The 144179-nt window shown below is 35.0% G+C and overlaps 10 protein-coding genes across 11 annotated transcripts; 3 read left to right on the forward strand and 7 right to left on the reverse strand.

The window, feature by feature from the left end:
- The first annotated feature begins 18008 nt into the window (after window positions 1–18008).
- Window positions 18009–21990, forward strand: LOC141671260 (uncharacterized). The gene is made up of 4 exons (XM_074477433.1): window positions 18009–18213; window positions 18650–19576; window positions 21179–21262; window positions 21369–21990. The coding sequence occupies exons 1-4, from the start codon at window positions 18097–18099 to the stop codon at window positions 21651–21653; spliced, it is 1413 nt and encodes a 470-aa protein (XP_074333534.1). The 5' UTR covers window positions 18009–18096; the 3' UTR covers window positions 21654–21990.
- Window positions 21991–27426: 5436 nt separating this feature from the next.
- Window positions 27427–39771, forward strand: LOC141672305 (putative serine/threonine-protein kinase SIS8). Its single transcript, XM_074478873.1, has 13 exons — window positions 27427–28503; window positions 30283–30720; window positions 31957–32060; window positions 32599–33863; window positions 34688–34728; window positions 35239–35307; window positions 36277–36377; window positions 36791–36869; window positions 36976–37074; window positions 37149–37217; window positions 38832–38881; window positions 38995–39171; window positions 39333–39771. Exons 1-13 carry the CDS (start codon window positions 28015–28017, stop codon window positions 39448–39450), a joined length of 3099 nt encoding a protein of 1032 aa, XP_074334974.1. The 5' UTR covers window positions 27427–28014; the 3' UTR covers window positions 39451–39771.
- Window positions 39772–40882: 1111 nt separating this feature from the next.
- On the reverse strand, window positions 40883–41203 carry LOC141674974 (calcium-binding allergen Ole e 8-like). The gene has a single exon (XM_074481677.1). The coding sequence runs from the start codon at window positions 41201–41203 to the stop codon at window positions 40883–40885; it is 321 nt and encodes a 106-aa protein (XP_074337778.1).
- A 2462-nt stretch (window positions 41204–43665) lies between these two features.
- Window positions 43666–45896, reverse strand: LOC141670418 (thaumatin-like protein). Its single transcript, XM_074476249.1, has 3 exons — window positions 45692–45896; window positions 44500–44927; window positions 43666–44176 (listed from the first exon to the last, which is right to left on the reverse strand). The coding sequence occupies exons 1-3, from the start codon at window positions 45753–45755 to the stop codon at window positions 43937–43939; spliced, it is 732 nt and encodes a 243-aa protein (XP_074332350.1). The 5' UTR covers window positions 45756–45896; the 3' UTR covers window positions 43666–43936.
- A 10632-nt stretch (window positions 45897–56528) lies between these two features.
- Window positions 56529–59994, reverse strand: LOC141672316 (WUSCHEL-related homeobox 1-like). Its single transcript, XM_074478887.1, has 4 exons — window positions 59539–59994; window positions 58987–59304; window positions 58669–58751; window positions 56529–57185 (listed from the first exon to the last, which is right to left on the reverse strand). The coding sequence occupies exons 1-4, from the start codon at window positions 59732–59734 to the stop codon at window positions 56676–56678; spliced, it is 1107 nt and encodes a 368-aa protein (XP_074334988.1). The 5' UTR covers window positions 59735–59994; the 3' UTR covers window positions 56529–56675.
- A 4379-nt stretch (window positions 59995–64373) lies between these two features.
- LOC141675118 (protein ROS1A-like) lies at window positions 64374–67118 on the reverse strand. Its single transcript, XM_074481836.1, has 8 exons — window positions 66809–67118; window positions 66498–66534; window positions 66349–66406; window positions 65877–65995; window positions 65723–65788; window positions 65530–65644; window positions 65399–65437; window positions 64374–64901 (listed from the first exon to the last, which is right to left on the reverse strand). The coding sequence occupies exons 1-8, from the start codon at window positions 67021–67023 to the stop codon at window positions 64789–64791; spliced, it is 762 nt and encodes a 253-aa protein (XP_074337937.1). The 5' UTR covers window positions 67024–67118; the 3' UTR covers window positions 64374–64788.
- Window positions 67119–69296: 2178 nt separating this feature from the next.
- On the forward strand, window positions 69297–71351 carry LOC141670448 (uncharacterized). The gene is made up of 2 exons (XM_074476290.1): window positions 69297–69650; window positions 70239–71351. Exons 1-2 carry the CDS (start codon window positions 69317–69319, stop codon window positions 71141–71143), a joined length of 1239 nt encoding a protein of 412 aa, XP_074332391.1. The 5' UTR covers window positions 69297–69316; the 3' UTR covers window positions 71144–71351.
- A 248-nt stretch (window positions 71352–71599) lies between these two features.
- Window positions 71600–81104, reverse strand: LOC141670447 (uncharacterized). 2 transcript variants are annotated; one of them, XM_074476289.1, is made up of 8 exons: window positions 80958–81104; window positions 79005–80119; window positions 76786–78115; window positions 75728–76007; window positions 74390–74497; window positions 74022–74300; window positions 72297–72440; window positions 71600–72132 (listed from the first exon to the last, which is right to left on the reverse strand). In XM_074476289.1, exons 2-8 carry the CDS (start codon window positions 80074–80076, stop codon window positions 71944–71946), a joined length of 3402 nt encoding a protein of 1133 aa, XP_074332390.1. In that variant the 5' UTR covers window positions 80077–80119; window positions 80958–81104; the 3' UTR covers window positions 71600–71943. The 2 variants fall into 2 exon arrangements, with proteins under 2 accessions (XP_074332390.1, XP_074332389.1); XM_074476288.1 differs by having other exon boundaries at window positions 78960–80119.
- Window positions 81105–84844: 3740 nt separating this feature from the next.
- LOC141670529 (DNA polymerase epsilon subunit B) lies at window positions 84845–91810 on the reverse strand. The gene is made up of 13 exons (XM_074476424.1): window positions 91371–91810; window positions 90345–90525; window positions 88521–88674; window positions 88289–88421; window positions 87377–87453; window positions 86854–86958; window positions 86660–86740; window positions 86424–86554; window positions 86241–86335; window positions 86066–86165; window positions 85826–85940; window positions 85553–85663; window positions 84845–85248 (listed from the first exon to the last, which is right to left on the reverse strand). Exons 1-13 carry the CDS (start codon window positions 91531–91533, stop codon window positions 85108–85110), a joined length of 1587 nt encoding a protein of 528 aa, XP_074332525.1. The 5' UTR covers window positions 91534–91810; the 3' UTR covers window positions 84845–85107.
- Window positions 91811–94806: 2996 nt separating this feature from the next.
- Window positions 94807–101846, reverse strand: LOC141671485 (uncharacterized). The gene is made up of 5 exons (XM_074477763.1): window positions 101625–101846; window positions 97981–100326; window positions 97069–97189; window positions 96032–96091; window positions 94807–95934 (listed from the first exon to the last, which is right to left on the reverse strand). Exons 2-5 carry the CDS (start codon window positions 100188–100190, stop codon window positions 94954–94956), a joined length of 3372 nt encoding a protein of 1123 aa, XP_074333864.1. The 5' UTR covers window positions 100191–100326; window positions 101625–101846; the 3' UTR covers window positions 94807–94953.
- Window positions 101847–144179: the final 42333 nt, after the last annotated feature.

Here is a 144179-nt window from a genome sequence, read left to right on the forward strand (position 1 = left end):
TGGTTCAAATTCAGCAACAAAAGCACAGAATGCACATAGATTATAAAGTCTGCTTCGAGTAGAAATCCCTTGATCTAAATCAGTAAGAAGATTATCTGGTGGATGATTCTTCACAGTCCTAGAAGACTTAGGAAGTTGAATATTACTCATTTCTTCCTCATTAGAATTGTCTGCCTGGAAATGAATAGGAGTTGTCTCATTCAAAAGAGACTGCCTCATTTCCGCTTGTGAAGATTTATCCAGAGGAGTAACAGAATTCAAATTTGAAACACTATCGGGAGTCTTTGGAGAGCCAGAAGATTCAACTGAAGCTTGAGTAGATCCTGCAGAATTATCAGAAGACTGAGATGGACCTGGAGAGTCTTGACTGTTTGATTTGTCAGAATGAGACTGACTCTTTTCAGAATGAGACTGTCTCATTTGGGAATGAGACGCTAGATCCGCAGTGTCTTCATCAATTTGAGATATATTCCTTGAGGATTCATTGAATGTAATATTGATGGATTCTTCTACTTTGTTCTTGACAGAATTATAAACACGATAAGCTTTGCTTGTTGTAGAATATCCCAAGAAGATTCCTTCCGTAGATTTCGCATCGAACTTGCCTCGATTATTTTGAGTATCTAAAATAAAACACTTGGAACCAAATACTCGAAAATAACTAATGTTAGGAGTCCTTTTCTTAAGCAATTCATACGGGGTTTTAAGCAAAATAGGACGAATAAGTACTCTATTTAAAATATAACAGGAAGTGTGTACCGCTTCAGCCCAAAATTTTCTTGGAAGCTTACTCTCATGCAGTAGAGTTCTGGCAGTTTCCTGTAGAGTCCTGTTCTTGCGTTCTACTACTCCGTTTTGCTGCGGAGTTCGAGGAGCTGAGAATTCATGAGTGATTCCTCTTGATTTACAGAAGGTTATAAAATCCTTTTCGAATTCACCTCCATGATCACTACGAATAGTCTTGAGCTTAAATGAATACTTAGTCTCAAGGTTAGTAATAAGATCCTTAAATTCACTAAAAGCTTCATCTTTAGTACGCAAGAATAACACCCAAGTAAAACGAGAATAATCATCTACTATAACAAAAGCATAATTCTTACCTCCCAAACTTACATACCTTTCTGGTCCGAAGAGATCTAAATGAAGGAGCTGCAAAGGAACAGAAGTTGATACTTTATTCTTGGCAGTAAAGGAAGTTTTCACCTGTTTTCCAAGTTGGCAAGCTGAACAAGGTTCTATTTTCTTGTACTTCAGCTTTGGTAGACCTCTAACCAGATCATGAGAAGATATCTTCCGAAGAAGATCCATGTGAACATGGCCAAGACGTCTATGCCACAGATCTTGTTGTTCTTGAACGGTAGCTAGACAAATTTCTTCTTGCTGTTCATCAAAATCTAATACAAAAATATTTCCTTTTCTTTTGGCAACTAAAGCAAACTCGTTAGTATGAGTACCAATATAGCATACATCTTTATCGAACTTAACCTTATGACCAGCATCAGTAAGTTGACTTACACTAATGAGATTATATTTCAAACCATCAACTAAACGAACATTAGAAATGGCAAACCTATCATTACCAATGGTGCCTTTTCCAATAATTCTGACGGTGTTTGAATCTCCAAGAGTAACTAAGCCACCTTCCTTGGCAACTAGAGATAGAAACTTGGATTTATCACCTGTCATGTGACGTGAACAACCACTGTCGATGATCCATTTATTTCGCGGAACATGGACCTTCAAACAAACCTGCAAAAATTGCTTTATGTCTTAGGTACCCACTTAACCTTGGGTCTTGGTTGGTTAGTATCACAAATCTTATATAAATGTCTATCTGATTTCTTAATCCACATCTGAACGATATTAACAGAAGTATTAGCAGATTTATATCCAGCAGACGATTTATAAGATGAGTTAGAGAAGTGGTCCTTGATACCACATAATCTAGATTCAGCTGTAGGGTGGCCAGCTTTGCCACAATCTCGACATTTTTCGTAAGGCATCTTATATTTCATAGGAGCTCGCTTATAACCGCCTTGAAATGCACATTTCTTGATTGACTCACATCCTAAACCTCCTTTATCAAGAGAAGATTTTTGTTCACCAAGAAGAGCATTCAAAGTTCCTTCTCCATGAAAACATTTAGCTAAATCCTTTTCAAGCTGTTCGACTTTCTGCTTTAATTCAGGAACAAGGGGATCAGGAGCACTGTCTTCTTTAACGGTTTCTGAATCAACAGATATTGACTCTTTCTTCAAGGCTTCAAGGCATACATCCTTCATCTCAATCTCATTTTTGAGATATTGATTTTCTTCAGTAAGTTTTGAAACCCTTTCAAGCAATGATTTGTTCTCAACAACTAGGGCTTCTTCCTTCATGGGGTCATCCATTTCACTAAGAACTTCACTTAAAGCTTGCTTTAAATAAGCATTCTTTTCTTTCAACTTCTTGACCTGGACCTGCAAATTTAAAGTAGACGAAGATATATTTGAATTATACTTAATATTCTGTACCTCATCATTATCACTGGAGTCGTCCTCTAGTCCAGCAAAGCAAAGTTGAGCAACTTCATCGTCTGAATCGATCTCCACGTCAGATTCATCATCACTCCAAGTAATTAATGCCTTCTTTTTGTTCTTCAGCTTGTAGCAGTCCTTTTTGAAGTGCCCTTTCTTTCCACACTCAAAACATGTATCCTTGCTTTGATTTGTTTTACTCTCCTTGCTCGGATTAGATTTGAAGTCCTTCTTTGGAAACTGTGACTTCATAGGTCGTTTGGAAGCATTCCGTTTGGCAAGAAATTTATGAAACTTCTTTGTTAGAAGAGCAATCTCTTCATCAGAATCATCAGGAGACTCATCTGCATCTGCATTAAGTGCAAGAGTTTTCTTACGAGGAGCTTCATCTTCTTCATCATATCTACGAAGCTGATTTTCGAATTCTTCCAATTCACTGAACAGTGTTAGAGTATCCATAGTCGAAAGTAGTGTTGAATCCTGCAGAATGGTAACCTTTGGAGCAAACTTCTTTGGCATTGCTCTGAGGATTTTCCTATTAATCTCAGATTGAGGAATGATCCTTTCCAGAAGTGAGATGGAGTTCATCAATGTCAGAAACCTCCCTTGAGCATCTCGCACGCTTTCATCTCTTTCCAACCTGAAACCTTCATAGTCACTCATTAGCATACTTAATTTTACTTCACGTACCTTAGACGTGCCTTCGTGGCTGACTTTGATCGTATCCCAAATCTGTTTGGCAGTAGTACAGGCTGAAACTTTTTTTAATTCTGTAGCTACCATGCCATTGAGAAGTGAGTTCATAGCTTTAGCATTGGAATTCATTGCGTTCACTTCTTCGGGAGAGAGATCCTTGAGAGATTTTGGCTTCCCTTCTTTCATAGGAATTGTGAAACCATTTTCTACAGCATCCCATTCAAATGCAGCACGCTGGAGAAAGATTTTCATCCGAAACTTCCAGTCATTGTAGTTTTCAGCACCATGAAGCAGTGGTGGATAATTGTTTGAATACCTATCTGGTTGAGCCATGGATCGCTAGCAAAATAAACACTAAAAAGAGAATTAAATGCACCTGCTCTGATACCAAATGAAATTCGATGGCTCGATAGATAAAATAATATTCTAACTGTCAAGGCAAATGGGACAGTCTCTTATGCAAATGGGACAGTCCCTTTACAAATGAGACAGGGTATGGGACAGTCTCAATTACACTGCAGAAAATAAATAACAGAAATAAAATGCAGAATGCTGAAAACTGAAAAGTAAAAACACCAGAAGTTTTCACTTGGTTCGGCCCCTACACCTAGTCTATGGCCTACATCCAAGTCCCCATGCCAACTAGCATAGAGAATGTATTATATCAACTTTAATAAAAGAACTTACAATCTTTTCCTTGATTACAAATATAGCACCTGAAAGAAACCCTTTCCCAAGCTACCTTGCTACCTAGCCCACTGCTATTCCTTAGCCTTCTAGCTACCTTGCTATACTTTAAAATCAAGCTTGCCACAACCCGGCACAAAGTTGATATGAATACACTATTCAGTTACAAGAATAAACAAATTGATTACAACTCAAACTAGGTTTCTTGTTTTTCTGGATATGAATATCTCGGGTATGAAACAAGAAAATGATTTCAGATGATGAAGGATTCTCGTGAAAGTGTTAGTTACAAATCTGAAATGAAGAGTTGTATTTATAAGCAAAGTTCTAACAGATTTATTTTCAAACACAAGATAAGGTTGGAAGATAAGTTTGTTTGAAAATATTTTGAATGAATCTTTGAAACTAATCTGTTAGTACGTTTGAAAATGATAAATCAAGTAAAGAGATAAGGCTTGAGAGATTTTAAACTTGATTTATAAGATAAGGTGGTGAGTTTGTTTGAGATAAGGTTTATCCAGATAAACAAGATTTACACAAAACCCTAACAAACCTAATCCTGAGAAATAGCCTCTGCTGGAACTTCTGAACAAACTGCAAACTCTGGACTCTAAACTGCTGTCTGATATGTTGCAATCTGAATATCATCATAAACTCGTAGATTAACAAAATACACACAATACAATATCTAACAACCACCAACTACTAATTATTGACCAGCCATATGTTAAAATATTATTTAACGAATATTATCAAATTATAAATTAATTAAGCATGTTATATTGTCATCAACAATCATAGATGATCTAGATCCAAATAATTTTATTTCGGTAAACAACATTCAAATTAAATTGATACTTAATATTACGTCTAAGAAATTTAAATTAAACTAAATTTTGATCAAAGATATATATTGTTTTTGAAAAAAATGTTATTATATTTATAGTTAAAAAATAGTGTATATACTTATTGGAGAATCTTATCGAAACTTCTATTTTTTTCTTAATATTTGTTCGCCTAAACTATTCTCAAATTTAAATATTAAGTGAATTTATCGTTTTTATATTTTATAATTTTTTATCAAAATATAAATGTTCATATACAAACTTATTTTTAACCAAGTTAAAATTGAGAGCTTGTAAATTGGTTTGAATTAATGTAATGGAACCAAGGGTCATAATTTTTTATTTGTTATCAATAAATATAATTATAAAATATTCAATGTTATTTATCTGAACAATATTCACTTAATTATTCATTTAAAATTTTCACAACTATAATGACATAATAATGTAGCATTTGTTTATTGTTTTAAATTATTTTGTTGTACATCCCAATTGGATATCCTTTTATGTATCTTTTCGTTAACAAAATTCGTATACTATTCATTTTGAAAAAAGCCCAAAATAGAATACTTTCCAGTTCAAACTGTCCAAAATGTTGATTGGCGGTACTTTCCGCCCAAAATGCCCACTGAATACGCATTCTACACATGTGTATTCAGCTTTTATAAAAAAAATAAAGAACATGCATTCTGAAAATTTGCATTTCTTTATTTTTTTTAAAAGAATACGCATTCTGAGAATGCGTATTCACTACCTGCCAAATTTGAATGCGCATTCCGAGAATGCGTATCCTTTGTTAATGTTAAAAATTTTGTACAGGCATCTTCCAAATGCGTATTCAATGGGTATTTTGGGCGAAATATCCCGCCAATTAGCATTTTGGGTATTTCTCTTTAAATTGTGGATATTTTGTTTTTTTACCCTTTCATTTTTAAGTCTTTTTGTCATGTATGATCGTAATTAGGTATATTTTGATGTATTCTTTCGCAACGAACTTTATTTTTTCTCATATACTATCATATGTTAAAAGTTTTAAATGTATCTTTTCTTTAATAAAATATCTTTATTATCATTTCTTAAAGTTTATATATTTTTGACATATAATATTGTTGATGTACAATAAAATTTAAGGTAGATAATTATAATTTTTTTAAATTTTTACCGAATTTTATAAATCTATAGTCTAATATTTTTTTATAAATTATTCTCTTCATCTGCAATCATGCAAAAAAAAAAAAATCTTTGTCATTTTATTATTTTCTTGTTTTATATATACACAAGAAATTTTCTACTACAACTTATTTTTTTTAATGAAACAAAGTATGGATTCACCAATAAAATATTTTGGATCTCAAATCTTTTTATAAGTCCTAACATAAAATTGAATTTAGTAATATGTGTTTTGAAAATTAAAGTATATATCAAAGGTAAGTTAGGTAAAAAAATATATAAATAGAGGTTAGTAGATAATATTGGAACTGACACATTTGAAAACGAACTAAATCATTGATAAGATTAAAGAAAAGAGAACTACACGAAAATAAATTAATTACTTACAGACATGATTACAGATATGTTAATATAATTGTATTAACTATTAATTAACTGTTGAATGAGGATTGGCTTTCTCTTATGGAGTAAATTTATAATGAAGGATTAATTATAAGAGACTGTGGCAATTAAGTCTAGCTAACTATAAACCAATTATGTTTCTACCACTACATACCCTCCTTAATTATGAGTTTGTAGTTATTTATGTCTTATGAATTGACTTAACTTTTAAGAATATTGCAAGGTTGAAAAGATTAGCCGATTAGATAACAAATTACTAATAATGTGACAAATACGTTATGAGTCCATGACAAATAACAAAAAATTCAAAATAATTACATATAATCATTTTTCTTCTAATTGTTAATGCTAATATAATACGAAAGTTGAAGAATTCCTTAATTAAAATCAAAGAGTTAACTTTACATTTTTTAGTTAAAATTTTAGGATTTCATGCATATATAGCGGAAAAACGCGAAAACTATAATAAAATATGAATAAAAATGAAACCCTCGAAAACAAAAGATTTAATTAGGAGATTTAGAATAAATACCTTAAAAGGCTTTAACAATTCACTTATGAAAAAATAATGGAGACCCAAAAACTTGTTAAATCACGACGCATACGATTTTCGCGATCTACACTCGATCGGTATCCACACGAATGCTTGTGATCAGATGTGTTTTGTACACCTACTTTTCTTCTTCATCCTACTTTTCTCCTTCCTCTTACACACCTCTCTTAGTGGCTAGGGTTTTTACTAAAGGTCTCACCGTTAAAAATCATCCACAAGCGATATTATATTGATAGTAGAAAAATGAATTAGAACTCTTAACTAATTATGAGTTATTATTAATTCAAAATTTCTAGTTGTATTATAATTAATTTTCACTTGATTATTTAATAATTGAATTTTAGAATTAATATTAGTAAGTATGAATATCGTTATTTATCTAAATATTTTAGAATTAATTACAAGATTTTCGTTTGAGTTGAAGTTTATAATTAGGAGGCTACTTTGGGTTTTAATTTAATGTAATAGTATTGATGTTGTAAATATCGACCGAAACTTGAATTTAATGCAATAGTATTGATGTTGTAGATATTCATGTGTCACATACGTGTAAGTGACCAACCCCCCATACATTATTACAAAATTATGGTCATTGAATATAGAATATAACAAGACTAAGTCACATTGACAACCCTGAGATTAAGTTGTATGATAGTCTAAATCTGTATTATGTATTGTATTTTTGAGTATATAAAAAGGTTAGAAGATTAGACTGGAGTATTTTTCTGTAAACAGTTTCAAGCCTAAGAAATAAACTCTGGAAGAAGATCAAGCAAAGATCATGCCTCGGAGAAAAGATGTAGAAGCTTGGAGTTGAATAAATTTGTTTTATGAAAAATGTTACAAGTCAAGATATCGACATGTCACGGATCAAGTTATATCGAGAAGTCATTCTAGAACTCCAGAATGACTTATCGAGAAGTCCAAAATGGCTTATTGAGAAGTCTCAGAGATATCGACAAGTCAAATGAAGATGTGAAGATTGGAGATATCGACAAGTCAAATGAAGATGCAAAGATTGGAGATATCGACAAGTCAATTTCTCATTAAAGATCTCAGAGATATCCACAAGTCAAAATGGTTTATAGAGATTTCAGAGATATCGACAAGTCATTTCTACATGTAGAGATTTAGAGGGCTCGACAAGTCAAGTACACTTATAGAGAACTCAGAGACCTCAACAAGTTAAATACACTTATAGAGAACTCAGAGATCTCGATAAGTCAATATACTTATCGAGATGTCACTTCTCTATAGAACAAACTGGAGATCTCGGCATGAACCTCAAATACAGTACTATAGACAAGTTGAAGATTCAATATTATCAATCAACAAATGATCTATTCAATAAGATTGAAAAGTCTACAAAAGCAGCTTGAAGAATACAAGATCAAGGGCCAAGATTAATTGACAAAGGATGGTCACGGGCCTACAAGATTTACAAAGATTTATTAAGCCAAAAATAGAAAGAATCGGAGATAGCTTAGAAAATGGTTTAGTACATCTAATTTCATGTTGTGTAAACTCGTGTTTATTAATCTATTAAGTAAACACTGGTCCTTTGTTTTAGAAGTAAAAAAAATAGATCGAAGTTTTCTTGTACTCTCTCAAGAAAGAAGCTGAGTTCTTATATTCTTAAGAATACAGAATTTGTAGTAAGACAAACTTAATTAATACAAATTAAGTGAGTTTTGAAATATTGTGCTTGTTGTTTTAATTCTACTAATACAATATCTCTGCAATTAAACTGCTTTGTTCACACACCATATACAAACAAGTTTTAAAAAGGCTAAAAATCAAAGAAACACATTCACCCCCCCCCCCTCTGTGTTGTACTCAATATCTAACAAGTGGTATCAGAGCAAAATCTGAAAGTAAACCGATCAAGACCTTGGAAGTATGAGTGCACAAAAGATAATCAGTATCAAGATACCAGCTTTGATAAAATCAACTATACATTTTGGAAAAAGAAAATGATGTTGTTCATATGGATGGCCAACCCACTGTACATCCAGATTCTCAAGAATGGCCCTTTTACTCCCATGAAAAGGGTTGATGAATCTACTGATGGAGATATGGTCATTTCAGCTCATTTTGCCCCTAAAGACCCCTCAAAATACACTGAATCTGAAAAGAAGAAAGTCTCTCTAGATAGTGGCCTGCAACTAATTCTGATAGAGTCACTTGACAATGTCATGTACAACAATATTGTCAATTGTGGCACAGCTCTGGGAGAAGATTGAGATTTTGTGTGAAGGTACATAAGAGGTTAGATCAAATAAAAAGAGAATATTGGTGTCTCTGTATGAGGGTTTCATGGCAAAGCCTAAAGAAGGAATTACTAAAGTTTTTGAAAGGTTTAACAAATTGATAAATGACTTGCAACTTCATGATAAATATTATGAGGCTGGGGAGGTTAACCTAAAGTTCCTATTAGCTCTTCCTGAGGAGGGAATGCTCATTCCTGTTTGACTCAATTGTGAGGGCTTTCACCTGCAGGAAGACATGGTATGACAACATCTCAAGTGTGGTCCGGAAGCTGGTGTTCTCTATGACTCTCAACAAACACCTTAATGTGGGGCTCTTGATTCTGGAGGAACTCAGCACAAGGCTTACAATTCCTTTGGCCACAAGAGGTAAGGAAATTTTATTTTCTAGGTTTATAATGTCTACTTTAAATCATAAAGTTCAAGACATTCATTTACTTAATGGTATTGATAGAACAAAGATAGGCAATTGTAAACAGGTGTCCAAAATACTATTTAGCTCACTTATTACAAATAATATGGTACCTGTAAGTCTTAGAATCACTCCATTCATGTTGGAGAGATTCAGGACTTACCCTTACCCTATGCATGACATGAGGTCTACAATCACATCTAATACAGTTATTGCTCCTGTACCTGTGGAAGAACAAACACACGAACACCAACAATGGGCCTTCACAAACTGAGACCCTTCCTTCTCTACCATTAGAAGTTAGGAAATCAACCACTTCATCCTCTCAACAGGGTGGAGTGAGTAAAAAGAAGAGAAAGAATGCACCCTTAACAGTAATTACTGAGAGTGGTGAGGAACAGACAAAACCTGAGTCTCACCTGGTCAGAAAGCCAAAGAAGACCAAAAAACTGAGTTGACCACTCAATTGGCCACCTCTGTATCTTCCCAAAAGGATGCAGTTGTAAATGAGAGATTAAAACAGACTCTAGAGGCATCCTCTCAACATGATGTCTCTATTGAACAAAGCACTCTCCCTAGTGCATCTTGTAAAGAGTCTGCACCACAACTTGAGCACACTCGAGTTATGAAAGAAGAAATAAGGATGGCACACACACTGAGAGAACATCTTTTGAAGCTCCTTCATCTATTCAGGGGGAGCTGTCAACACTCAATTCTCAAATCACAAAACTTATCTCTCAAATTTCTTCTACTTATAATAAAACATTTGAATCCACTTCTCAAGTGTTGTCAAAATCAAGTGACACAGTTCAAGAGACTGTGCTCACCACGCAAGAACCACATTCAGTTGGGGAGAGGCTATACTCTGGGGTAGACCTTGATGACACCAACAAAAATACAGGGGTTTCATTAGTTTTTACTGAAGACCTTGTGGTAGCACCAAATGCACCTTCACGTGCAAATCAATATTCACAGATTGAAAGATTTGAGGGTAGTACTCCTGAGGGGGAGCTATCTAAATCCTCTCCAATTCAATTGGAGGTTCCTAATGTGGGGACAACTCCCCTCAAACCCTGGCTGGAATTGTTTTGTCATTTGAAGCTAGGAGTCCAATTGTCAATGATCCAACTATTGGGGAGACAAGTCAAGCACATTCAAGTGTCAGTTCTTTTCAAGAAGAACAAGGGTTTGAGGCCATAGTATATGACAGTAACCTGGTCAAATCCCCTTCAATTAAAATGGAGGTTCCCACTCTTGGTGAACAACACACTGTCACAACCACAGTTTCTATTGTGATTCCAATCACAAGGTTACCTTCCACCTCTCAACCCTCCACCTCAAACCAAACAGACATCCCATCTACCTCCAATGCCACTCAACAACCTTCACACCTCATCTCACAATGACTGCAAGATGCTCAAACTCAGCCAATAACAATGAATGATCTCTTTGTGGACCAACTATCTGGCCTTGCAAACATCACCCAACAGCTACTCACAAATGACATGACCAATCAGGATTATCAGGCTATCTTGTTGTCATATAAAACAGATGTTGAAGAATAGCAGCAAAAGATTGTCAATGAAGCTGGGCAAGATAAGAATGTGGATGATTGGTTAGATAAGGATTTTAGCTTGGAAATGGATGATGTTTTGGCTAGATTTCGAGAAGAGTATGTCACTATCCTAGGAAGTAATGCCAAGACTCTCAGTCCACAGAAAGTTTATGATGCTATTACAGAAGTCTACAAGGCACAACTCGAGGCTTTTCACCTTATCGGTAAAGCAATACAACAGACACTCAATAGTCATCAAGACAGAATCAGGAAATTGGTGAAAGATAAACTGGATGACCTTGTGCCAACTCAGGTAGAGATCAAGAATAAATTCAATAAATTTGTTGATCAAATGGCCAGGTTTGATGTGACCAGTATGGATCAAAGCATCAAAAATCTAAAGCAATTATTTCTGGCTCTTCATTATGTTTTCCAAAATCAAATCACAAATAACAATGACACAAGGGTCAAATTAGATCAACTCCATCAAACCAGATATGAACCTTAAGCTCTATTAATGGAGGGAATCAAGGAATCTATTCAAGCAACTTTTGGTGCTCCTCTTTCATCAAGCTCACAACAACCAATCTCCAACTCAACAAATCTCCAAATTCAGTCTCTTCAACAACAAGTCTCAAATCTTCAAGCCTCAAATGATTCACTCACAGCTCAGGTCACAGCTCTCACTACTCTAGTGCAAAGTCAACAAAATGACATAAGGATCCTGGTAGACTCCCACAAACATCTCTAAATACAGAATTCTGTCTCTTTGGGAATGGAGCTATTATGGGTACTTTGAATGTTCCACTACCTGAAGCTGTTAGACCAGAAATTCCAACTCCTCTATTCTTGCCTTCTACCAAGAGTAAGGGGGAGATAAAAGTTAGAATTCAACAATCCAAAGAAACTGGTCTGCAATCAAAGACAGATGGAAAATCTACATCTCACTCTGGTCAAAGCTCTTCACAAGTAAAAATTTCTCAAGATGTTGGAATAGACAGACTCCAAAAAGCTGCAGAAGGACCCTGTCAAGACAAGGAGTTCAATGAGCTATTAATGATGCTAATAGTCTCTCTTCACAACAACTACATCACCTATAAGAGAGCTTTGTCCAACAACATCAATTTTCTAAGAGTGGTGATAGTACATGTTAGGAACTTTTTGGAAAAGAGGATAGTGACGAATGTCAATGACTGTGGTTTGGGCAGGTGTCTACAGGTGTCTCTTTCAAATCTCCAATCCATGAGAGCATTTGAGCTGGATGTCATAACTGACAGAGTTAATCCAGTTATTCCAGAGGATACCCAATTGCTCAATGAACTTAAGAAAGCTCAGATAACTGATTTTCCTGAAGCCTATCTCCATCCAAGCAAGGGGATGGCCTATATCTGTCCTCAAACCAGGAAGTGTAAATACTTCACAGTCCCCAAAAACTGTTTGAGGGGTAATCTAAGATTGATTATGACATTGGAGACTGATCTCAAGACTAAGAAGATGAAGACAGTTGAAGATGAGGAAATGATAAGGATGTTGGAAGATACTTGCAGAATGCAGAAACCATGTTGTCAACCACTCAGTTCAACACAAAAGATGACAATGATGGTGATGAGTAGAAGAATGATGAGCAAAAACCTTCTGGCTCAAATGCAAGTCAACCTACTAAGGCAACTGGCAGTAAGGTAGATGAGAAGAAGAAGGATGAAAGGAAGAGAGGAGATGATAACAGAAGGAGGAGAAGGGGAGAAGAAGAAGGAACCAAGAAACACTATCTCAACCAAACCTGGTGTTGGGGTCATCTGGAACTGTTTCAATCAAACTAACTTTCTGCCTCTAAACATGTGCATCACAGTTGATGACTTTTTCCAATAACTATCTGAAGAAATTGTCAAAGTTTGTGTTGTATCTTTAGCAGAAGTCGGAATCTACTACATGGATGGCTCCTTCATTTTGCTTAGCAGGATAGTAATGGAAAATTTTTTAACCACGGAATTGAAGAGGGTAATCAGCTTGATTAAGGATAATGACACAAGCACTAAGATGTGGAAGGCTGTAATGTCTGAAAGGTTGAGGGAAAGGGATGAAAGACATGCAAGATTGAAGGCTGAAAAGGAGGAAAGGGATAAAAGATATGCCAAGGAAATAAAGATGTTTGAGCAAAGGTCAAATGAGCTTAAGGCAAGGGGGTTGAGTATAATATCAAAGGATGGACATTTTCTGAACATACTAGTTGGCAGATTCTCAAGATTCGGAGTTGGTTACCTAAATGGTTATTCATTGAAAGATTGACTCAAGATTATAGACGCTCTAAGATGGAATAAAATAATAGAAGAACTCCAAGTTCTAGTTGATAGGGTAAAGGAAACCTAGATAGAGCCTAACCCAGATCTAGGGTGAGACAGACTCATTTTGAGGACCAAGACCCCCCTCTTCCAAAATAGTCAGGTAGAGGGACCCAGGCTCAGGGCCAACCCAGGACCAGGATCACCTCCCGGCTAGAATCCAACCCAGCTAGAGCAGACCCAAAGGGGGTCCCCCAAACACATGCATACCCCACAACCTTCCAAGGAAGGGCACGTGGGCACGTGACAGTGACAGCTATCAACAACCAACATCTGAGATAAGCATGACACGTAGCAACATACCTTTGGTGCACCCTGAAGGTGGTCCTCCCCTAGACACGTGTACGCAATCCACTCGAGCTAGGCGCCCTCCGCCTCCAACAACGAACGACCCTGATCTAAAGGTAACAACCCCTAAACCCTGCCTTTGGGCTATAAATGCCCAAAAGGAAAGGGTTTAGGGGTTGGACACATTTTACACACTCTCTTTTACACACAAGTATACACACACAACCACCTTCCTTTCTTATTTATCTTCATCTTCCCCAAACGAATTCTTACTCTCACACTGGAGGCGCCGCGGGGCTCAAACCCCCCTGCGGTGTTGTTTTGCAGATGAAGATGTGAATATTGGATATATAGACAAGTCAATTTCTCGGTAGAGATCTCAGAGATATCTACAAGTCATTTCTACATGTAGAGATCTAGAGAGCTCGACAAGTAAAGTACACTTATAGAGAACTCAGAGACCTCGACAAGTTAAATACACTTATAGAGAACTCACAGATCTCGATAAGTCAATATACTTATCGAGATGTCACTTCTCTATAGAACAAACTGGAGATCTCGGCATGAACCTCAAATACAGTAATACAGACAAGTTGAAGATTCAGTATTATCAATCAACAAATGATCTATTCAATAAGATTGAAAAGTCTACAAAAGAAGCTTGAAGAGTACAAGATCAAGGGCCAAGATTAACTGACAAAGGATGGTCACGGACCTACATGATTTGCAAAGATTTATTAAGCCAAAAATAGAAAGAATCAGAGATAGCTTAGAAAAGGGTTTAGTACATCTTATTGCATGTTGTGTAAACCTGTGTTTACTAATCTATTAAGTAAACAGTGGTCCTTTGTTTTAGAAGTAACAAAAAAAACAGATCTAAATTTTCTTGTACTCTCTCAAGAAAGAAGCTGAGTTCTTATATTCTTAAGAACACAGAATTTGTAGCAAGACAGACTTAATTAATACAGATTAAGTGAGTTTTGAAATATTATGCTTGTTATTTTAATTCTGCTAATACAATATCTCTGCAATTAAACTGTTTTTTCACACACCATATCCAAACAAGTTTTGAAAAAGTTAAAAATCAAAGAAACACATTCACCTCCCCTCTGTTTTGTACTCAATATCTAACAGTTTTTACTAAAGGTCTCGCCATTAAAAATCATCTACAAGAGACATTATATTGATAGTAGAAAAAAGAATTAGAACTCTTAACTAATTATGAGTTATTATTAAATCAAAATTTCTAGTTGTATTATAATTAATTTTCACTTGATTATTTAATAATTGAATTTTAGAATTAATATTTGTAAATATGAATATCGTTATTTATCTAAGTATTTTAGAATTAATTACAATATTTTTGTTTGAGTTGAAGTTTATAATTAAGAGGCTAATGTGGGTTTAAGTTTAATGTAATATTATTGATGTTGTAAATATCGATCGAAACTCGAATTTAATGCAATAGTATTGATGTTGTAGATATTCATGTGTTACATACATGTAAGTGACCAACACCCCCATACATTATTACAAAATTATGGTTATTAAATACAGAAAAAAGTACTAGAATTTAAATTTTGTAACTAAGATGAATATAAATTTATAAATACTGATAAGCTGATAAAAAGTAAAAAACAATTCTACTCACAACGTTCTCGCATTTAAAAAATTATTATATATTCGTTTATATATGCTAAAAATATACACGCATTATACTTATAAACCTACAAAAGCATTCCCATGCTAAACATATACATGTTTTACATGCATGTAACTGACCCCCACTCCATCCAAAATATATACATACAACACATCTTTATATCTACAGATATATGCTAATTTTAAATATCGTAATATGCATGTAACTGACCAATATTTACATATTTCATTATGAAACAATGATCACAAAATACAACAAAAGAATACAATATTAAGATAGCTACACATTTATAGATAAAGAAAAATGAGTCGATAAAAAATATAAAATAGCTTAACTCGCAAACGTCACACATTCAAAAAATTTATATATATCAAGTTATTTATGCTAAAAATAAACATACGTTACTATTAGAAAACTGAAACAAACAAATTTCTTCATGTGCTAAAAATACAAATATATTAAAATCGTAATTCTAATTGACAATTTAAAAATTCGAGTTGAAACAAGTGCTATAAATATACATATGGTACACATATAACTAATTAAAACCCCAATACTCTAAAATAATTATCGTAAAAAATAGCAAAAGGGTACCGAATATGAAATTAAGATAAATATATTTATATAGATGTTATAAAATAGCTCCATGAATCTAACAAGTTAGTCAACAAATATTTCAATATATATCGATTTATATATGCTCAAACACAAACAAACGTTTTAATCATAAAACTGAACATTTAACATTTTCAATATGCTAAAAGGATACATACGTTACAATTATAAAATTACCTCATTCATAATTTTATCGTCACAAAAAATAGATAAACGATAAATATCTACATTTTTTATTATAAGTATATAAAATTAGATCAGATTAAATATTAAATTCAACTTTTATTATAAAAAGTAAACTAAATACCCAACCCATTTCTGAGTTGAATATTTAAAAATTCGAATATACCAAATAAAAATTGAAATATTCGACCGTTTAAACTTTTATACCCCCTAAAAATTAAAACTAAAAAATATATTTCTTTTACATTATCTATTTATCTATCTATCAATCAATATATACTTCTATACTATGTTATAAGAGACGAAATATTAAAAATTTGGTTGGTCGGTTGGTAAATCGGTCGATTCTAATTTTAATTGATATTGGATTCAATTTCCTCTACCAATCTAAATTCTGATTTATATCGAACTCTATATTAACTAATTAATGTCAAAATTAACTTCTTTTACCAATTTAAATTTTAATTCATATTAAGGTTTATATTACTCTAATTGATATTGAAGTCAACTTAAATTAATTTTAATTAAATTATAAAATAATTTTTATTATAATAACCAATTTACTTATAAAAAATATATATATATAACGATATAAAATTCGTACATCGTACGAGTTTTAAATTAGTATTTTTATAAGCATATTACCATTCATTGTTATGTTATCTATTAAAAAGTCAAATATATATGACAAAATAAATTTATATATGGCCAAAAATAAACATAAGTTACATGCATGTAACTAACACTCACCCCACCTAAATTACATCAATTACATCTATATACATTTTTGTATTAATTTTTTTAATAAATATCTGATAAATTACAAATCAGTAGCTCAATCTAATTAATTATGATTTTCAAAATATGTCAAAAAAGTCAAATATATATGACAAAATACATTTATATATAGCCAAAAATAAACATAAGTTACATGCATGTAACCAACACCTACCTCACCTAGATTACACCCACATATATACATCTTTGTATTTATAAATACAATTCATTTTTTTAGTAATTATCCGATAAATTACAAATCGAAAGTTTAAGCTAACTAATTAAGATTTCCGAAATTTGTCAATAAAAGTCAAATATATATGACAAAATAATTTTTTATATAGCCATAAACATAAGTTACATGCATGTAACTAACACCCCCACCTAAACTACACCCACATAACTCTTTGTATATCTATAAATATAATTAAAATTTTCAATATTTATCCGATAAATTACATATCGGTAACTCAAGCTAATTAATTAAGATTTTCAAAATCTGTCAAAAAAGTCAAATATATATGACAAAATAAATTTATATATAACGAAAGATAAACATAAGTTACATGCATGTAACTAACACGCACCTCACCTAAATTACATCCACATACATTTTTATATCTATAAATACAATTAATTTTTTTAATAATTGTCTGATAAATTACAAATCGGTAGCTCCAACTAATTAACCGGAATTTTTGAAATTTAATATATATGACAAAATAAATTTATATATAGCCAAAAATAAACATAAGTTACATGCATGTAACTTACACGCACCTTCCCTAAATTACATCCACATACATCTTTGTATCTATAATTACAATTAATATTTTAAAAATTATCCGATAAATTACAAATCGATAACTCAATAAATTAATTAAAATTTTCAAAATATGTCAAAAAAGTCAAAAATATATGACAAAATAAAGTTAGATATAGCCAAAACTAAACATAAGTTACATGCATCTAACTAATACCCACCTCCCCTAAATCACACCTACATACATTTTTTATCTATAAATACCATTATACTTTTCCTTTATTTGCATCGCTTCATATTCACATCTATATTTTATATCTCTCTTTTTATTTTGTTTTTAAATTACTTTCTTTTTTGTCACTGCTATGGAAGCTCAGTCAGATCTGCCACCGGTGGTGACCCAGCCGGACGTTCAATTCTCCGATGTGGCTGTTGAAAACAGGGGTGCTCAGGTTAACAACAACAACCCAGCTTATGATGAGGTAAAAAAAAGATTTTATTTTTGGTTTTTGTTGATAAAGATTGGATTTTTATGGTGTTTTTGGGTTTGTGTTGGTGATTTTCGCTGTGGTTTTGTAATTTTGAGGGAAAAGGGTGGTTGGTTGTGGGTGGATTTTTGTTTTTGGGGGTAAAGTTTGTATCTTGATAGGTGATGGAAGAGAGAGAGAGGGGAGAGAGAGAGAGAGAGAGAGTGGGAGCGGAGAGAGAGAGAGAGGAGAGGGAGGGGGGAGTGGGAGCGCAGAGAGAGAGAGGAGAGGGAGGGGGAGGGAGGGAGAGAGAGGGCGGGAGGGAGGGAGGGAGCGAGAGGGAGAGAGAGGGAGAGAGAGAGAGGATTACAGCTGCAATTGTATAATTGACTTAATTTTGATAAAAAGTTTTTGTATTTTAATTTTGTTTTTTTGTTGTGTGTGTATACAGATGATTACAGCTGCAATTTTAGCTTTGAAGGAGAAGGATGGCTCAAGCAGACAAGCTATTGATAAGTTTATCGAGAACATGTTCAGGAATTTGTCACCGAGTCATGCTACTCTGTTGACTTATCACCTCAAAAAGATGAGGAATGAAGGGAGGCTTGTTATGAATAAGCATTCCTACATGCTTCCTGGAGTTCAATTTGCTGTTGAGAGTGTTGGTCAAGTTTCGGTTGGGTCGAAAAGGGGGCGCGGTAGGCCAAGGAAGGTTCAGGCAAATGGCGGTGGGGGGGTTGGTGATTTGGAGGCTCCACCGGTTTCTGTTGGGGTGATTGGGGGGAATGCTGTTCCTTTTGATCCGATTGGGGCGGTGCCGAATGTGGTGCCCATTGGTGAGGTGGTTGATGGAGGGACGGTGGTTAAGAAGAGGCCGGGAAGGCCACGTAAGTTGCAGGCTGCAATGGTTGGTGTTGAGCCAATTGTGGCAGCTGAACCGATGGTAGTGACTGAGACGATTGTGGGGGCCGAACCAATTTCGGTTGGTAGGAGGCCCGGGAGGCCTCCTAAGGTTAATAATGGAATGGTTGGAGTTGGAAATGAGGGGTCGATATTGGGGAAGAGAGGAAGGGGGCGTCCGCCGAAGAAGCTTGGTGCAGGATCTGGTTTGGTGGGAATTGTTGGTAGCCTTAAGAAGGGACGTGGAAGGCCAGCGAAGTCCACAGCAGAGGGGATGGTTACAGGACAGAGACCAAGAGGGCGACCAAGGAAGGGTACTGTTTCTAGGCCTAGGGGTAGGCCACGAAAGGATGTGCCGGTTAATGGTGGTGGCGCGGGCGCGGCATTCACCCCTGTTGATGAGATGGGAAGTACTGGCAGACCTGCCAAAATGGCTGTGAGGCGGAACACTAGAAAGCCTTTGGGCAGGCCAAAGAAGGTAACTCTCTATTAAAATTTATGGTTAATTATCTTAGATACCTGGTTTATGTTATCTTTTTATCAGTATCATGTAGTTCTATTTCTTTCCCAATTGTTGTTTAGTTAGCAAATTAATCATATGTATCAATTTTAAAAAAAAAAAATACAATGGACCGCGCAATGCGCTATGTTTCTTTTCTTGTTTTACCTGATACTATAAAATTCTTTTATCATCTCTGAGATGTCAATTTTCAGTAAATGTCCCGTGTCTTGCAAGATATTAAGATTTAAGTAACTTAAAAAAAAATATCTTTTGCATTCTGCAGTAAATTGTTATGTGACAGATTTTGATCTATTGCAAAATTTGTAAAAGATTTTTTTTAAAAAAATTACTTAAATTTTGATCTATTGCAAGACACGTGACATTTACTGAAAATTGACATCTTAAAGATGATAATAGAATTTTGTAGTATTGGGTAAAATGGGAAACGAAACATAGCGCATTGCATGGTCCATTGTATTTTTTTTTTAAAATTGATACATATGATTAATTAGCTAATTAAACAACAATCGGAAAAGAAATAGAACTACATGATACTGATAAAACAGATAACATGAACCATGTATCTAACAGAATTAACCATAATTCAAAACTAATTAGAGCCTGATTCAATTGTGATGTTTAGTCAATATTCAATTTAGATGAATCAAATAGTATTTACACCATCCCATTTATTTTGTCACCAACCAAATTGCCTCTTCTTTGAACAAACTAATGTCACTAAAAAATTAAATTAACTTTTAAATAAATTACATTATTAACTCTTAAATTATCAGAATGTGGATAACAGTTTTGGCGTTTGGATGGACAGGATAACAAATGTGGTAAAAATGAATGGGATGCAGGAAGTATTATATATTGCGGTATTTAAATTTTCAGGCAGATATTTTATTATTATAATGAAGTGTATTACAGACCATGAGTTAACTGAAAATATATTGATATTAGTTGAGAATTATTTCGATCTAAAACATGTTGCGAATGTTTACTTCGAGTAAACTTTGCTCATAACACCTGATTACATGATATAAAAATTTGTTAGATCTTGAATTCGATTTTCTTTCGATCATATGACTATTTTATAATTCGGGCATCCAATAATTTTAGTATTTGTTTATTTATGTTTTGTTATATATTATAATACTTTACTTAACTTAAAAATAAATAATATAAATATTTAATTACAATGTATTGTATACGGAAATACGAACCTTGAACATATAATTGTAGTGAATACTTTTTTTGATATTACTTATGACAGTTGTCATCTCTATGACTTAAAATCTAAAGATTGTTATCTATGTTATACCAAACCGAGAATCAACCAAATATAACATATTTTGCTTACAGATTGAGGAAAATATCTAGTCCAAACCATTTTAGCATATGCTCTTTCATATGAAAACATATAAAAAAACTCAAAGCAACTCTTCAACCTTTTATCGTGCACATATTATTTTTATTAGAAGTGCTAAATGTTGGGTTTGAATATTTTCATTGTTTATTGTATTAAATATGTAGTTTTCGTTCTTTAATCGTGCTTGGTGATTTGAACTATAGGATGCTTCAGTCCTAGCAGTTCAAGCATTCAATCAGCAGGGTTTGTTATCCTATCAAGACCTCAAAGGAAGAGTTGAGCATTTTGTAAGTCCAAATAGAGTCGTAATTACATTATCGTTTAAGTTTTTCTTGATGCTGATGCAGTGCAAATTGACATCTGTCTTATGTGCTTGTCATATATTTCGTGCAGCAATCTAGGGTTAATCAAGCAGTGGACGTTATACTGTCATATATAAACCCTGAAGTTGCACCTGTTGCTGTAGGAATGCTACAAGAGCTACAAGAGATCTCTTTGATTGATATGATTGGACCACCATATTCGAGGGGACTAGGTGCAACTGGTATAGATGCAACTGGTACTGATGCAGCAGTAACAGCCCCGAGTGTTGCACCGTTAGATGACCAAGGTGGACTGGGAAGTGACCCCCCATTCGCCCCTTTATCTGTTCAACAGTCGGCTCAGTATCTACTTTAAGTACATCTCTCTTAGGAAAACATCTTGTTGACTATTGTGATTTAGTTATAAATTCAAAATGATTTAGTGTTTGTAGAGATGATTGGCGATGTAGATGAGGCTGCAGGATGAGAGTTCTTTCGCAAAATTTGACAACTGTAAGATGGATAGAATAGCTGTTGTAGTTGTTACTTATCGTAACTTGTCCATCTGTAGTCGTTCATAAGCAGATTTCAGGCAATTCAATGTCTGTAAATTGATAAATCTTTGTTCAGTTCCTTTTACGTAGCAGGCTATGCTACTTTAACTTCATAATGATACTTCTGAATAAGTAGTAAATTATGGTCTGTCTTCTTCATGAATCATGTTTCGAAGACGAATGTTGATGGATTATAGCCGTAACAGATTTTCCGTTCATCTGAAAGTTGTCGAGTTTTGCTACAGATCTTTAGAACGGTCACCTTGCTTACCACAGTTTTCTCTACAAACATAAACCTGATCATTGTTGTTTTTGACCTTCCCTTGGTGTAAATGGCAGGGAAAGTTATGAATTGAGCAACAAATAGTACTGATCCGGAACTAAAGATCACAGAACCTACTACTATCAAAGTAAGTACATTACATATGGCATATGTGCATTGGTCATCTTCATAAAGAACACATTTTAGTGTGAGAACAGTGAGAACAAGATTGTTCTCGGTTGAACAATACAACATTGAAAATGTAGAAAATGTGTTGAACAATTGCTCTTTAAAGAGAGTGCAGAACAGCAGTTCTTTCCAACATATAGCGGGTTTAGCACCATAGGCTTAATATCGCTTTGATTCTCTTTGGCTTTTGTAATGACCTAAGGCCATGATGAAATTAAGTCCTGTATCGCGCTGTAAATAGAAAAAGTTTGCCACATTGCTAGTTGCAGAAGAAACTGAATGCGAGAATCCTTTGGACACTATATATGGTTCCCAATTCTAGTTTCATAACATTTTCTCGTCATCCTCTGTAAGAGAAAACTGAGTGAGAAAATTGTTTGCAGTGCATAGTGCTAGACATTTACGGTACATTAAGGATTATGATGCTGAAAGCCACAGACCGAAGGGGCTGATGAATTTTACCGGACGAATCAGACCAACCAAAGATACTATGTAAGCAACTGGTTATAAACCTTATTCTTCTTTGTTTAATAATTTAGATGAGATAGATTAGCTAATATAATTATCTTTAGATTATTTGTAGGTGAAAAGAATGAGAACGGGGTATGAGAAGTTCAACAAGAAATGAGCATAGGTAAATGCTGTGAACTTCTCGACAACATTGTTGACAGTAGTGTTCCTGATATTGAAGAACCTCCATAAATAGAACATGTGTTGCAGGCAGCTGAAGCTATTCGGAAGGATCAACCCAATAAAGATTGGCCGCGTCTTACTGCATCTTACTGCCCTTCTTCATGGTATACTGGAGCTTACTCTTATGACTTATGAATCCGGAAAGATCGTCCCAGTGAAGATTGGCTGCACCTCACTGCCCTTGTTCCTGGTATACTGAATCTTACTCTTATGAGTTATGATCACGATCACGATACTAGTTGTGCTCCATAAACAAAGTATACAATTTTTTCTATTGTGTTTGGAACCTTTTGTTATGCTAAAAGTTTTCAAATGTACCCATTGGGAAAATCTTAATCAATCCTTTTTGTAATGTTTTTCACATTAATTTTTCTTTATCATAAAACTCGAAAAAAGCCTTCTGCATCCAAGCTTTGGAGAACTACCTCAATGGGCTGTTATAAAATTTTACTCCTGACATATATTTAAATGTTTGGCCTAGTTAGCTTGTACCAACTGCTAATAAACTCCCAAAGCCAAATTTTCTTTCCGGCAGGGGAGGATTTAGAAATATTTACTTAGGGGGCACCGAGTAAATTTTGGTAAACATCCTCTTGCTTTTAAAATCATTTATGGGGGACACGTGTCCCCGGTGCCCCTTACTAGATCCTCCCCTGCGTGAAGGGGTGTCCCCCGGTGCCCCTTACTAGATCCTCCCCTGCGTGAAGGGGTGTCCCCCGGTGCCCCTTACTAGATCCTCCCCTGCGTGAGAGGCTTACTCAGGATGTCAGCAGGGCGTTTTTGGAGGCTATGCGACAATGAAAGAAACACTGAGCTGGTTGCAGAGAAGGCGATAGTCTGCAGAAATTGTGGAGACAGATTCCCTTCTGGTGATTCAAGCATTGTGCATTTCATGATTTCGACTTTCGTAAATATCGCTTAAAGATTGTAAAAAAAATGTTAAAGCAGCTATCAAATGTTGAATTTGTTCTCCTTAAGCATACTGCAAAGGGAGCTGCTGCTTACTGCCTTGCTAGGACCTCTATTTTCAGTCCTGGAATATACAGTGTTACAAATTTCGGAAATCGGAACTATTCGGTTGAAATACTGATTTACGATTTACCGGACGGTTTTAAAAAAAAAACGGATAATTTATCAGAAATCGGTCAAATCGGACAAATATTTTTGACCGATTTTAAACGATTTATCGGTAATTTTTGAAAAATTGACCGATTTCTATAACAAAGATAACATGTAATAGCCAGGAAGATTTACCTGATGTATGAGTAACTGTTGTTGCAGCTAACAAGCAACAAGCTTTGGTTTTAAAAAATAAGAATGCTAAGAATCCAAATGTTTGAGAATGATATGTCCCCCGTTCAGCTGCCTTTCTCCGACAACTTAAAATTTTAACGGAGCGGTGACACGTTCTCTTAGAACCTGGCATTGGAGTATGATAGTAATTTGTTATGGACACTGAGACAAGTTATTGATGAATTTTTAGACCAGAATTTAAGGAGGTGAGAATATTTTTGTAAAATAACTATATTTGTTGTTAAAAAAGTTTACATAATTATTATTGGAATTATCCTCCAGCTACTAAAATTGCTTATGGCTAGAAATGGTAGATCACCCCTTTAAGTTAGGTAATTGAGGTTCTAAAAAAGGCCTAATAAGACAAATGAAAAATGAAGTGGATCATCTATCATTTTTTGTGTCATTATCCATGTGAAACACTTTTTCTTTTGAGCCTTCTTTATTTTGATTAAAAAGAAGAATTTGGAACTGATTAAAAAGAAGAATTGGAACTAATTAGAGCTTGATTCGATTGTGATGTTTTGTCAAAAAACAATTTAGATGAATGAAAAACTAGTTTTATTTTATTATAATTATCATTTTATTTGATTTGATTAAATAAGATATGAACTTTAATTAATGAATAAGAAAAATGGAACGAACTTTCAATGAAATGACTACTTTATGATTTGTACATGTAATTTTAGTATTTGTTATCTTATTATTTATTTTTGATATATCTCTTAAGACTGTATTTATATCTTAAAATGTATATAAATATTTAATTAGGATATATTGTTTATGAAATATTAACCTTGAACATATAATAGAAAAGAATATATTTTTTAATATTATATATAACGGTTCTCATTTATATAGTTTAAAATTTGATGGTTATTATTTGTGGTCTACCAAACTGCTAATTAACTAAATCAACCTAATATCACATATTTCTCTTATAATAATTTAGTATAAATATCACATATACACTGATAATCAACTAAATCATGACTATTTTATAATTCGTGTATGTAATTATAGTATTTGTTATTTTATTATTTATATTTTTTGACATATATCTAATATCTTTATACTTTAATTATTAAAATTAATAATAAAAATATTTAATTAATATATATTATTTACGGCATTCGAACTTTAAACATATAAAAGTATTTTTTTTTAATATTACATATAACGATTTTCATATATACATGTTGTTATGTGTAGTGATCTGTGATGTGATTAATGAATCAGGTTAAGGAGAATCATAACCTCCCTCAATCTCATGTAATAGTATTTGGATAAAAAATATGATGACCGATAATGAAAACCTCATTTCCATTAAATGGATAAATTATTACTCCGTCCGTCCCATTTTGTTCTTCCTCTTTTGACTTTCAGTACTGTTCACGGTAAGCGATTGATTACTAATTTACGTCTAATCTATAATATCAAACATAGTCATGAGTGATCTTGTTGGATTCGTATTTATCAATAATTTAATACAGTGAAATTTTTATATTTAATACTAATACGAATTTAAAGATATTAACAATCAAAAGTGTGTATTGACAAACGTGTCCAACACAAATAGGAAACGTTTTTACGGACGAAGGGAGTACCTGTTTAAGTCTTGATATTCCATATCATTCTCATTCTTAGAATTTTAATACACAATTCAATCCTTCTCCCACCCAGCTCTTTCTCGTACTAATGCCAAGTCATTATCGTTAAAGTACACTTGTATATTGATTTACAGCCGCTAGAATGTTTATATTTTCGCCGATTTTACCAATATTTTTCGCTTTTTAATTCATCATCAAATTTGACGTATATCGAATGAGAGGTGTAACGCACACTCAAACGAGGAGCTTTAATTGTAACTACATTTCTTGATATCGTGCGTAATCTTTTTTGTCCGTCGAAATATTAAAAATATAATTATCAATTATAAAATAATAAAAATATCATAGTTTAGCTCTAACTTAAATAAATAGAATGGATAAATTAAAAATTTTTTTTTTTATCGCTCAATTATTTATTTCCTCACAACTTACGTTTTAATTTTTTTAATCACTAACTTCAATTTTGTATTAAATTATAACGTATTCTGTTGAGTTCAACTTTTTTCCTTATAAACACGGCCAGAAAACGAAGAACATGTTGCTTGAATAGAGATTTTTAAAGATAACGTATTTTGTTGGATAGCAGATTTTTAAAGGGACAAATAGTTGATTTATAAAAAAACGATTTTTGCAAATAAATTTAACATTTTTATGTCAGTATTACTGTAAAACATATTTTAAAATTAAACACAGTTAATCGCGAACTTCAATTTTGAAAAATATTCTCTTGTTTGATATTTATTTATCAAATACATATTATTAAGATATGATATATTTAACCAAAAAATTTCAAAAATATTTTATCATCAAAACATAATTAAAACATTTCAAGGGTCGTTTAGTTCAAAATATGGTATCGGGTTGGAATTAGGAATCAGGTTAAAGTGGTATGAGAATCAGGAATAATATCTGATATCATGTGTTAGCTTAAGTGCTGGAATGAATATTTTTAATTTAAAATATGTTAAGTTAATAAATTTTATTTTAATATATTTTTGATTCACTGATTTGTTTTAATTTTAAACATTTATATTTAATTGCTCAAATAGAAATTAAAATAATAGAATTAAATATTTTTTCATACCCAAACATCATATTTGGAGTTGTAATCGGCCTAACACCGAAACCCATATCTAATTTCAGAATTTGACGAAGCAAATTAACCCGAGTGGAATCGAATGGTGCATGCTGATGTTACTCACTCGTTCCTAGGAACTCCCTCCTAATTCCTAAATCAATACAGCTCACAGTGATTTTCATGTCAACTTATTACCCACCACATTTGGAGTTTGCAAATTCCATTTATTACCAATTAATTTGAGAAACAAGATATGTGTATATTACTAGACAGAGAGATTAATATTCAAAGAGAGATAGAGAGAGATTAATATCCTGAGAGAGACAGAGAGAGAGATTTATATCCAGAGAGAGAGAGAGACCAAGTTGGGTTTGTTTGCCACCAAATTGTTAACTTTTACTGTGACTTTTGAAAATCCATATGCCTCAAAAACTCCAAGTGGGTCATATTCATTTTATCTCTCTGTAGATTAAGGTCCTACATTTACAATCCCACTTGCTTCACTTGCCTAGTAGTCTTTGCACCCCCCTTTCTTTATTTCTCTACACTCTTTCCCCCAAATGACCACTCTTTTTTCTTTATTATTCAATTTCAATTACAATTTCTTTATGTTTATTCTCCCCCATCCTCTACACCAACATCAATTTATATCTCTTTAGCCCATCCCAATTATCTTTTCTTGATTATTTCTGCTTATCTGTCATTGTAATTACAATTAACTTGTTGTTGTATATTGTTGTTTTTATATGTTCTTGGCATTTTTAGCATAAAGATTCAATCTTTCTTGTAAAAAAGTGGTAAAGTTGTAATCTTTGCATCTGGGTATTTTCTTTTTGTGTAGATTTTGATGGGTTTTGATTGAAATTGTTTGTTATGAGTTCTTGATTTTGATGTGTGTATTTATGGTTTCTTGGTGTTGACCTAAGTTGTGTTTTAAGGTTAGTTTGAGGTTTGGTGTTGTTGTGTTTGTGATTAGTCCTATGAAAGTTCATGCATGGTTTAAGACAGTGGAAGAGAGTTTTATGGTCTTAAGACTGATGTAGTTTAGGTAATATATTATGAAGAATCTTCTAAAGAAACTTCACATCATGTCGAATCAATCTGAAAATTTAGAAGGTTCTACTTCATCGAAAACCAATAAGTTTAGGGATGTTTCGATACCTGATAGTGGTTTGCAGGCTCAGTCTAATTTGAATTCTGAGCATAAAGATAAGCCCTTTTCGAGTATTTCTGGGTGGTTGAATTCGGTGACCAATAAACGTAGTTCTAGTCCTACTCCACCCTCATCTTCGAATGTGACTAGAAGGGAGAGAATTGAGCAGTCTGATTCTGCGAATGGTAGTGCTCAGGATGTTGTGAGGCGTGAAACGGAGTCTAGTAACTTAAGGAATCCTGATACTGATGAGGAGTATCAGATACAAATGGCTTTAGAGTTGAGTGCAAGGGAGGATCCAGAAGCAGTCCAGATTGAAGCAGTTAAGCAGATTAGTTTGGGCTCTTTTCCACCGGATAATACCCCTGCGGAAGTTACTGCATATAGATATTGGGTATGTATTTATCATTTTCCAGTTGATCATCATTATTATTTTTTGTCTGCAGAAATTCAGAATGTGATTATATATCTTCATATGCAAACATCTTGGGTAACAAAAATTTAGTTTTTGCATTTATTCGGCACCATTTGAGCAGTGAAAAACAAGAATTTATATTTCACATATTCTGCCTAGTACTTGACCAACATTATATTTGATCAAGTTCATATGCACATTCATTCGCCTGCCCGGGTAACATAATGAAGGGTAGCCAGTAGCCACGAATGAAGATATTTAGACTCTAGTAGAAATATCTTCATAAAAATTAATTGAGTTACAATTGGCCTACATTATAATTTTGGAGTTAATATGCAAATTTAAAGGGCTGCCTAGGTAGCATAATGAAAGGTAACCACCAATAGAGAGATTTAGGCTTTGGTCAAAATATTCATTGCAAAATCATTAGGTTTTCGAAATATTATCTTCTGCATGAAATTTCACTACAGCTTTTACCCAAAATAAATGCTGATCTACTCTACAATACACCCAGTAAATAAGAATACTGAATAGGGATCCCAAGATAACAATATACATAAATAGATTAAGATACGCCACTTTGATACTGTTGGCAATATGTTTGATGGCTATTGATTTTTATGTTGATACAATGTGAATTAAACTGACTGTACGTTTAATCAAATTATTTTATGGTGTGCACCTTGTTAGATAAGTCGGTGATCATTTTATAAGCTTTCTATTTGTATAGCATACAGTATACATTGGTTTTCCAGTGAACTATGTGGTGTATTCTTTGCACCCCAGTCCGTGCCCTTGCTTCAGAAGTTTTAAGAATCTACTTTTTCATTCATCATCCTTTGTTGCTAAAAGGCGTTGAATAAAGATTTGGCCTTCTTAGAGATTCTGCTTTAAGGAATACTCCATTGCTGCAATTTTTTATATTTTTGAAATTTGTATGCCTATAAATAATAATCACCTTGCTACTAAATAACCAGAAAAAGTAAGTATGTCTGCTCCATCCAGGATAATTGCCCATATTATTCGTTTCATGCTAGTTTTTAGGTGTACATTGTATTGCACATAATTTGGAGAAGCATCATGATTCTTACAGCATCTAATAACATCGTTTCTAGTCTACTGGAGCCTTGTTTCCATAGTGCCAAGCTGCAAAACAAATGCGTAAAAAGACCCTATACATGACAAGTTGACAGTTCTTTTCTAAGGGGTTACATCACATTTGGTGACTTTAAAATACCAATTGAGCTCCTGCTGAAGCCATTACTCCTTTAATTATTCTCACTACTTGTAAAGCTAGAAAATTCAATCTGATTTTGAGGTCAGTGTAACATATATTTTCCTATTGGTAATTAATATGATTTCATGGAAATTGTAAATACAGGTTTTACAGTATTTACTAATTACTACTAAATTGTTGATACTAGAACCATAATGAGAAGAAAAATAGAAACATTGCGGGTTTCTCATTTTTTTGCTCAGCTAGCACCTTATAACTTTTTCTCATTGTGGTTTTCTTTTGTGTGTGTTTTAAATTTCTACATTTTCGTTTTACTTGCAATGATTTATTGTTATTTTTTTCATAGTTCGTGGTACTACTTTCCATGATTGTAATTTAGTAGAATATGCTTTACCAAGTAACTTTTTAACTGTTGCTTTCTTTTATTTTTTTATGCTTGCATTATTTATCTCTCGTCTATTTTCTTCAATCAAGTAATTTACCTTTTATTTAGCATACTTGAATTATCTCATGCTTTACAGAATTACAATTCTCTAAGCTATGATGACAAGATTCTGGATGGTTTCTATGATGTATATGGTATCTTGGTCGAGTCCACTTCTTCGAAGATGCCTTCTCTTGTTGATCTTCAACGAACGCCGGTGTCAGATAACATCACCTGGGAAGCCGTTTTAATTAATAAGGCTTCCGATTCTAAGCTGTTGCGACTTGAACAGAAGGCCTTGGAAATAGCTGTCAAGTCGAGGTCAGAATGTCTTGATTCTGATGGTGCTGATTTAGTGCAGAAGCTTGCTGTTTTAGTTTCGGATCACATGGGGGGGCCAGTTGGTGATCCTGAAAAAATGTTGATGGCATGGAAAAGTCTTAGTTACAAGTTAAAGGAAACTCTCGGGAGCATGGTTTTGCCTCTCGGTTCTTTGACGATAGGCTTGGCACGTCATCGAGCACTGTTGTTTAAGGTAATGCTCATGTTAAAATATATCTTTGGCGGGGCATGATGCTTGCTTTGGTTATTTTTTTTTCTGTAGGTTGCTTTTAAATGTATCTAGTGGTCTTTTTAATGATGTTGGTTATTTAGCATTCAATTCTTTTGAAATTTTGATGATTATCTTTTAATTGGTTTGACGATGTATGCATGATAGGGTTAAGTTTCATTCTATATGCATGTGAATCTATCTCCCCCCACCTATTTTATAGAACACCAAGCACAGTATTTGCAAATTTCAAATCTCAGACAAATTACTCATGAAAACCCTTTTACTGCATCTACTTTTCTTGCATGTCTAAAATACTTTATGTATTGATTATATGCTGACCATTGGGTTGCAAATTTGATCCCTTCAAAGTTTTGACTGTGGCTGGTCACTGCCAATTTGTTACGGACCGACAGTCTGTAAAAGGTTTATGACAAATATCACGGAAACAGGGAATGTTACGAATTTCGTACTCCGATAGACTCATTACACTTCTTACCATGTAATTATAATCCTTCCCGTGTTTGGAAGCTGTTAATTCTTTCTCTTGTCTGTCGGATTTTAAGGTGTCAGATTGAATTTTGAGTTACAGATTTAGATTTTCCGAAATACAAAGTCTCTATCTTGTAAAGTTCTAGTATGCAACACTTGTTTAAAGTTATATTAATGAGCCATTGAATAACTTCTTTTCCACCTGATGGTTATAACGCACCAAGTTGAGCCATGACGCTCGAGAACCTTCAAGAAAACTAGTCGACAAGTCGTTCAGTTTAAACATATTTTTACTAGATTTAATGTATTACATGACTAAATACATCTTTTAAATATTAAATCAAAAGTAATAGATTAATAATTCAAATTATGCGTAGTTATTGGCTTATTGCACAATAACATGCAAAGACCATATATCAAACATATCCAAGCATATAAAAACTTAAGTGATGACGAAAACCAAGCAAAGTCATCTGTCTCAATATCATGTTCATCTCCACATCCTTCTTGTGTATTGTCATTGGTTGGATAGGGAGATGGTACGTCGTAATCATGATCTTCACGGTGTCAAAATGAGCTTCAAGGCCCTCAACGCCTCGGGATTAGCATATGAATATGATTCTTCCTGTGCTCATAAGTTTCTAATTCTTCTATTGTCTGTCTAATATTTTGGGTTTTAGTTTGAAATGTGAGTTAAAAATTGAAAATGTGTTTTGATTTATTTTGCAGGTTTTGGCCGATAGTGTTGGCATACCTTGCCGGTTAATTAAAGGACAGCAATATACTGGTTCCGACGATGTGGCAATGAACTTCGTAAGGATTCATGGTGCAAGGTTATTACAATATAAATGTTTTTTGTTTTCTAATACATGCAATTCTTAATCTAGTTATCTAAAAGTGTTAATGTTTTATATTTGTCGTCACTTATCTTTTAGCACAAGCTTTCACGATGTTTACAGCTTCCAGGTATAGTAATATGGTATTGTAGTGATTGAATAGCTTGGTAAGAAAGTCCGTCACCATATGAAAATCTATCAGTGTTAAAATATTAACCTATCTCTTAAAAAGTGAAGGAAGCCGAGGAAATTGATGTAGGGATGCTGAGTAATATATTAGATTTTGTGGGAATTGACCACTATAGCCGTGTTCGTATTTAGTACCATTAGACTTAATATCACCATCTCCTTAGTGATTTTTTAGGCTTCCATGTAACCGTTGTCCGAGCTTAGATTTTTTAAACTTTTGAGTGGTTAATATTTTTTTGGGAATAGATTTGTTTGACAATGATATTGTTCAAGGAATGCATGTATCTTTGAATTTTGATCTATGTCACTTTTTTTGTACGCTAAAGAAAGGCTGATGTGGATCCAGGGAATACATTGTTGATTTGATGGCCGACCCGGGCACGCTTATTCCATCAGACACAACAGGATCAGATATAGAGTACGAAAGATCTTTCTTCTCTACTCCTTTGGCCGCAGACTCCTCTAGTACAGCTTCGTCAGGTAGTGGTGTTACCAATTCATATGAACAACCATTGGAACGTCAGGTCTCCGAGCTCAGATCCAGATATAATGTCAGTTCTGCAGAAAACAAGCTTGATGAAAGAAGTGAGCTTGTGGCTTCTACAAGTTCAATATTACATAGTAAAGCTGAGGAAGGGTCTAAAGCATTGTCAGCTATCCCTGGAAATTCAGGGAAGGAGATGGTTAGGGAAATACCTCGCAGGTCCAATTATTCTTTTCCGCATGCAAGATCTCCTTCATGGACCGAAGGTGTTAGCTCCCCGGCTGCACACAAGATGAAGGTGAAGGATGTTTCACAATATATGATTGATGCTGCCAAAGAAAATCCACAGTTGGCTCAAAAGCTCCATGATGTGTTACTTGAAAGTGGTGTTGTTGCACCTCCAGATCTTTTTACTGAAATATACCAGGAGCAGGTAGATATGGAAAAGGCAGAACAGAATATTCCGTCTGAAAAAGACAAAAGGATTAGAACAAATGACGACACTTTGAGAAACAAGGGTAAGCCTGATAATGTTTGGCCCCGCTTTTTACCTCCTCTGCCATCTCAAGGTGCACTTGCCAAACGAGGTCATTCTGGACAATCAGAGGATCCGTCTGGTGTCAAGGAAGTCGGGGAGAGAGTTTCCTTGCAATCTGATGTAGCTCCCAGGAAACATGTTAAAAATGTTCCTGTTGCAGCAGCGGCGGCGGCAGCAGCTGTTGTAGCATCTTCAATGGTAGTTGCTGCAGCAAGGACAACTGCTGATAATAATTCAGAACTTCCGGTAGCAGCTGCAGCCACTGCTACAGCGGCAGCTATGGTGGCAACTACAGTAGCTGTTGGCAACCAGCTAGAGAATGTTGATGATCATTCACCAAGTGCAGCTACTCCCTTCTTTAACCCATTGGGCTGTGCAAGAAATGATGGAGATGCAGATGCTACTATTCATGAGCCTCGGGGCAGTGGTAACCAATTGCCTGATGCTGCAAGGGGAAATCCAGAAGGTGAGAGAACATCAGATAGGTCTGCCGGTAATGATAGCACAAGGTCTGACACCTCACTTGAAGATGTGTCAGACTGCGAGATCCCGTGGGAGGATATCACAATTGGCGAGCGTATTGGACTTGGTATAAACAAGCACATTTTACTGTTATCTAAATTTTAATTCCAGTACATATATTTTGATATCATTGCAGCTTTTAGCGAACAGTCGGTGGATGCATCCATGTTTCTCCAGTAAAAATTTTGCCAGTGAATTTTAGTTTAAAGGTTAATAAATAATAGTAATAGATACATGAAATGTTATAAAGTAAATCTTAACGTTCAAGCAAAGCTTCTACAATATTCTTCTTCCCGTCTCTCCTCGGTCTGGATGAATAAACTTTCAGATAGTTGATGTCACGAGCTCCGCCATCTTAGACTATATATATTTCAATCTTTTTTGAATAATAATTTGTTGACTCATGTTAGGAGCGAAAGTGTGACACATTTAAATTTATGAAAGCTTGGGACTAGTATTTGTATTTTTGTATGTGTACAAATGGCCAAAAGCATTCATACTTTGCCAGCATTTGTTTATCTGGTCAATGTTCATATTGATGAATTAAGTATACATCACAATGAAATTGTAATTGATGAAAAGAAATTGCAATTCCACAATGCACTTCTATATATAGTGACTGGGCTTAACTGTACGTGTGAGGAAACTTATGGAAATTTTGATTTCCTGAGTAAATATTAAGACCAAGTGGTATTCCTATGGACTTCATATATTCATCCTTTAATAAAGGTTTATCCTAGAGCTATCAGGTCTACTATTATTTTCTATGCAAAAAAGGTGATGATGTAGAGGAATTATAGTCGTGAACACTTGTGGACCTGCTAGGCTAAATCCCAACCTCCCTGCCATTTGGTGTAGATTTATTTGGTAATAATTTTGTGATTGCTGCAGGATCATACGGGGAGGTATATCGTGGTGACTGGCATGGAACTGTAAGTTCTTGTATCTCTATTTTCTAGAAATGCAGAATTTGACTTGTTATGTTTTGATAGTCCCTGTTTGCAACTTTGGTTTCCTTCTGAAAATTCTTATTCTATTTATATATGTTCAAATTCAAAGTATTAAATGAGAGTATATGTTCATGGCTTTTGTAGTTGTTAATTGTATGAAATTGTTAGGTACTCTTAGCATTCATTTATTTTCCCTTTGTAAATTCTACTGTCACATTGGCCCAGTAATGTAATGTTACTTATGTAGTACTAAAAATACATTTAGAAGTATGCTTTAAGTTATAACTAGCCATGAATGTATGTGAATTCCAATTATCTCTTCTAAATGAATTTTTAAAAATGAAAAAAAATGTAAGCCAGTATGTTATCTGGAGGAAGTATTTATTTCGTATCTCTGTCTAAAAATGCATATTAAGGTTCATTGTGATTGTTATCCGGCGTGCTGCTTTTCTTGCATGTTAGGGGTTGAGACCTTTTATATTCTAATTCCAGGAAGTTGCTGTCAAGAAGTTCCTAGACCAAGAACTAACCGGTGAATCCCTTGAAGAGTTTAAAACTGAGGTACAATTCCCTCTTCTCTGGTATACATACAAACCATTTTCTGATTGAGAGCCTAATAGATTCAGTGGACTACATCAGAATATAAACATCAACCTAGGAGCCCTTCCGTGGTAACTATGACAGTATCTTAAATGAAAAGCTTAGTAGTCAAGGAGTTGGTTTATTTTCTGTTGTGCATGCATGCCATATTAACTAAGTGCTAAGGTAAGCCTCTTAAATTTCCCTTCAAGTAGTGTCTTGTAAATTGTAACCTTTAGCTAAGATCGAAATATGAGACTTCATAAATTCTATGTTGCAAATTGCCTGTTGAACTTGGTGCATTCTGACTAGATCTTGTGTTCCCAAACATTGGATTGGGAAACACAGAATTAGTGTTGGACATGCCAGTATGCCACAAATCCAGTAAAATGTCGCGGGAAAAGGAACTACTCAATTTAGTGATAGGATGAAGATTAAGAAAAATCTTGATCTTGTTCGAAATCCTTATGTAAAGTTCATGTGGATGCCTACTATAAAGAAGCTTTGCTTGATGAAGCTTAAACAGTTGCATGTATTGTTAAAACTCTGTTTTCAGTTAAAACATAGAATTATGTATAATGGGATCTATATCCAGATATCATACACTTTTCAACCGTGTCTTACTATTGGAACATGATTTTTTTTGAAACGGTTCTCTTTATAAATTGTGTGGTAGACTGTTGACACTTGTGACTTTCCCGTGGTTCTTTACCAAATCAGTTTTACTGTTAATGTATAGCAACCATCTTAATAATTGCCCAAGTGTCACTGACTGTTTTGTGGGCACCATGCCTTGACACCGTGACTGTCTATCTCAACCACAGGCATTATCTAGAACTCCATTTTCACTACCTTTTAGTTTGTTGAGTACATACTGTTTCCCATTTTGTTATTTATGTCAATACTGCTTTAAAATCATAGGAAATTCATGTTTTCTCTTTTGCTTGAAAGGTCTGGATCATGAAAAGAGTTAGACATCCCAATGTTGTTCTCTTTATGGGAGCTGTAACTCGCCCACCAAATCTGTCAATTGTAACAGAATTCCTTCCTAGGTATGTTGAATGACATAGTTTCTTCTTATCATGTTATTGAAGATCTTAAATTAATATGAACTGTATTGTGTTTTGAAAATTATTGTCGTCTTTAATTTTATCTAATAATGCCTACTCATGCTCTAATATGAGAGGATCATTTTGAACATACAAATAACTATGGTAAGATGTAACAAGCATAAATAGGGATATCTTACCCACTCAAGTAACTGCGATTACATTACTACAATTATGAAGATCATGACAGATATTTTGACATAGTATAACCCAGTTCACTAACAATCATTACAATTTGCATAAACGGTTCCATCACTTTTATGTTTCCGTTATGTAATTAGTATATACAATTTGCAAAACATTGACTTTTATATACATCTTTGCTAAGAAATTCTAAACCACTATTTGATCTGCAGAGGTAGTTTGTATAGATTAATTCACCGGCCCAACAATCAATTGGATGTCCGTAGACGTTTGAGGATGGCCCTCGATGCTGTATGTGCTCATTTCTTTTCCAACCTAATTTGAATACAATTTTGCAGCTTCTGTTAACTTGTAAAATCAATTAATCACCTCTAACCGCATTGAGTAAAACTTTCAGGCAAGGGGCATGAATTATTTGCACAATTGTTCACCAGTTATTGTTCATCGTGATTTGAAGTCCCCAAATCTTCTTGTGGATAAGAACTGGGTTGTGAAGGTGAATTTCTTATCTGCTAAGTGTAATTTGTTCTACAGTTCCTTATAATAAGCACGTCCAATTGCACCTGTCAGGTATGCGATTTTGGGTTGTCAAGAATGAAGCACAGCACATTTCTTTCCTCGAGGTCAACTGCAGGGACGGTAAGCCGTGTTTGCCATTTTGTTCTATAACTTTCTTCTTATTTCTGCAGCTAAATGCATGCCTTTTATCCCTGATTTTAGATGTATCCTGTTGTATAGCAACATTTGAGATAGAAACAAGTAGAATGTAGCCAATATAGGTAAGAAGCGAGATGAAGGTCTGCCTAAATAGCTTAGACTAATATATGAAATGCTATAAGCTAAAGTTATACTTTGCAGCGTGTACAGTGGGGCAAATGAATATGTTTTCTAGAGAGATTAAACACATAAAAAACTAGGAACATAGTGAATATAGAAGCGCGAAAAATAATTTGTAATTTTTGTTTGAGAGTAAAGATGGTTCATTCAGTTCGTATTTTAATATCAACGTATCATCGACCATAACCATTTGCACTTGTATCTTTGTGAAAGACAGCCTCGAAAGATAACTTCTGTGTTCATGGGTTTAAAATTTTCAAAGGTGGTATCAGAAAGTTGGATAAATGGGAAGGTTTTCTTTTAATTATTATTATTTTGTTAGAGTTTATTACCATCACGCATAGATTTAGTTTCATTAGTTCTACTTATTATATGATCTATAATAGTAATATAGCTTCAGATGACTTGTCTAGAAAAATTGGTTTCAGGTGTAGGTAAGAGGAAATATGTCTATTTGTACTTGATTCTGTGTGTTAGACATCGTCACAATCGAATTTATTTCTTCAAGTGTTGACTTGTTTTAAGGCAGCATATAAGAAAATCGGGCAGAAGTGTAGAAAAAATATTTTATTATCTTTGTTCATTGTTGCTGCACTTATTATTAGTTGGCTAACAATTGTTTTCCTCAAACATGAACTTGGAGCATATGCTACAGTCTGTAGTTTACTTACTGTTGCAATAGCGAAGTTCTAAACTAGTAGTATGAAACTGAGAGAGGAGAGACTAAAGTTAATGCAGATTCTTGACCTCATGATGTTTAAAGGGTCCGAGTTACTATGCAATTAGGTTCAATGATGACAAATAAGGGTTAATTATTTATCTTTTATTATTAAATTCATGTGGGGTTCATTGATGATTTCACACAAGTTGATTACAATTTGGATCTGTTTATAATGATAATTTTAAATTGCAGGTAATTTGGTCATTAATGTGAGGAACTACTGATTACCTCATTTTTAGGTTATTATACCATTGTAGAACTGTAACGTATAATGAAAATTTTTAATACCAAAAATGGAATTTGGGTTGAGAAATGCTTGGAGGGATAATTGGTTGTTAGCCCATAATTTGAATCTTTTAGAAAATGTATTGCAATTGAAAATTAGGGAGTTTATATGGGAGTTTATATGGGCGCTTATAGAGAACAGGTGCATGTTTTAGCTAGTACTCCAGTAATTAGCTAGTGTGAAATTTTAGCTAAGGGCCTGCATATTTGTCCCAGTTTAAATGATTAAAAACAGTTTTTGATGGAAGTACCTTCGTGTGGTTGACAAAATCTTTTAATTATTGAGACTAGGAGCACCTCAAAATGATTTTGTTTAGATGACATGATGTATAGGAGTAGAAGTATAAATACATTGATTCCTTGTTCAAAACTTTTTCATTGCCCTTAATAGTCCTCCGTGGTATTTGTAGGCTGAGTGGATGGCTCCAGAGGTACTCAGAAATGAGCCGTCAGATGAGAAGTATGGTCTCCACTCCTTTAATATCTTGTATTGTACTAGTAACTGCATATAAAGCCGGAATTGGTATGTAAAAGTTTTATATACTTTAATCCTTTGACTTCAAACCTCCGCAGGTGCGATGTTTATAGCTATGGTGTAATATTATGGGAACTCTGTACCTTACAACAACCATGGGGAGGAATGAACCCTATGCAAGTTGTTGGAGCTGTTGGATTTCAACATCGGCGTCTTGAGATTCCAGATGACATAGATCCGGCTGTTGCAGATATCATTTGCAAATGCTGGCAAACGTAAGTTAAACGTTCTTTCTGGTTAAAATGCTTGCTGAACTGGTATTATAGGTTATGAACATCTCAAAATATTTTTGACACGTGTTTAAAATATTTATAGCATAATGTTCTGCATGAGTTGGTAAAATATAGGTCTGTAATTTATCTTATTAACATTGCAGTGATCCAAAGTTACGGCCGTCATTTTCTGAAATTATGGCTGCATTGAAGCCACTACAAAAGCCTATATCTAATTCACAAGTGCCGAGACCGCCTTCATCATCAAGCAGTGGACAGTAGAAAGGTCAGCCATGAAGTATCTAATTGTCAACGAAGAGCGAGGGAAAAACAACAAAGCAAGCTGGACGATGACCCATTGGAATGCCTTGCAATAGAGGCAAGCATGGGAATGCCAGGAATTAATGTAAGAAACCGAACTGTTATATGATCGTCGCATTGGACCCGTTAACTTCAGATTTTACATGATTGTGATTCTTTCTGCCATTCATTTCCCCTCTAATGTTGTCTTCTTGGTTTGGTAATGGCATATTGGCATTGCCATTAAAGTTATTATCATGTAAAGCATGTTCGATTTGTTGTAATAATGTCTTTTTGGTTCTCTGTCTTCGTTTAAGCTGGTAAATTATTCAAAATTTGAAGTTGTAAATATCGTGCCGCTTGATAAAAACTCGTTATCAAAGTCTATAATATATTCAACTCAGTATGATAAGAAAACGAGTTCGTATGTAATATATTTTTGAGGTTTTTTCAAAAATATGATTTTTTTTGAATATTTTTTTTTGCAAAATACGGTTTTTTTTAATATTAATTTGCAAAAATATGATTTTTCAATTTTTTTTGAAAAAATACGAGTTTGTAACCCATCGTAATCAGATGTAATGTCAAATGCAATCCGATGCAATCTCAATTGCAACAAAAAAAAATTACTACTTGTACTTTTTCAGAAAAGTAATATATGTGGCTGCTTTTAATTGCAAATTGTATATTTACAATTTTTTTAAAAAAATGGTAAAACAGCCAACAAACTTAGAAAAATTGATATTTTTGTTAATTTTCTATATTTTTTTGCACAAGCTTATAAAGTTCAACTTATTCATATCAATATATTTTAATTCAATTACAAAGCTTCGTCCGAGAAACTTATCAAATTCGACTTGATAATAAAAGAAAATTTGAACTGAATTTCGCTAAAACTCATTCAAATCAATTCTTTTAAGTTAAGTCTCAATCGTTAGGTAACAAGACCATTCAACAATTGTATCCAAGTTTAATAAAAACTCGATTCGAATCAAGTTTTTTCGTATATCATGAAAGTTAAGTCTCAATCGTTAGGTAAAATAACAATTCATTAGTTATAACTAACTCTAAATCATTAGGTACAAACATTACATGAAGTAGACCAAATTGCATACCAATAAACTTGTACAAATAACAAAAACCACATATCTATCATCAAAATCGACCATTATTATCAACAAAAATCCCCAATTCGAATTAATTACCGCCAATTTTTAAAAAATTATTACTCGATATTAGTTAATAACTATCACTAGCTTTAAAAAAACGGACGAAATACTATTATTCCACGTCCCAGCTATCAAGTAACGGAGGGGGCGTTACACGAAATATTATCATTATTCGATATTAACTAAAAATTTAGCCACTAATTTCTACAATCGGACGACAAAATATTATCGTTTTGCGACAAGTATTAAGGAACGGAGGGAGTATTAACGCTTGAATTATTCCGACTCATCATAGTCTTAAACTCTTCAAAATTCACAAATCCATCTCCATCTTCATCAACACTTTCGATCATCCTCACACAATCCTTCTCCGTAACATTCTCTCCGATTCTCGACAAGATCTCTCCCAATTCCGAGCTCGAAATAAGTCCGTTCTTGTTTATATCGTACAATTCGAACGCCTCTCTCAATTCTCCCTCGACATTGTCGGATCCGGCCGATAAGAAGCCGGCGAATTCGTCGAGGCTGATGAAACCGTCGCGATCGGCGTCGATTTCGGTCATCATGGCGGCGATTTCGGCGGGAGAGGTGGAGGAGTTGAGAGTGAGGATGACGGCGGATAGTTCGGCGGCGGAGATTTTGCCGTCGGAGTTGGCGTCGAATTTGTGGAAGACGCGTGTGATGTCGGCGAGGTCGTGGAGGTGGAGAGAGGAGGAGAGTGTGGAGGTTTTTGAGGTGTCTGTAATGCTTGCCATTGAGAGAAAGAGATTGAGAGTGAGAGAGAGAGAGAGATGGGAGAGATTGAGAGAGAGAGATGTGGGAGAGAGAGGGAGAGAGAGAGAGAGAGGTGGGAGAGAGAGAGAGAGATGGGAGAGATTTGTATGGGAGAGATTTGTGTGGGGGTTGAAATTGGGAGCGAGATTTTATAGATTATTTATAGAAGAGAGAGGTAACTGGTAAGGGTTGCAACTTGCAAGTGGTTGTTACAGTTGAAACAATAAAATTATTGATTCATGATTGATTGCTACTACTATTCAAATTTAATTTTTTTATAATTTTATGCAATTGTTTTTAATTTTAAGGAAGGTCCGGAATCCTAATTATTTGACAAATATTTAAAAATTGGAAGTAGCTAAATTAAATTATGTTATATATAAATTAAGATATTTCTGAAATTATATTATTTCAGAAGTATATAATTTGTTTATGTCAGTTAAAATGATATTACTAGTCTACTAATACCTCTATTATAGAAATCGACCGATTTTTTAAAAATCGCCGATAAATCGCTCAAAAATCGGTCGAAAATATTTGTCCGATTTGACCGATTTCCTAAAATTCGCCGATAAACCATTCGATTTTTTAAAAATCATCCGATAAATCGTAAATCGGTACCTCAACCGAATAGTTCCGATTTCTGAAATATGTAACACCGACTAGTACTAATAATATACGTGTAACCTTTACCGCGTAGCGAGCCGCGTTTGATTATTTAATGGATTCAAATAGAATACTCAACGGTCCACTTTAGACTTAGTTGGGCTTCTAGACTGGTTTTGTTTTTGATCCGGTCCAGTGACTTCTTTATCAATCTTTTTAGCAGCCGAAATGTATGTCAAACATTTTGTCTACAACATTTGACAGAAATCAATAGTGCTTTGCCTCTCTTCTGCGTCGGTTGACGTATTTAAATTTCTGTAATTGACCATTGTATAAAATTTGCGGCAAATACTTTTCTCACATTACTTAGAGCGTCTTATATAATTATTTGATTGATGAATCATGGACGTTTTCTCGTTACGACATAACCGGTCCAATAAGTGTTAATAACTTAAGGGGTCATAAGTGATTAATAGAGATTAATTTTTTTTGAAAGGTTTCACGTGAACAGGCGTGGCTCCAGGAATTTCCGTTTAGGAGATTATTAGATAAATTTTAAGTAAATACATTTATATTTTTGAATTTTAAGAGAGCACTTTCATATATTTTTAAAATAATTATTGGTGAAAAACGTAAAATTTGATTTTATGGGAGGTTACATGTTCACCGGTGCCCTTTACTAGAAAATAGTTGGATGGATCAAGTTTTAAAATTTAGAGCGTATTATATAATTATTTAATTGGTGAATTACGGACGTTTTGTTGTTACGACATAACCGGTCTAACAAATGTTGATGATTTAAGGGTCCATAAGTGATTAATAGAGATTAATTTTTTCTTGAAAGGTTTCACGTAAACAGGAGTGCCTCCATGAATTTCCGTTCAGGGGAACACTTGACAAATTTTAAGTAATTGAGAGAGTACTTTCATATATTTTTAAAAAAAGTGAAAAACATAAATAAAAAAAATAAAAAATTGGGATACGTGTTTCCAGTGACCTTTACTGGATACTCCCCTGCAAATAAATAGTTGGATGTATCAAGTTTTACAATTTAAAGTGAGTAAAGATTGTTGCTATTATGAAAGTAGGCTTGGTCAATACTCAAAACTTAATTTAAGAGTATAAAATTTAACCCCTTACCACATTTTCTAGTCTATGAAACTGAGAACTTGAACTGCATTGCACAGTTCAATTGCCACTTCTCTTGCAGATACAAGTGTATCTACAGCAAAGATTACCCTCTCCTAATTGCTGTATAAGAAAATTACAATGCAAACTTTTGATCACCAAGCATTCTCTCCAAACACTTGCATTAACTCCAGGAGTGTTTCTGGCCTTCAAAAGTTTAGACTCTTGACAAAGATCCTACAGCATTACCTTACAAGACAAGCCTACAATGACCGCAAGTATACAACTGAGATAGTCGGATCCCTTCTTGTGACAGACAGATACGCCCTCGTAAAACTACCACTGTTTTACGAGGACCATATAAGAGCATTCTCAGAAACAAAGCTCGGAAAATGTACAAGTGATCTCAGATTCCCCAATGTGTTTTCCATATATTTTGTTTCCGGTTAAGGTCAAATATAAGACCTAACACCGGATGGACCAGACATGAGAAGATATAGAAGCTAGCAGAGATAATAAGTTGCAGTAGAAAAACAGGCTGGCCTGTAGTTTTTAAACATTGAATTCCTTCTCAAAGTACAACAGAGCATTCATTCTTCAGCCAGAAAACATGCATCATAATGCTAATTGCTAAATTAATCCACTAAAACGTGCACCATCCAATACTAATAACTGGTACAATTACAAACAATACCAGTAGTTCTGGTTCATAACCAGATTCAAATTTAATAAAAGTGTGTCCTCAAAGTAAAGCAATACTCAAAATATATAAGTAGACGGAACTGAGTAGGCTAATGGTGAGGGCAGAATGTGAGGAAATAACTTCCACCAGTGCAAGTAGCAATACTGGTAGGATCATCATAAGCATAAGAGTAAGCCCGTGGACATGCTGTCTTGAAGATCCTTGAGTAAGCTGTCGGCTTGCACGATTGTGGACTCCCAAAGCTGCCTGTGCAACAGTACCTTGGTGAGTTGAAGGCAAAGCAAGCACTTTTGCACGCCACCACTTGGCGTTTGTCATGAGACCGAACCTATAACATACACAAATTTATGTTAGTGCCCGTAGTAGCATATCCATTGTCATTCTAAAGCACCACAAATTTTTTCATAAATTTCAATAGCATTTGTTGACTATCAATATACTCGAAGAGCTAAAATTTACAATGTATATGTCAATTGTCAAGGATATATACAAGTGCATTGTAATTTAGCAGATACTCCTAATCTCTTGGTAACGATAGGCTGAGCTTCCAAGTTTTAATAACACGATGCTGTGAGTATTGAATATTTAAAATCACTTTAGATGTGCAAATGACCATCACCTAAAAGAATGTATGTGTTTGATATATCTTACCTGAAGTCCAACAGGGCACATCATATTGAGATCGCTAACACATCCAGCATAGGTACATTTACCCGAGCCCTTATAAGGTGTAATAGAAATGGCCAAGTTGTAGCCATCAACAAGGCTCACATCATAGAAATCCTGTTCAGCCCCCAGCGTAATCTCAGCAAGTGTCGCTGGAGGTGTGCCACCAATGCCATTACAGAAAAGGGCTCCACCGCAGTCACCAGTGGCGCATTTTCCACGACCATGAGCATCAAAAGCACAACCATGCCTGCCCCATATACGGCCAGACCACGCTGGAGGAAGCTGCAGAGTATAAGTCTTTCTCGGAAGGAGTTTGAATCCGCCTCGCGCCAAGATTGGCTTGCCTGCACCAGGCTGAATTCCAGGCCACACTGGGTGGCTGCACTTGTTGTACAGAGTTATTGATGTTGCTGAATCAAATCAACAAACACATCTTAACTTCATTACACAAAACAAAAATATAAATTAACACTAAACCAAGATTTAAATCAATCTATTTGCCAAGTAAAATTAGGGGATAAAGATAATCAAGTACAAGTAATAAAACACAATTTCAAGAAAATAAACCACTAACATTTTAAAAGCAATTATAAGAACTTTTCTAAGTTAAACACTCACACACCCGTATCTATATTTCGAACTCTCGACATCCCGTAAACCAAGAGGCAAGTACTAGTGATTTAAAATAGCCAAACTATAATATAATTTTACATAAATTGGAGGGAGCACGGTTCTTTACGGAAAAAATCTTTACTACTACCGAGCAAGATATACCGGGTATGTTTCTTCTCTAAGGAAGTACTAAAACACAACTAAAAAATGTAGCATTTTCACATTCTTGGTAGAAAAATTAGGCTAAAGTTGACATTTTTGGGACAACAATATGTGATAAAGCAGAACTAAAAGATTGTTTTTTTTAAAAAAAATTTTTATTACATCTTTGGGAAGATAATGCCAAGAACCCTAAAGATTTTACACTATAAGTAGTACTAAACACAACCCAGAAAAAATATTTCATATTTTGTGGTAAAAATCAAATTTTTAGGTGAAAAAGTTGTTAGGGTGAAAGATTTTACAAGATTTTAATGTGCATTTATGTGTGTGTGAGTGTGTGTGTGAACATGTGTAAATGTAAAAAGATGGTAGATTTAAAAGAAGGCTTTAGAGAGATTACCTGAAATGTGGAGAGCAAAGAGGGAGAGAAAAAGGAGAGAGGAGAGAGATCTGAAGAGCAGCATTGCTTTCTTGTTTGTTGAAGATGAGAAAGATCTTGATTCTTGATAGTGTGTGTGTGTTTTGTGTGTGTTTTTGGACAGTGTTTTGGAAAAGTGAGTGAGGGTTATAGTGTCAGTGTGTTTTGTTGGAATGGTAAATCTTGTTTTTTGTTGGAGAGAGTGTGATTTGTGTGAGTGAAGTTTGTGAAATTTGAGTGGGGCCAGGGTGAATTTTTGGGTGAAAAGGAGTTGGGATGTTGGAAAATGAAAATTGTATTTGGAGTACATTTTGACCTCTCATGGGGTTTTTTAAGAAATATAGTTACGGATTTCGAAAATCGGAAGTATTAGGTTAAGCTACTGATTTATAATTTATCGGATGATTTTTAAAAAATTGAATAATTTATCGGTGATTTATCGGGAATCGGTAAAATCATACAAATATTTTTTACCGGTTTTCGAGAGATTTATCAGTGATTTTTGAAAAATAGACCGATTTTAAGAACCACGGTAAGAAATAGTTAAATATTTTTAAGATTTTGAAAATTTTAATTTTAATATGAAATATAATATACAATAATTAATTTTAAATCAATTAAGCATCATCAACATAAAATTATAACACAAAAACACAAAACATGGTCGGCGTGAAATTTGCGATTTCGATCGTTCTCGATCGAAATCAGTTTCGATCGAAATCGGTTTATGAAATCGTAGTCAATATAAAACATATATTATTACATATATACTCATTAAAATAAAAAATGTTATATTTATTTTTACAAAAGGATGACTATAGTTTGCTCTAAAAGAATTGCTTGTGTTTATTTCTGAAATTTGTTACAGTTGAACAATTCACGATCTTATTTTATTCAATTTCAATAAAAAAATTAAAGTGAAGAAACAAATTTAGGGGAATTATTAATAGCGGGAAAGGAAAAAGCACAAAGCTGCACAAAACTCGAGGAGTGTCAGAGGGTTGAGTGGGAAATAGTTGTCTGCACTCGCCACCCAATCACCGAATGGTTACGGTTGAAAACGAATCCGAGTAATCCAGATTCGAACCGGATCCGCTCGTTAAAAATCGAATTTAAAAATTGAATTTTACTTATTTTGGTATAAAATTTAAATGAATTCGAGTTAGGACTCGGTATTTGAATACATTTCGAGCCGAATATTCTCATGTCATTATTCGTTCGAATTTTGACTCGAATCGAATATGAATATTAGTTATCGAACTTGAACCGAATATGATCAGAGAATTTTTTAAAAAAAATCGAATTCGAACCGAATATAACCAAGTAGTTAAAATTTCGAATAAAATCTCGCCGCTTTTATATTCAAAAATGTCCGGGTCAATTTCACTCGTAACTATGATTTAAAAACAAATTTAAAAGAAGGTTAGGGGCATGTGTACTTAATTTTGATGTTAAAATTTGAATACGAGAAATTATTCAAATTATAAATTAATTTGATTTATGCCTAAATTTTATTTGAAAACAGATCTAAGATCAATAAGAATTTGTAAGAAAACAAGTTGTATCTAACCCTAATGATTTTGTACTTGTAGTACCAAAACTCACATGTTGCAAGGGAATCCATGACTTGCTGCACTTTCTTACTCCCTCCGTTTCCAATGCATATTTTTAATTGTTAATATTTTTAATTTTATATTAATATTAAATATAAAAATTTTATTGTATTAAAGTACTCATAAATACGAATCCAACAAAATCACTAATGACTATGTTTGATCTTATAGATTAGACATAAATTAATAGTCAATCGTTTACAACATTACGAAAAGTCAAAACGAGAAGATGATTTTGGGACGGAAAGAGTATTTTTCTTACTACTACTTCTCTCTCTCTCTCTTATAATTGAGTTATTATTGTTACTCTTTTCACTTCTACCGTCTTATTAGGAAATTAAAAGAAATATAGATTAATAATAAAAATAAGAAAATGTGAGTTAAATTTATTATAATATTTTATTATTTTAAAACACTTTTAGAATGTAAATAAATGGGAGGTACGCATTAAAAAAAACTGTAAAAAAATGAGGAGACATAGTAAGTATCTTTTTTTTCTAAAATGTTTTTGATTTAATTTTTTGAAATCTCATTTGGTATTACTTTTTAAAATAATATATATTTTAATATTTTTTGTATAGGTAAACCTTCATAAATTAATATTTTTGAAACTAGAAATAAATATTAATTAATTAAAATATTATTTAATCAAAAAAATTAATAATTTATTAATTTATCGATACAAAATGAATTTATGGGACAAATCAATTTCAAAAGAAAACAAGTTGCATTAGCATCTTATTTTAAAAGTAAACCTCCAAATATGTGGGACTTATTTAATAAAAAATTATTATCTTATAAATCTTTCGAATTATTATTATTTTTTTATTTTAAAAAACCCGCAACTGCTAGTCTAATACCATTCGGGTGCACACTAAGCTCACGCAAATAGTCGTGAACCAAGGTGAACCGCATTTAAGCGACTGCTCAGGTGGCATAATCACAAATTCTCCTCTGATTCGAACATGTGACCAATAGGATATTTATCCTCTATTTAACCAATTGAGTTAATTATTACGGGCGAATTATTAATTTATATTAAAAGGTCCGAGATTGAATCTTAAAAAATTATTATTTCATCAAGATTATTAATTTATCGAGATTTATCTGTAAATCACACTGATTTATCCCCCTTGTTAAAGCAATTTTGGATTATATAATAAAAATAATGTGTTAGAAATTCTGCGTGCAACCATACGAATTTCATGGCGATAAAAAATTAATTTTTTCCGAATACCTAATATGGAAAAAAACTAAAATTTCATGCCTACAAAAGTGTGCATAAGAATATTGATTTTCCAAGAAAACACCAAAAATGTCGGATTAAAAGATTCTCTGTCGGAATATCTGTCTTAGTCCACATATGGAGGAAATTACACTACTTGGGAAAAGTTTTTGACTAGTCCACGGCCCAAGGCCCAGACGGCCCATTATCAAAGGTCTTTAACTTTCAAGTACCTGCAGATCCAACAACAAATGCATTACAGCTCAGGCCCATGCCAATTCCATTTTTCTCTTTGAATCAGTTGTGTAAAAACGAGTTAATATGAATTATTGGAATCAAAATACTAACTTGAAATGATGCCTAAAAAAGAAAAAAAAAGAGTATTTCAAATAATTTTAAAATGAAACCTAAATGAAGATATAATATTTCTTTTTAACTTGTATTAAACTCTAAATGCCCAATTTAAGTTGGAGAAATACTAAAGTCCTCAAAACGGTTCCCAAAACCGTTCCCGAATGCTTAGTTGTCATTATTTTATTGGTTATTTCATAAGAACTGTTATGGGCGCCTCATGCATAGATATGAGTCCACAAATAAAAACACGCCACGTGTTATTGGGAAAAGATTTTGGGATTAATTTCGGATTACGTCGCATTGCTATTTAAGTTGTACAAATTAACAATTTTCACCATCTTCATTGAAATCCTTCTCATTTCACTAGCTCATATGTCAAATACTCATGGGAGTAAATATAAAAAAAGAATATTGTATAACAAATTGAACGATTTGTTTAACGGAACTGGTCCAAGTCATGTTTACAGGTTTCGAAATCGGAACTAACTAGTTGAGTTACCGATATGTGATTTTTTGACAATTTTTAAAAAATTAAATAACTTATCATGATTTATCAAATCGATCAGATATCTTTAACCGATTTATCAACGGTTTTTGAAAAAAAAAATGTTCAATTACCATATAATATTTTGACTCAGTTGATTAAAAAGTGGATAACTATCATTTTGGTCACATGTTCGAATCCCATGGGAGAAAAATTTATAATTATGCCTCCCGAGTCAGAGCATAGAACATGTCGCTTAAATACAGTTTAACTTGGTTCACGTAATTTGCAGGAGACCATAGGATTTACCCAATACGCATTTCAAGGATAGCGGCTGCGGTCAGTTACCATAAAAAAAATTGAAGATGACTGACTATTTTGATGCAGGACTGTTTGAAACCATAAAAAAGGAGGGGGTAAACTAAATGTACAATAAATAAGATGACAAACAGCATTAAATTAAAGAAGATGCAGGACCCTAGATGTTTGACAGTGGCTACTGCATATATTGTTTTAGGGTTCATGTGTCATTCCCATCCTATTTGTCTACATGAAAGACAAACCTAACAAATTATTAATTTACTCCTATATATATCATCACCTCATAATGCATGCCCCTTCTTTGACAACACACAAAATTCTGTGTGTATACCTGTATGTAATTTTAGCTTAAATAAATGACTTTAGCTGTATCAGAAAAGTGTTAAATATCAAAGTGGTCACTCAACTGAATGTCATATATTAGTTTAATTATTAAACTTAACGGGATATCATTTAAATCACTAAAGTTATAATAAAATATCAAACGGATACCTCAAAATATGTGTTCGAGAATTAAAAATTATTTTATGGAGTTCTATATATTTTTCTTAAATTCCGTTACAACCAAATGCAAATATATGAATTCTAGTATTTTATATAATATAATAAGATTTTTAAAGAATTATCTACTATTTATGTTTATTTTTGTAATCATTTTCTTTATTTAAATAAAAATAATTAGTGGATAAATTTTTAAAAATCTCACTACATAATCTAAAATACTATAAATTCATCACTTTTCATTTGGTTGTAATAGAATTTAAGAAAAATGTTTAGAACTCCATAAAATAATTTTTAATCCTCGAGCACATATTTTGTGGTATCTGTTTGATGTTTATTATAACTTTAGTGACTCAAATGATACCCAGTTAAGTTTCATGATTAAAGTGATATATAAGTTTCAGTTAAGTAACCACTTTGATATTTAACCCTATCAGAAAATGACTTGTTTACATGCATGAACACCATCCGAAACCCGAAACCGGAAATCAACAGCCTGGATGAACGGGAAGCGGTGCAAATTATAAATGTACTATTTTTTGCCATTTAGATGCAGCTAAAAACAATAATTCTATGAGAGTAGATAAGTTGATGGATTTTTCTTTTGGCGTCCAAAACAAGGTTTTAAAACTATAAATAGCCAGGGGTACTGGGAATATTCTTTTTCTAAAACCTAGCTAATCTTGGGCATGTAAAAGTAAAAATTATTAAAAGATTTGCTTTATTTACCAAAACAATATAAGGAGTGGCATTTGATTGAAAAGACAGAAGATCCTGCATAGAGATTCAAGACAATTGAATTCGATTCAGTGTTTCTGTACTGGGCTAGGTATGGATCCGTGCAATCACAGTGAAATTTTGACAATTTTTCCAAGGTCTTCTTATTCACTTGTTCCAAGGTTAAAAAAGGCTAGAAATGGAACAACTGAGCTTTCCATATCTCATCAAATCTCTCTCTCTCTCTCTCTCTCTCTCTCTCTCTCCCCCCCCCCCCCTCTCCCCTCCTCTCCCCTCCCTCTCATCTCTCTGAGACCTGTTTAACATTATACTACTGTATAGGGTTGTGTGTGTATGTATCTATGTATATGCTATAGCTACTATCTATGACTATGTTGGACCAGGTGAGACCTGTCAATATAAGAGTGAGAAATAATTAATCTCATGCACAGATATAAAAAGATATAAAAGAGCTAGAAATTATTATTTTCTTTAATTAAAATTACTCATCCTACCAACCTTACCTTTGACAAGACTCGAATTATTGACATTCGGTCAAACGAGTGAAGAAGATATCGCTACAACACTATAAAGGGAGCGAGACAAATAATGCTACAGTTTTTAACATACTTGAAGGCAGTGAGGCCTGGGAAAATATTTAGGAACCTAGGTATTATATGCATGTATGTATAATTCTAGAGACAATACATATATAACATATCATTAGTATATACTCCCTCTATCCATATTACGTTTCCTATTTTGACTTTTTATACTGTTCACGGTAAGCGATTGATTACTAATTTACGTTTAATTTATAAGATCAAATATAGTCATGAGTGATTTTGTTAGATTCGTATTTATAAGTACTTTAATACAATAAAGTTTTTATATTTAATACTAATACGAAATTAAAAATATTAACAATCAAAAGTGTGCATTGACAAACGTGTTCAACACAAATAGGAAACGTTTTTAGGGACGGAGGAAGTATTGTTTTCGTGCATTACATGCACCAAGAAATTATACTTCACAAGATTAGACACTACCCAGCTTTATACTACTCATTTCTCAATTATTAACATGGTGAATTTATTCTCTTGAACTTCCGTATGACATTTTTTATTTTTTCGGGAAGTCTATTGAATCCGTCAAACCATAAATTCAGACCGGATCACAACGATCCGAACAAATGAAGAACCAGAACCATTAAACAGTACTCCCGCCGTCCCTCCAGTTCTTTATAATAGGAGACTGGGAGATCGAGATTCCTGTAAAATTTGGTTACCTAAATAATTTTAAATATATTTTTTTAAATAAAAATATAATATTTAAATTTTTATACAGAAAAAAAATTAAAAATAAATTATAAAATTATATTTTATAATAACTTTAAAATGTGTGCCAAACATAAGAAAAAATATATAAAAAAATAAGTATGACGGAGGGAGTACCAGATAAGTGTTTCCCAAAATTTTCATTCTTAATGTAAAAATCCAAACATCAAAATTAACTGTACCGATTTACGACTATATCTTACTCGCTTATTTTACGGAATCTTTAGCTATAAACAATGTAAAAGTTCAAAAGTGAGTATTCTTTCTATGATTTTGTAGTCTGCATGATATACTTAAACAAAATCATTCACAAACAGGACTGCTCATGAGAAGCTTTTTACACACAACACTAATTCTTATCACAAGTTAACGGAAAAAAACAGAAGACCGGTCAAGTTCAAAAGTGCTTGTTCTTTTCTCCTTTTCAGATACAAAAGATATAGACAGATCTCAGTGAAAAGTTATTTGCTAATCAATCTATAATAATCATGTACTTATGTAGCTAGTACTGGCCTAAACAATTGGATAATGGACACTACTCCCTCCTAAAACAATTCCTATTTTTACTTCTAATACTGTTCACGGTTCACGGTAAGCGATTGTCTACTAATTTACGTCTAATCTATAAGATCAAGTATAATCATGAGTGATTTTGTTGGATCCGTATTTTTGAGTACTTTAATACAATGAAATTTTTATATTCAATACTTATACGAAATTAAAGATATTAACGATCAAAAATGTGCATTGACAAACGTGTACAACATAAAGAGGAAACGTTTTTAGGGACGGAGGGAGTACTTTATTAAATCAATGCAATTAAGCTTCTTCTTCTTTTCTTTTTTCCGGCCCCACATAGTATATATGAGGGGCACGGGCCTCGACACGTATTTTAAGACTCGTTTAAATTACAGTTTCGTAAATAGTTTTTAATTTTTTTTTCTTCCGAATAAAAATTTGTTGTTTAGAGTTTATTAAAAAAATAAATTTTTTTATGAAAGTATATTTTATAATAAATGCGTGTCGAGTAATGAAAAAACTGTATATAACTGAATGGGACAAAGAGAGCAGTAGATATACATGAATAGTATTTGTAAGCATATGTGTGTAGTGTATAGATAGGTATATATACAGATATATGTAGAGTCTATAAGATACTTTGTACTTTTTTTCGACTGCAAGGCTAGGGCTACTAGCTACTATCAATACATGACACAATATGTTGGAAATTATTATGTAGGAATCAAGAAAAATGCAGGAAATTTTAGTTGTGGTGATAATATGTACTCCCTCCATCTCGGCCATTTGTATACAAATGGTTTGGGAATGGAGGACAAGAAACATGATAAAAAAATGTTACTTTTGTTAAGATAGTAAAATGAGAGAGAAAAAAAAGTGTAATTTAATGAAAAAAAAGTATAAAGTTGTTTAAAATGGTGAGACCATTCAATATTTAATGAATAAAGTAAGTGTAGTGGGAGAAAGTAGTAGGTGTAGTTGATTTTTATATTATAAATTTTTTACTATTTTTGGTAAGTTTGAAATGTATAAAATTGAATGGGACATCCGAAAAAGGAAAGTGTATAGAAATGAATGAGACAGGGAAGTATAGATGTGTATGCTAGGTTGTAGACTTGTAGTTGACTATATTCTTTTGATATTGTACACAACAATTATATAATATCAGTGTTTTAAAAATCCTCGATTTTTTTAAAAATCTCCGATTAATTTTTAAAAAATATTTGGCCGATTTAATTTTGAAATCCGATTAATATATATAAATTATTTTTGAATTATATATTTCATAATAAATAAGGTAAATATATCAAATATTATTAAAATATTTAAATATATCCGATTTTTATTCTGATTAATCCCTGATTTGTCGATTAGTTCCTAATCGGTACCTAAACCGATTAGTACCGACTACCGATTTTTACAACCATCATGTGGAATACATACAAATATTGATATTATTATACTCTTTTCATCCCATTTATATTATTCAAGATTTTTTTACATTTTATTCAATTATATAAAGAACCTGATCATGAAGCGGCCCGAAAACAAATCGGTTAATTATTTAGCTCGTTTATTTGTTTTTCAACCTGGTTAAACGGTCGGCTGGAAGGGAGTGTGTAGTACTCCATCATAGCTCAAGATCAAACATGAATTGATGTAGAACTGTACATGACAGTGTAACATTATTTGACAACCCTAAGGCTGGATTGTGTTTGCTTTCGGTTTTGGCAACACAAAGATGTCGGCAAAGTACTCAAAGATGCTACCACTAGTATTAGTCAAATTCACATTCCTCACCTCGAAATTTGAATCTTCTTGAATTATTCACCGCTGTATCTAAACCGTTTTATCTAGTTTTTTCAAAAAGACAATGTTGTTTCAAACTCCTTTATTGTAATGATGATCATCATATAAAACAAGGCAATATACGGCAATATATGGATACGTGTTCTGAAAATCGGTTGACTTAGCCGAGTATTTGAAAAACGGTCTTTTTAATGTGTGTCCATATTAGTTACTAACTTCAATAAAAATGCCTCTTTTTATTGGTGGCTATGATGTGAATGGAGAGGGCTATTAACATTTATTATTCAACCACCAATAAGAAGAGCCCATTTATATGAGAGTTAGTGATCAATATGTGCCCTTGGACACACCATAAAAAATCTTTTTCGGAGGTGAATTATGATTGAGATTTAAATAAGTGCTTAATTGAGTATCCGGATCAGATGTTAAAAACGAGGACTTGGAGATCGAACGATTACTCGAATTTTGGAGTTGCAACGGAGTAAAACAAAATTTCGAGCTTTATACCCTTGAAATGTGTATATGTCAAATGATCGAGTCAATTTTATAAGAATTTTGTGAAAATTGTCTCTCAACTTAAAGTAAAACATGTGTACATCTTATCTTATCGTGAAAAGGTAATATATGCACTTGCTTGCTTGTGTTAAGAAACTGTTGCTCTAAAATTTTAAGTTGGGAGAGAAATGTCCTTTTCAGGATCTTATATTAATATTATAACACTCCTCCTCACTCGAAAGCCCATAAGTCCAAGAATTCTAATATCATATTAAAAAATCAGTTGCTCTATAAATTTAAAATTTTTGAGAGACTGGTTTCTTAACGGCTTGTAGTAAGATAACTAGAATTTTTAAAATTAATTTTACGTTATTATGTGATACTCCCTCCGTCCCTAAAAACGTTTCCTATTTGTGTTGAACACGTTTGCCAATGCACACTTTTGATTGTTAATATCTTTAATTTCGTATTAGTATTAAATATAAAAATTTTATTGTATTAAATTACTCATAAATACGAATTCAACAAGATCACTCATGACTATATTTGATCTTATAAAATAGATGTAAATTAATAGTCCATCGTTTATCATGAATATAGTGTCAGAAGTCAAAATAGGAAACGTTATAGGGGACGGAGGGAGTATAATCTAAGCTATCAATTTTATTGAATGCACGGACAATTTGTCTCTTACAAGCCTGTGCGTACGGACGGGAAATAATACATATAAAAAACTACAAATATATATGTCTCAATTTATATATGTAACGCAGACAACAGAAATATGTAACCCAATTTCAAGTCACTTCAACGCCCATTTTCAGATCACGTATTTCAAAGTCTAAAAAACCCTAAAAATTCTATTTCAGGCTTCTTCATTGGGACAACCAACTGTTCTGTAATTGTCTGTCTGCTATTATTAAAAGTCACTGAATTATCAGTGGCTCTGAGAATCTGTAGACTATTTTAAAATTTCTTTTTTAGCTTTTTTACATTTGTTTTTTAGGGTCAAAGTGAATGTAATTGTAATTTCAGGATCACTAGAGACAAGGAATTTTAGATTTGCATGTATGACAGTATGACTTGTATGACTGCAATATCTGATTTACTTAATTCATTGTGTAGTTTAGTGGATGCTAAAAATGACAGAAGATTTACTAAATTCAACCGCACTATTTCAACCGAATTTAAATTCGACCACTGGCGGTTGTATTTAGCCGTGCCCAGTCAAACATTCAGGTTGACCATAAATTTGATCGAATTCGGTCGAATTTACACCGGTTGAATTTATTCAGTTATATCTAGCCTTATATTTTTATAGTGATGGTCCGAGTTGTACTTAAATTAGACCCGAATTAGACTCGAACTCGTTAAGATGTGTGTTACACATATCTATGCATTTCTTGAAGAACCTTAATTTCCTCAGGAAAAAATACATAAAGACTGAAACATTAATTAGTAGTTTCTACTAAACAGGAGTACATTGGTCAAAATTCATAGAAGAAACGAAATCTAATTATCTAAGTAGCTAGGTTAAACATTGGAAGGAAAATTAAACCACAAAATGCTTTATGTATAGCTTCAAGTACTACTAATTCTTGAGAGGAAGGAACTCGAAAAATTTGCCAGGAGCTGAGTTCGTCATGGAGGCCATAGATGCCTCCAAATTCTTATCATCACCAACCATGTCTTGGCTCCGAAGAGGGAACAATTGGAGCGTTTGCGATTTCTCATCATCTTCATCATCATCATTATCAAAGTCATCAAGTTTATCATCGTTACGATCAGCATTAGAACAACTGAAGAAGTGGTTCAGAAGATTGTTATCCCTAGTAGCCGTATTGGGGTCGAGAAAGAAGTTGAGATGATCTTGATGAGGCAATTTGATGAGCTTTGGGTCCAAGGCTCTAACAGTTGAAGGGCTAATAGTACTGTTAGTGTAGTTTATAGGAGATGAACAAGACAACTGCATCATTTGCCACGTGGCATTCCTTTCAGCTAAGGTCCTTCTGTGGTGTAATTCTCCCTCATCGAAATGTATCCATCCATGATCAGATGATGCTGTTACTGTTTTTGCTGCTCTTTCTATTGGAACAGTTTTCTGAACACATTTATAGCATGCACATATTAGTATACATGATTAGAATATACATAAACTAGTATTTAAGTTAAGCTAGACAAAACTCTATGTGTGAAATACATGTATGTGACAAAACTCGATTAAGTATATATGCTACAACAATCATCTGTCAGAATACGTAACAATGGTCTAAACATTATAGGTTGACTCGAACGAATACCCAAATACCGAAAATGAGTATTCAGGAAAGCAGCCGATTACTCAAATTTTGAAGACGCAATCGTAAAACTGATTAAGTATATATATATATATATGCGCAATTAAGTATATATATATATATATATATGCTACAATAATCATATGTTAGAATGCGTACAAGTGGTCTAAAAACAGGTTGACTCGAACGAATACTCAGATACCGAAAACGAGTATTCAGAAAAGCAGTCGATTACTCGAAATTTGAAGACGCAATCGTAGAACTGATTTTCGAGTTTTAGAACTAATAATTAGTTAGTGGTGATTAGGGTTAGGGGTTTTTTTGGATGAGCAAGGGGCACGCCAGATTGTACAGTGAAATTGAATGAGAGCAAAGGGGACAAGATTCAAAAAGTTGAATAAGCACAAGACCCAAAAACCCTAGCAAGCACTTTGTTTCAAAACAATTAACTGCAAGCAGTCCCAACAGAAAGGAAGGATTGCAGCTTTTAAAACCCTTTTCATTTCCCAACAAACACATAAAGCTTTTGCTGAATCATGAATGTCTTGCTTTTTATCACCAAACCTAACTGTTATAAATTAATTACTGCTACTGATTCTATATATAGCTTGGTAGTTGCATTATCATCATAACCATATTATAACCCCCTACTACCTCACTTTCTTTATTTCTTGTACTCCTAATTAATCATCCGTCTCAATTTATCAGTCTTGTTTGATTTTTGATGGTCAAATTAACTCAATTTCGACCGTTAGAAAAATATCTTTTCATTATTTTGAAAAATTGAAAAATCATGTTAAAGTAGATTAAACATACTTTCTAATCATATAATTTTTTATAAATATTTTCGATAACATACTATGTGAAATTTTTGGTCAAAGTTGAGTAAATTTGACCGCAAAAAGTCAAATAAGACATATAAATTGGGACGGAGCGAGTAGTAATTTTCGGCCCCCATTTATGTCTTTTTGACTTTTGCCGAGCCTTAAAAAATATCATTTCATGTATTAATTTTTGAATCCTTTTTTTATAAAAAGAAATTTATAAAAAATAGTAAATCAAAGTACCATTTCTATATACGACCTTAAATTAAGTACGGAAAATAACACATGCATGTAAAATGTGACGGAGGGAGTACTTCTTAGCTAAATTTATCACCGATCACAGCATTTTACAATAATATGTATAAATTAAAAGTATTTCAAGATTTATAATAATAATGCATGAAATGTATGTACATATAGGAGAAAAAAAGACAAAGGTAAAATGTATATATATGCAGAATACCTCTGCAAGTGTACTGCAGTTTGTAGGAGGTGGCCAGTTCTTGGTCTGACCTTGTTCAGCTTCAAAACCTGTCCTATTTAGCCCTGAGAATGGACAATAAGTAAAACAAAAAGAATGCTACTTTTACATATTTTTAGAACAAATCAAAACAATCAATAATTTCAGTATTAGACAACAATCTCAATAGACAAATTGAACTCTAAACAAAAGCACATTTCAACATTTACAATCTCCTGTCCCTTTCTCATTAATATTTCTCTTTCTCACTTTCAATTATATTTATTTTTTCATTTTTTTTAATTTTTAAGTTGGTATTACCTGATACTTCTTTCTTTTCTGCTTCATCCATGATGGGAGAGTGATCAAACGGCTGTGTTGATTCAAGCTGACGACGTCGTTTTTGTCGCTCTCGAGCCTTGTGATTCTGGAACCAGTAGAACACATTCTTGCCTTCGATTTTCCCGTATCGACGTAGCTGTGCTGTGATTTCTTGTATTTCTTCTGTCGAAGGTGTTCGCGTTCCTCGTCTGTACAAATCCTCCAGCATTTGTAGCTGCTCAGCTGTTGGATTCCATCTCGAGCTCACGATGACTTGTTGTGTGTTGAAATCTCTCTTATTCTGCTCGCTCATCGCAGCTACAATAAACACGAAAGTATAAGAACACGAACCTCATCAACATCATGAAATATAAATTTTCGAATATAAGCCTCTTATAAGTTACTTAATTATAAGATATCTCAAACGAAGCTCATAATTAGGACATAATATGTATAATATGCTTATACACTTCTTACTTGCAAGCTAATCAAAAACACGAAAAATTGTAACTAAATTATAGTAAATATTAGGTGAAAATGAACACTAATTACCCATGTGATGATTGAAAGCGAGGAGGTCATGAGTGCGATGCAAGTAAGAAGAGCCAGCAGCTGCGTTTCGAGTAGTTTGATGAGAACTAGTAGAAGTGATTGGATTTGGCCTTGGAATCAGAGGCCGGAGTTTACGACCATTGAAAGAGTCTTGCAGGTTAAAATCTGCAGCTTCATTGTATCCCATCATCCACATCTTTGATATTACTTAGTCTGCTTGAAACGAGAGAGAGAGAGAGAGGGAGAGAGAGAGAGAGAGAGAGTGGAACGAGTGGAACGAGAGCGAGAGAGCGAGAGAGAGATAGAGAGATCGAGACAGAGGGAGAGGGAGAGAGAGGGAGAGAGAGAGAGAGACTACTGGAATGAAGAAGAAATGAAAAGAGGGAAGGAGGTGTTGGTTTAATAAGGAACAAAAGTTAGCAAAGAAGGTTGACTGTTTTTCAGGAGCTATACCTGATCCTTTACTGTAAAATGTTTATAATATATAATATTATTATTATATACATTACATGCTGGGACTAAAATTCTATCTGGATAGATATAGTGGAGAGCTGCATATATATATGCAAGCAATATGTTAGATTAGTTTATAGATAGTTAAGTTTATGTTCCATTTGTAAGTTGATTCAGAGAACTACTGTGTTAGTAGAATTCAAGATTATATGTGTGATCAGTTAAAAAAAGATTTGTTATCGACTAGTTTTGTCAAATATAACTCAAGTTCAAGTGAAATCAGAACGGTACTATTAAGGCAGGTCGGAAATAACCGATAAAAATGTGGAACGATAGTATTAAGGCCGGTGGGAAATGACTTATTGAAATGTGGAATGGTAGTATTAAAGAGGGTGGGAAATAACCGATAAAAATGTGGAATGATTGTTCTTTTTTCGTTTTAAAATTGTTCTCATCTAATCAACGTTTTTTGATATATGTATAAACTAATTTAAATGCAATCGAAGAGGATTTCTTAGTTATATATCTAATGTAGGTAGACAAAACAGATGGCAAGGGAGAGGGAGAGGGGGGGAAGGAGAGAGAGAGAGAGAGAGAGAGAGAGAGAGGGAGGGAGGGAGAGCGGGAGAGGGAGAGGGAGAGGGAGAGAGGGAGAGGGAGAGAGAGAGAGAGAGAGAGAGAGAGAGAGAGAGAGAGAGAGATGTGATGGTGGAATGGAATGAGAGAGAGAGATGGGATGGTAGAATGGAATTGAAGCGTGGAATTCTGGGAGGGGGCTACGGGAACCTCGGGAGAAGAGAATGAAAAACGACTTGACGATCATGAGAGTCTTATCATAAGCAAGCCCCTCTCCTCTCTCTCTCTCTCTCTCTCTCTCTCTCTCTCACACACACACACATTGCAGATTCATTTATTGTGTTACTCTTATTGTCCCTGTCTCGCCCCTTTCACACTTATTCTCAATCCAAACTGCCCCTCCTAATCTCCCCCTTTTACCTTGCTTCACTTCAATTTCCTCCTTCACAAACACACTCACTTTCTTGGAGATAATCAAGTACATAATCATGCACATTTAGAGTTTCTAGCTTGAGTTCTAGCTATGATCTAGGGTTACTTCACTCATAATCACCAAATTTTAGTTACTTCTCCCACACAACTTCTTATTACGTGCTCATGGTCACACCACAGAAAAATTTACAAAACATCATGTAGCTAGTGAAAACGGTTGCATTTAGCCGTTTTTCTTGTAGTGTTATAAGTTGCAGGGAAATCATGACCATCATGTTAACCAACTTCCATTTGCATGTAGCATACGTAAGCCCTAATTTACCTTCCAACATTTAAGTAAATTTATCATGAAAGCTCAGTTCTCTGCAGCGCTTTCAACTGAAAGTATGATCATGATCCATTCGAAGTAATTAGTCCATTAATATGGTTATTTAATTCAGCACATTGATCTCAACAGTGTTGTGTAAATCGGTTCACTCAGCACAGCAGTACTCGGATGTTGAAAATGAGTACTTTCTCGAATCTTAAGAATGTTTTACTCGGAAAACATTCACTTTTTGTAAACTGTAATTATAGCTTTATAACATAAAACAAATCACTTGAATTATTCAGTTCTTCATGTTTGTAAACATATATAAAACAAAACATTAAACAATGAAATTCAATCTGTACCCAGATCTGGTCCAAAATACCATATATTTATTCTGGCAGAGAAGAAATTACTTTACCAGGGTCAAATAATGTTTCTGGAGCAACCACAAATGTAAAGCATGCATAGCCATTTATATTAATATGTACGGTTTTAACAGTGCACAGCTTTATTGTAAATTACATTCTTCTCCTCACAAGAAAATACATTTTTAGACTATATTAATATATGGAAGCCGGTTCTGTTACTAAACATCTGTCTGCTATAATTTTTCGCGAATACATAAAAACCCTGTCAAGGTGAATTAAGCGCGGATAGACGACTTGCCTCCCGATGTACGTGTTAAATCTATCCACGAAAAAATTATATCAGACATATGATTACAACAATCGCTTGACGGGGACCGGGATCTATAATGTATCAACATTTCATAGTTTTCCCTTCTCATATGTAAATATCATCAACATTTGTATGTAGCTAACTAGCTTTATGTATGTGTGTATATATAGAATGAATAGGAAGTTGTAACATACCCAAAAAGATACTAACATTGTCTTACTAAGCTCACACATGATAGAAGGATATAACACACCTTTACGTGCAAAAACAGTACTCACTAGTGCCCAGCCCATTTGGAATCTTCTCTGCTCACTTCCTTAATTCACCTTGAGCTGTCTTTGTGTGTGTCAAGGAGCTGTCTTCAAGCATGTCTCTACATTCACCTCCATTCCTTCCTTTCCTTCCCCTTCTCTTGTTTTCTTCCTTTCATTTTATTGCCTAGCTTATTCTACCCCACTTAGGGCTGTAATTCGAGTCGGGCGGCTCGCGAGCTCGCCCAGCTCGAACTCGTTTAAGTGGGCTCGACTCGGCTCGTTCAGAAATTCCGGCTCGTTTAATTACCCGAGCTGTCTCGACTCGTGAAATTAAACGAGCCGAGTTCGGGTAGAGTTTTAGGCTCGATTAAGTGTAAAATTAAACGAGTCGGCTCGCTCGACGCGTTAAAATCGGCTCGTTTAGCTAAACGAGAAACGAGCCGGCTCGACTCGACGCGTAAAATTAAACGAGTCGAGTTCGGTCAGAGATTTAGGCTCAGTTAGTTAAACGAGCCGGCTCGACTCGATTAATCTAGGCTCGAATTATGCCCGACTCGAAACTCGGCTCGCTCGGCTCAAATTACAGCTCTAATCCACCCCACATACATATATATACCGCGCTGATTTAGTCATTGACATACGACTGTTGCAACATACTTTCCGTGTAATATTCTTAATGTTTTCGCCGACTGTATTTTCCGTTTCTTCGGATGATAAAAGCGGTTAGGTACTAAAAATTTGAGTATTTGATCTAAGTGTAGTTGGAGGATTGATAATAAGCACGGTAAAGTATTTTGCAGCATATTTTCCGTGAAATATAACAAAAGTCGTTAGGTAAAAATTTTAAATTTTCGGCCAAAGCACGGTAACAGGCAAGAGGACCGATAATAAACGTGGTAAAACATGTTGCAACATATCTTCTGTGAATATAACAAAAGTACTAGTTAGGTATAAAATCTAAATTTTTGGCGAAAAAGTGGTAAGAAGGCTAATGATAAGCGCGGTAAATTACGTCGCAACAATCATCTGTACCGACCAAACTCATTTATGTATAGATATACTGTATACATAAGTATTTGTGTCTGTATATGTGTATATATATTGCAGTGGGCTGTCACATTGTCATAATTATTGAATGATACATTGCAGGGGTATGTATGAAGTAGTACTGAGCAAATATATGTAGTATCTGTTTATGTGAATCAAGATGTGTATGCATATATAACTTTATATAATATAGATCAAGACAGAATTTAGGTAGTACTACTCAAAGTTTGGCTATATTCAAAGGGGTCATGAAAGTTGGCACCAGAAATTGGACTAGGCATACCCATACCTTCTTAACCACAAGTCACATTTTGTCATTTACACAGGCATTTAGCTAGATTTATTGAGTTTTGTGTACCCTTTTGTCTCATTGCATTCTCATCCATCAGTATTTGAACTTTTGGAATTTGAATTATGGGGATTGATAGTCAAAAGATTGCTACAAATATGTGAAAAACTAAGCTAGCATGAATGTGTGTATGTTGTAACTTGAAACTAGATTTGTTATTAAGAATTTGAAGGACAAAAAGTGATATGTCAACTCAAGGTGCAGCTAGCTAGCAGGTCTTGTTAAAAGTGTTTACCTACAGTACTATATATAACAAACAGTAGTCTTGCTATATATGCTACACTCTCCATTAACATTATAGCCTTTAAATGTAGTATAACCACAACCACTCTCATGAACTAAAATAGTCCCGACCCAGACAAATGATTGTCGCAACATATTTACCGTGCTTATTATTACGACAACAGTTAAGGGTCTTTGTCTTATCAGTTATCACACTTATTGTTCGCAGAAAGTTATCCGTTATTACGCTTATTGTTCACAGAAAGTATGTTATAACAATTATCTGTCAGGGATCTGAGTCTGCTATAATATACAACGCGCATACATATATACCATATGTACAAGTACAAGGATCTTAGGTAAGTTGGCCTGATAAAGTGAAGATCACAAGTTCTTGTGTAAGAAGATTAGAAGAAACATCAAGGAGTTTGATTAAAACTGGAAAAAGTTTACAGTTTACATGTTTGCTTAAGGATGAAAATGAATAAAAAGAGCCACTTGACATAAAAATTGATCAGCCACTTGGTTTAATAATCTATGCAACTCTGAACTGTCAAGTGCCCTCTACTGGTCCAACCTATAATATTTAAGATCCAGTGCCTTTTTGAAGTTCTGGCCAGAAGGTTCCTTGGCCCAATAACTTAGCAGTTGGATAAAAATGGGATAATACAGTTTAACTACCAGCATTTTTTCAATTATGTACTGATAATTTTAGAATTAACATGAAAACAGGGAAAAGGGAGAAATGCAGAAAGGATCAGCAAATCATACGATAATTTCCTAATATAATCTCTAAAAGTTCCTCAGCGATCTCATAGACCATGATTCTCATCACTTGTCTTTAAAAGTATGTAACATAGTGGTCTGTAAGATCATGCTACATTGTCTGAGTTTATGTGAATTCAACATGAAGATGTTATCTCTACTCTCTAGAGTGCTGCGCCTTCTACATTTCTGGTAGCACGAGGTGAAACAGGAAATCTTGCATTCAATCGCTTAACTACCCTCTGCCTCCTATCAAATCCTCTTACACAAATATATCCTGCACCAGATTAATTTAATCATAGTAATTGTTTGTATTGCAAATGGATTGCGCTAGTTGGTAGATAATATTTGTCATAGTGAAGTATGGAAGATAAGAACAATCTGGTATCATGTCTACCTAATAAACTCGCCAATGTAAAGAATTTTAAATACAGGTATACTAATAGGTAAGCGAATAGTTTGATGGTATGAGGATGAGGATAGCATCCAGTTTCGGTTTTATTAGCATTTAGTTTCCTCTGTTTGTTAAGTACTGGAGAACAAATTCTTGGTAATGATAATACATGGTTTGTGATCTTTAAGTACTCTCGTGGGAATGGTAATTTTATGAAGATTGCAGTTCACAACAACATCACATATGATTCTGTGAGTTGCTATCTACTCTAGAAGTTAAGAATTCTGGACTCTAGTATTGTTTCTAAGACAAGTATAAATCATTCTTCTATCCTTTGTCATATAAGCTAGTGTCATTAAACACGAGAAGTTGCTACATACCTCTTGAAGAGCAATGTTGAATCTCCTCTGGTGCTGTACCTGCTTAATGAAATAACAATTGAGAAATCAAAGATTGTCGGATAAACCAAACTAAATGTCCATGACAGACCAACAATAGTCTATTTCTTCACCTCTATATATTGAAATTGCAGTCGTCCCACAGTGAAGACTTCTCTTTGGCAGATTGCATACCCACGCTTTTGGAACGTTAATTGGGAGCTCGCTAGATTCATGATCAGCAAATACCTGCATAATCTGTTTTAAGTCTAACAGCACGACAAATTACTACTAACAACAGAGGAAAATATTGTATGAGAAAGGTACCTCATTAATCTGAAAGTACGATCCATGAACTGGGAAGTGTCCTCTTGTTGCTGTTTGGCGAGGTATCTGTTCATACATCATCAAATGTGTCACCTTCAGAAGGCATACATATTTCAATAAAATCATATTTTTTTACGGTATCTCTTGCCCTTACCAAGATTGTTCCTTTTACTGTTTCTTCCACATTGGTTCTGCAGGAAGGGTGGATGTTAATCACATTGCACATTCCCGGTTCCATTGAATCGCCACCACTGCTCTGCTGTTGAAACGATTCTGACCAACATATATTCAACAACCGTAACATTAATATCTTATCAAATTTTCTAGCTTGATGCTAAGCGCGGAATCTCATAATTTTACTTTATGTTGATTGGTTCATATCTATTGATAATAGTGGACCCCTGCATAGACAAAAACTCCACTAATCATAATAAGTTAAACTCATGAGATTTCGCGCTTAGCATGTGCCCACGGGCACACACTAGAAAAACCGATATCTTATTGCACACAACATAGCGTTTTCTGAAGAGTTAAATCTATACTTTTTCATTGTGCAATGAGTAAAACTGAGTTAAGTGATCCTATAGAAGCATTTATTCAGATTTAAGATGTGTGCTTTTCGGTACCTGTTGGCCATACTGCAAGAAGGTATGGACAAGGATCATCAGGCACCCTTTCCTGAAACTGTAGATTAAAAAATTGCGAGTTAGACATCATGAATTGGATGCATTAGGCATACTAAAAGTTTATCAAATAGATGAAGCAAGACAATAACCTCTTCTAAAAGCGGGTGAGAATCAGGGAGCTCAAATCTGCATTCAGAAAAAAATAATATCACAAAACTAGACTTCATATTTTGACACTACATAAAGGGCGTCGGTCCATGTCAAGTGATTGTCACCAAACCATCTGTCCGGATAGTATAAACCCTAAAACCTAAAAATTAAGCGGATAGAGTAATGTGACCCCTATATTTACATCAATTTCCCGTGTTAAACCTATCCACGGAAATTTTTCACGAACAGATGGTTACAACAATCGCTTGTCAGGACCTTTGCAAAAATACAACTTAATTCATCAACTTACACTTGGTGTACTGTTTTCAGCTTCTCCGGGGGAGCTCTCAAGTCTGGTTGCTCTACAGAGTACTCAAGCCTAGGAGATTCGGGAACTTTGATGATTGGTTCACAATTTTGAGCCTGACAAGTTAAATTCGAAGCTATAGTCTCAGAAGGATTAGGATCAGTTTCATGTGAGATTTTAATCTCGGAGACAGACTCAGGGGATAGTGTGACAAACATGGAACAATTTAGGTCATAAACTGAGGATGTTATGTTTGAAGACACAAAATTATTGTTCTTAACCAGACAGAGATTGATATTTTTCCTGATATACATGTCTTCTATACCTTTTATAACACGCAACTTCAAAAAGGATAATATGCATATATGTAAACCTTTTTCAAAAGACATGCAATTGCTGCATACTAACAAATATGGAATATGAGCACAGTTGGATAACTCAAATGATTAAGAGTTTATCCTCTGTCGTTCCAGATTCTGGGTTCGATCCTCGCTCATCCAATTTATGAGAACAGATACTCATTTATATGGCTTATGGAAAATCGAATTTGAAAATTATACGAGGAGATATATGGAATAGTTTGTTTCCTAGAATTACACCTATGATATATTTGAAACTTTGCACCAATAAAAGTAGCGCTACGTACCGCAAATTTATTACCCAATTTTTTTACCAAATAATGTGTCATACACGTGGCAGTTTTTGATTCGGGAACGCATATGTATACACCCGTGGTGCATATTTTTATTAGAAAACTTACAAGTTAGAGGTTTGACGCGTTAGCATTTGGGGAAATTTTTGGAAAAAATATTTGGGGTATTTAGCATTTTCCGATAATACGTGCCCACTCTCGTCCCTAATTAGTTGTGCTAACCTTTTCACTTGTCAAATTGATCAATTTTGTTATACATTAAAAAAATTATTTTGTTATTATTAAAAGGAGTAATAACCTCACTAATATACTCATCTGTACATGTTTCAAAGTCGTTCATTTTTGTCACTGAAATATCGAAAACGTATCTTTTATATTTTGAATGACATAATATATTTTCACCGAAAGTAGACTTAAACATGTCCTACAAGTAAGAGAAAAACCAGGGCAAGCGAGATGACATCTTGGTTCTTGACTTTGCACAACCACCGCTTCCGCCCTTATCATGTGCCCGCGAGCACGTAATAGAAAAACCGTTAGTATTAAGTCCATTCTTGTTGCAAGCAAGGTTGCTCCCGACGCAGGTATTGGCAAACGATAAACATAGAGAATGTAATCAAGACTCAAGACAAACTAGTAGGTCAAGATGATGACAGCAGACTGGCCTAACTTAAAATTTGATCAGCTAACTCTCGAAATGAAAATGTTGAACATGTAGAAGTTGGATAGAATACGGGCCGGTTTCGCCAACAGCATATAAGTCACTTATTGACTTATTATAATATTTAATTTTTAATTGGTATTATATGAGAACAATTGTTATCCACTTCCACAATTGTGCATAACAATGTATACAAGATGCGGAATGTTAAGTGAAGTGTGATGACGGAGTAAAAACGTCTAAATTTTACAGAAATCGGACACAAACGTCTTTTACCAAAATCGGTAATTAATTTAGAACAACTTCAGATAGCGAATACATTACAATGCCTGAGAAATTATCTGCAAAATGACAGTGAAAATGACAGTGATGAAATCAAAAATTGATCAAGAGGTAAACGAACACAAGCACTTATTGGGCCTCAGCCCATTTAACCAACATTACACCTCAATGCTCAACTGAGACCTTCGGTCCAAAATAGTTATGCGACAGGTCCGGCCCATAACGCTAAAATAGTGTTGTTTTATACTGTTTGAATTTCATATCATTCTCATTCCCGTTAACTTGCATTTTCATTTTCGATTTCATTCAATCGTTCTATATATTCACATTATGGCCCTGTGAATATTGTCTATCAATATATATTTTACCCGGGTTATTATCAATTATTTCTCATTACTTTATTTTCTGGAAATTAATTTATGAAATTAATTTACGCGAATACTATAAATTAATAATAATAATAATGTTAAAATAAAATAAATTAAAGTTTACTGCACATAATTCTCCAATCATCAATTTTCGAATTCCAACAGAGCGGAGAGAATATAGGAACAAAACGACACACAGCACTCTGTTACGCTGCACCACAGTAACCCCCTGCACTTTACATCAACTCAATCTCAACCGTCCAATCTTATCCCCATCATAAAAGATCACAATCCAACGGCTTTAATATCTTAACTACCATACTTCTCATACACCAAACTACACTCAATCACACCCAAAACCTGTAACAAACTTTTAACCACCTCGATATTCCCACCAACATCTATATATACACTTTCCTTCATCTCCCTCCTCATTCTCACATTTCCCTCCAAATCTCTCTCAATCTCTCTCTCATCTCTCTCAATCTCTCTCGCATCTCTCTCTCAATCTCTCTCGCATCTCTCTGCTCTATTCACTCAACTTCACAATGCCTCTCCAACTGACGATCGTCTCCATCGTCATCCTCCTCGCTTCCTTCTATTTCGGCCGCGCCGTCGCATCTCTTTCCGCCTCCGCTGTCTCTCCGTCGCCAGAATCACCTGTTCCGTACTTCCACGATGACGTCACCAACCTCCTTGAGCCGATCCTCACGAACCTCGGCTTTCAGGAACTCGCTATGGCGGTTCCGTCTCTCTCCGATGCTTCGTACGCTACTTGGAGCGGTCCTTCTACTCTCTTCGCTCCTGATGATGCTTCGATTCGCGCTTGCTCCGCCGCTTCTTGCTCCGTCACTCGTCTCCTCCGTGAACACATCGTTCCAGGTCTCTTCTCTCACTCTCTCTCATTCTCTTTCTCTCTTTCTCTCTCAATCATATGTGTTTATATGCGCGTGTGTGTGTGTTTAATTGTGTGTTTGTGTGCGTGTGTGTGTTTTAGTGCGTGTGTGTGTTTTAGTGCGTGATTTTGTGTTTAACTGCGTGTTTGTGTGTGTGTGTTTTACTGCGTCAGTTTGTGTATAAGTGTGTGTATATAATGTGTGTGTTTTTGTACGTGCTTGATTGTGCGATGTACTCGTGTGTGTATAATTGTGTGTATTTTAGCGTGTGTTTAAGTAGGTGTTTTTTGTGTGTGTTTCAGTGAGTATTTTTTGTGTGTAATAGTGTGTGTGTGTGTGACTTTGTGTTTTAGTGTGTGTATTTACTGTGTGTTTTTGTGCGTGTTTAATTGTGTGATTCTGCTCGTGTATGTATAACTGTGTGCATTTTAGTGTGTGTTTGTGTGTGTTTAATTATGTGTTTTTGTGTGTGTTTCAATCAGTGTACGTTAACTGTGTGTGTAGTGTGTGTACGTTAACCGTGTGTGTTTTAGTGTGTGTATATGTTTACTAATCGGTGAACAAATTGTTACAGGTCTATTCTCGCAAGAATACCTAAAGAAGCTCGCATTCGGCACGAAAATCGAGACGATGGATCCAGGACGGTGCATAACAATCACCTCCGCCACCGACACCCGAACAAACGCCTCCAAAACCTTCATCGGAGGCGTCGAAATAACTCGTCCCGATCTCTTCAACAACGGCCTTTTAGTAATTCACGGCATCCAAGGCTTTCTCGCGCCTCTCTCTCCTTTCTCTTGCAATGTAGAGAGAATGCATTCTCTCTCATTTCCTTATCAGCCTCATCATCATCATCCTTCCACTGCTCCCTACTATCTGATGCGATTGATGCTTCGCGACGCGATGTTAAGGCTTCGGAGCACTGGATTTAGTGTCTTATCTTTAGCTATGAAGGTTAAGTATGCTGAGCTTGTTAGTCTCAACAGTATGACTGTTTTTGCTATTGATGATCAGTCTATTTTCTCCGGTTCGCATTCGTATGTTAGTAGTGTGAGGTTTCATATTGTTCCGAACCGGTTGCTTCCGATTGGCGAACTCGAGAAGATTGCGGTTGGGACTGAGTTGCCTACACTTGAGCAAGGAGAGTCTCTGTTAGTGACGGCTGCTGGTGGTAGAGTCACGCCTATTCGGATCAATTACGTTCGGATCAAGGTGCCTGATGTGATCCGAAACCTGAAGATTGTTGTTCACAGTGTGTACTTGCCGTTTCCGCATCTCCATAACTCTGCTGCTCCTTCGATTTCGTCTTTTGGTGTTCCTGAGTTTAACACCACTGAAACGTGTGCTGCGACTGAGGGAGGCACTCCAGGTGTTTGCGCTACGGAGATGGCGCCTACTGCTCAGGTGCAGCCTCAGCAGCAGCAGCAGCAGCAGCAGCAGCAACACATGTTTGATCTGAATGAGCATCATGGCCTTTGATGCATTCTCTGTTGTGTGTTGATTGTAACTACTAGTATGTAGATGTGTGTAGAGATATCATTCTGTAGTAAGCAATTACTCTATAGCATTGTATCTAGCTAGCTCTGCTATTACCCTATAGCAATTGTTTGTTTGTTTGTTCTGTTGAATGAGATTAGTGAAAAGATGAAAATGTTGCCTTTCTCAATGGACTTTCATTTCAGTACTATATCTTCTCTTTACAGTTTGATCATAAATGTAAACAAAGCAAGGAATATGTGTGAAATTTGAAGAAATTGACTTGACTAGATTTGAAATGTTGCCGAAAAATAGTTTGCATAGTTTGCAGTTTGCAGTTTTGCACCCATTTTTTGGGATCTTAACTTTGTGAAAGGACTCAAAACAAGTGAAATGACAGAAGAATCTTCCTTCCACAACAAAGACAAAGCAAAAACTTGTTAGAAATAACAGCTATCATGCAAGAAGAAGAATCACACATAATATACAACAAGATTGAGGAATTCCCCTTCCAAGTCCAGGACACAGCAAAAACAGAAGACCCAAATGATACGATTAATGTCAAGGATACCATAAAATTATGGAAACTGTGGAGGAGGAAGTGTTGACAACATCAAACAAACTCAAATGGCCTGTCGGAACATTATGGATAAGTGGGATGGCTATGGCTTTGGCAAGACCAATTTGAATTTGTAGCTAACTTTAATGCGGCTTAGAATGGCAGTTCCTTTTCTTTTGCATCTAAGCTGGATTCCAGCACAATGGTACATTCTGCGAGTCTCTGATGAAATTTCCACACGGGCTTATGAAGATATTGGTTCATAAGGGTATGACAGCCATGGATGCTTCAGAGCTTCTGATGCTGAAGGGCGCTTTTTTGGGTTCACTTCAAGAAGATGGTTGACAAAATCAATGAAACCTTGGTCCCCCATTGGCAACCGATGTCTTAGTGATGACTTCTTGGGAATCAAGTATTCCAATCTGTTGGTATCCTAAAGAAGAGAAAAGGAACACACTTTAATTAGAGGAGGTAAAACTTAGCTGGAGTAATGGATGCCAATGTTTTGCTTCGACAAATAGTAAAGGTCACAATAAATTTGAGCTATGCATTAGCAAAACAGCTGCGAGTTCAACAAATACTACGCTGTATCTTTACCTGGTTCCTCTCATATAGCATGTGGTTCTTGGTGAAGTATTTGTACGTTTCTCGTCCTTTTGCAAGCATGTACTGGTCAATTGGTCCTATAATTCCGATGACCCGAGCAAGCAATGTCGCAGGTGAATCGTTTTGGAAGAGAACCTACAATGCCATTACATTTGCATATACAAGCTGATCAAATATCATATTACTATAACAAATATATGTGTGTGTGTGTGTGTGTGTGTGATATCCTATACATAGTATCAATAATCTATAAATAATCGTCACCACAAATAATAAATGATGAAAAAAAATGAAGGAGTTTAAATGCAACATATTTGTAGATGTAATCAATTCACGTTAACATTTCAGTAACATGTATATATTCTCAGTCGTATTGAATAACTAAACTCTGGCACATCTACAAGAATAATTATACAAAATCACCAAATGCCACATGCTTATTGTAATACAATTAATTCCGGAACATAGAATGTCTCATTTTTGATGTTTTGGTGAATAAATACAGGCTTCAAGTTAAAGATCCAAGGTTAATAGAACATAAGCCCAAAGTTAGATTCTGAAGTGTGATAATAACTTGAGCCTTAACTGTTAATCAATGAATGTCTCGATACAAATGCTAAATCTATTATATGATATGAATATTTAACCTAGTATAAGTTAACATTGCAATATACACCCAGCATGTCCCACTTGGAAGTTCCGGAATGGGTGAGATACAGGCAGACATATATTTAAAAAAACAAGCACCAAGAAAAAAATAATATATAATATATATATATATATTTTGTTGTGCAAAGAAACCAATAATGATAAATCAACTCCCTAGGTGCTCCTGCCGGGGTTTTTATACAAAACAAACTTCTGTCACACTCCTCCGCCTCTCTTCCACCTCTTCTGAGCAAGAAACAATTGCTTTCATTCATTTTTAACTTTTAAAGGCTCATTTATGGTGCATTCTATTTGGGCGTTTCAGCTTAATAGAGTTTGTCCGATAGAAGTTGAAATGTTGCTTCTTACCGGGTTCCAGAGCACTTGTAGGAAGAAAGATGGTAAGATGCTATGGCGGTATAGTTGTTTTAGCTTTATCAAATCTATTTTAAATGGGAGAGAGATGCAAGGGATTTTTAGTGAATAGTTATGTCCTCTGACCACTTGTTGAAATGGGGTAACGTTCTGTCTTTTTGTGGTTTTAACTTTTAACCGTGGACCATTTCAAAAATAGAGGGCACCCTTGCACCGAATAGTTAATACTTTACACTTTTTACTTCATTTGGGAGGATTTACATGCTCTCTTAGGCACCTCTCTTCTCAAATTAAGAAAAACCAAACAGAAAATTTTCTCCAAATAATGCAGTTCTGATCACCAAGTTTTCTCTAGTAGCCGGAACAGATAAAGAAACACCACCCAGGGCTATTATGTTACAGGTTTCCGAGTTGTGGATAAACAGATGCACCTTTTTTCCCTTGCTAAGTGATAAGAAAAATTACCCAAAATATACACTCATATTTGTGAATGTGATTTTAAAAATTAAGGCCATACCCATTAATTTTATTATATCTATCCACATTTCTACTATCCTCTTCAAGACCGAGTAAAAGAAAATGTCATAAACTAAGTTACAGGAAAGCTAAGGAAACAATAAAAACTTCAAATCTTCAACATTTAACGAACTTCAAATAAAAAGTAGTAGTGATGTACTGATGTTAGATACTCACATTGCCGGTGCAAAGTTCTGCTAATATGCATCCGAGGGACCAGATATCAATCTTTTTGTCATACTGCAGTCCTAAAATAACCTCCGGGGCTCGGTATGATCTAGATTGAACATAGGAGCAAAGATGATCCGTTTCAAAGCAACTACTTCCTAAATCAATGACCTTCACCTCACATCTACTATAGCTTTTGACTAAAATGTTCTCTGGCTTCAGATCACAGTGTATAAGACCGATGCCATGTAAGAACTGAAGGGCCTCCAAACACTGGATAGTGATAGACTACACAAATAGAATTTAAAATGCTACAAATCAATATTTCATCAACATTATAACGAAGTAGATACACTATTAAAAAAATTGTTAAGAACCTGCAATCTTGGCATTGTGAAGTAAACCTCCCCTCCAGATTCTCTATTAAACTTGTGAAACTCGTATAAATTTGCCTTCAGAAGTTCGCATACAATCAACAAATGCTCCTGAAACAAAGATGATATAAACTAATTAAGCTGATACAAGCTGGGTACAGGTCATACTTTGCATTGGTAAGAAGAACATCTGTAAGCATCTGTTTATACAGGGAGAGGTATTCTTGTCTATAGAGTAACTAGGAATAAATTCCAGGAACTAGGACTAATAGACCTCTAATCACAAAGAACAAAAACCATGTTGCAATATAAAGAAAATAATAGCTTCGAGGAAGTCCAAATGCTTGAATTCAGTACCACAGCGTATTAAGATGGCACTTTTTGGCAAATAATACATGTGTTCTTACACCAGAAAGAACAAAACATGTCTAGCTATAGATATACACACTCAGATCTTTCTATATTTACGGCAAATATACAGGGAACCTATGATAATGCTTTTAAAAACCAACTACTTATAGGAATTATTCAAAGATAATGTAGCCTTGATGTAATATATTGTTTTTTCATCATTTTACCTTTTTTCTCTTCTCAATTCTCATTAAAAACACATAACTTTAAGATCTCAATTAGGTCTTTAAATAGGAAGGCAAAACTAAACACAAGGGATACATACGATTTCTAATTTTGTTTACACCGATTAGGAGAAGATATGTGAACAAACAAATAAAAAGTCGACGAAACAAAATATTTATAGATGAATGCAAGTGAAACAATGCTTAACTCTCCTGTACAATACTTGTACTTTTAGGTGATATAACTGGAATATTTGGCAAAACACTGACTTCATCAATATATCTCTAAAAACTTAGAAACAAAGATATAGAGCTCAAAGCTTTAAACATTAAAAAAAATATTATGAGTTGGGTCTACTGAGAGGTGCACCTATGGGACATTAAGACTTTAATCTTAAATGTTTGTGTTAGTTAAAGGTGCCTGCTTTTAGTATGAGACGGCAAGTACAAAATAAGATGCATGATGGCGAATAAAAGAATTAGTATCATGGTCATATATTAACTCCCAGGTCTATTTTATAGCAAAACATCCCTGCATTTATTGGCAGGTTTGTTCAAAATTTGCTCTAGACCAGAATTGGAAATCACGGACCATTAAACTAACCGCCGTGAACAGGTACCTTAGAGCAACAATTAACTGAAGAAGAAAAATGTTTCCATGTGTATTCTATAATCAATGGTAAGTCTAAATCAAATAATAACATGTCATGCACTACATGCAGAAAACTTAAGTATATTTATAGTTAGAGAGATATATTGGACTTACACGGTAGTAGAAGTAGTCATACAACCGCAGAATATGATACTTGTCGCCCGGATCATTCTTGTTTATAAATTTGAGAAGCTTAATCTCATCAAGGCTTTGGTCAAAAAAATCTTTATTGTTCTTTATAATCTTTACACAGACATCCATGCCAGTGTGGAGATCATGCGCTTGAATGGCTTTGCTAAATGCAGCAGACCCAAGATACTCTGTGACATGATACCTCCCAGCTAGAACCGAGTTTATAACAACATTGAAATTTTTATCTTCCTCAAAGCCAGTTCTGGGGGAAACAAATGGAGTGTTAAGATTCGTTAACCACTGTTCCTAAAGTTTCTACCAAAACTAGAGCTAAATTTGAAAGGGAAAAACGAGAATACACATACACAATAACTTCTGAACATGTCATTATCCTATGGTTCCACACAAAAGATATATATTTCGATCTAATATGTGTTAACACAGTAATAAAGGCTCTACTCTTCATACATAATTATATATAGGCTTGTTCACAAATAATAACCATTTGGACTAAAAACTCTAGAAACATTGGGTCCTAAACATATTTTAAGTGAATCTTGAATATTATTAGGATATATGATAGTCTTAATTATGTATTTTTTTACTGAATCCAGGAGGATTTTAGGCTATAAAGGTTTGCAGTGTAGTGGAGCATGACTCTCTTTTCCAATATATATATATATATAAAAGAAATATACATCAGTATAAAAACTTGGGTTTACAAATTGAACATACCAAACACAGCAATGCATTAAGAAGTTGCTTAAAAAGAAAACAGTTACGTTCAAAAAGCAAAAAAAGTTGAGTGTGATACTGTGATAAAAAAGAAAACCCCTCTTCTTCTCTAAGCTCTCTAGGGAATACATTCAAATGAGTACCAAAAAAAAACTTTTTTGTTCATGCTTGCGGGGAGTAAATAAAGATCTACCATGATGACATGCCTGACAAACCCCTAAAAAAATAAAAAAATGCAGAGTAATGATCTCTACAAGTAAGCACAGACATTAAATAAAAAGATGGAGTTGAGAGGAAAGGCATGCCTGTTTTTTCTGTGCACAATCTTAAGGTTGAAGGTTTCAAATTCTTCTTCCTGAGCCTTTATCTGTTTTACTTGTTCTTGCACAGCGGCTGCCTCTTCATCCTCCAAAGATGCCCCTGGATCCTCTAGTCTTTCATCCAGAAGTCTTTCATCCTCCTTTTTGACGTGAGCCCGCTCAATATAACCATACTTTGAGTTTGTTGAAGGGGAAGAATTTGTGGATCCCACTGCATTAGCATCATCTTCATCACATGAACTCCTAACAGGTGAAGAATCATTGCTTCTTTGTTTCCACAAAGCAAGCATGTCTTCATTTCCAATCAAATTATTATCAGCATTCCTTTTGTTAGACCACGAAGTTTTACTAGAGACTGTCTGAACAATTGGCCCATTTCTCGGAGGGGGAAAGGCAAACCCCCTTTCTTTGAGATCTTTTGAATGTGCGCCTGCATCTTTGCTATGTCGTATTACGGGCTTATGAGGGTCATGTTTACTGACTTTGTTTTTGTCACTTTTAGATCTTCCATTGTATCTATTATCCAGATCTTGCTGAGAATACCTAGACCCGCCAACATCTTGATCATTAAAGTATTCCATATCACCCTCACTACTACCTCCAAGCAAACTTTCCCGCACCTCACTGCCAAAATCAGCTACATCACTATTAATCCCCACACCAATTGATCTAACTGAATCATGTTGATCATCATCCATAAAAATATCATCAGGCCGAGGCCTTTCACACTCATCTATAACTTTCCTGTCCCCTAGCATAATGAGATCATTACTCTCAGAAACAAAGCCCTGCCATACAGGTTCATTACACCTTAAATTCAGCTCTTCCTTATCAATCAACTGTCCATCATAATGAGCAGTTAACCTTCTTTCGTTAGTCCTCCCATACATATTTGTTGCTGACAGCCCTATCGGATCATCTGAAGATGCAAGTGGATTGTCTTTTCTAGATGGGAAAACATTATCACTGGCTATATAGGAATCCCCCTCAGCAAATGACTGATCATCATCCTCGTCTTTGTTTGAACATCTTTCTTGAGGGTCTGGAACACTCCCCTGTCCTGCTCCCTTTTCATTATCACTTGGGTAGTCAATTTCATGAGCCAGAAACCAGGTCTCATCCTCTATAGGTTGTCTCATGTAGCCAACATCATCGTCGTCATCGTATTCGTCAGAATCCCAAAACTCGTTGGGATAATCAACAGCTTCACTTAGTCCGTCGCCTATAGTTGCAAAACCAGAAACAAGATCAGATGTGTCCTCACATATGCCCTGGCTGACGGATAACCAATTGCCACCTCCAGGCCTGTTTCCACCTGATACAGTAATTACAAGTATTATATTACCATTTTATAATAGGTGAAATATGTACAGTATCAAAAAAAATTCCCACGTCAGAAACAGGTTGATATTTATAATCATTGCTTAAAAAAACTAAAAAATTCACTGCCACATTAACTTTTGGGTGGAAAATAAACATTATAGCATATAGACGACAGGTATTGCTTTAGCTAGAAGAATTCAACTCTTAAAAGTATATTACATACCAGCAATTTTAACAGCTGATTTCCAGAAAAAAAGTGAGTACGCCAAGTATCAAGTGTGTAAGCTTTATTAGAATTCCAATTTAACAGAATAAATTCGTTTAAATATATCATACAGCATATGTATAGTTGACCAACAAGTTGATTTTGTGAAAAATAGAGAGGAAATTTATCATCCATTTATGTAATAATCTTTCTCCAAGACATGAATATATTTACAGTATTAAGTGAAAGAGGACTGATGCAACATAAGACTTACTAAATACCTCTTTCATGTTTCACATAAGCATACTTGGATGTATATGGGAGATATCTTTCACTATCTCATAACAGACAAAGATTGTGGTCAAAATTTGATGGTGGTTTCGACAATGGCATTATGTAAAGACAGATAAAAGTAAGAGAATATACAGATGTTACATCTTATTTTAATTATTTTTATAGGTAGATGAAGAAAATTTAATCATAAACATATAGGGCCAAAAACATCATGCAATTTGATTATTATATAGCTGGCGCATGCAAACAAGATTTTAGTTTATTTAATTAGAATGAGAAGTTCAAAATATTATGCAAGCAACAAATACAATCTGAATTTTTTATCACATCAGCGAACCTAAAGAGTTGGTCTGTTGTCCAATTGGGACATCTAAAAACGAACCGATAAGGTAGGCGTCGGCATTATTAATCTTTGAACTGGATACATCACGCTCAAACTTCTCTTCCCATGTTATATTTAATGGCTTCTCCTCTGACTTGAGCTTAACAGGCGCCAACCTCGGAAACTCTTCCTTATGATTTTCAGAAGGTATGTACGGAATAATCCCTAGGCTACCAAATGTTTTTGGTTCCTGTGTTTTCCCATAGTACATACCTCTTCCAACCTCATCTTCTTGCTCTTTTATGGCATCCCGAACATAGTTTGTCTCTTTCGATTTTCTCTTCCCGTCCTTTAGGTCTCCAATACCAATACTTGAACTATCATAACTGGCTGAAACATCTGCTTTTGGAAATTGAAGCACAGTTTTAACAGAACAGTCTTTCCATACTTCTTTTCCAGTCTCTAAGGTAGATTCATCATTTCTAGACCACGGATTTCCCACAAAATCATCATCTTTAGAATAGCCACTATGACCATTCTCTTTTTCTTTTGTATTACTGCTAGATGTACTGGTACTCCCAAGCCATGAAGGGGTAAATATTTTCTCATTGTTAATGTAATTAACTCCCTCTTCCTCTCTTGAATTCGTTTTCACCTTCGCACTATTCCCGCCATCAGTACGCATAGAATTAGCAACCATGCCACTATTACTTTGATTCAACTTCCAAGTACGCAAATCAAGCACATTATTCTCAGAACTCCCAGGTAATCCTGAATTCTTTTCTCTTCTCCCGATAGAATATTCATCACCATTACTAATCAGTTCTTCAGGAACTTTCCTCCTATTCTCGCTAGATTCATTTCTAATAGTCCCACACTCAATTTCTTTAACAATAAGCTCCTCACAAGAAACTCCCACACTTCTCTGCGAACTTGCAGGCCCATTTTTTAACTCCATCAATTCTCCCTCACTTTCAGATTCTTTATCACTAGTACTAAGCTTCTGAAACAAACCATCCAAATCAGGATGCTTACCAAGCTCGCTACGCAATGCAGCTTCAGCCCTGGAGAACTTATTGCTTTTGAGAAACTCCAAAATAAAATCAACTTTACTATTCGACACTTCCTCCATTTCGCTAATCAACCCAAAAACAGATCACAGCGAGATGAAAAACCTGTAATACAAACACATATACAAAAAGTAAATTTACACATTCAACTACTTCAAAATTCTACTAACTAAAACTGGCAGTAAAATAATTGATTCTACTTCAAAATAAATAAATTTCTTTAACTTAAATTGCTTAAATAACAATCTAGGTTTCTTGGCATCTTCTATACATATTTACTCCAAAAACACAAATTTAGCTACCTTAAGTTCAAATTACAAAAAAAAATGTAAGGGATAATATCAAGATTCAAGATTAGCTCAAAATTAAAACAAGTAAATTTTCTTCATTTAAATTGCTTATACACTAATATAGGTCTCAGGGCATCTTTATATATAAATATACACCAAAAACACAGATTTAACTACCTCGAAATTCAAAACGCTGGAATGGGTAAAATCAAGATTCAACTAAGCACTATTTCAAAACAAGTAAAATTATTTCACTTAAGAAGCTTAAACACTAAAATAGCTTGAAGGGCATCTTTATAACATACATATACACCAAAAACACAGATTTAACTACCTCAAAATTCAAAAAACTAAAATGGGTAAAATCAAGATTTAAGACTAAGCTCTAAACTAAAACAATCATATTTTTTCACTTCAATTGCTTAAACACTCAAATAGCTTCAAGGGCATCTTCATAACAATCATATACACCAAGAACACAGATTCAACTACCTCAAAATTCAAAAAACTCAAATGGGCAAAATCAAGATTCAAGAATTAGTTCAAAAATAAAAAAAAAACAAACTTTTTTCACTTAAATTAATTATACACTAATACAACTTCTTGGGCATCATTAATTTATAATTATAAACACAAAGCATTGAAAAACTTACTTAAAAATCCATGAAAATGCTTAAAGATCCAACCTTTACCCCCAAATCAAATTCTTGATTTTTGTGTGTATTTTTTTCCAGCTCGGTGAAGATGTCTAGTGTTTTCAAGTTACAATCTTGGCCCTTTATTTGTTACAAAATTTCATTTCAGACCCAATCAAAATATAAATAATTAAATATCTGTATTTATATATTTATTTTTAAGTGAATAAAATTTGAAACCTGCAGGAAAAAAATAAAATTGAAACTAGATTTGGACACTTTGTTATGGGGCCTTGTTTTATGTGTACTATACTTTCAAATGGGCCCTTTTTTTATTATTGGGGCAGGTATCAAGTCTGTAGCTCAGTCTGGAACATGTTTGTTTTCTATCATTGTTTAGTACAAGAGCCCGTTTAGATTTGATTAAAAAAAATTAAGGGATTACGGCGAGGTCTCTGGTTCAAGTCATACATTCCGGAAATCGGAATTTATAGGTATAGGTATTAATTTATGATTTATTGATGATTTTAAAAAAAATTGAATAATTTGTTGATTATATTTCGGTGATTTATCGAATTGATCGAATATTTTTTAAAAATTTATCAGTCATATTTGAAAAATCGTTTAATTTCTATAACCATGACTTAATGTCGTTTTATATTTTTTTAAGAGTGATCGATAGGTGCTCACTAGGTACCAACTACCTTAACTAAGAGTGTGTTTGGTATTGCAACAACAACAGTTTTTCGCTGAAAACCAGTTAAAAAACTGTTTAGTAAAATTTAAAAACTGTTTTTCATAAAAATATTTCTGGCCTAAAAGCTGTTGTTAGAGAAAATAAGTCCTCATTCTTTTAGAAAAGCTTTTGCGCGAATCAGATACTGATTTCACCATCAAATCTTACCAAAAACATTATTATTTTTAATTTTTTGCATCAAAACATATACATATAAAAAAAATATCAAACAGTCATCTGATTTTTACAACATCATTTTTTTAACAGCACAACAATTTTTAACAGCAATTTCAAACAGAGCCTAAATATGATCGAATATGAAATAATGAGATTTGACTCGATTATTATTTGAAGGTTTTTTTTAAAAAAAAAACTCATACTACAAAAAAAATTCAAAAATATGGGGCAACCTTATATACAACCGTAGCAATCTCAAAGGCAATTTTTACCAAAATTTTTAAAAATAGTTTCAAAACATGAGTATTTTTGACAATTTCCCTATCAAAATTATAAAATTAAAATTGATTTTTTTCATTTTCTATAAAAATAATTTTTTTTGTATTTTAACTCTAAGTGGGGTATGTTTGTCAGCCCCACAGTCCTCTGTGATATCAAGTAGTTATTTAACCCTTGATAATAAGAAAACCCTAAAGACTAATATGCCGATGGTGAAAAAGCAACGGAAGATTTCCGAGTTACATGAAGATATCTTGGCTGAAATCCTCGTAAGACTGCCCGTAAAACATATCTTACGTTGCATGTGCGTTCAAAAATCATGGTATAATCTAATACGCACTCCTATGTTTATCACCCTCCACTTGAATCACAGCACCCGCAAACATAACGCTCATCTCTTTTTCTTGAATCTTCATTACTTTAAACTAACAGTAAGTTTGGATGATGTACAATGTGAAGAATACTTAACGATTGAGAAGTTTCCTCCGGCTGCTGTGTGCGGACTTTGCGTGCACCTTGACTGGTGTGCACTATCATATGGTCTGATATGCCTGAGAACCATGAATAATTCTTCTGGTCTACGTAGTATTTATCTGTGGAATCCTTTAATTCATAAATATAAAACTCTTTCGGGTTCACCTCTTCCTTACTATCCCGCTCAATGTACTCTGTGGGAGGCATTAGCTTTCGGGTTTGTACCAGGACTTAATGATTACTCCCATCCATTTCTTTACAGTTACTATTTTGGGCCGTCCCATCCAATTCTTTACATTCCAAAAATAGTAAACTTTTAATAATATAAAACACTATTACACCCACTAACTTCCTCCACTCTCTCAAATCTATTATTAAATATTAATAGGTCCCACTACTTTAACCACTTTTCATCATTTTTCATTACTTTACCTACTTTTATATATATATATATTGGTCTCCGTGCCCACCAGAGATGTACATCCTGGTGGGACGGAGGGAGTATGTTCTTGTAGATATCGTAAAGCCTAATTGGGACGTTGAGCGTGCACCTCATCCCCACTCGGTCTTCATCGGTGTTTATAGTCTAAACACTAATTCTTGGAAGAAAATAAGTTTAAATATTGTTTTGGTTCGTGAAATCAAGACTGGAAGCGATGTTTTTGTTAACGGTACTGCATTTTGGGTAGGGCGCAATTTGGACCGAGATATTATAGTTATGTATTTTGATGCGAAGACTAACATATTAGGTCACATCTTGTTGCCAAAATGGTCGACCCCGAGTTATTATCCCGGTATTCGTGTTCATCCATTTGGTCAATCTATTGCTTGCTTTATAAGATGGACTTATAAAGAATCAGATAAGTGGAACATGTGTAAGTGGAACATGTGGGTGTTGGAAGGCGATCCGATTACTGAGTTTTCTTGGAAGAAGAAGACATTTGGCACAAGTCAAGATGTTACGGGGGATGTCCTGGGTCTAAGAAACAATGGTGAACCGATACTTCTGCAATCAGGTAATTTGATCTCGTATAAGCTTGATGACGATAAACAAAGTAATGTCTATAATTTGTGCGTTGGTTGGATTACTCGTACTCTCTTCGGAACATATTCTTCCACTTCCGCAGGTCCTTTTGTCGAGAGTCTGGTTTTTCTTGATACGTAAAGAATGAAGAACAAAGCATCAGATGAAGCAAACGTTTTTTTGATATTCGGGAAACATGGTTTTACCTGGTAGTTTAGATTTTTAAGATCGTTTATTGTGAGGTCGTAATTGTGTGATGCTATATCTACATTGGCAAAACCTGGTAGTTTAGATTTTTAAGATCGTTTATTATGAGTTCGTAATTGTGTGATGCTATCTATATCTCCGGTGACAAAAGCTGATAGTTTAGATTTTTAAGTTCGTTTATTGTGAGGTCGTAACAGTGATAATAAATTAGTAGGCAGTCCGAATAAAAGCTGATAAATTAGGTTTTCATATTATTTTTTTTGTTTTGCAAAATAAATATCATATGATACATATTGTTAGCAATGCCGGCTGTGATAAAGCTTCTTAAGCGCGATTATGATGAACTTTCGGTTCAAAAGATGAACTTTCGTATAATTTGTACCGTCTTTGTGACTCGTTAAAGATACAGGGCCCTTCAAGGGGAAAAGGGATTGTAACTTACAGTGACCTACTTCTTATAAGCCTTCTTCTTTGAACTGCTTCTAGTAGACTCCAGCTTAGGATGTTTTTCAGCCTATATAGTCTTAGGATGGCGGTCGAAGATAGGCTGATTAAGAACACTAATGAGAACACTCAAAACAACTCTGCACATAAGTAGCATAATCCGAAAGGAGCCTAAAAAGCTGCCTGTGAGGAATGCCACCCCTGCAAATGTCGCATCCGCGTCTCTGCTAGCTTTTCCTCAAACCGCAAACTAAATCACACATGCGGTTTGATTAAATTTCCAAACCGCACTCGCACTTCATAAGCTCAAAAGCTCCGTTAGGCTGGTCTAACAGGAGTCCAATTGTCAAGTCTCACTCCACAGAAAGTTAGCAACTAGTTTAGAAAATGCTTCAGAAAATAATTTCATCAAAATACGAAAAAATATAATCATCTGGTAGGGATATTTCTGAAAAACAAATTTTAATCCCACATATATAACGCCTTCGTACTTATTTCATCTACCGTAAAATTTTATGGAATATTATTTGTGATAAAAAAAAATATAGGATATTATTAGAGTACTGTTGTTAAAACAGAAACATCGCATAAATATAGGATATAAACGCTACATTGTAAACTTTGGAAGACTAGCTAACACTGCTGACTGATTCTAAGAGGATGAAATGCATCTTTACAGTTCCTAACAAATGCAAAAATACAACAGTTGCCAAGGTTTCTATCTTCTTGATGCTTATAGAGGCTGGCATGTCTTCGTTTTTTTTAAATATTGCTACCAGACTATAATTGTACAGTATAAATATTATTCTTATTTCATTTTCCTTCGGTCACAAGGCTGACAACTCAACTTCCCTTGTGCAAGGCCGATATGCAACAAAAGTGCTGTCATTTGAAAACGAACCAGGATTAAAGCACGTGATTCCAGTGTAATTGAAAGCCTTCTGCTCACTTTTATCACCCAACACGATCTGCAATAAGATGCAAATGCACGTTATCAAGGTTCTAAATGTATGCCATATCTGTTTGCATTATGGTCGTTTTAACTTTTTCAAGCTCTAGATCATGATTTAATTTTGATACAGTTGAATTACAACATCAAGCTAATAAAAATTCACAAATCTTTTATTGAGAAATTATAATTGCTGATTATATCAAAGGAATAGCAGAATATGGATTGGTTACCGACACTCGCAATATGGATGCACAAGAAATCGATAAATAAATAAATGAACAAACAAACAGTTGCATGTTCTTCCAAGAGAAGTTATATACCGTATGAGGTGTTGGATAGAGGTGGAGACAGTGATCGTAATTCCAGATGACAGGTTGTATACTTAGGGGGAGGGGGCACAGATGGCTTTGATGAGTTATAGTGGCAACAAGCTGCAGGAAAGAATAAAACAGTGTACATTAATGAGCTTCTCTGAACCTGTGGCTGTTCATTCTTGTTGAAGGTACTAACTCTATCAAAAGAAAGATGTTATAATTGACAATGAAATGTATAACAATTTTTTTTCACAAAAGAGAACAGATTTTATAACTCACATGCTCAAAAGGATCACTTGTTTCTTCTGATGAAGGCGGCATTAAACATGACCTACGCATTCTGTATAGTAGATCCTGGCGGAAAAATACGATCTCTTGGGTGTAAAACTTGATTCTGAGTAAAGAAACGAGAAGTGTTATTGAGGCTTCAAAATGCATTTGATGGATTAAAAAGTAAATTTACTTTCATTTATCTTGATTTGGCTAATAGATCGACTGAGATATTGATGTACAGTTTACCTGCATGGATTACTTAAAAATAGAGCATTTGGAACATGCTTCTGAAGCTCTTCAGTCAGATAATTTGGTAAAGGGGGTCTTGGTAGAACTGTTGAAGGACCTACATTTGCTAAATATCAAAATACTACTCTTAGCCAAGGCAGATTTCATACTTGATCAAGAATGGGTTACATACCTGCATCATTGGGCCCAGGAATGAACAAGAACCTGCTATGCTCTAGTAATCTATGATGAGCTCCAATAATTTGCCCAAGTTTCCCGAATTGCGATCTGTGACGCAAATTTTGCTATTTTTCAGTTTAGGTGAACGAATTTGGACGAACAACATATTAAGAAAAAAAAATATCAGAGCACTTACCTGACTGTTGAGTAAGAACTAAAAGAAAGGTTACATGGATGGGAGCAGAAATTCCCCATGAAGACAAACAGAGAAGGAACCACTTCTACATTCTCATAACCATCAAGGACTGTCTGCAGGTTTTTCATAGTCTGTAAACAAATAGAACATTGTGTTAGACCTAGTTTTCCATTTTAAATAATAGATAAAATTGGCAACAAGTAACTACTGAAATGATTTAGCAATTGCATGCATACATCCTCATTGTCCAGCCAAATATCTGAAAGGACGACAAACATGTCATTTACTGCCCTTGTTTCCAACTCTGCAAGTCTCAGCTATATGAAAAGTTAAGGACATATCCAAACAAAGAAGTCATCAAATTTTTAGCAGAAAATCCCAAATTTTTGGCCCATAAAACTGTATTAATCGAAGGCATACAAAAGGATACAGTTTCCTCCTTTGCAAGTTTACCACTGCCAAAGAAGTCAATCCCAGAAAATAATCCAGATGACTTGTCCCTATCTTCTAGTGGAGGAAACCCACATGTTTTGACCTGCAAGATTATTTTTGAGTGAACAAAAGATATTCTTTTAAGTATGCTATTCTTACTGCTAAAGCTTAGAGTGTCTGTAAGCAGAAAACATACAAAATGTCTACTGACGGGAAAAAATCGCAATAAAGGTTAAAAGAGTAAACTTTGGATCCTATATTACATCACGCTCGCCTAAACATCCTACGAGGACAGAAGTTAACAGAAGGAAAAATGGTTCGTTGCAAAGAGGAAGACTTCAGAAGCTTAGTGATGACATTTCTGTGGGTTTTCAGTGGGACATCTTAGCACACGGAGACGTAATAAAGGCTCAATTTTACTGAAGACAGTAGACGATAAGAATGTGCTCTGTGTAAGACTCCTTCTAAGATTTATACATAGAGGGGCAAATATGATAAAAGACGAGGAAAAATATACAAACCTGAAACATCCCATTTAGGAGCATCTCCCCTTCTGCTAAAACTATAGTGTTCTCTGAAAAGAATCCAGTGGTTATCTTGTATGGCATGTTAAAGAAACAAAATCCTCAGATTTTTAGCACCGTTTATGTGCTTACCAACCAAATTGTTTATTGAAAAATAAAATTATGGTCTATGTGATATAACAGTGATACATAAAGAAAGAACAAAATAAAGACAGTTGTGGCTACAGAACGAAGCCACGAAGTGAATGCACCTTGTAGACATGGAAAGGCACATCCAAACAACAAATGTGAAGGCACACATGATATATGAAACATTCATACATGAAGTAGTAATTCAGCTCGCAAATAAGTTGTACCAAACATTCCACTAATGCTTCATTTTTTATGGAATCAATTGCAAATAGGTTTAACTTATAAGTTCAGGCAAGTAGTTGTAGTTTCACAAATAGTTATACTGGTAGATTTGTATCTTATTACCAACTAGAAAAGAGAGATAACACATAACAAAATCAGAAAAAGGAAGTCTTGGCTTGTGTCTTCGATGTTAACAAATAAAAACATGGCAGCACAAAGTCTTGGGTTGATGTCAATGAAATTACAGACAGGTTGATTAAAATATTTTATAAACCAACTTTCATAATTGAAATCTGGAAATTATATGTGCCTCACTACGCATTATGACAATGCACATGTTCTTCCACATCTTTAATAGTTACAGTCAATATAATTCCAGCATACGGAGTGGAGGAAGTATCATGGCAGTTTGGCAAAGCATATATGGGATCACTGTTGGATGTGTATGGAGAAGTGGTTAGAAAGCTGTTACAGGGAAGATATAGAGATGACTTATTTCCCATCTTGCACAGTTATTAATACTAGGAAATAGAAAATTATTTGTTGATAAGGATATTGCATTAGTAAGATTTATTTCAACTGCTGCACTTAGATCTTCCAAGTAAAAATGCCCATCTTCCAATTGAGATATTACTCCCATCACCCAGCATCTTCCTGTTCGCCCAACTAGAGATTGAATTGGGGATATCTGGATAGGTAAGCGTACAATCAAAATTAACATCCACACCCTAAAACTACAGATATTAACACCAAATATTGCTCTATGATCTTAAGAGGGAAAAAGTACCTGGCAGTTCCCAAATTGTGACAAATCAGTATCAAATGCAGGCCTTGAGAAATGTGGATCGCGAGAAAGCCTTTGAAACAACAATAAAAATCTATCTCTATACAAAATTGCTTTTGCAGAAGCATCTCCATGAATCGGAAGCCTCCCAGTATGCCTACAAGTCAAAAATAATGGTAAGTGGAGCAGATAAAAAATCCATGTAAAACAGTTTTTAGTTTAACTTGAACACAATAGCATTTCCAACCTTAAGAAAAAACAATCATCAATACTTCTATACATACTTTTAAACAATAATTTATTTCTTTAGATTACATGCATGAATTCTCCCATGTACTTCCTTTTAACAGGAAGTTTTGAAAAAGTCAATATTTCAAAAATGCCAAAATAGTAATCAGAAAAGATTTATGAAATTCTCATTTCTAATATTGTAGCTTGGTTATAATGTTTTGATATAACTTTTGGAATTAGTCATTACAAAGTCTGCCTGATGACCAAATTATTTTGCGGTATATGTATCACGGGCCAGTGTAGCAGGAATGAAGCCTAACTAAACATGAATATACTATATACCATGGCTCACTCCTGTATCCGATACACAATAATTTTTTAAATCTGAATTCACCAACTACCCTTTGTCCAACGGCGTCATCTCTACACTATTGTTCTATCCTTACTATACTTTTGACAAGTTTATAAAATGGATACAAGTACGGACACTTGAACACCAAGTGAACTTGAAAATGCTCCAGCATTCAGAAGGTTATGTATAAGAAATAACCAAACAAAAACCAGTATGTCATACTACGAAGCTTAGTTACCCAAACTCTTCATTTTGCATCGAGTACCCGTGTCGGACACTCGACACTCGGACATGGGTATGGACACTTGGACACTTATTTTAGGCCAAAAACATGTAAATTTTTCCGAAAATTGCCGAGTCCGACACTTGGATACGAACCCGTGTCCGACAACCATACCCGAGTCCGGGTAACATAGCTACGAAGTAGAGCCTCGAGAGGGTGACATGTACGCAGCCTTAACCCCAGTTGAAAAGTTAAATGTGCTTTAGATAAATCACTATAAATGTTTACTGAAGCATGTAAGACTTTAGTGTGTTGTTGAATGATATAGTAATGATATAGTAAACAGTCAGCTACTTAAATTTGAGACTATTTCGTTAAAAGTAAAATCAGACCTGCAACTCAACCAGTAGTATGGAAATTGGGATGTGAATGCAACAACGGAAGGGTGCGGTGCTGATAAGCATCTCTATACATTGAGCATTGTTTGTACTAGACAAAGAATCCCAATTAACTAGGAATGTACACCCAAGCACACACTTGATGATGCTACAAGTATTATAAAGATTGATGTAAATACAGTGGTGGAAAAAATAGACCAGGAAAAAAATTATTGTGAGAATACCCACAACACAAATTGCATAGACAAGACTCGCCTCACTACCTCCAAGTCATAAACAGGGAAAATAACTGGTTAAAACCTGTATGATTACACTACACTCAGTTGTTGCTTTTGCTATTTTCAACTCATAAATTAACATAATCTGCATAATGAAACGAGTGGAAACATTGTATGTATGTATCAATCATTCATCTTAGCAATAACCAAGGTAACGAGTTGGAAAACTGTAATAATCATTCATCCACATAACTACTTACTAAAATTCCACTTTTTTGACTACTCAAATCTCAATCATTGCATAAAAGCAAACAATCACATACACTAACAAACCATTTCAGACACCACAACTCTTGCTATTAATCAAACCGAAAAATTGAAATTAACGAAAAGAAAGGCACATACTCCACGAACATCTTCTTAATCGGATCATATCTGTACTTCGGGACAACAAACGCATTAATAACACGAAGAGCAGCACCGCTACCACTAGTACTAGCAGGCGTATCCTCTGCGGCTGCTTCCGCTTCCATCAACAAACTCACGACACGACTCACACTCTCTTTATCCAAAATCGACGACTTCACTGTCAAATCCGATTCACATTATAACAAACATCAAACACACACACAAACATCAAAACATCAATAAACTTGTACTCAATTGACTAATAACCTCTATTAAAAAAATACATTTCATAATCAATACCTTTTACTAACTTATCGAAAGTCGGTTACTTAATACATTGTATTAATTCAACTCATTAAACTAATACTTTTTCTCGATCATAACTTAATAAATACAGTACATTTTAAATCTCGATAAATTACTATTTTCCATCAAATAAAAAAAATTCTCCGAGACCTACGAGTTTATAGCTCGATAAATGCTCATTCTCATTCACAACGTAATAGATACAGTATTACAGTGTATTTCCAAATTACTAATCTCAATAAAATAAAAAAAATTCCCTATCCTGAAGTTTAAGCTCCATAAATACTTATTCTCGTTCCTAACATAATACGCGCCAAACATTTTTCAATCTCGATAAATTACTAATCTCGATAACATATAATTCTCCAATCCTGAAGTTAAAGCTCTATAAGTACTTATTATACTCGTTCCTAACACAATAGATTCAGCGTATTTTTAAATCTCGAAAAAACAATAAAATTCTCCGGTCCTAATATTTAAGCTCTTGATAAATGCTTAATCTCGTTCCTAACATAATAGATAAGGTGTATTTTTAATCTCGATAAAATTACTAATCTCAATAAAAAAAATTAAAAATCTCGGAAAAACAATAAAATTCTCCGGTCCTAATATTTAAACTCTCGATAAATGCTTAATCTCGTCCCTAACATAATAGATACGGTGTATTTTTAATCTCGATAAATTACTAATCTCACTAAAAAATTAAAAATGACGTACAGGATTGATGTTGAAGCTCGTCGAGGAGGAGATCGAGGGCTTCGTCTTCGGCGTCTTTGAATTTGGATAAGAAAGGGAGGATTTCATTCAAAGCTTCCACTTTGAGAGTGTAGCCTCTCATTTTGAACTTCTTTTGTATCAGTTTTCTCATTGCGCCGCTCATCTTGCAGAGAGATTGGGAGAGATCGAGAGAGATGGAGGAGAGATTAGGAGAGATTGAGAGAGATCGGGAGAGATGGAGAGAGATTTCGTGCAATGGCACCTTTGTAATTGGAGAGGAAAAAGCTCAGAGAGATAGAGAGAGATTGGGAGAGATCCAGAGAGATCCAGAGAGATGATGCAATGGCGGCTTTGTAATTGGGGAGAGGAAAAGCGCGGGAAAATTATTGATTTAGCTGCCGCCTACTAGGGTGAGATTTGTGTATTCTATATTTTGGCTTTTTTAGTCTTTTTGCTTTCGAGTTTTAAAAGAGAAACATAAATTAATTTCATTTTTTTTCGTAATCGTGTTTTCGGATTTTTAAAAAAAATGAAAACAAGTATTAATAAATATAAATTTGTTAATTTTTCCCTCTAAAAATGGGATAAAAGTACTCTTAATTACTTTCTTATTTTTAATTAAAAAACTCAGAAGCAAGCCTTTATACTCTTATTGGGTTTCTGAGTTTTTATTATTTTATTTTATTCGGTCTCTAAGTTTTTATTATTTTATATTTGTTCTAAAACGGAGCAGTTTTTTTATTACATCACTAAAGCAAGTTTTTATAAATCTTATTCGGATTCTAAGTTTTTATTATTAAAACATGTATTTGCTTATAACTTATAAGTAGAGAATTTGTGAGAAATACATTTGTGGCTTTTTTGTTTATCGTAGGTAACCCGCAGCCGCTACCCTTCGGGTGCGCACTGGGTAATAGCCTGCAAACCACGTGAACCAAGGTAAACCACATTTAAGCGACATGCTCTGACTCAGGAGGCATAATCATAAATTCTCCTCACGTGGGATTCGAACCTGTGACCAAGAGAATAGTTTTCCTCTCTTTAACCAACTGAGCCAACCCTTGCGGGCCATTTGTAGCTTTTTAGTATTTGCTTCTCTGAAAATATTTATTTGAAGAAAAGAAACGAGGAAAAAGGAAGGTGAAACAACATAAATGAAAAATGAGAATTTTTTTGTCCATTATCTTATTTCTTAAAAGAAAATTCTGACAGTTATATTAGTGTCCCAAATTAAATACCAAATTTTTTTATGAAACGACATCTGAGATATTAAATTAGATATTTAAGTTTATTATAAAATGATGTGCTTATAATGTTTTTATTGGCGGAATCGGTGTTAAATATAAATAATTTATCCAATTGGTTACGTCTAAAAAACTTTTTAGAATAATCGCTCGAACACCGATTTAGAAATTTTCTTATTTCAAAGTGCTCGTGCAACTCGGACCTGACAATTTTCATTTTTGCTAATTGTGACAAAATTCAATATAGCAACTGTTATACCCAAAATTTGGCATTAGATTGACTCGGGTCAAATGCGGATTAAGTACAGTCAAAACCGGTATTGCATTGTAGAAGATAAGGACGCGTCCAAGCACTGAGGACGCGCCTACATTTAAGAAGATGTTTTATGATCTGGTGATGGCGAAACTTGGGAGTGCATGATTAGGGAAGGACGCGCCCAACATTGTTGACGCGTCAACCGTGGTGAAAGTATTTGGCAAATGTGGTCTTTTGGCAATGGAAGCTTAAGAACGCGCCCATCCCTATAAGGACGCGTTTTGTCGCCATGACATGCTGGAAGAAGCAGTTGGGACGCGTCTTGTCGTCATGGCATGCTGGAAGAAGCAGTTGTTGAGGAATCAATGCAGGTTTTAAGGAGGTTAGGGCGCGCCCAGGGTCTTAGGACGCGTCCTATGTTTGGTCAGTGCTCTTTTACGAGGATCATTCAGGAAAAAACATGTTTGAAAGGGAGCAATGGATATTATTTCTACTAACGTATTTGTTGCAGGTACTCTTTGAAGATTTCCCTCCTTGAGTCGGTCAAGGAGGGGGATGTCCCTGAAAAGCTTGAAAGCCTCCAGGGGTATGCCTGATGATTGAAGGTCTCCTCCTGTATTCAACGGGTGTCCTCGTTGGGGATGTGGGGTTAACCTTGGTGTGTGCTTTGGGAGCTCTATTCTTGTATTCAACGGGTGTCCTCGTTGGAGAACTTTGGAGTTATCCTGCACTTTGCACCCAAGACCTTGAGATCACCTGTCCTGTTATCTGGTGGGTTATCCTCATTCGGGGGACATGGATGCGTCCGGCACTTGGGTTGAACCGTGGCTATACATGCGTCCATAAATCAAGGGAGATAGCTGTAGCGGAGTGTTATCCTTGCGCATGAAGATGCACTATCCGTGAAGTCCTACGATTACAGACGAGTCTTGGGCCTTCGCGGTTGAGCCTCATAGTTGGACATTCCTAAAGTTAGCAAAATACGGATTTTGGATGGGTTTTTACCAGACCTAGAAATAAGAAGTCTAAGCCCATTAGATTTCTTGTTCCACAAGAACTATGTCAGGTTTTATCTCTATATAAAGGGTACGTAGGCACATTGAAAGGGGTAAGAAGTTGAGAGCTGATAAAAGAGACACCACTTATTCTGATCAATCTCAGCCTAAAACAACCACAAACCACCACACACCGCTTGATTTTCCGGCGAAGAACCACCGTCATTGATCTTAATTCCGGCGAGAAATCTCAATCTTTGTTGTTACCAGATTCCTCCGTCAACAGCAACAATTAACCTGCATAAACAAATTTGGTAACCTTTTCTTGCTCTTTTCTGAAAAATGGAAATATTAAAAATATACAAATAAATGAGTTCCACAAATATGGGTATTTCGTTAAACACAAATAAGCAGAACACACTTGTTCATGTGACCATTATAAAACAAATTTCCGAAAAAACAAATATAATCAGAATAAAAACGAAATGTTTTCATTCAATGTCACTGGACTAGAGCAAAAAAAACTAAATTAAAGAAAAATATTACACAAACGTGCTTCTACAACATATTTAAAAGCATGTTAATAAAAATGATCACATTAATAGGATGGAGATGGACATGTAAATAAAAATGATCACATTAATAGGATGGAGATAGAATGATTTATGGTTTAAAAAAGAGTCAACAAAGAGTGTTGATACAGTGGCTGAACTCGGATACCGTGGGAGAGTTCGGAGTTCTCCGGATGCATGTGTGAAATTAATTAGAAAAAAAATATACTTTGCAAAAAGCGTAAGATAACCCATCAGATGTCAAGTCAGAAGGAAAAAGAGTGACTTGAATTGTGAGGAGAATAAAAGCTTATCAGCAATTACGTGGTATGGCAAATAACAGCTTTTAACTATATGAAATTATGGTTCGATGCAAGTAAATCAAGCAAATTGTCACAATCTCGTTATGATTAAACGTTGCGGTGGCAATCCTTTTAAGTTTACTGGAAAAACCTACTAAAAAAGGTCTAAAACATTTAAGGTATACAATCTGCCACTAAACCAACATTTAATCCTACGATTTACATTAAACATTCATCAAAATCCTCTACTTCTAGGGGCGTCTCTTCTCCAGTTACCGGGTGGTGGCTGGCCAGCCTTTGGCGCTGCCCCGCCTTGAAACTGCCCTACGTTAAGCTGACTTCCTAAACTACTCTGCTGAAAACCGGGCGGCTGTGCCACCCATCTCCCACCGCCTTGCGGCCAAGATGGGTTATTCTTTTGTATCATGGTCATCGGAGGCATCACCACTTGTGGTGACAAGAGATGATGTGCGGTTCCAGGTTGATTAACCATGTGAGGCTGGATAGGTTGGTGAAAGGCTCGAACAGGAGGACGAGTCGGTGCTTGGGTCAGGGGAGCATCGGGGCGCCACTCTGGAATGTCGTCATCGTCATCATCCCATGCTTGTATTCCAAGGCCAGCACTTCTTTTATCCTGCCAATTCTTAGGACTATCACTTTCTGCAGGTTTTCCATATTTTTGTATAAGCTCTCTAATTTGGTCCACAGGACGTGATGGGTTTGGTGGGTTTGAGGACAGCCTTGAAGACTGGGGAGTTGGTTTAGAATTACCAGAAAAACTAAATTCAGGCAAATCATCATCATCTCGAGAATTTCCCGGACCAAACCCAGGTGGAATATCCTCATCATCGTTACCTGGTGGTAAAGCTACAGATCTAATAGGAGCTTGGGTTGAAGGTACAGGGGTCCTTGATGTCATATTCGCATTAACATTAGTGTTCTTTTCCTGTCTCCTAAAATTTTGTTGTTTTTTAGAGCTATGTTTATGGTGTGAAGTCGAGTTAGGTGAGATTGTAGAACTTGAATGAGCCTTACGCCATACAACTACACCAATTAAACCGTTATCTGTAGAATTGATTAGCTCCGTCTGGTCCTTGGAGAGATGTTTGCCAAGCAGTTCAAGTATTTTCGGGTGTGGCGGGCATAGATAAAGCTCCATCCCTGATGCAGGTTCTGCAAATCCTAGTCTCTCATCCAAAACATAAGAATCTATAGCCTGTCCCCAGAAACAAACCAACCCAGATAATTTTAGTCAACGGAAAAAAAAATAATTCTTGCTGTATGACAAGAGGGTAGAAGGGCGTAAAGGTCACCTCACGAAGACTTGCCCGGTCATCTGCAGACGACTCTGCCTTCAAGACAAAGTGTATTACCTGCAGCAAAGAAGAAAGATCTTAAATTGAAGATTCCAGATATCAGTTTAAAGCAATTACACAACATTAGCAGATGTTTAGACATAGATAATTATAAAGTAACAGTTAGATTTTTGCTACTCATTGCCTGTAGAACAATTAGTTCACTTTTTGCTAGTCAATACCCAGAAAACTTAACACGTTATCGCACAGCAACTTTTATTCAGATGAGCTTTTTATGTCTCTACCAAAAAAGTACAAGTGTCCTATTTATTCATTGTGGTTCCCACGTATCAACTGAATAGTTTCATTAAACTGGATGATTCAAGTCATCATTAAATATGTTTACCCTTCCAATTTGGATTTTGCAAGCATCATATGAAATAAATTTATAAACCCATTTTACTTCATACTCATTTACAAAGGAAATAACAAATCTATTTGATTGCCAAATCACATCCAAAACCAAATGATCATCTCTGAAGTTCCAGAATCCAAGTCCAGGTACTCAGCAAGCGGATATACATTTATGGGTACCCCAGATCTCATCAGGCATGTCTATAGTACCTCATCCCAGACTAGAATGGCTCGAGGGAGGAAAACTGAAGTGTTTCTATCATCCATTGGTGTGAGATTAAAACTTCTATCTCACCAAGAACACTTCTGTGCACTGGTTCGATACACAGCACACGGATCAAGTAATGACGCTATCAGATATGCACACTTGAAAAAGATTGTATAAAAATAGAAAGAAAGGTTAACAACTTTGGTATTCTTATAATAATATCAAAGACAGTTGATGAGAATCTGTCATTTGCTCCACATCTATGTTGCTTCACAATCATTACGCGATTGGTCCACATTAGCCTCAAACACAAGTCAATTGCCACCAAAGATGGAATGGCACCCTGTATTTCTATAAACAACATACTAATGAACCACTCAAGGACAGAACTTTGAAAACAAAGATATAAAACATAGAAGGAAACTTGATATACCATGACTGCACGACTTCGAGACATGGGAAGCTCTTGAAGAAATTTTTCAAAGGCATCAAGTCTGACTCTTCCCTTTATCTCAAGGGAGCTTGGCCATTCCTTTGTAGACGTTTTTTCACCACTGAGAGAATGCAACAAATCATCAAAATACTAACAAGAAAGTGAATCAAGTAACAAATTAACACAAAAGATATCACTGATAAACTAAAATGAACGGAAATTTGTCAAAAATGGAAACAATTGTTAAGAGGAATGCAGATGAACCAAAATATAATAGTAGTAACAATAGATCTACAAATTTTAAGATTTCAATAGGAGAGAAGGTCACAAGGATAATACAAAATCTTTGTGTTTGTTGCCACTGCAAGAACCACAACAAACCGTCAAATCACTAACAAGAAAGTGAATTAAGTAACAAAATAATACAAAAGATTCCACCGACAAGAATATGCAACTAAATGAAAAATTATCAAATGGCGAGAATTGAGGTGAACCAAAATAGAACAGAAGCTCCAATAAATATTCAGTTTTTCTGATGTGATTTGGAAAAAAGGCAACCATAATTTTTATGTAGCCAAATTAATTTGCGAGGTTTTTTAAATCCATCAGCGAAATATCATTTATTTTTATTTCCACAGAAGTATGTCATTTTTTAGAGAAGAAATCCCCACAAGGCCATGACCAATAAAGCAGCAAGTTAGTTCAATATAAAATTTAAGATCACTATGAGATGCAAAATTTTGAATGATCTCTTGCAGAAGCAGGTTATAACAGAAAGTAAAGGCAATAAACAATTTTAAATAATGTCATGATCCAGATGATTAATCCAGCATAATTATACTGTGTAATTAACTTCAAAGGGAAGCTACAGAAGACATGTCCAGCATAATTATATTGTGAACAAGAAAATACCTCCTATACAAACCAACAACTGTAACAAGGGCAGAAATATGTAGCTGTAGTGAACCCTCCCATACACGTTCAGCCATTGATGTAATGTCAGGACTTAATTGTTTCCGTTCCTTCACGTAGGTGCTAGACTTCTCTTCTGCATCCCGCTTTTTTACTTTGGAATCAATTTCCCTAGCTTTTCCTGCCCTGTTATCAACATCTTTTGAACCTAGATTTGAAGATCCCGATTTCTCACCAGTTTCAGACGACCCCTTCTCCAAAGACGTTTTTGTTTGAGCATCTGCTGCCAAATTGTCAAAGGGTGGCTCAGAGTTCAGGGATTCCATAAATTCATCCAAGGAGACAATCGGGGGAAGAAACTCTGCATCTTTAAATTCGTCCTCAATTAACCCTTGCATCAGATCAGTCCCATCAGCAGGAATAGTAAGACTATATGATGGATCCGAGATTTCTGTATTACTCTTCTCGCTTTCAACATTTTTCAAGTCTTTAAGTTCATCAGTCTCGGATGAAGGAGGTAGTTTCTCCTTGGCATTTCGTTGGAACTGTCCCAAAGTAGTTGCCCCAACAGATACCTCAACCGAAACTCCGTCATCCTGCTCTACTTCAACCTGGTATTCCCCCTTGTGAGTTTTTTTAACCAAACGTCTTCTATCGCCATCTTCAGGCAAGACTATCATCTGTGCCAGCTCTTCAGCCTTTGCCGTTCGCCACTCAGAAAGCTCCTTGGAGGCAAGTTCTTCTGCCGTCATGGAGCACAATTTTTCAGGGGTAATGTCGCCAGACATAACTTTCTCACGTAGATCTGGATTGTTCTTATCTTTCAAATTAAACATAAGAGATCGCCCCTTTTCTTTGTACTTCTTATTGACCCCACCAAATAATTTAAATAGTTCTGCTTCAATTTCAAAAGCCAATTTTTCAGGAGTTCGTACAGTATGAAAACTCTGATCCCCGCCAACAACCGCGTGATTGGCAGCCTGATTGACCTTTTCTTCAGTTTTCAAAATCAAATTATCAGAATGTTTAACCTTTTTCTCATCATCATGTCCCGCCACATTAAAGTCTCCGGAAGCCTGAAGTTGTGGCTTTGTTTCCACCTCCATACCGATTTCCCATTCCCAAGAAAGACCATGTCCCTGTAGAAGCTCATCCTTAGCGAAGAAACTGTCTGTAAATGCAACTTCATCTTCAGGCAAAACAGCATTGTATAGGGAATCTGGTACATCACTTTTCCATGTGTCTGGAAGATTTTCCATGCCGTCATGTGTTATGTTCTCAGCAAATGTGTTTAGATGATGACTGGGTTTATCACCAGAGCTTATTTCTTTAGACTGTAAGGCGTCCTTAATGTTTTCATGCACAACAGCAGCATCAACTGGTGCAGAAGTGGATTCAGCAAGTCTGGCATCCTGGGTTACCACCTCCGCGCTGTAATCAACTTTGGGTAAAGAACTCTTCTCTTTCTTGGGAGAAGTACTCTGGTTCTGATTGACCAAAGCTAATGCAGAAGCTAAAGATTCCCTCATTTTGGACCTAACACCTTCGAATAATTCCGTCTGACGTGGTGTTGCTATCTGGACAGTACGGCCCTTTGAAGTCTGTTGCCGCTGACTCCCAGATTTATTCGAGTTCGAGTCATTCTTTACCGCTTTTCTGTTTGATGTAGGTGTTTGGGACCCAGATACAGCTGAAATTGATTGATGTTGCCCACCTTTTCTATTTGTACCAGAGTAGTTAGGCAACTCATGTGAGGTTGGTAGTGGTTCCATATGTGCTGCACGCTTGTTGGGCATGGATAACTGTCTTGAGACAGTGCTATTAAACATTGGTTCTCCTGCAGCCTTTCGCTTGTTTGGCTGAAACAACTTCTGGGAACCTGGATTACTTAACATAGCATCCATGTGTCCATCTTTCTGGTCTGGCCTTAGATTATGCAAACCCATATTGTCCACCATGGAACCCATGTTTCCTATATGACTATTAGACATAGTGAAGTTCTGTGGTACAGGAATGTAGGATAGAGGGTCTACCATATGCATTTGCTGATCTGACATTGGGAACTGATGTGATGCATACACATCTGAGATAGATCCCATCACGCCCATTTGCATATTTACTGACGAATCTACTTTCACATAGGTAGGCTCTATCTGGCTCATGTCTGCATTAGATACAGATAGTTGCTGAGAAACAAGATTGTTTGACATTTTCTTTTTTTTTTTTGCTAAAAAATATAGCCTATGTGAATTTGAGTTCCAGCTATAAAACAATATCGTCTCTTTCACTTGAAATTTTCAACATTGAGCTTTTAGAACATGACACAACTTCAGGTACGCAGAAAATCTGCAATCATATGAAAGATTATCAATAAATTAGTATGCTACAGCTTGAAAGTGCAAGGCAAAACTAATGCTACTAGTTAAAAGACAAAGGTGAAATATTAGGGTTACAGGAATTAGGAATATCATATCAAATCGGGTGGAGCAGCACAGACAAACAGCATGAGAGGAAACTAAAACAATCTTGGTATCAACACAAAACAAATAGGAAACTCAAACAAGAGATATGGATTATTAACACATTTCTCAAAGCCCGACAACAATCAATGAGCCGCATACCCATCTCACAAAATTATGCAAGTACATCTACTTTTTTGCGTTAATACCCAAATTTCAACTATATTAGTTATTAAACTCTATAAACAGTCCAATTTATACTTTATTTCTTCTGTTTCTTTATCCACTGCAAAGAGGTTAGACACCTCTCCTCAAATATACCCCAATTGGCTCCACGTTGCACCTACTAAACATGGAAGACCAGTTATATTTATCCTATTATAAGGTAAATGAAATACGAACTAAATTCCAAAAACACACACCAACAAAACAAGGCCGTTAAACAAATCATAACTGTAATATTTACATCATACACATGAAAATATTTATCTTATCATGTTTGATTGTCACCAAGCTTAGATTCTAATAAAGCTCCTAATAATGAACCGACACACACCAAATCGGTTTAATTCCTCTTAACTAAAAACAAACAGAACAGTAACTAACTTAAACTAAATTACAGACACATGTGTGTGCGGAGAATTATAAACAAGAAACACACACACACAAACCTACAAAAAGGACGTTAAAAAAATCTTAACTGTATTGCTTACATCATATACACAAAATATATTTTTATCATGTTCGTTAGTCACCACGCCTAGAGACGCTAGATCCTAATAAGCTCCTAGTTAGGCCTGAACCTCCAACAACACTGCTATTAATAAACACACCAAATCAATTCAATTCAATTCCTCTTAACTAAATACAAACAGAACAACAGCTAAATTAAGAACACCAAGAATTATATAAGCTCAAATTGACCTAAAACAAATCGAAGTTACGGCAAGTACAGATCAATTATCTCCGAATCGGATGCTAAACAACATACACAATTACATACAACAAAGTACATCATAAATCAACATCTATACATATACCAAACAATAATCGAATCATCGAATCAAATTTGTTAGGGCTAAAAACATACAAATAGCTAATTCAATTAAACGCATGAATTGTAAGCGGAGAGAGAGAGAAATAGAGAGAGAGAAATAGAGAGAGAGAGAGAGAGAGAGTTGATACCTGTAAAACAGAGAGAGAGAGAGAGAGAGAGAGAGAGAGAGAGAGAGAGAGAGAGGGAGAGAGAGGATTGAGGCGAGCTGAAGAGTAAGACGGCTGGAGAGAGAGAGAGAGAGAGAGAGAGAGAGAGAGAGAGAGAGAGAGAGAGAGAGATTTTATTAATTTTTTGATAAAATAGAAAGGGGGAGAGAGGGTAAACCCTAGAAAGATCCGTATAAGGCTGTGACCAAAAACGCCTGTAATAGCGGCCTATGAATTATGATATATGACACGTGTTATAGGATAATATCATAGCCCTTACGTGACACTCCGTTTTTTTAATATTTTTTCATGAAGTTATTTTTTTTGCTAAATAAATATTAGTGATACATTAATTCAAATATAAATTGCCGATAAGAAAAAAGAAAATATAAAAAAAATGATCAGTATTCATTTATTTATATTATAATATAATGTTATTTTGTATTTTATAACTCTTTACTAACATGTATTAATATATGTTATTCTACGTATATTAATTCCCGTTTCAGTCTAATTTCATTAAAGATTTATTTGGTCCGATTCGAGATCAAATAAACGAGATCAAGTATTTTGATTTGTTTGAAATGATAAATGGACAAAAATCAAGTATATCTTAAATGATTAAAATATAATTCAATTTCGTCTTAAACCAATTTATAATATTGGTTCATATTTTTTTAACAACTATTCTTACGTATTTCGAAGGTAGACGAAAATTTAAAATAAACAGTTTCATTATTTTGAGAGAACCAAAAAGGCGGTGAAAATTAATTTAAAAGTTTCGAATTTCAAATAATTTTTTATTGCATCTCATTTGATTGAGTTGGAGGACGTGAATGTTAATAATTTGTTATGCGAAGGCTTTTTTTCCACAAAAGAAATTTCAATCCATAAAATTATTTAACATTACATTCTTAACTTCGGAATGAGCATTATCCATTCTCCAGACACGATAGCAATAAAACTACTGTATCTCGTAATACAGTGAACTACACCGTTCGCGGACCGTTTTACTAAACTTAAAGACACATCTCGATCTTTTAAATCCATCAAATTTTGTTTGCACTCACCTATGATCCTCTCGAAGTATGAATGCATTACACTAGAGTTTTGAACCGCTTGAATGACCAGAAGACAATCTGTTTCAACTTTGACACCCTCTCATCCTTTCCATTTTATCCAGCTAAGAGCATCTCGTTACTATGTTAGTCGGTTCCGTAACATCTGCAATTGTGATTCCTTGACTGCACTTTGAAAATGTTTCGACCCGTTCTCCTGTGTGATTCCAAACTATAACCGCAAAATTGAAATAATAAATGTCATCAAACAAAACAGGCTTAGTACCTTCTGTTATGCCACATTTTGGCATATCCTAATTATCTCTAAATTATCATATTATTAATTATTAATTCTGATTAATAATTAGCATTTAATACTCAAAATTTATCCTCCACCTGAAATGAGGAAAGAATCAATCAGAATGAAGAAATTACGAAAAATATCTCGAAACGATATCTTTCAAATCAGAAAGATATCACAACGCCACGATTAAATCAGATAAAATTGGTAATCAAGCACATTAACGAAACTTATTTCTAAAGTCTCTTAGGGATAAGCCCAATTTTCACAGAACTGCGTAGACTTGATCCAACATAAATTGGTACGCAGGCATCTTGGCAAAAGGATCCGATACAACGAGACAAATCGGGATACCTCCCAAGTCCAGCCACCCTATTTTTTATAAACCATAATCCCCGAAAAATAGCCACATTCATACGAATTACGCTCTACTATTTCAACAACCTCTGATTTCGTGTTGTTACGAAATTCCTCCAACAACATTTGGCGCTAGAAAGAGGGGTCTATTATCCGATGGAGGATGGATAATTTAATTTGACGGGGATTTTGGGCTTTATCAATAAAGGGCCGTGGCGGTTGGAAAAGCAACAGGGTGAAAAAAATATTTTGGCACATCTATAAATATCTTATACGGTTGTGCAACGACATACAATCCGGAGTCCATGCGGTACAACACAGAGCACGACCGTCGGGCCAATATTGGAGAAAAAAAGGTGTAGCTGACAGAGTTACAAGCAAACTTTCCGGAATCGCGCGTGAGGTACACTCTTAAAAAAACATGAAGCGGACCGCGTCAATTGAAGGGTTCAACAAGAAACACGAGGATATAAAAAGTTAAAGGAAATAAATGGAACAAGGACAAGCAGTGGTGATTGAAGCAACCAGCGAAAGAAAATTAAAAAAAAAAAGAAACAGAAAAAAGAAAAAGTGAAGCCTACGAGTTTATCCCTGTACCTGATGAAATTTCAAGATCAATACATTGATATGATGGAAGTGGTGGCCACGCGCTGTTAAAGAATAAAAAGGTGAACAAAAGCAAGACCAGAAAAAAAAGAAGAAAAATACGAAGTTGCACGCATGGACGCAATATAGCAACTGATAATTAACTACGTAACTCAGTCCGACCCGACTTAAAAAGAAGATAAGTTTTCGAATTATTTTTTAAATTTTATGCAAAAATATATAAATTATTTATTCATGTCATACACGCATAGGTCTTATGTTTTCAAATATTTTTCATAGAAAATATTTAAATCGTGGGAGTAAATATATTATTGTGCTTATAAAATTTTAGCGTGATTCTGATATTAAATGACACGTATATTTTTAAAAATATCATACGAGATATTTATTTTAAAGATTTGTGAATAATTTAGAAGATCGTACGAGATGCATTTTTCTAAAAAAATATATATTATCAATGCGAGATGCATAATTTAAAAAAAATATATGTTTTACGAAAAAACATTATTTTAGAAAAATAAATATCGCGACATTTATAAAATGTCATATTTATTCTTGCGTTTGGATTGCGCTCACAATATTTTTCATATAACGTCACGATAATACATATATGTCAAAAATATTTCAAACTTGCGAGCTGAAATCGTCAAGTAGGGTAGGCTCAACAAACTATAAGCCCCACGATGCTACATATTTAAGTAAAGAAGTCAGCAACCCTCTGGATTATACAAGGCCCTACTCCTTCAGGAGAACAAGGGTAAAATTTATATTATTCAAAGGTCCTACTCCCGAAAGGGGAGTCTATGATACTCTACTTTATGGAAGGCCCCATCAACCAAATTGGGGGCTCGAACGGAGATACATCCTTATGAGGAGTCAACGACATTTGAAAAGTGTGTAAGCCAATTCGGGCTATATATAAAATGCCAAGATCCTAACTTCACAATAAAGACCGTAATGGATTTCAAAAAGATATTACTTATACTCGCACTTTTGAAACCTTGGCAAAAATATATCCTATATTGGTTCTCGCATGATGTCATATTCTCACCAGCATACGGATTATGAGCACTGTAATGCTCCATATGATTTACTGATATATTATTTTCAATTTTTCCCAGTGACTCAGGAAATCTGGAAGCTCGAAAAATTTTAGTTCTCCACTGCAGCAAGCTACATTGAAGAATCGGGGGCTAGTTGGTATGCCACATTTTGGCATATCCTAATTATCTCCAAATTTCTAATATTATTAATTATTAATTCCGATTAATAATTATCATTTCATACTCAAATTTTATCTTCTCCCTGAAATGAGGAAAGAATCAATCAGAATGAATAAATTACGAAAAATATCTTGAAACGGTATCTTTCAAATCAGAAAGATACCACAACGCCAATATTAAATCATATAAAATCGGTAATCAAGCACATTCACGAAACTTATTTCTAAAGTCTCTTAGGGATAAGCCCAATTTTCACAGAACTGCGTAGGCTTGATCCAACATAAATTGGTACGCAGGCATCTTGGCAAAAGGATCTGATACAACGAGACAAATTGGGACACCTCCCAAGTCCAGCCACCCTGTTTTTTATAAACCCTAATCCCCGAAAAATAGCCACATTCATATGAATTACGCTCTACTATTTCAACAACCTCTGATTTCGTGTTGTTACGAAATTCCTCCAACAACATTTGGCGCTAGAAAGAGGGGGTTATTATCCGACGGAGGATGGATAATTTAATTTGACGGGGATTTTGGGCTTTATCAATAAAGGGTCGTGGCGGTTGGAAAAGCAACAGGGTGAAACAAAATTTCTTTGGCACATCTATAAATATCTTATACGGCTGTGCAACGACATACAATCCGGAGTCCAGGCGGTACAACACAGAGCACGGCCGCCGGGAAAATATTGGAGAAAAAAAAGGTGCAGCTGGCAGAGTTACAAGCAAACTTTCCGGAATCGCGCGTGAGGTACACTCTTAAAAAAAAATATGAAGCGGACCCGCGTCAATTGAAGAGCTCAACAAGAAACACGAGGATATAAAAAGTTAAAGGAAGTAAATGGAACAAGGACAAGCAGCGGTGATTGAAGCAACCAGAGAAAGAAAAAAAAAGTGAAGCCTACGAGTTTTTCCATGTACGTGATGAAAGTTCAAGATCAATACATTGATATGATGGAAGTGGTGGTCACGCGTTGTCAAAGAATAAAAAGGTGAACAAAAGCAAGACCGGAAAAAGAAGAAGAAAAACACGGAGCTGTATGCATGGACGCAACAGAGAAACCGATAATTGACTACGTAATTCAGTCCGACCCGACTTAAAAAGAAGATAAGTTCCGAATTATTTTTTAAATTTTCTGCAAAATTATATAAATTATTTATTCATATCATACACGCATATGTCTTGTGTTTTCAAATATTTTTCATAGAAAATATTTAAACCATGGGAATAAATATATTATTGTGCTTGTAAAATTATAGCGTGATTCTGATATTAGATGAAACATATATTTTCTAAAATATCATACGAGATATTTATTTTGAAGATTTGTGAATAATTTAGAAGATCGTACGAGATGCATTTTTCTAAAAAAATATATATTATCTATGCGAGATGCATAATTTTTAAAAAAATATTTATTTTATGAAAAAACATTATTTTAGAAAAATAAATATTGCAACATTTATAAAATATCATATTTATTCTTGCGTTTGGATTGCGCTCAAAATATTTTTCATATAACGTCACGATAATACATATATGTCAAAAATATTTCAAACTTGCGAGCTGAAATTGTCAAGTAGGGTAGGCTGAACAAACTATAAGCCCCATGATGCTACATACTTAAGTAAAGAAGTCAGCAACCCTCTGGATTATACAAGGCCCTACGCCCTCAGGAGAACAAGGGTAAAATTTATATTATTCAAAGGTTCTACTCCCGAAAGGGGAGTATAGGATACTTTACTTTATGGCAGGCCCCATCAACCAAATTAGGTGCTCGAACGAAGATACATTCTTATGAGGAGTCAACGACATTTGAAAAATGTGTAAGCCAATTCGGGCTATATACAAAATGCCAAGATCCTAACTTGACAATAAAGACCGTAATGGATTTCAAAACGATATTACTTATATTTGCACTTTTGAAATCTTGGCAAAAATATATCCTATATTGGTTATCGCATGATGTCATATTCTCACCCGCATACGGATTATGAGCACTGTAGTGCTCCATATGATTTACTGATATATTATTTTCAATTTTTCCCGGTGACTCAGGAAATCTGGAAGCTCGAAAAATTTTAGTTCTCCACTGCAGCAAGCTACATTGAAGAACTGGGTGCTAGTTGTTATGCCACATTTTGGCATATCCTAATTATCTCCAAATTTCTAATATTATTAATTATTAATTCCGATTAATAAATATCATTTAATACTCAAATTTTATCCTCTCCCTGAAATGAGGAAAGAATCAATCAGAATGAATAAATTACGAAAAATATCTCGAAAAGATATCTTTCAAATAAGAAAGATATTACAACGTCAAGATTAAATCATATAAAATCGGTAATCAAGCACATTAACGAAACTTATTTCTAAAGTTTCTTAGGGATAAGCCCAATTTTCACAGAACTGCGTAGGCTTGATCCAACATAAATTGGTACGCATACATCTTGGCAAAGGGATCCGATATAACGAGACAAATCGGGACACCTCCCAAGTCCAGCCACCCTATTTTTTATAAACCTAATCCCCAAAAAATAGCCACATTGATACGAATTACGCCCTACTACTTCAACAATCTCCGATTTCGTATTGTTACGAAATTCCTCCAACAACATTTGGCGCTAGAAACAGGGGTTTATTAGCCGATGGAGGATGGATAATTTAGTTTGACGGGAATTTTGGGCTTTATCAATAATGGGTTGTGGCGGTTGAAAAAGCAACAGGGTGAAACAAATTTTTTTGGTACATCTATAAATATCTTATACGGCTGTGCAACGGCATACAATCCGGAGTCCAGGCGGTACAACACAGAGCACGGCCGCCGGGCCAATATTGGAGAAAAAAAAGGTGCAGCTGGCAGAGTTACAAGCAAACTTTCCGGAATCGTGCGTGAGGTACACTCTTAAAAAAAACATGAAGCGGGCATGCGTCAATGATAAGTGGCATTTTATACCACTTAGAACATCTTATAATGGCTTGAATTGATGTCTTGAAATCAAGTATTTTGTGTATTTGATGCATTTTTCCGGTGTTTGTGCATTTCAGGGTATTACTTGCATTTGTGGAGAGATTTTATCAGGAATAAGCCTAAGGGAGTGCTTGGCATTGCAAGTGGGAAGTTAGGAGCAGAACGCAGCAGGAAACAGGATCAAAATAATAAATTTTCCAGTGAGGTGTTGGGCGCCCGCTCAGCCTGGCTGGGCGGCCGCTCAGGAAGCTGGGCGCCCGCTCAGGATTGCTGGGCGGCCGCCCAGGGTCGTGAAATAAAATCATGATTTTTAGAGTTCTATTTCTGTTGGACTTCCAACTTCTGAGATAGTTGGGATTTGTGGGGCTTCTATATAAGTAGTTTTCAGAGACGTTTCACGTGTGAAGAATCATGGTATCAATCAAGGAGCAATGAGAGAAGGAAGAAGACCGTTTTAGCACATCGCAACGAAGAAGAGGAAGCATAGTTTTCTTGTGATTCTTTTATTCGTTGTATCAGTGGATGCTAGTTTTCTTTACTTTGAACCTTATTACTCTTGTGACATACTCTGGTTTCATATAAGTAGTTTTATTAGTTATTTTTGTGTTTTGTTATCATATTTTCATATGAACCCATGGTGACGATGAGTTCAATCATGGGTTAATCGTGATCATGGGGTCGTAACGGATTTACTATGGAATTCTTTAGTTAGTTGTTTAATACCTTAGTGTGTGATGATTGTATGATATCTAGTATCGGTTGTGCTTGTTCGTCTTATGTGCGTCGCGAATATATAAGATAGGGTGTTAATCTCTTGTGAAGCGACATGGGATCTTGAGGTTTAGAACTTGCCATGCTAGCATAGGTTCATGTATGCGTATGCATGATTAGTGGGTAACTCTAACCGTTTTACTTGCCCTGTGTAATCATAAGGAATAACTTGCGCTTAAATCGTTATGTTGTCAAATTCTGTAGACATATAGGGTCTCAACATAATCGATGCCTATTCAACTTTTATCTTAATTGTGGATGTTTGGTATAATGGTACTAGTACAACGAAAGTTGGCTTTTATCAGTTTCGTGTTGTTCGATTAATAGCTATTAAAGGAAGTAGTAATGAAGTTATGATCTCATGTGTGTTTAATAATTTTAATTCAAGTGTCAATTAAGTGTTGTGGATTTTCATTTATTATTGAGAATAATGAATGTTCTATTCTTAGAGATAATATTCTTTATGGACGTGGTGCTTTAAATAATGGTCTGTATATATGTGACATAATTTACTTCAGATTGAACAAACTAATAAAAGAAAAGGGATGATGAAAATCTCACTTTAAAGTGGCATTGCAGTCTCCATTTAGTAGACATGGAGAGAGGGCTGCAAATTTGCTAGGAATGGTACACACAGATGTATGTGGACCAATGTCTAAGCAAGCCATGGGTGGATTTTCATACTTCATGACTTTCATAGATGATAGATTTAGATTCGGATATGTGTTTGATGAAACACAAGTCTGAGGCATTTGAAAAGTTCAAAGAATAGAAGTATGAAGTGGAGAAACAACCAAACATAGTATTATAACTCTTCGATCAGATCGAGGTGGTGAATACTTTAATGGAGTGTTTCTAGATTATCTCAAAGTAAATGGTATAGTCTCCCAGTGGAATCCTCCAGATTGGTATCTGAAAGGAGAAATCGAACTTTGTTAGAGATAGTTCGGTCCATGATGAGCTATGCAAATCTTCCAGTATTCCTATAGGGTTATGCATTGGAAACCTCAGCATATTTACTGAATAAGGTGCCTTCCAAAATCTGTTCCTCAAACTTCATATGAGATATGGAAAGAAAGGAAACCGAGTCTTAAACACGTTAAGATTTATGGATGTCCAGCTTATGTCAAGTAAGTTGACCCAGATAAGCTGGAATATCGATCCGTAAAATGTAGTTTTGTGGGATATCCTAAAGAGACTTTAGGGTATTACTTTTGCACCGATCATCGGGTGTTTGTCTCCAGATATGCTACCTTCTTGGAAAAGGAGTTTATCCTTGAAGGAAACAGTGGGAGCAAAATTGAACTTGATGAAGTTCAAGAAGCACAAACTACTACGGATCAAGTGGAAACACCTGTTCTGACTGAACAACCTTTTGTGGAACAGCCCATTCATAGATCAGGGAGAGTGTCTCGCCAACCTGAGAGGCAATATGGCCTTGTCATTGAGAATGACAATGAGTTGTCAATCATTTGATGATGACGACCCTGTGACCTATAATGAGGCTATGAGTAGTGTTGACTCAGAGAAATGGCATAGTACCATAAAATCCAGAATGGAATTTATGTATACGGTATACAAAAGATAGATTATAGCAGATGGCCAGGTGGAGACCTATAAGGCCAGGCTTGTGGCAAAAGAATTCAAACAAAGGCAATGGATTGACTTTGATGAAGCCTTTTACCTGTAGCCCTGTTAAAATCAGTTCGGATTTTGCTTGCGATTGCTGCTTACTACGACTATGAGATCTGGCATATAGCCAGATGGTTTTCTTTCCAAGAGAAATAAAAACCTAGTGTGTAAGCTGCTGCGAACCATATGTGGTTTAAAGCAGGCTTCTCGAAAGATGGAACATTCGTTTTGATGAGACAATCAAAGAGTTTGATTTTATCAAAAACGAAGATGAACCATGCGTCTACAAAAGGGTTAGTGGGAGCGCGGTAACATTTCTTATATTGTATTGAAATAGAGTTGACACACATAACAACATAGCAGACCCACTCACAAAGCTACTTTATGAAAGTCACTTTGATCGTCATAAAGACTAGATGGGTATTAGATACCAGAGTGATTGGCTTTAGTACAAGTGGGAGATTGAAAGGAATATGTCCTAAGTCCAATCATGTATTAGGATTTAGGAATAACTTTTATGAATCTGTTTTGATTTCATTGATATTAATAAAGACTTGTTTTGTTTTTATTACGGGCTTTATCTATTTAAGTGTTTAAATAAGATATACCATAGTTTAGAGTAAAGCTTTTTATGGATTATGATGAGATCATAATAGTGAGACCTAAAAAGATGATAACTCTAAACTTAAATAGTTCCTGGTCATAGGATTACTAACTGGTAATTAATAATCCGCAAAGACATTTGTGTGGTGACACTATAGCTAGTATGTAGGTGCTTATTATAGAATAAGTTCACTGAACATGACTCGCACAGCTGAACAACTGATGGAGTTCACTCACGTGTCAGCAGTTGTTCACATAGTGATAGTTGTACAAGTATCCTTAGACTTGAGGTCATCATAGTCATCTTGTGTACACTGAACTATGTTTTGGTTTAGTTCTTAGTCTCCAGGGACAATTATTAGGGCTCTTCTGGGTATAGGAATTTGTACACGAAGATAGTGTATGATCAATAAAGGATCTACCCCTTCCAGTGAAGGAAGCGAATATTCAAGGTTGATCCACTTATGCTAGTTCAGGAATCTCTGGCCAGAGTGAATGAAATTAGAAAGGAGTTTCTAATTTGCATAGAACTACGCATAGTAAATGGTAAGCAAGTGATTAAATTAGATAGGCTTGACACGAGATCCATGCCTTGTATTTAATCGGGACATTGTAGGGTAGAAGGAGTTTATTGTACGGTAACTATTCACTGAATAGGTTCTTGGTATTCTAAGCAGTGAATTCATATTATCCGGATAGTCGCGATATGCTGAGAAGTATCCCTTACGATGTAGAATAAATGTGATTAATTAATTAATCATATTTAATAAATTAGAGAATTTATATAAATAATGATAAAATAGTTTTATTATTATTTATTTCTATTATCGGCTTAATATTGAACCTACAGGGTCACACCATAAAAAGAGAATGATTTAATGGTGGAGGAATTAATTAATAATGGCTAATAATTATGTATTTGTGAAATAAATAATTAATTGGCAAATTTAATAATTGATTAAATGAGATTTAATTGATTATAAATTAATTAAGAAAAGTTCTTAATATTATTAATTAAAGGATTTAATTTTTGGAAATTAAATCAAGAGAGAGAATTATTTCTAAAGTGTTTAGAAAAAGGATTAATGATTAAAAGGTGTTTTAATTATTAATGAGAATAATAAATGGGATAATAATAATAATATTTATGGAAAAATTTCAGCTGAAAATTTTGCCTATAAATACACTATTATAGACCCTATTTTATTTTAACCCACAAAGAACCCGAAAACCCAAAAAGTTTGGAAAACCTAATTCTCTCCACCTCCTTCCTCCTCCTTAACATCGTTTTCTTGGTGGATACCGGTAGAGTGCTTCACACTTGAGGAGCAACTGCTAAGGATCTCTGATCGTTGTCTCCGAATTATTTTAAAAGGTTAGATTCGATCCCTCGAATTTTTATTCACGATTTATATGCTTTTATTTGGATTTTGTATGTGTAAAAGTGTTTTGTCATGCCCCGCTGCGTTAAAAATCCAACATTGGTATCAGAGCATCGGGTTGTATGCATATAGATCTGTGGTAAAAATTTCAGAATTTTATGTGCTTGTATGAATTAATTATGATTTTTACAAGTTATATCATGGATTAATTTTGTCTGATAAAAAATCGTTTCTCAGAATAATTTTGAGTGTTGATCTGGGTTCTACAAGTGTTGTAGATCGTCTGGGTATTTTTTTCATAATTTTATGATGTATAGATTTTTTATTATGAATTTTTGAAGTTCTTTTAATTAATTTCGTAATTAAATAAGTATAAATATATGTATATAAAGTATATATATATATATGTTTGTATATATATGTACTGTTGTCTGCTCTGCTGCGGCACAGAAAGAACAACAGGAAAGATGTTGAACCAGTCTGGCGACGCGGTGTTCGAGGAGAAAGAATTCTGTCGGCTGCTGCAAAAAAAAAAAATAGGGGTGTAACGCATTCTGGGAATGCGTTACACACCTGTGGCGCATTCACGGAATGCGTTACACCCTTGTAACGCATCTCCGGAATGCGTTACAGGTACTGTAACGCATTCCTGTAATGCGTTACAGCCCTTCTGTTGTTTTTAAAATTGATTTTCTGGGAGTTTCGTAACTCCGTTTTAGGCGTGCAATATACATGTTTATTCATGTTGATATATGTGATATATGCTTAGTTTATCATGCGATGATAGATTTAGGTGAACTTAAATGAACATAAGGCGTTTGTTAGACAACCTAGTATAGTGAAATTGTTTCATAACCTTAAGAATAATATTATGAATACAATCATGAGATTCTTGTGTTTGTGAAACACGTAATTGAATATGAATTTTCGATATGAGAGAAAGGATGATTCTGTCAACAACAGATTTCTATCTGTAAGAAAGAGTTATTAAGTGACGCCTCTTGATAATGCTCCACCCGATCTGGGAATCATCTGATTATTGATTATTGATTTGAAATATTTAATTTAAAAGGAAGAATTTCTTTATAATATGATTATGATTGTAACGTAATATAATCCCTCTAAAATTAAATAATATCAAGTAGTAATTGGCCAATGACACAACGGGCTTGTATCGGTCATAGCCTTCCAACATGATAGAAAAGTAGTTCTTATTTTTGAATCATTGTCGGTTCGTGCTACAGCCGAGGGCTTTGATTTCGAAATAAGAAATACTTGTCTATTACATAGAGATGTGTACATTGAATAAGAATCTAAAGGTCGGTACGTGCTACAGCCGTGGGCCTTTGGGGACTGATTCAATTGTACGGAATGTTGGGTTAGACTTGACTTAGAATATTGAGTTTGTCGTGCTACAGCCGAGACTCAATTATTCAAGAGGCTAAAGTTTGATTAGGGAATAACATGAGATGTAATTGACAAGAGTTGTCTGCCTATTGAACATTGCATGGCGGTTCGTGCTACAGCCGGGGTTGTGTAATGGAATGTAGGATCCCTATTCCCACTAGCATTATGAATGCTTAATTTTTCACGTAGGGGGTTGAATAAATTAGGAAAACTAGTGGGAGCCACTTATGAATAAAGACCCGATTCATATAGTGTTTTAAAATAAAATCGAATATTTGCTAAGTGTTGTTATGTGTTTATCATTTATAGATTTACAATATACATTATGTCTTCTGCACTATCACTCAGGAGCATACTAGATGCTCACAAATTGACTGGTCTTAATTATGCTGACTGGCTTCGAAACTTGAGAATTGTTCTCAGGATTGAGAAGCTGGAATACGTGATTGACTCACCTAAGACTACTGAACCTGCTAGTGATGCACATAATGATGAACATGTTGTGTATCATAGGTGGATAGATGATGCAAATGTTGCTCAATGCATTATGCTAGCTTCCATGAACATTGAGCTACAGAAGCAACATGAGCATATGGATGCTCACACTATCCTCATGCATCTACAAGAGTTGTATGATGTGGCGGGGAGGACAGCTCGATATGAGATATCGAAGGAGCTCTTCGGTTGTAGGATATCTGAGGGATCATCTGTGAATGACCATGTACTTAAGATGATCAATTTGATTGAACGTCTTGGATAACTTGGTTTTGCCATGGATGGGGAGCTGAGCCAAGACTTGGTCTTGCAATCACTTCCGAGTTCGTTCTCGCAGTTTGTTGTGAACTTTCACATGAATGAGTTGGATGTCAGCCTGCCTGAACTCCACAACATGTTGAAGACTGCGGAATCGAATTTCCCCCCTAAGAAGAGTTCTGTTCTTCTAATTGGTGAAGGTTCCAATCCTAAGAAAAGGAAGAGGAACCCTTCCAAGAAGAAGAAAGTAGGTGAGAAAACGCCGGTTCCACCAAAAGCTGAAGACCCCGAGAGCAAAATTGTTTGCTTTCACTGTAACAAGGTGGGGCACTGGAAGAGTAACTGCAAGGTTTACCTTGCAGAATTGAAGAAGAAGAAGGGTAGTGAGACTACCGCTTCTGATTCAGGTATGTTCATGATTGAAGTGAATATGTCATTAAATCAAATTTCTACTTGGATATTCGATACCGCCTGTGGTTCTCATATCTGCAATTGTTGCAGGGACCAAGGAGAAGTAGGACTCTTGAGGAAGAGGAGGTGATTCTATTGATGGGAAATGGAGCAAGAGTTGCTGCTGAAGATGTAGAATCATTTCATTTACATATGCCTACGGGCAAGACTATTGTTTTTAAAATAATTGTTATTTTGTTCCCTCGATTGTGAGGAATATTATTCCCATGTTAGACTTGGCTGGATTTTCATTTATTATTGAGAATAATGAATGTTCTATTCTTAGAGATAATATTCTTTATGGACGTGGTGCTTTAAATAATGGTCTGTATATATGTGACATAATTTACTTCAGATTGAACAAACTAATAAAAGAAAAGGGATGATGAAAATCTCACTTTAAAGTGGCATTGCAGTCTCCATTTAGTAGACATGGAGAGAGGGCTGCAAATTTGCTAGGAATGGTACACACAGATGTATGTGGACCAATGTCTAAGCAAGCCATGGGTGGATTTGCATACTTCATGACTTTCATAGATGATAGATTTAGATTCGGATACGTGTTTGATGAAACACAAGTCTGAGGCATTTGAAAAGTTCAAAGAATAGAAGTATGAAGTGGAGAAACAACCAAACATAGTATTATAACTCTTCGATCAGATCGAGGTGGTGAATACTTTAATGGAGTGTTTCTAGATTATCTCAAAGTAAATGGTATAGTCTCCCAGTGGACTCCTCCAGATTGGTATCTGAAAGGAGAAATCGAACTTTGTTAGAGATAGTTCGGTCCATGATGAGCTATGCAAATCTTCCAGTATTCCTATAGGGTTATGCATTGGAAACCTCAGCATATTTACTAAATAAGGTGCCTTCCAAAATCTGTTCCTCAAACTTCGTATGAGATATGGAAAGAAAGTAAACCGAGTCTTAAACACGTTAAGATTTGGGGATGTCCAGCTTATGTCAAGTAAGTTGACCCAGATAAGCTAGAATATCGATCAGTAAAATGTAGTTTTGTGGGATATACTAAAGAGACTTTAGGGTATTACTTTTGCACCGATCATCGGGTGTTTGTCTCCAGATATGCTACCTTCTTGGAAAAGGAGTTTATCCTTGAAGGAAACAGTGGGAGCAAAATTGAACTTGATGAAGTTCAAGAAGCACAAACTACTACGGATCAAGTGGAAACACCTGTTCAGACTGAACAACCTTTTGTGGAACAGCCCATTCATAGATCAGGGAGAGTGTCTCGCCAACCTGAGAGGTAATATGGCCTTGTCATTGAGAATGACAATGAGTTGTCAATCATTTGATGATGACGACCCTATGACCTATAATGAGGCTATGAGTAGTGTTGACTCAGAGAAATGGCATAGTACCATGAAATCCAGAATGGAATCTATGTATACGGTATACAAAAGATAGATTATAGCAGATGGCCAGGTGGAGACCTATAAGGCCAGGCTTGTGGCAAAAGAATTCAAACAAAGGCAATGGATTGACTTTGATGAAGCCTTTTACCTGTAGCCCTGTTAAAATCAGTTCGGATTTTGCTTGCGATTGCTGCTTACTACGACTATGAGATCTGGCATATAGCCAGATGGTTTTCTTTCCGAGAGAAATAAAAACCTAGTGTGTAAGCTGCTGCGAACCATATGTGGTTTAAAGCAGGCTTCTCGAAAGATGGAACATTCATTTTGATGAGACAATCAAAGAGTTTGATTTTATCAAAAACGAAGATGAACCATGCGTCTACAACAGGGTTAGTGGGAGCGCGGTAACATTTCTTATATTGTATTGAAATAGAGTTGACACACATAACAACATAGCAGACCCACTCACAAAGCTACTTTATGAAAGTCACTTTGATCGTCATAAAGACTAGATTGGTATTAGATACCAGAGTGATTGGCTATAGTACAAGTGGGAGATTGAAAGGAATATGTCCTAAGTCCAATCATGTATTAGGATTTAGGAATAACTTTTATGAATCTGTTTTGATTTCATTGATATTAATAAAGACTTATTTTATTTTTATTACGGGCTTTATCTATTTAAGTGTTTAAATAAGATATACCATAGTTTAGAGTAAAGCTTTTTATGGATTATGATGAGATCATAATAGTGAGACCTAAAAAGATGATAACTCTAAACTTAAATAGTTCCTGGTCATAGGATTACTAACTGGTAATTAATAATCCGCAAAGATCGGTACATACTATGCTTGCTTCATTATGAAGGATGTCTGTTCTCATAGACATTTGTGTGGTGACACTATAGCTAGTATGTAGGTGCTTATTATAGAATAAGTTCACTGAACATGACTCGCACAGCTGAACAACTGATGGAGTTCACTCACGTGTCAGCAGTTGTTCACATAGTGATAGTTGTACAAGTATCCTTAGACTTGAGGTCATCATGGTCATCTTGTGTACACTGAACTATGCTTTGGTTTAGTTCTTAGTCTCCAGGGACAATTATTAGGGCTCTTCTGGATATAGAAATTTGTACACGAAGATAGTGTATGATCAATAAAGGATCTACCCCTTCCAGTGAAGGAAGCAAATGTTCAAGGTTGATCCACTTATGCTAGTTCAGGAATCTCTGGCCAGAGTGAATGAAATTAGAAAGGAGTTTCTAATTTGCATAGAACTACGCATAGTAAATGGTAAGCAAGTGATTAAATTAGATAGGCTTGACACGAGATTCATGCCTTGTATTTAATCGGGACATTGTAGGGTAGAAGGAGTTTATTGTACGGTAACTATTCACTGAATAGGTTCTTGGTATTCTAAGCAGTGAATTCATATTATCCGGATAGTCGCGATATGCTGAGAAGTATCCCTTACGATGTAGAATAAATGTGATTAATTAATTAATCATATTTAATAAATTAGAGAATTTATATAAATAATGATAAAATAGTTTTATTATTATTTATTTCTACTACCGGCTTAATATTGAACCTACAGGGTCACACCATAAAAAGAGAATGATTTAATGGTGGAGGAATTAATTAATAATGGCTAATAATTATTTATTTGTGAAATAAATAATTAATTGGCAAATTTAATAATTGATTAAATGAGATTTAATTGATTATAAATTAATTAAGAAAAGTTCTTAATATTATTAATTAAAGGATTTAATTTTTGGAAATTAAATCAAGAGAGAGAATTATTTCTAAAGTGTTTAGAAAAAGGATTAATGATTAAAAGGTGTTTTAATTATTAATGAGAATAATAAATGGGATAATAATAATAATAATATTTATGGGAAAATTTCAGCTGAAAATTTTGCCTATAAATACACTATTATAGACCCTATTTTATTCTAACCCACAAAGAACCCGAAAACCCAAAAAGTTTGGAAAATCCAATTCTCTCCACCTCCTTCCCCCTCCTTAACATCGTTTTCTTGGTGGATACCGGTGGAGTGCTTCACACTTAAGGAGCAACTGCTAAGGATCTCTGATCGTTGTCTCCGAATTATTTTAAAAGGTTAGATTCGATCCCTCGAATTTTTATTCACGATTTATATACTTTTATTTGGATTTTGTATATGTAAAAGTGTTTTGCCATGCCCCGCTGCGTTAAAAATCCAACAAAGTTCTGGTTGCATATTCTGACGATTAAGTTCTGAAGAGTATAACTCAGTACTTGTATGAGGATTTACTAAGATAGGCATTCCTTTTTCGAGTTAAGAAATTATGTTCTGATGACTGTTAGTTCTGAAATAAGTCTAAGTTCTGATATTACAGTCTAAATTCTTTACTTGACTTATCTGTGGATAAAATTTGATAACAGTCTCGGTACAATCTAGAACATGTGAAGTGGAATATTAATAGTCACTATGGTTAGGATTAATGGTACTCGTACTTGAACAGTCAACTTTTACTTGTGTCTTGTGCGCATTAAACCATGTTTTCTCTTTCCAATGAATGTTATTCTTTTTCCAAGTCTGGGGAGACGAGGTAGAATTAATTCTACCTGTCAGCATTAAAAACCTTTGTGTCTCTTGGCATTCTCTTGCCTATATAAACAGCCTCTTCACATCAGCCTTCCCATCACATTCTTTCTCATAAACTTACCTTCATACTTTTTCTTTCAAAAACACAATGGTCAGATACAACATGTTTTTGAACTACCAAAACTTCAATATGGAGCTAAGTTGTGCCGAATGGCAGCAGGAATGGCACGTCACGGACATTCCTGAGGAGATATGGGACTCTGTCCCACAGGATGTACTGACCCACCTCCTGTTCTTCTATATGGACTACCATCGCCATCTAGAGCGATTGGAGGAGGAAAGGCTGGAAGCTTTCCGCCAGCAAGAGCGAATCATCCGACTCGCCATTCTGTTTGTCGAGAGTAGGAAGAAGAACTGATTTAATCTCGTCTTCTTCCTATTTTTCTTCATCATCAGCTTTGTCAGGCTTCTTAGCTAGGACTAAAGCTGTTGATGTTAGGTTTCGTAGCTTAGGGAAATCTTGTATAAGTACTGATGTAATTTCCATTTCATGAATGTATTCTCTTGATATATTAATGAAATCTGTCTTTATTTCAAGATTTTGTCTCTAAGTTATTTTGTAATGCATTGATAAATCATGATTGATATTCTGATGACCATATAAATTTTGTTTTAATTTAAGTTCTGACTTTCCTTTATCAGTACTTACTCATTTGATTTATCTTGGTCATTTGAACTTGATTTCTTTTCAGAATATTAATGATGCAGTGAAAAATAATTAAATCAGTAGGAACGGTTTCAATTTTGAATTAAAACTGTTTCACCTTGATTAATGGAATATCTGGGTAAATAGAACGGTTTTTCCTTGAAAACAGGCAAGTGGGCAAGTAATGATTCCTGTTTTCTCGCGCTCAGTAACTATCCGTTATTACTGCATGTCTGACTGGTGTCCAACGGTAACATTTTTTTTAGTATAAGTACGACAGAGAATGGATTTCATTAATCTTCTATTTCCTTCATACTTTTTCTCTCTACTTGCTTTTACTCTCTCTTTCTCTCACGTTGGTTTTTCATACAGACATTTTATCAAACACCTAACAAGCACTTTTAAATCTCAATTTTTCACATGGCACCTAAGGATTTAATCATTGATGGAGCTAAGTTTGTTCCAAACAACTATGCTGCAATTCTTGATCATGCTGAAGCTCCATCTGAATTGCATTTTGTGCAAGATCTTCTTGCACACAGTGAGATTGGGTATGCACTGACCCAGCCTTCAGTCTTTTCGAGCCAACAAGTTCTGACGTTTTGGCGGACTGGGCATTTTGATGATGGTGGTAAACATGGCACTCCCAGTATTGTTTTCGAAGTGGGTGATTCATCTTATGCAGTCACTCCCGGTACAATACGCAAAGCTCTACATCTCCCAGAAGGTTGTACTTTTTCAATTCCAGAAGAATCAGCTCTTCAGGAGTTAATGGCAAATTTGGGGTATGAACGGAGTGTGGCAAAACTTGGGCAGTTGAAACGGGCTCATATCAGAAGAGAATGGAGCTTCTTCATCGACTGCATCACCAAAGCTTTTGGGAACAAATGTTCGAATTTTGATGCTATCCCAATTCTGAGTCAACACATAGGGTATGCTATTATCCATCAAACTCATTTTGATTTTGCAACTGGAATAATTGGTTTTATTGGGGAAAGGATGACAGAGGATAGGAATGTTGTTTATTTTGCTAGATTCTGTCAACTTATATATACTTTTTTGTACTGATGAACCTCAATTAATAAGTTCCTCAACCTCACCTTTTAGAGTTGCAAAACGATACTTTAATGACCTGGTAAATGCTGATACTAAGAAATCAGTGGTTAGACCATTACAGATTCCTCAGTCTGTAAAACAGATCTTAGTAAATGCTGATCCTCATACTTATAGATCTGTTTACTCTGATGTCCAACCAACCACAAACACCCAAAAATCATCATCCTCAGCACCTACCACTCATTCTACTCAACCTACCCTCAGGACATATCTCAAATCCTATCTCTCCACTTCACAGACTGAACAACCCTCAGCCTCAGCACCTACTGTGAAACCTTCTTCCTCCAAGCCAAAGAGGACAAAAACTGTTCCTCAAACACCTCAAAAGAGAAGGAGGATTACCTTGAGAGATGAATCTGATACTGAGGAACAGGTTCCTTCTTCAGAACCTGTTGTAAGTGAAGCTGAGAAAAAGTCTTCTCAGAAGGATTCTGGAATTGGGGGATCTAGGCTTCTCAAAAGGCTTAGAAGAATGACAGTTCCTGACACTCCCAAGGAATTCAAATCCACAAAGAGATACTAGAAACAGAGGGCAAAAAGGCCAGTTTCAGATGATGAAGAGGAAGCAGCTAAAGAAGGGGATCAGGAATCTCTGATCTCACAAGACAAGGAATTTGCTCCAGTCACTTCTTCTCCATCAACTCCATCTAAGGAAGCTGCTACTAGAAAGGCCAACACACCATCCGTGTCTCCTGTTCAAAAGTCTGTATCTCCCGTTGATCCAGGCCTAAGTGCTGAAATTGATATTCAGAATATGGTTGTGCCTGACATACTTTTCTTGGAAGCTCCACCATCAACTAATCCTTCTACAACACCTGTTCCTGATGCTGTTCAAACTCCAGAGTTATCAACAACATCTTCTCTGAATCATGATGCTGATGATCAGACTTTAGGTGAGCATCAGGATTTGGCTGTTGATCAGAACTTAGAACAAGATCAGCAATTAGAGGATGCTGAAGTCTCTATTGCTACTCACACTGTTGTCTTATCAGAAGATACTGATTCTTTAAGTTCTGATGCTGCAAATGCTGGAGATACTGGTGATGTTGCTCCAACTGCAGATGCTGAAACAACAGGTCCTTCAGGACATGCTCCTCAACAGACTATTCTAAAGTCTGAACTGGTTAAGAAGTTTGTTACCGGAGAAGCACCAGTACCTTGGAGTGAAACTCCTGCAGGTTAGGAGTGGACTAAGGAATGGAACTCAGTTTCCTGTGTTCCAACTGAAAAGCATCTTGCTGAGCACTTGACTAAAGCTGATGTAATGTTAAATTCTGATGATTTCAAAACCCATCTTAGAGTCACTGCATTGAGTACTAAACATCTACAAGGTCTTCATTCAACTACTCATGCAGAGCTCCACAAGATTCAGGAGAAATTTATCAAACAGGAACAAGTTCGGAAAATTGATAAGAAAAAGTTCTTCCAATCTACCATTGACAGGATTGCTTATATTGAGAAGACTCATGATCATCAACAAGCTCAGATTGATGAAATTCTGAAAAATTAAGCTTCTCAACAATCACAATTAACTGAAATCCAATCCTCAGTGGAATTGCTTATCTCTCTTCTACTACCTGCTGATGCCAAAAAGGGGGAGAAAGTAATTAAGTCCAAATGCAAGACTGACAAGACACTGGCAGGAAAGGATAATGAAAAAGATGATCAAGGAAACTCTGAAATGGGTAGAGGTCATAATCAAGGTAGAGGATTCACATCAAGACAAGCTAGTCACAACAAGTTCTGATACTGGGAACATAATACGTTCTGCTACTGGTAAAAGGATAAGTTCTGATGAACTTTTAGATCTTGATGAGGAAATATCAAGACAGTTATTTCTTCAGGAAAATCCAGGAATGGACTTGGAGAGTTTAATGAAAGAAGAAGCCAGGCTTAAATCAGAGAAAGTCACATCTAAATCTGAAGCTTCTGGTAAAAAGCTACTTCCAAAACTCAAAGGCATTGTGATCAAAGAAAGGACACTTACTGAAGCAACATTGGATAGATTACAACCGCAGATAGATCCAAGATCCAAGGGTAAAGAAAAAGTTGGTGAATCTATCAAGGTTTATGTGCCTCCTGAGGATGAAAAAATTACTGATGAAAAGGATAATCTTGCTCTGACTTCAAGAAAAGTTCTTAAAACAACCTCTGACATGGCTCAAGTTGTTCAGAGTCAAGAAATTGTAAGTTCTGATATTCAGAAGAAGCAAGTAACCTCTGACATAGCTCAAGTTAACTTGATATCAGAAGATAGACCAAAAACAATCCTACCAGGATTCACTAAAGCAAAACAGACTCAACCTTTGAAGACTACTGCAAGTGGTTTTGAAGCAAGAGTAGTTACTGGAAAGGAAGCAAGAGATAAAACTGGATTGGGAAGTGCTGATGAAAGGAGAATACATAACACTACCAATGATCCAACTTCCTTGAGTGAACCAGGTATTGGAGCAACTCCCGAGAGATTGAATCAACTGGAATCTGTACAGATGGTTTACCATACCTACTTGAAAGAATACATCATGTTGTATTTCATGACAGATGGTAGGATTTATCATATAAGACAAAATGTCATTCCATTGAAGTATTTTGAAGAATTGGAGCATGTACTTTTCTTACTTCAAGTGGATGACAGAATAATAGGGACTGCTGCAAACTATTTAAAAGAACAAATTCAGAGACAGAAAAGGCTTTATTCTGTTAAGTCTGACAACACATATGTTCCAAAGTACAGAGATCACAATGGTGATATTGTTGATATGAAACCTAATACTGCACAGATCAGAACATATCTTGGTATTAAGGGACTTGAATTCAATCTGGAGTCTGACAAAGCCTATTTCATAAGACTAGATCAGGAGTTGAGAAAAGCAAAGATCATTGATCTCAGAGCTGCAATCTTTCAAACTGGTGAAGATACTGCAGAGCTTAAAGATGCCAAAAGGAGAATGATTAATGAACTCAGATATGCTGAGAAATGTTTGTTGAAGAACTATCTCAGAACAACTCCTGACATCAGAGAGATCAGATGATGAAGCCAAGTCGAAGATCTACAACTGCTTAAATTCTGATATTTGTACAGACTGAAGTTGTTATCAGAAGTTAAATATTGGTAAAGTTTTAAGGACTGTAAGTTGTAGTTATCTAGTCTAATTCTCATGCATTTGTACTTAATATTTTTGACATCATCAAACATCTGTTAAACTTGTATATTATGCTAATTTACAAGTTGGGGGAGATTGTTAGATATATTTGATAATGTCATGGCTAATATAATTTATGTTTAGATTTCAGATCTTACTTAACAGGACAAATCAGTACTTAACTGTTGATCAGTACTTATACTGGAAGTCAGGACTTAAGGATATCAGTACTTATATTATCAGGAGATAATCATCAGAAGTTAGATATCAGAACTTAAGTGATGAAGGACGATCAGATAAGGACAGTAGCTGATTAAAAGAAAGAAGATCAAGATAAACATAAGAAGAGATATGCATGAAGAAGGAGTTCCGTGAAGAATGGAATACTTGGATGAAAAGATATCTGATTGATATATTTTAGGAAGCAGAATTATATTCCATATCAATTAGCAATTATCTTGTAACTGTGTAGTATATAAACACAGACATAGGGTTTACACAATAAGTGTTATCATATTCGAGAAGATTATTCATTGTAACCCTAGCAGCTCTCGTGATATTTGTTCATCACTGAGAGGTAACAGTTCCACACTGTAACAGAATTTATTGTTTCAATAAAGTTTGTTTTCTGTTACGTAATATCGATTTGATTGTATTATACACTGTATTCACCCCCCTCTACAGTGTGTGTGACCTAACATATAATATATAGTCAATGTAGGAAGTCACGCTCTTACCATCAAAACTCAAAAGGTTTAGCTAATAGATATGTGTATCGATCTTGTTGGTTGTCTCTTAAAATATTTTATGCAGCTCGCCTAACTGGGAAAGAGTGAAAAAAGAACATGTAAATAAATGCTTTATAATTAATTTCACAACTAAAGTCTTATGAGAATGATTTATTTTCACCCTAGTGTAACATATAACAAATATGTAATGTGAACATTTAAATTATTCATATAAATTGTTATATGGGAATTTGCCAAATATACCAACTTTAAGATATTTATTTGCAACTCTACTATCTTACTTAAAATCTTGCAAATTTACCATCTTTTTAAACATGTAAATAATTAAATTGCAAAAATACCATATTCATCTTCCCATTCCTTTTTTAACTTCTCTCTCTTTATCTCTCACTGCCTCTCTCTCCTTCCCCACTCTCTCACTGTCCTGCTCTCTCTCCCCCTCCCACCTTTCTCATCCCTCTCCGCACATTTGCTTTCTCCACCGTCGAAGAAGCCGCCGCCGAGCGCCGCCGCCGCAAACGTCGTCTCCGCATTGAACCCCCTCTCCACGCCGCAAACGTCGTCTCTCTATCATGCCTCTTGTGATGAAGCTTCAATATATATATATATATATATATATATATATATTTCGGTGTGTGCGTGTATGTGAATTTGAGAAGTTTAGGTTGAATATGTAAGATTTTGTTTGACAATCAACTATGTTGAGATAAGCTGAGTTTTAGTTGCTTTTTAGGTTGTAATATTTGTCCCCGCAGGTGTCTTTATTTTTCTTACGTAGTTGCGGTCAACGAGTTGATCTCAATTGCTTGTAATTTATATTATATTTAAATTTGAAATTGCTTTGGTTGTATTTGTGGTTGTTGGCCCCGTAGGGGAACTGTAACCTGTGGATATGGTGATAGTGGCGATGGGTATAGAGGTGGGTGTCATGAATGTGGTAGTGATGGTGGCAGCAGCTATGGAGGTGGGTGTTTTAAGTTGCAGGTTGCTTTGGTTGCATCTGTGGTTAGGGCTGCACATAGGTTGGGTTGGGCCGAGTTACAAAATTTTACGACCCAACCCAATTAGCTCGGCCTATAAAATTATCAACCCATTAACCCCTGAAGAATTATACAACCCAGCCCTACTAATATTATGAAGGGTTGGGTCGGTTTGGGTTGCTTTAATCGGGTTGAACAAAAATATAAAATAAGTTCATAAAACTTAAAAATACGAAATATAGTCTTAACTTAAATATTACAGTCATCCATGTTCCATAAGTTGAATTCCATAAATCTTAACAGAAGCAATTGAGAAAATTGTTTAAATAATAGTCATTTCTCGCTTCGAATAAAAAGATTAAACTGGTGGAAAATCAATCATCATTAACATTGATGATCTTGTTCATTGTCTTCTCAGTTGATGGAGCAATGTCCTTCATTTTGCCCTCTTTATCTACAATATTCAAAACAAAATCGGTATTAACATGAGAATGTAAAAAAATTTACTAAAGCAGGAGAATACTAGATAAAATAAAAGTTTGCAAAATATTTTACCTTCTTCAAGCTCAAGCAACTTATAAGAATGACTTTCATCCAGAAATTTGTTGAATTTTGTCTTCTCATGGCTGCCCTTTAACCAGCTTTGAGTGCATACCAGCGCCTCTACCATTTTCGGGCTCAAAGAACTCCTAAATGGATCCAATATACGCCTACTCGTACTAAACGCAGATTCTGAAGCAACACTTGATACTGGAATAGCAAGTATATCTTTGGCAATTAAAGATAAGGTCTTATACTTGCTAGCATTGTCCTTCCACCAAAGCAGTATATCAAATTTATTCATCAGTGGGTTGATAGGTTCTTCAGCCAGGTAGACATCAATATCACTCTTGTTCTCTGTGATCCCCATATGTTGCTGCTCCATATAATTTTGCAATAGCCTTCTCTTTTGTTTTTCTTTGCCAAGGGTGGGTTTTGATGGAGGATCACCTATGGACTCCTGTAAATATTTGCAGGATAAAAGACAATGAGCTAATAAAATAGATGTATCTAAATACTATATAAAACCTTAATCATTACTTCAAATTGTAGAAAATACATATGCAGTAAAATGGCAGATGGCCTCAAAATAGTATTATTGTGGTCAGTGGTGAACAAGTAACAGATGTGTGTTTCTACCTATTTCAAAACTCTACCCTGTTTCGGAACATTCTACTTCTTGCCAACCCCTTGCAGGCTTCGTAACTATCTGCACTTAAGGGGTTAACTAGTTCTTGTGCAAGTCTTAGATGCAGATACATTATTGCAACAATAATGATAAATTATGACTACTATATAAAATAGATACAATATCTCATGGTCACCTAATTCCTTGCTAATATTAAATAAGTGTGTCCAAAAATAATACTAAAAAGGTACAAATGTTATCACATATAATTTCTAAAAAAGCATGAAGGCTAAAGTAGCTCATTATCACAAAGTTGAGTACTACAGAAATGTCACAGGTGCCATCTGTGACTTGTAGTGTTTATGTGCAACCGCATATAGATAGTGTATACATTCACAATAAGAATTAACTTCAACTTGGAGTGTACCTTACTGGACATGATACCTTCAACTTCAACATTGTAAGCGGCATACAAGCGTTGTAAAATGGATTCTACCTTGACAGTAATCATAGCAACTGTCTCAGCATCGTACAAAGATTCAAAACAATACTTCAAGTACCTCATTTTGTACCTGGGATCAAGTAACACAGCCAAAAACAACATGGGATTTATTGTTATTTCTAGAGAACTAACAATGAGATTTACAGAAGGGGGGTTGAATGTAAATCTCAAAACTTTTTCAAGTTTTGAGCAGTTTATAAAGACTGTGTGTTCAAGATGAACAAGTGTGTGAATTGCTTTAAGCTGATACAGACAGATATATATTCAAACACAAATGTAAAGAACACAATAAACCTTTAAAAACTTTTCTGGTGGATTTGTTGTTCCACCAGAGATGGTATTTCAGAAATTCTGTGATCTAAGAATTTGATCACAGCTGCATCCTAGTACAAACTAGATAATTTTTCTCTCAAGATTTTTCTAAACAGTTCTGGAAAAATTCTTATCTAATTACTAGCTACTACTTGGTTTATATATTACCAAGTTTACAAGTGAAGACAAGGATATAAAAAATAATAAAGTAAGATCTCCACTTGTTTCTTCTCCAGTTCACTCCAGTACTTTGTTGACTTAATGTCTCTTTATACTAGAGTAGAACGGCTGCTTTTTCTGATGTTCCTGAAATTAGGCTGCCACATTTCAGTTATCTCTGTTCACCCACGTGCCTCTGTTTGTAGGTACAACTACCACTTATCAACGGTTAATCAACAGAACATCCGTTGAAGCTTTCATCCGTTGATGCACTCATCCGTTGAAGGATGTTATCCGTTGAAGCTTTAGAGACATCCGTTGAAGCTTAGCTTCTCATCCGTTGAAGGTCTTTAAGTCATCCGTTGATACCACTTCATTTATACAAAATTACAAGGCATGAAATATTTACAATTGGCCTTCCTATCTGCATATCTTCTAGTAGTCAACATGACTCATAGTTTCTCTCAACTTCTAAGAATTACATCTTAAATACAGAGACTGAAATATGCTACAACACTAGACTTATTTCTAAGTAAAGCTACACCATCAACGGATAGCCAAAGTGGTCTTATCCGTTGAGGCTACAGACACTGAATTTCTACTTAAGTGTTTTGTTAAACATATCATCAAACTAATGCACATATATTCCTAACAATCTCCCCCTATTTATGTCTATAAGAATTGTAGGCATAAATTCAGGGTTAACTTGATGATAACAAAACACTTAACATATATATGAATTGAAACTAAGTAGAAATTTGAAAATGCTGCAAAAATGTATGTACTAGGAGGAAATTGAAGATTTACAGTATTTCCAAGGATACTCCTTTAGCCTGAGCAAATCATCTTTTTCTTCTTTGTTCCCTGGTTTTCTTTCCTAGCCCTTTGTCATTTTCCTCAATTTGGAGTTGGAGTTGTCTGAAGAATTCAGCTTCATCTTCAACACTGATATCCAACTTAGATTGCATTTCCTTGAGAGTTTCATTGCTGGCAATCTTGAGTTGGTCTTCAAGTCTGAAAAATCTTCTGACTCCTTTATCATCTCTAAATTCCATCAACCAATGAGGTGATTTGTGAATTGTAATTCCCCTTTCTTGAATGAGTAAAGTCCTGGGTAAAGCATTGGGCTCCCTCCAAGTTTTCCTTATATTGGCAATCTTGTTGAGAATTTCAGTCTTGGCAGTTCTGGTAAAGCCAGAATCCTTTTGTATAGCTGAAAAGACTCTAATCAAGGTAGAGTAGCCTTCATTCAGAATCCTGTGGAGAGGCCATGTTCTTTCCCCAGCTCCTTTGTATCTGAACACTAATCTCTCTGGTAGCTGTCTGTAAGCAGCTATTCCTCTTACATCCTCCAGCTCATCCAGATAGAGTTCAATGTCTGAAAATTTTTTTATGTCACAGATGTGAACATAATCATCTTTAGAAATGGATGGCTTAGGCTTAGGCTTTTGTTTTTGAGTGAATTTCTTAGAGGTTATGGGAGGTGTAGATTTGGGTTTTCTTTTCTGTTTCTTTGGTAGTGGAAGAGTGGTTAGAAAGGTAGGCAATTTGATGGTGTCCCAATCAATAGGTTCCTCTTTTGGAATGATTGGTTCACCATGGATGTTTATAGTGGGATTAGCAACAAGAGGTTCAGGTATGGAAGGTAGTGGTTTAGATATAGATTTGGTTACTTCAGTATTATCTTCACTCCTTTTATGTGCCTTGGCCTTTCTTCTGTTTCCCTTCTGCCATTCCTCTCTTCCTTCCATACTCTCACCAAATATACTCCCAAAAACCTCATCTAGGTTTGCAATCTTGTCTTCACCCCTGACTTCAATTCCTTTCTCTTCTTCAACTTGACTTGACTTTAGCTGTTGTTCAAGCTTTGCTTGTGCTCTTTTGTCAGCCTTTAGTTGCTTGACTTCTTCCTTCTTGGCTATTGAGAACTTGGGATGTCCTTGCATCACACATATGCTCTTTCCCTCTCTAGAGATAATAGCCCTATTTCTCCTTACAGCCTCATCCATGGTCTCTTTGAGATAAGCAATACTCCTACCTAAAAGCTTGTTCTCATCAGCTTTTGGAGGAGGAAAGTCCACTTCTTTTAAAGGATTCTTTGTAGAGTCCTTATTGGATCTTTTATTGGGCTTGAGAATTATAGCTTGTAGTTCTTTGGAAGAAGCTTCTCCATCCTTATGTCTCCCTACTGGCTTGAGCTCCATGTTGATTGGTTCAATCTTTGTGCTATATTTCACAGATGTTGATTTATCTTGTGTAGAGCCAAACAACAGTTGCAACCTTTCATCAATTCTCCTCCTTTGCTCTTTCACTTGAATTTCAGCTGCTGCTAGCTGAATCAAATCAATTCCATCAGGCTTTCCTTTGATTTGAATGATTGGAGAAGTAGTGATGGCAGGAACTAGCACTTTAGATATTTTGATTTTTGTAGATGGCTCTCCTTCCCCTTCCCTTTTACTCTCCCCCTTTTTGTTATCATCAAGGAGAGGGGTCAAGCCTTGTGCTTTTGCCAGCTGCATTAGGAGACTGGTTTGAGATTGTTGGTTGTGAAGAATGGTGACCACAGAATCTTCAATAACTTGAACTCTGTCTTCCAACTTGGCCAGCCTTTTCTCAGTAACTGATTCCTTTTTCAATCTCAAAACCAAGTCCTGCAATGTACCATAGGGCATGACTGAATCCAATTTTTCAGAACTGTAGGATTTCAAGTCAGCAATATCCTTCCTGAGATCATCCATACTCAGATTCTTCTTTACTTGCTGCAACTTCATGAGATGCAGTGAGTCCAGGTGAGCTTGAAGGATAGCCTTGATACTTGCATGTGAAGTGTTCTGAATGGCCTGTTGAATAGTGTTGATTTGTTTGACTAAGGAGACATTGAATTCCCCTGATCTATACTCCTTTGTCAAAGCCCATTCAGGTAGATTTGGAATTGAACTAGGGCCTTCATCTCCCCCTAAGTTCATGCTTCCATCAAAAGAAACAGAGTCATCATCATCAGAATTTACTCCAAATTCCTCAGATGGCTCACCAGCTGTGGAAGGCATCTTGTTAATAGCAGCTTTATCCCTTTGAAGAGATTCTGTTGTGTGTACTAGATGTAGTGTCTTTTCTGCCTCCTCATTGCCCTGAGCAGCCAACATTTGATAGGCTGACACAGGATGAGTAAAAGTGTCAGCATCCAAGGAAATGTTATCAATTACAGCTTTGTAATGTTGCTGAAATTGTCTTTCCTTTTCAGCATCATCCACAATCATTGACTCACTAGCAATGGCTGGTTCCACCCTTATATCTACTGTACCTGCCTTTCTCTCTTTTTCTCTATTTTCTTGCATCAGGGGCTCCTCCTGGCTCACACAACTCACTCCCTCACCTTCACCTACTAAGGTGGTACTTCTCTCACTTACTTTTGCCATGCTGGAAGAAATAGCATGCATTTTTGAGCTCTCAATCTCTCCTTTTGCCTGGGAGCAACCCAACCTCTCACACAAATTTTCACTCCCTTCCCTCAATCCTAAGAGTGATTGCACAGTATTCATGTCTTCTACACTTGGAATTGATTCAGTTATGTGTGGAAAGACTATCAACGGATGTGGAATATCCGTTGAAGGTGAAACTGATGTTATCAACGGATAACTGCTGTTAAGCTTATCCGTTGAAGAGCAACCACTTGTCAACGGATGAGTGATATCCGTTGAAGAAGGAAAAGAAGTTGAAATTGAAAGTGATATAACTGTTGAATCTGTGTAGATTGATTTGAGATGTGGTGACACAGATCCTTCAATTATATCTGAAAGAATTTGCGGGTGATCCAACAAATCATCTAAGAGATGATGATCACCTGTATTTGAGTGGGGCTCCTCCCTGAGTTGTAAAGAGGGAGAATCAGGAATTGATGGGAATAACATATCCACATCCAGAGATGGTGATGAAGTGTTTGGTGATTGATGTGTGATTATTGTGAGAGAATGGGGCTGTGACTCCACATTTATTGGAGCCACATCAAACTGAGTTTGAGAAGGCATAGATACAGATGGATGTATCTGTGCAGTGTGTGCACCCTGTGTAGAAGATTGGGTTCTAGCCTTCTTTCTTCTAATAAAAGCTTTTGTTGGTGAGTGTTTGGCTTCAGTGTCCCTCCCTCGTTTGTTCTGTGTTCCTGGTTGGGAACTATTTTCAATAGTAACATCCTTTTGGGAGGATGCAACTAGGGATGTGCTAGATACCTTTTCAACCACCACAGCTTTTTGAGAAACTGTGGCTTGGCTAGCTTGGGAAGCACTTAACTCTCCTTCCTTATCCTGGGGGTTTCTTTGATGTTCACCCCTCCCCTCACCACTCACACCCTGTTCACTCCCCTCAGGGTTAATGGTTGGTGTTACAACTGTTGTCTTTTGAGAAACAACAGAGGTGGTTTTCTTTGTCTTTGATTTTGAAAGTTTAGTTTTGGTGACCTTGGTAGAAATCTGTTGGGGCATTGTCACAGATTTCATGGCCACACTAGAAGATAAAGAAATAGAGGGGTTGGAAGAAGTAGGAGTTGTAGAAGCAATTACCTCACCTACCTGAGGTGCATTCATGATTGGTAAATATACCAATGGCACACTGCTGTTGAGATCCATTCTCAATAAATCTGCAAGAACTCTTTTCTCTTGTGCCCAACACTTGAGTTTATTATTCTCATTGATTATGACCAAACCTTCAGCAACATGGTTAGCCAATAACATAAAGAATCTAGCATAATAGATGTTATTAGGTCTATTAGCTTTGTTACCTAATCTAGTACCCAATTCTAGCATCACATAGTTGTTAAGGTTAAAATGCCTATCAGAAACAAGCATATAGAGCATATTAACAAGAGATGAAGTTATGGCATCAAAATTACTAATTTTCCCAGAGAAAACCTTTATAAAGGCATCCCCAAGAAAACTCCATTCTTTCCTAAGGCCTTTTCTTCTAATACTCCCTAAACTAGCAGAGTTAAGAGAATAACCTATGGAATCTAACATGCTGGATACATCATTATCAGTGTGTGGTGTCATGGCATTATTCTCAGGTAATTTAAAACATGCTTGTAAATCATCACAGTTAATACAGTGATTTTTACCTTTGAGAGTGAAGGAGATAGTCATATCTTTGGAGTTGAACTCAGCAGTTGTCCAAATCTCCTCAACTACTTCACAGTAAATCGTTGGGGCTTCCAGCATTGCATAGCTAAGTTTACAGTTTTTTATGAAGTCCATCATTTTGTGATAGTCTGAATGGGCTTCATTCTTTTCTACCAAAGCTATGAAATTGTTCTTCTCATAGATGAACCCAGATTGAGACATTATTTTCACGACTGGTGCCATTGTTGTGAGTAGAAATTGCAGAGAATAACTTGAAGGTTTTGCAGAGAGAAAATGGTAAATGCTTGAAATTTTAAGAAAGCGTAAAGTAAAAATGAAAAATCAGAAGGGCTTATATGCTTTCAAAAAAAAAATTAGTAAAAGATTAATCAATAAGTATATGTTAGTGAATTTCAGCCGTTTAAGAATAAACTGTAAGTATTCTAACAACTACCTTTAAAACCAATACATACAGATGTATGTATGAGTATCAACGGTTAAGAAAATAGAATCAACGGCTGTGAAACACCTGAATCGACTGATGTGACATTTCAACGGATAAGGCAAATTGTCATCCGTTGAAAGGTACTTCAGTTTTATCCGTTGACGGATAAAAATTCCAGAAATGTATTTGTCTTTCAACGGATAATGAATATCCGTTGATAGAGCAATTTTGACTTTCAACGGATAGGAAACATCCGTTGATGGTATAAACTTTGTTAAAAGTCAAATTTGTTCTAGCAACTAATATATTTCAGGCTTCAATTCAAATTGCAATAAGGAACATGAATTTTAAGAGTAATTAAGCATACCTAGCTCACTTACTAATCTTGTGAATGTTGATTCATCAAGTGGCTTGGTAAATATGTCTGCAATTTGTTGTTCACTTGGAACAAAATGTAGTTCCACTGTACCATTCATGACATGCTCCCTAATGAAGTGGTACTTTATATCAATGTGCTTGGTTCTTGAGTGCTGTACAGGATTCTCTGTTATGGCTATGGCACTTGTGTTGTCACAAAAGATAGGAATTCTATCAACATGAAGTCCATAGTCAAGGAGTTGATTTCTCATCCATAACACTTGAGAGCAGCAACTTCCAGCAGCAATGTATTCAGCCTCAGCTGTAGAAGTAGAGACTGAATTTTGCTTTTTGCTAAACCATGATACAAGCTTGTTTCCCAGGAATTGGCAGGAGCCTGTTGTACTTTTCCTGTCTATTTTGCAACCTGCATAGTCTGCATCTGAATAACCAATTAGATCAAAGCCAGATTCTCTAGGATACCAAATACCTAAATTTGGTGTACCCTTGAGATATCTGAAAATCCTTTTGATAGCTATTAAGTGAGACTCCCTAGGATCAGCTTGAAATCTAGCACACAGACATGTAGCAAACATTATATCTGGTCTGCTAGCAGTTAAATATAAAAGTGAACCAACCATGCCTCTATAACTTGTAATGTCCACAGACCTTTCAGTCTTATTTAATTCAAGTTTGGTGGCAGTGGCCATGAGAGTTTTTGCAGATGAACATTCCATTAAGTCAAACTTCTTTAAAAGATCATGAATATATTTAGTTTGACTAATGAAAATTCCATTACTAACTTGTTTAATTTGTAAACCAAGAAAATAGGTTAGTTCTCCCATAAGGCTCATTTCATAATTACTTTGCATTAGCTTAGCAAACTTTTTACAAAGTTTATCATCTTTAGAACCAAATATTATGTCGTCTACATAAATTTGAACAAGTATACTAGAGCCATTAACATTCCTAAAGAAGAGAGTTTTATCAACAGTACCTCTAGTGAAGTGATTCTCCAAAAGAAATTTTGATAAGGTTTCATACCAGGCTCTAGGTGCTTGCTTCAGTCCATAGAGTGCTTTCAACAGATAATATACATAGTCTGGAAAATTTGGATCTTCAAATCCTGGAGGTTGACTTACATAGACTTCTTCCTCTAATTTCCCATTTAGAAATGCACTCTTGACATCCATTTGATAGACTTTGAAATTGGCATGAGCTGCATAGGCTAGAAAAATTCTGATGGCTTCAAGTCTTGCAACAGGAGCATATGTCTCATCAAAATCTATTCCCTCTTGCTGAGAATAGCCTTTAGCAACCAATCTGGCTTTATTCCTTATGATAATGCCATTTTCATCCATCTTGTTTCTGAATACCCATTTTGTGTCAATAGGACTCTTGTTCTTTGGTTTGGGTACCAGCTTCCAAACTTGGTTTCTCTCAAATTGGTTTAGCTCTTCCTGCATAGCTAATATCCAATCTGGATCCAATAAGGCTTCTTCCACTTTCTTAGGTTCCTCCTGAGATAGAAAACTACTATACAGACATTCATCTTGAGTAGCTCTTCTTGTTTGCACTTTAGATGATGCATCACCAATGATCAGTTCAAAGGGATGATTCTTGGTCCATTTCCTTTGAAGTGGAAGATGTGCTCTAGATGAGGTGGCCTCAGTATTGTCATGACGTGAGACAGAGTGTTGACTAGTTGAAACTCCCCCTGAGTTGTTGGTCCTTTGCAGGGAACTTGGAGTTCTATCAACTGATGATGTAAATCGATTATCCGTTGATAAACTATGATCAACGGATGCTTCATTTAGTACTTCAACGGATGATACACCATGTCTTTCAACGAATACTGCATTGCCTCTATCAACGGATGCAGAATTCTGACTTTCAACGGATGCAGTATTTTGTGCATTATCCAAGGGCATGTTTTGAATCCCTTTTGAAGTGTTATCTCCATCAGTCTCCTCTTCACTATCATCACAATATATCTCAATGTTGTCAAATTTGAGTCTCTCATATTGTCCCTCATCTGTTAGTCCATCAATCTTTTTATCATCAAACACAACATGCACAGATTCCATAACAATGTTGGTTCTTAGATTGTAGACCCTATAAGATTTTCCAGCTGAATAACCAACAAATATCCCTTCATCAGCCTTTGCATCAAACTTCCCTTTATGGTCAGATTGATTCCTTAGTATAAAGCATTTACATCCAAAGACATGAAGAAAGTTTAGAGTTGGTTTTCTTCTCTTGAACAACTGATAAGGAGTCATGCCTTTAGCTTGATTGATCAAAGAGATATTTTGAGTGAAACAGGCACAATTAACAGCTTCAGCCCAGAAATATGTTGGTAACTTTGATTCTTCAAGCATTGTTCTGGCAGCCTCAATTAAAGATCTGTTCTTTCTTTCAACTACCCCATTTTGCTGAGGTGTTCTTGGAGCTGAGAACTCATGCATGATTCCATTTTCTTCACAGAACAGCCTCATTGATAAATTCTTGAACTCAGTTCATTGTCACTCCTGATATTCCTAACCTTCAGGTCAGGATGATTATTGACTTGCCTGATGTGATTGATAATGATTTCACTTGCTTCATTCTTTGATCCAAGAAAATAGACCCATGAAAACTTTGAGAAATCATCTACAATCACTAAGCAATATCTTTTTCTTGCAATTGACAATACATTGACTGGTCCAAACAAATCCATATGTAGCAGCTGTAATGGTTCATCAATTGTTGTTTCAAGCTTCTTTTTGAATGATGCTTTCCTTTGTTTGCCTTTCTGACAAGCATCACACAAACCATCCCTTGAGAATTCAACAAGAGGAATTCCTCTTACTAGGTCCTTTTTGACTAGATCATTCATTGTCTTGAAATTCAAATGGGATAGCTTCTTGTGCCATAGCCAACTCTCAACTGAACTTGCTTTGCTGAAGAGACAAGTAATAGATTCTGCATTTGCAGAGTTGAAGTCAGCTAAGTACACATTTCCTTTTCTAACTCCAGTTAGAACCACTTTGTTGTCTTTCTTACTAGTGACAACACAGGCTTCAGAATTGAAGGAAACTGTATTCCCTTTATCACATAGTTGACTGATGCTCAGTAAGTTATGTTTGAGACCATCAACTAATGCAACTTCATCAATGATGACATTCCTTGTTGAAATCAAGCCATATCCCATAGTAAACCCTTTGCTGTCATCTCCAAAGGTTATGCTAGGGCCAAGCTCTTTCCTTAAACTCTGTGAGCAGGGAGAAATCTCCTGTCATGTGTCTTGAACAGCCACTGTCCAAGTACCATAGATTTCTTCTATTTCCCTGCACACCATAAAATCAATCAATTTGATTTTGGTACCCAAGTTTCCTTGGGTCCATTCTTGTTAGCCTTTCTCCTAGACTTCATTCCTCCTGCATCTCTAGACTTAGGTAACTTTGAGTCAACCTTGGTCTTGGATGTAGTTGGTTGAGGTGTAGGGTTAGTCACAGAATCATTTAGCACATTTGGAATATGATAAGGCATGGATTGTGCATACATGTTATTCCACATAGGCATATTGTATGGCATTTGAGGCATACTAAATGCAGCAAGATAAGGATTGTTAAAATATGGCATGTTTGCAAAATGTGCATAAGGATTCTGTTGAGACATAGTAGGCATAGCATGTAGAGATGATGCAGACATGTTAGGCATGGAAGAGGGTACAGTTATGGGGGTTTTCTTAATAGATTTGCAATTAGCAGATAGATGATTAACACTACTACAATGCACACAGCTTTTTCTAGGAGCTATACCTATCAGGTGTGTAATTGTTATGTTTGTTAACACCTACCTTCCCATTTCTGTTAGATTTTCTTTTAGTTTCCTTTTTATCCTCAACCATCTTGAGCCTATTATTTAACTGTTCTAAGGTCATGTGCCCTATATTCACCTTACTGACATCTTTGGATGTGCTTGCTTCTTCTTTAACAAAGTTCTTGGAAGTTGAACCAAACTTTTTGTTGAGTTTCTTTAGATTTTCACTATTAGAAACATCTGCCTGTTTTAATTGAGGAACCTTCAACGGATGCTCATTTTCTTCCTTCAACGGATAACCTTCATCATCCGTTGATTCCACATCCGTTGACAGCCCATCAATTAATTCCAGTTTCTTTTTGTTTTTATCCCAGGCAGTTTCACAGAATGATTCAATTCCTTGGACCTTGGCAATTTGAGCACTAACATCCCTAGATGTTTTCCAGGCTTTAATCACCTCTTGCTCTCTCTTTAATTGATTAGAAAGTATTTCTACTTTCTTAATAGATTCAGCTAGTTCATTCTCAACAGATATACAATGCAGCTTGGTTTTCTCTAGGTCAATCAACTTATCTTCTAACATAGCATTTCTATTACTTAAAAACAGATTGTTCTCTTTAATCCTACTATTTTCTTTAGCAAGAGATTTAAGAGACACACGCAAATGATACAATTCAGTAGACATGTCATTAAAAGCATCATTGCACTCTTCTTTAGTAAGTTGTGTTACATCAGTAGTGATTACCTGAGTTGTTACCTGATTGCTTGATGAACTAACTTCATTTTCCTCAGAATCAGCCATGAGAGCTAAGTTGACATACTCCACATCTTCATTCTCTTCCTCTCCATCAGCTGCCCAATCTTTTTCTTGAGTAATGAAAGCCCTTTCCTTTTGCTTGAGCAGATCAAAATATTTCTTCTTGTAATCTACTTGGTCAAATTTCTTCTTTTCAGAAGTTGGCTTTCTGCACTCACTTGCAAAGTGTCCACTTATACCACAATTGAAACACTTGAACTTTGATTTGTCCACCATGTTCTTATGAGGTTTAGTGGCTCTAGTGTTTTTCTTAAACTTCATCTTTGCAAATCTCCTGGACAGAAATGCAAGATGCTCATCAACACTATCAGAGTCATCTTGACTGGAGTTGTCTTCATTCTCAGCAACTTGCTCTTTTCCTTTGCTTGATTCCTGATATCTTGTACCATCTTTGGAGTTTGATGTAGATCTCACAGTTTCTTGTCTGTATTCCCTCTCATTTTCAGCTACCAATGCAACTGAACTTCCTTTCTTTCTCCCCTTCTCCAATACCTCATCCTGTTCCAACTCTAGTTCATAAGTCTTCAAGATTCCATATAATCTTTCAAGAGTGAAGTCCTTATAATCCTGAGAGTTTCTTAAGGAGACAGTCATGGGTTTCCATTCCTTTGGCAAGGATCTTAAGAATTTAAGATTTGAATCCTTCACCTGGTACACTCTACCATACAGCTTCAATCCATTCAACAGCTTTTGGAATCTGTTAAATGTGTCATTTAAAGATTCATTTTCTTCAAAATGAAAATACTCATACTGTTGAATGAGAAGCTGCATCTTGTTCTCTTTTACTTGTTCTGTACCTTCACACAGCAGTTGAACTGTGTCCCAAACCTCTTTGGCAGTTGAGCAATTTATCACATTATCAAACATATCCTTGTCAAGACCATTAAACAAAATGTTCATAGCCTTCTTATCCTTGTGGACTTCTTCTGTGTCTTCCATTGTCCATTCTGCTCTAGGTTTTGGAATGGATTGACCAACAGCAATTGTGGCCGTAGCAACTGTGGCTACTTTGTGGGGAATGTGAGGACCATTCTCAATACAGTTTACATAACCTTCATCTTGGGAGAGTAGATGAAGGTGCATTTTCACCTTCCAGTGGTGATAACCGTCTCTGTCAAGAACTGGGATTTTTACTCCAATATCCTTCTTACTCATCTTTGTTAGATTCCAAGATCTTTAAACTCTTTGTTTGTCAAGAGCCTGCTCTGATACCAATTGTTATTTCTAGAGAACTAACAATGAGATTTACAGAAGGGGGGTTGAATGTAAATCTCAAAACTTTTTCAAGTTTTGAGCAGTTTATAAAGACTGTGTGTTCAAGATGAACAAGTGTGTGAATTGCTTTAAGCTGATACAGACAGATATATATTCAAACACAAATGTAAAGAACACAATAAACCTTTAAAAACTTTTCTGGTGGATTTGTTGTTCCACCAGAGATGGTATTTCAGAAATTCTGTGATATAAGAATTTGATCACAGCTGCATCCTAGTACAAACTAGATAATTTTTCTCTCAAGATTTTTCTAAACAGCTCTGGAAAAATTCTTATCTAATTACTAGCTACTACTTGGTTTATATATTACCAAGTTTACAAGTGAAGACAAGGATATATAAAATAATAAAGTAAGATCTCCACTTGTTTCTTCTCCAGTTCACTCCAGTACTTTGTTGACTTAATGTCTCTTTATACTAGAGTAGAACGGCTGCTTTTTCTGATGTTCCTGAAATTAGGCTGCCACATTTCAGTTATCTCTGTTCACCCACGTGCCTCTGTTTGTAGGTACAACTACCACTTATCAACGGTTAATCAACAGAACATCCGTTGAAGCTTTCATCCGTTGATGCACTCATCCGTTGAAGGATGTTATCCGTTGAAGCTTTAGAGACATCCGTTGAAGCTTAGCTTCTCATCCGTTGAAGGTCTTTAAGTCATCCGTTGATACCACTTCATTTATACAAAATTACAAGGCATGAAATATTTACAATTGGCCTTCCTATCTGCATATCTTCTAGTAGTCAACATGACTCATAGTTTCTCTCAACTTCTAAGAATTACATCTTAAATACAGAGACTGAAATATGCTACAACACTATACTTATTTCTAAGTAAAGCTACACCATCAACGGATAGCCAAAGTGGTCTTATCCGTTGAGGCTACAGACACTGAATTTCTACTTAAGTATTTTGTTAAACATATCATCAAACTAATGCACATATATTCCTAACAATCTCCCCCTATTTATGTCTATAAGAATTGTAGGCATAAATTCAGGGTTAACTTGATGATAACAAAACACTTAACAGATATATGAATTGAAACTAAGTAGAAATTTGAAAATGCTGCAAAAATGTATGTACTAGGAGGAAATTGAAGATTTACAGTATTTCCAAGGATACTCCTTTAGCCTGAGCAAATCATCTTTTTCTTCTTTGTTCCCTGGTTTTCTTTCCTAGCCCTTTGTCATTTTCCTCAATTTGGAGTTGGAGTTGTCTGAAGAATTCAGCTTCATCTTCAACACTGATATCCAACTTAGATTGCATTTCCTTGAGAGTTTCATTGCTGGCAATCTTGAGTTGGTCTTCAAGTCTGAAAAATCTTCTGACTCCTTTATCATCTCTAAATTTCATCAACCAATGAGGTGATTTGTGAATTGTAATTCCCCTTTCTTGAATGAGTAAAGTCCTGGGTAAAGCATTGGGCTCCCTCCAAGTTTTCCTTATATTGGCAATCTTGTTGAGAATTTCAGTCTTGGCAGTTCTGGTAAAGCCAGAATCCTTTTGTATAGCTGAAAAGACTCTAATCAAGGTAGAGTAGCCTTCATTCAGAATCCTGTGGAGAGGCCATGTTCTTTCCCCAGCTCCTTTGTATCTGAACACTAATCTCTCTGGTAGCTGTCTGTAAGCAGCTATTCCTCTTACATCCTCCAGCTCATCCAGATAGAGTTCAATGTCTGAAATTTCTTTTATGTCACAGATGTGAACATAATCATCTTTAGAAATGGATGGCTTAGGCTTAGGCTTTTGTTTTTGAGTGAATTTCTTAGAGGTTATGGGAGGTGTAGATTTGGGTTTTCTTTTCTGTTTCTTTGGTAGTGGAAGAGTGGTTAGAAAGGTAGGCAATTTGATGGTGTCCCAATCAATAGGTTCCTCTTTTGGAATGATTGGTTCATCATGGATGTTTATAGTGGGATTAGCAACAAGAGGTTCAGGTATGGAAGGTAGTGGTTTAGATATAGATTTGGTTACTTCAGTATTATCTTCACTCCTTTTATGTGCCTTGGCCTTTCTTCTGTTTCCCTTCTGCCATTCCTCTCTTCCTTCCATACTCTCACCAAATATACTCCCAAAAACCTCATCTAGGTTTGCAATCTTGTCTTCACCCCTGACTTCAATTCCTTTCTCTTCTTCAACTTGACTTGACTTTAGCTGTTGTTCAAGCTTTGCTTGTGCTCTTTTGTCAGCCTTTAGTTGCTTGACTTCTTCCTTCTTCCTTCTTGGCTATTGAGAACTTGGGATGTCCTTGCATCACACATATGCTCTTTCCCTCTCTAGAGATAATAGCCCTATTTCTCCTTACAGCCTCATCCATGGTCTCTTTGAGATAAGCAATACTCCTACCTAAAAGCTTGTTCTCATCAGCTTTTGGAGGAGGAAAGTCCACTTCTTTTAAAGGATTCTTTGTAGAGTCCTTATTGGATCTTTTATTGGGCTTGAGAATTATAGCTTGTAGTTCTTTGGAAGAAGCTTCTCCATCCTTATGTCTCCCTACTGGCTTGAGCTCCATGTTGATTGGTTCAATCTTTGTGCTATATTTCACAGATGTTGATTTATCTTGTGTAGAGCCAAACAACAGTTGCAACCTTTCATCAATTCTCCTCCTTTGCTCTTTCACTTGAATTTCAGCTGCTGCTAGCTGAATCAAATCAATTCCATCAGGCTTTCCTTTGATTTGAATGATTGGAGAAGTAGTGATGGCAGGAACTAGCACTTTAGAAATGCAACTTTGAAAAAATTCAAGTATTTTTGGAAATATTTTTATTTGCATTATAAGTTATTACCTTAGCAATTTTTGCATATGCAACCAACGTATTTTTGCAAATATTTTTTGGAACATAGTATTTTTGCAATTTGTTTTAAAAAGTGACAGTATTTTTGCAAAAATCCTTTTTAACTTGGTTATTTATGAAAAAAGCCCTTATTATACTAAGTTAAGTTTTCCCTCGATTGTGAAAATTAAGCATGTAAATCATTATAAAGTATTTAAAAAATATTTATTTGTATAAATAGATAGTCTTGTCTCCTTAACAAATGTCTCAAAGAAGACAGAGTAGAAAAAAATTGTGAATTTTGAGCTTCAATACACACATTTTGGAATTAAGTTTTCTCAAATACCTCAAGATCATATTGCATAAAATATTTTGTGGGTTAGTTTGTGGAAAGCAAGACTGTTAAAAATTCTAAAAATTATTTGAAATGTATGAAATAAATACCATGCTTTTGATATGAAACTGATTGAATGTGATGCAGCCCAATTGACTAATGGGATTAAAGAGCCCAAATAAGTAAGATGACTCATTGGGCTCTGTGGCCTTTCTGTTGTAAACTTAGTACATTATTAAAATTATTATATAAAAAATAATATATTAAAAATAAAATATATTTTAGAAAACACATGTGATTAAAATATCAAATATTATTTATAATTATGTAATATTTATTAATATAATAATATAACTTATTTAATTAATTACATGTATTGTTTGGAACTCATAAATATAAATTTTAAATTAGAATATTCTTATTAATAATTTGGAAATAAATAGAAAGATTTGTACTTGTTTATTTTCCGTAACCTTCAAAGAAAAGAGTAAAAAGGAAAGTTAAATTTCACTCCAAAATTTTATTTACAAAAGTGAGATGATTGTGAGAGAAAAATTAATTCAAGTAATAATTATATTGTATATTTCCTTTCTTCAAGAATTTAGGAACGTAGAAAGAGAAATTACGTATCAAATCCTTGTTTTTCTTTTTCGCAAGATTTAGTGTCCGTTTGGAAAATTTTAAAATAAGTAACTTATGATTTAAAATAAATAATTGATTTATAAGAATTAAGTAGTTAAATATTTATAATTTATATACGCATTTAATTAAATTTACTTATAAGTCAGATTTTTTACTTAAATAAATGAAAATAAATAATTTTAAAATATAATTATTTTAATTCGTAAATTTTATATTACAGTAACATTTAAAAACATATATTTTAAAACTAAAATTGATAAAAAGACGAAAATTGCCCTTAATCCATTTCTTTTCTTTTCTTTATCTAAAAAATTCGGGAACACGGTGTAAAAGAAAAGGCCACGAAATCAGATTTATTTCTTTTCTTATATCTTTTAAAAATATACTCCCTCAGTCACTTCTAATTGTTTACATTTCTAATGAAGTTTCCGACACGCATTTTAAGGTGTATACAAAGTATAGTTATGTAATTTATTTTTAAAATTTTCTTTTTCTGAATAAAAGTTAAATGTTTTAGTTTTTATTAAAAAGAAAAAATTATAAAAAAATTTACAGAACTATACTTTATATGCACCTTAAAATGCGTGTCGAACACTCTCAAAAAAATGTAAACAATTGAAAGAGACGGGACTGTATTATAAATTTATACATAACTTTTAT

Source organism: Apium graveolens, chromosome 7, assembly GCF_009905375.1.
Source record: "Apium graveolens cultivar Ventura chromosome 7, ASM990537v1, whole genome shotgun sequence".
Taxonomy (NCBI): domain Eukaryota; kingdom Viridiplantae; phylum Streptophyta; class Magnoliopsida; order Apiales; family Apiaceae; genus Apium; species Apium graveolens.

Bases quoted from the DNA above. Each gene is read 5' to 3' on its own strand.
- LOC141671260 (XM_074477433.1), top strand. From the start codon at position 18,097: ATGGAAGCTCAGTCAGATCTGCCACCGGTGGTGACCCAGCCGGACGTT. The intron at 19,577-21,178 runs GTAACTCTCTAT...TTTGAACTATAG, and splicing joins CTTTGGGCAGGCCAAAGAAG to GATGCTTCAGTCCTAGCAGT. The intron at 21,263-21,368 runs GTAAGTCCAAAT...TATTTCGTGCAG, and splicing joins AAGGAAGAGTTGAGCATTTT to CAATCTAGGGTTAATCAAGC.
- LOC141672305 (XM_074478873.1), top strand. From the start codon at position 28,015: ATGAAGAATCTTCTAAAGAAACTTCACATCATGTCGAATCAATCTGAA. The intron at 36,378-36,790 runs GTATGTTGAATG...TTTGATCTGCAG, and splicing joins GTAACAGAATTCCTTCCTAG to AGGTAGTTTGTATAGATTAA. The intron at 37,075-37,148 runs GTGAATTTCTTA...TGCACCTGTCAG, and splicing joins ATAAGAACTGGGTTGTGAAG to GTATGCGATTTTGGGTTGTC.
- LOC141674974 (XM_074481677.1), bottom strand. From the start codon at position 41,203: ATGATGACCGAAATCGACGCCGATCGCGACGGTTTCATCAGCCTCGAC.
- LOC141670418 (XM_074476249.1), bottom strand. From the start codon at position 45,755: ATGCTGCTCTTCAGATCTCTCTCCTCTCTCCTTTTTCTCTCCCTCTTT. The intron at 44,928-45,691 runs GTAATCTCTCTA...GATTTGATTCAG, and splicing joins CTTTGCTCTCCACATTTCAG to CAACATCAATAACTCTGTAC. The intron at 44,177-44,499 runs GTAAGATATATC...TGTATGTTATAG, and splicing joins TGTGCCCTGTTGGACTTCAG to GTTCGGTCTCATGACAAACG.
- LOC141672316 (XM_074478887.1), bottom strand. From the start codon at position 59,734: ATGTGGATGATGGGATACAATGAAGCTGCAGATTTTAACCTGCAAGAC. The intron at 59,305-59,538 runs GTAATTAGTGTT...TGTTTATTGTAG, and splicing joins CGCTTTCAATCATCACATGG to CTGCGATGAGCGAGCAGAAT. The intron at 58,752-58,986 runs GTAATACCAACT...GTCCATTCTCAG, and splicing joins AGAAAAGAAAGAAGTATCAG to GGCTAAATAGGACAGGTTTT.
- LOC141675118 (XM_074481836.1), bottom strand. From the start codon at position 67,023: ATGTTTGTCACACTATCCCCTGAGTCTGTCTCCGAGATTAAAATCTCA. The intron at 66,535-66,808 runs GTAAGTTGATGA...TTCTGAATGCAG, and splicing joins CTGAAAACAGTACACCAAGT to ATTTGAGCTCCCTGATTCTC. The intron at 66,407-66,497 runs GTTATTGTCTTG...TTTAATCTACAG, and splicing joins CTCACCCGCTTTTAGAAGAG to TTTCAGGAAAGGGTGCCTGA.
- LOC141670448 (XM_074476290.1), top strand. From the start codon at position 69,317: ATGCCTCTCCAACTGACGATCGTCTCCATCGTCATCCTCCTCGCTTCC. The intron at 69,651-70,238 runs GTCTCTTCTCTC...AAATTGTTACAG, and splicing joins CCGTGAACACATCGTTCCAG to GTCTATTCTCGCAAGAATAC.
- LOC141670447 (XM_074476288.1), bottom strand. From the start codon at position 80,076: ATGGAGGAAGTGTCGAATAGTAAAGTTGATTTTATTTTGGAGTTTCTC. The intron at 78,116-78,959 runs GTTCGCTGATGT...TTACTGTATCAG, and splicing joins ACAACAGACCAACTCTTTAG to GTGGAAACAGGCCTGGAGGT. The intron at 76,008-76,785 runs GCATGCCTTTCC...TGTTTCCCCCAG, and splicing joins ATTGTGCACAGAAAAAACAG to AACTGGCTTTGAGGAAGATA.
- LOC141670529 (XM_074476424.1), bottom strand. From the start codon at position 91,533: ATGAGCGGCGCAATGAGAAAACTGATACAAAAGAAGTTCAAAATGAGA. The intron at 88,422-88,520 runs GTACTTTTTCCC...TTACCTATCCAG, and splicing joins CACAATTTGGGAACTGCCAG to ATATCCCCAATTCAATCTCT. The intron at 86,741-86,853 runs GTATCCTTTTGT...CTTTTCATATAG, and splicing joins AACTTGCAAAGGAGGAAACT to CTGAGACTTGCAGAGTTGGA.
- LOC141671485 (XM_074477763.1), bottom strand. From the start codon at position 100,190: ATGTCAAACAATCTTGTTTCTCAGCAACTATCTGTATCTAATGCAGAC. The intron at 97,190-97,980 runs GTATTTTCTTGT...GCATTCTCTCAG, and splicing joins GTTGTTGGTTTGTATAGGAG to TGGTGAAAAAACGTCTACAA. The intron at 96,092-97,068 runs GTATATCAAGTT...TCTTTGCTGCAG, and splicing joins CTCGAAGTCGTGCAGTCATG to GTAATACACTTTGTCTTGAA.